The 144179-nt window shown below is 32.0% G+C and overlaps 17 protein-coding genes across 18 annotated transcripts; 11 read left to right on the top strand and 6 right to left on the bottom strand.

Moving 5' to 3' along the window:
- Positions 1 to 17746: 17746 nt before the first annotated feature.
- On the bottom strand, positions 17747 to 24219 carry LOC132718696 (peptidyl-prolyl cis-trans isomerase G-like). Its single transcript, XM_060702411.1, has 6 exons — positions 24148 to 24219; positions 22596 to 22705; positions 19840 to 21533; positions 19422 to 19691; positions 18610 to 18747; positions 17747 to 17982 (listed from the first exon to the last, which is right to left on the bottom strand). Exons 3-6 carry the CDS (start codon positions 21527 to 21529, stop codon positions 17798 to 17800), a joined length of 2283 nt encoding a protein of 760 aa, XP_060558394.1. The 5' UTR covers positions 21530 to 21533; positions 22596 to 22705; positions 24148 to 24219; the 3' UTR covers positions 17747 to 17797.
- Positions 24220 to 27055: 2836 nt separating this feature from the next.
- On the top strand, positions 27056 to 31226 carry LOC132718695 (tripartite motif-containing protein 2-like). The gene is made up of 4 exons (XM_060702410.1): positions 27056 to 27208; positions 27541 to 29311; positions 29482 to 29664; positions 30013 to 31226. The coding sequence occupies exons 2-4, from the start codon at positions 27548 to 27550 to the stop codon at positions 30265 to 30267; spliced, it is 2202 nt and encodes a 733-aa protein (XP_060558393.1). The 5' UTR covers positions 27056 to 27208; positions 27541 to 27547; the 3' UTR covers positions 30268 to 31226.
- A 2478-nt stretch (positions 31227 to 33704) lies between these two features.
- Positions 33705 to 36732, top strand: LOC132718694 (uncharacterized). 2 transcript variants are annotated; one of them, XR_009624134.1, is made up of 5 exons: positions 33705 to 33772; positions 34312 to 34413; positions 34937 to 35104; positions 35926 to 36045; positions 36427 to 36732. XR_009624134.1 is itself a non-coding variant. In XM_060702409.1 (4 exons), the coding sequence occupies exons 1-4, from the start codon at positions 34271 to 34273 to the stop codon at positions 36563 to 36565; spliced, it is 570 nt and encodes a 189-aa protein (XP_060558392.1). In that variant the 5' UTR covers positions 33804 to 34270; the 3' UTR covers positions 36566 to 36732. The 2 variants fall into 2 exon arrangements, 1 of the variants encoding a protein (XP_060558392.1); XM_060702409.1 differs by lacking the exon at positions 33705 to 33772 and having other exon boundaries at positions 33804 to 34413.
- Positions 36733 to 41557: 4825 nt separating this feature from the next.
- Positions 41558 to 45135, top strand: LOC132718677 (uncharacterized). The gene is made up of 4 exons (XM_060702392.1): positions 41558 to 42224; positions 42759 to 42920; positions 43906 to 44013; positions 44889 to 45135. Exons 1-4 carry the CDS (start codon positions 42073 to 42075, stop codon positions 45022 to 45024), a joined length of 558 nt encoding a protein of 185 aa, XP_060558375.1. The 5' UTR covers positions 41558 to 42072; the 3' UTR covers positions 45025 to 45135.
- A 3385-nt stretch (positions 45136 to 48520) lies between these two features.
- Positions 48521 to 51756, top strand: LOC132718675 (uncharacterized). Its single transcript, XM_060702391.1, has 3 exons — positions 48521 to 48680; positions 49886 to 50005; positions 50255 to 51756. The coding sequence occupies exons 1-3, from the start codon at positions 48532 to 48534 to the stop codon at positions 50406 to 50408; spliced, it is 423 nt and encodes a 140-aa protein (XP_060558374.1). The 5' UTR covers positions 48521 to 48531; the 3' UTR covers positions 50409 to 51756.
- A 658-nt stretch (positions 51757 to 52414) lies between these two features.
- LOC132718693 (uncharacterized) lies at positions 52415 to 73681 on the bottom strand. The gene is made up of 5 exons (XM_060702408.1): positions 73474 to 73681; positions 55253 to 55396; positions 54804 to 54965; positions 53721 to 53828; positions 52415 to 52813 (listed from the first exon to the last, which is right to left on the bottom strand). Exons 2-5 carry the CDS (start codon positions 55375 to 55377, stop codon positions 52678 to 52680), a joined length of 531 nt encoding a protein of 176 aa, XP_060558391.1. The 5' UTR covers positions 55378 to 55396; positions 73474 to 73681; the 3' UTR covers positions 52415 to 52677.
- A 2587-nt stretch (positions 73682 to 76268) lies between these two features.
- On the top strand, positions 76269 to 80089 carry LOC132718692 (uncharacterized). The gene is made up of 4 exons (XM_060702407.1): positions 76269 to 76539; positions 78471 to 78641; positions 79069 to 79188; positions 79810 to 80089. Exons 1-4 carry the CDS (start codon positions 76382 to 76384, stop codon positions 79949 to 79951), a joined length of 591 nt encoding a protein of 196 aa, XP_060558390.1. The 5' UTR covers positions 76269 to 76381; the 3' UTR covers positions 79952 to 80089.
- A 946-nt stretch (positions 80090 to 81035) lies between these two features.
- LOC132718691 (uncharacterized) lies at positions 81036 to 85455 on the top strand. Its single transcript, XM_060702405.1, has 4 exons — positions 81036 to 81315; positions 81767 to 81937; positions 83401 to 83526; positions 83751 to 85455. Exons 1-4 carry the CDS (start codon positions 81161 to 81163, stop codon positions 83887 to 83889), a joined length of 591 nt encoding a protein of 196 aa, XP_060558388.1. The 5' UTR covers positions 81036 to 81160; the 3' UTR covers positions 83890 to 85455.
- A 566-nt stretch (positions 85456 to 86021) lies between these two features.
- Positions 86022 to 90425, bottom strand: LOC132718671 (nucleolar protein 56-like). The gene is made up of 4 exons (XM_060702387.1): positions 89994 to 90425; positions 87896 to 88171; positions 87433 to 87594; positions 86022 to 86584 (listed from the first exon to the last, which is right to left on the bottom strand). The coding sequence occupies exons 2-4, from the start codon at positions 88032 to 88034 to the stop codon at positions 86022 to 86024; spliced, it is 864 nt and encodes a 287-aa protein (XP_060558370.1). The 5' UTR covers positions 88035 to 88171; positions 89994 to 90425.
- Positions 90426 to 93658: 3233 nt separating this feature from the next.
- LOC132718690 (uncharacterized) lies at positions 93659 to 99519 on the bottom strand. The gene is made up of 4 exons (XM_060702404.1): positions 98874 to 99519; positions 95589 to 95864; positions 95118 to 95279; positions 93659 to 94339 (listed from the first exon to the last, which is right to left on the bottom strand). Exons 1-4 carry the CDS (start codon positions 99454 to 99456, stop codon positions 93723 to 93725), a joined length of 1638 nt encoding a protein of 545 aa, XP_060558387.1. The 5' UTR covers positions 99457 to 99519; the 3' UTR covers positions 93659 to 93722.
- Positions 99520 to 101543: 2024 nt separating this feature from the next.
- Positions 101544 to 103920, top strand: LOC132718670 (uncharacterized). Its single transcript, XM_060702386.1, has 3 exons — positions 101544 to 101984; positions 102689 to 102817; positions 103169 to 103920. Exons 1-3 carry the CDS (start codon positions 101978 to 101980, stop codon positions 103918 to 103920), a joined length of 888 nt encoding a protein of 295 aa, XP_060558369.1. The 5' UTR covers positions 101544 to 101977.
- A 2788-nt stretch (positions 103921 to 106708) lies between these two features.
- LOC132718689 (von Willebrand factor C and EGF domain-containing protein-like) lies at positions 106709 to 111290 on the bottom strand. Its single transcript, XM_060702403.1, has 4 exons — positions 110604 to 111290; positions 109093 to 109374; positions 107281 to 107421; positions 106709 to 106994 (listed from the first exon to the last, which is right to left on the bottom strand). The coding sequence occupies exons 1-4, from the start codon at positions 110725 to 110727 to the stop codon at positions 106780 to 106782; spliced, it is 762 nt and encodes a 253-aa protein (XP_060558386.1). The 5' UTR covers positions 110728 to 111290; the 3' UTR covers positions 106709 to 106779.
- A 2749-nt stretch (positions 111291 to 114039) lies between these two features.
- On the top strand, positions 114040 to 116144 carry LOC132718686 (vitelline membrane outer layer protein 1 homolog). Its single transcript, XM_060702401.1, has 4 exons — positions 114040 to 114321; positions 114577 to 114692; positions 115148 to 115336; positions 115738 to 116144. The coding sequence occupies exons 1-4, from the start codon at positions 114132 to 114134 to the stop codon at positions 116008 to 116010; spliced, it is 768 nt and encodes a 255-aa protein (XP_060558384.1). The 5' UTR covers positions 114040 to 114131; the 3' UTR covers positions 116011 to 116144.
- Positions 116145 to 120874: 4730 nt separating this feature from the next.
- Positions 120875 to 123593, bottom strand: LOC132718674 (kielin/chordin-like protein). The gene is made up of 3 exons (XM_060702390.1): positions 123307 to 123593; positions 121431 to 121571; positions 120875 to 121161 (listed from the first exon to the last, which is right to left on the bottom strand). Exons 1-3 carry the CDS (start codon positions 123578 to 123580, stop codon positions 120947 to 120949), a joined length of 630 nt encoding a protein of 209 aa, XP_060558373.1. The 5' UTR covers positions 123581 to 123593; the 3' UTR covers positions 120875 to 120946.
- Positions 123594 to 127847: 4254 nt separating this feature from the next.
- Positions 127848 to 130288, top strand: LOC132718687 (vitelline membrane outer layer protein 1 homolog). The gene is made up of 4 exons (XM_060702402.1): positions 127848 to 128137; positions 128408 to 128523; positions 129243 to 129431; positions 129897 to 130288. Exons 2-4 carry the CDS (start codon positions 128518 to 128520, stop codon positions 130161 to 130163), a joined length of 462 nt encoding a protein of 153 aa, XP_060558385.1. The 5' UTR covers positions 127848 to 128137; positions 128408 to 128517; the 3' UTR covers positions 130164 to 130288.
- Positions 130289 to 132873: 2585 nt separating this feature from the next.
- Positions 132874 to 135287, top strand: LOC132718684 (vitelline membrane outer layer protein 1 homolog). The gene is made up of 4 exons (XM_060702399.1): positions 132874 to 133127; positions 133494 to 133606; positions 134491 to 134679; positions 134932 to 135287. Exons 1-4 carry the CDS (start codon positions 132932 to 132934, stop codon positions 135175 to 135177), a joined length of 744 nt encoding a protein of 247 aa, XP_060558382.1. The 5' UTR covers positions 132874 to 132931; the 3' UTR covers positions 135178 to 135287.
- Positions 135288 to 136889: 1602 nt separating this feature from the next.
- On the top strand, positions 136890 to 139972 carry LOC132718685 (uncharacterized). The gene is made up of 4 exons (XM_060702400.1): positions 136890 to 137351; positions 137994 to 138167; positions 139127 to 139251; positions 139772 to 139972. Exons 1-4 carry the CDS (start codon positions 137284 to 137286, stop codon positions 139870 to 139872), a joined length of 468 nt encoding a protein of 155 aa, XP_060558383.1. The 5' UTR covers positions 136890 to 137283; the 3' UTR covers positions 139873 to 139972.
- Positions 139973 to 144179: the final 4207 nt, after the last annotated feature.

Raw genomic sequence — 144179 nt, 5'->3', positions numbered from 1 at the left:
TTAAAACATTGAGGTTATTCAAGGTACACTTATAAACACAAAAATAACAATTTTGGCATTTTTCTTCAAGGACACAGAAATTATAGTAACTGATATAAAGACAGACTTATTTTCAAATATTATTCCTAAAATATAGTACCAATTTAGACAAATCTCAAATATATGGTTCATCAAGTGTTTTAGTATGAAAGAAGTCGTATCTCAATGCATCTTATCAACATATTAATGATTAAATACGATGAAAAATAATTCTCAAAAAATATCTTAATTAAATCTTCTCGTTTCTCCTTAAAAATTTGATACCGGTTTCTGTGGGGTTATATATTTACAAAGCATTTTCTTTATAATCACAATAATGTGTTTAAAATATTAGTAAAAAGTAGCGTAGATTAAGAACTTTTTCTTAGCATGCTATAACATGTAGTCATTTCTGGTTTGTTTTGAGTACCCATCCTTGTACTAACCCTGTTTAGGTTTAATAGTCTTACGGTAATAATGACTTTCGTCGCGGTATGGCCGGTAATGTGTCAATGTGCAGATAAATCCAAACAAACAAGCACATTGAACATCCTTGTTGTTTTCATTTTTCTCAGAAAAATATAAGCCGGTGCATTTTCTTCTTCTTTGAGTTACATCATAGGTCAATGTGGATATGCTTGTTTTCTAATTATAACTTGACGACTGTTAAAATAGGTTGTTTTTTTTCCGGCAAATTATTGCATTTTGGCATTATTGAACTTGTGGGGTACAAGATTATTTTTACAAGTTATTAAATACCATCTATTCTATTTTTTCTTCTTTTTCTTCTTTCCTGTTATATAAGTTATTTTTCGTATTTAATCAAATATCTATCCACTACTATACTGTCACATTGATTCGTCTTTCAATAATAAAACGCAAAAAGGCAAAGGCTTCCTTTGACTTTGTTTCTGGTCATACACCCTGGGAAAAGAGACTGAATATAAATGACTCAATTAGAAGGAAACACCATATAACATCAGGTATTGTTAAGGACTTTTCGAAAGAGTAATCTGGCAAGGGATGTTGGTGAAATGTGTGCAATATTTATTGCATTGTTATTATAGTCAATAGGTACAAAATGCAACAAGTCGTACAGCAATTATTAAGTATTTATATTCATATGGTCCAGTACAAAAACAATATCTATATAAGAACAATGATTTTATATTGAACATTTTCCCTGTCAAAGTATAAACGATATGAGCCCAGACGTTCAATATTTCTTTGTTTGCTTATTGATTGTGGTTTGTTCTACTTTATTGAAAGAGGCACAACACTTTGAACTTCATCATTATTGCAATTAATAACGTTCTTTTCCTATCTGTCCCAGCTATAGATTTAAGAAACCAAGGAGAAACCCTTATCACTTATTGTTTTTCATTGTTTATCTTAACATATGAAATTATAAGTAGGTTTTCTTTTTTATATACTCATATATTCATTACCAAAAATGATGTGCTAAAAATCATTTGCAGTTTTTACATTTTCAACCTCACTGATCAACCCTAGCTTTAAAAAAACAAATAACATTAACCTAAACATGGAAAAGTACTTATGACGCAAAAAGAGTGTTAGATTTCATTAATATAGCTAACAAGATCACTAAAAGATTTTCTCGTAAGTAATTGGAAAATGTGTAATAGCATTCACAGATACTGGAAAAAAGATCATGTTGTAAGTTTATTCTAATCAATTTTGCATTTTTATAATTTTACTCAATAATTATATGATCTTCTTTGATTGTTTGCCTGGAAATTTATTTTATTGGTAATATCATATTCCAGAACAAGCTCATTTGTAATTTATACTTTTTGTTTATTAAACGCCAAAAGTCAAGTTATGCGGGCTATAAATGATAAAAATACGAAATAACATACGTATGTTTTTTTCTCGGACTGTCTTAATATTGCGAAAGATTGGCGCTTCATTAGGGAAGAAATAACTCTGTGGGTGATTTTATTTAACCCTGCTTAAATAAGCAAATTTGCTGACAAATTAACAAAATCGGATGTAAACTCGGCAAATTTGGGTTTCCTTTATTTGGTAAACAAAACTGGCAAGACTAGATAAGATGGTAAATATATTAAATATTTACTTATCTTTATATTAGTTGAACCTTTTTTTCGGGGGTGGGCGGGGAGGAGGTATCAAATTTGCTTCGAAATGTCGCACATTTTAATATTCTAAAATCTTGAATGAGCAGAGATATTTTTTGGCTCACTTCACTTTTGAAAACTGCATGGTCTAAAGATGGTTTTCTGAAAGTTTCATGCTTGTATCATCATATGCATTATTTTGACTGCAGATAACTTATTTCCAACCCCACTAACTGGTATCTTCCTCCACCAATAAAGCTGGAAAGTCGCTATATGGCCTAAAATGCAAGTGCAACACCCAACGAACAAAATGAAAAGGCTAAAAAAAGAAAAAAAGCTACGTTGATGTAATGATTTAATTCAGACAATTTTCAACGCTTTTTGACAACTGAATGTAACTTTAGCATGTGGTAGTGCTTTAAAATATTACCACATTTCCATTGAGTTTGTATTTAAAATTTACTCTGATCCAAATGGTTTAACTGTACAAGAACGTTTTACACAAACTACTTAAATATCAAACGTCCTAAAACTTTTTATATATTGAAAAATAGATATGTTTTTCTTTTATTTCCTTTCAAAAAATTGATGGAACCTTTCACATCGGTCTTTTAACAATAAACACATCATAAAATTGTCATCAAATCAACGTTGCAGACGGTATTGCCATAAAAGTAAGCATGTAGATCCTTTTATATCTACCATGTAGGTCTACAAGCTATATAGAATAACAATAAAAAATAATATAAATTTTATCGGCTTTTCATAAAAAACTTCAGATGTCAAACAGAGAAGAACATAAAATATGTATCATATATTTAATTTAAATTTTAATTTCTTTAAAAGATTGATATCTAACCCGGAGAAAAAAATTCAACAGTTTATAAACAAAATTAAAAAAGGAATAAAGTAGTACTTGACAGATCTTAAACTTGTTTCCCCTTTTCTCATTTTAACGCTTAACATACATGCTCTTGTAGGTAGAACGCGACACTTTGAACTTTCGAGTAGCGTCTTGAAAATTGGCATGCAGAAAGTTGACTATATTTCTGATTTGATTCTGTTAATTTTATCTAATAGTTTTAACCAATTTTTGTACACATGACGTCAAAGTTGACCACCAAAGCCCGTCTTTTAACAAGACGTCGTTGCGTATCCTTGGCAACCATTACGAAAGCTATTATAGAAACTATTATAGAAAGCTCACTCTTTGATAGCAATATCGACATCTATTTCGTCTTTTTATTCACATTAAAGTAAATGTTTAAAGTTTTATTCTTTTTTTTACAAAAATCGAAATGTTAAATACCCAGACGGGAATTTTCTTTTTGGACAGGAACTTTGTAGAAAAAGAGTATCTGTTGCATTTTATACAATCACAAATTACTTCTCATTAGTCCCTAAATATTCATTCAACATTGTCTTAACTTAATTCTTTGATTAACACACTCGCGTACTTTTATACTCTCCCTTTTTAACATTTCAACATCACTAATTAAGATGTTTAAATCGTCCTGTACACAGGTTCAATCTAATTTCTGATGTAACACACCAAATATCAAAAGTATGCTAAATACTGTCTCAATAATTACAAAACCGTTACTTTGTACTGAAAAAAGGTTATCAAACTAACAAGTTTTTAGTTACGTTAAGTGCGAAATGTCATTAACACTGAAATAAAGCTAGTATACTGTCTAGAAAATAAATTTTGGACACAGTTTACTTTACTTTTCGTACAAGTAATCAATGAAGGATGGACTGAATCTAATACTTTAGTTGACCATTCTTTTCTGTACTTGAGACAGACGAAACTCCGTAGTGGTATTTACCATATCTGAGGGTGAAACATGTAAACATGCAATAAACATCAAAAATATCCTTTTATAAACATAGATTTGTATTATTTATGCAGCCAGACGACGTCAACGTTTGGGAAATCAGGAATATCCATTATTGCTCCATCCTTAACAGTTTTTCTGTTATTTATTCCAATCTATTTGTTTAATAAAAAGTCGTCTACTTTAAAAGATTTTATTCTTTGAAATGTTTTGTATAAAAAATGCCTGACATATGTAATAATGTCAAATTGTAAAGAAACAAAAGTAATGAAAGAAAATATTCATTCGCATGCATTTTTAAAATTGACAAAAGCCTAACGTATCATGATTGTTAAAAGTAGCAAGCAAGCAAACAAACAAACAAATATTAAGGTTAAACTAACTAATGTAATTAATTTTTGAATCATTTAAAGATAATATATCTGTCTCTTGGGCATGCACTGTTTATCAACTCAACTTTGATTATACAGAACGGGTTTTCTACCAACCAGCTTTGACTCAAAATGCATGTTTTATATATAAAGAAAGACCTATAAAGCCGAAAAGTCCGTGATCATATTGTGCATTCTAGCTTCTAGAATGTAATTTATCCAATTAATCTAAATATATAATGCATTCTGTATATATTGCATACATATAGTTTTTGGTTGCAATAATCTGTAGGTCACAGTTTGTGTATCGTGCATCTTCAAAACATGGGAAAGGTTTACGACTTTCCAGTTGTAAAGATATAAATTTAAACGAAACGGTACAAAATGACGTCATACCGGAGAGATTCGTAGTGGTACAATTCATGTAAAGACTTAATCAAAGCGTGTCTGCAATTTTCATGTAGTTTTGTTGTAATTAATGCATCCCGGGATCAGCCTTCTTCATGATTTTTATAATATCAACTTCTAGTAATTTTAAAGTTTTATAAAAGAACGAAATAGCATCAATTATGTTGAATAGTGCTTAATTATGAGAGGTCACTTTTTAAACATCCATGTAAGAGGTAAGCTATTGGTATCAAAGGTGTAAAGTATCTTCAAAGAATAAGTGAAATCCATTCTTTATAAAAATTAACGCCAGAATAAATCATCTGAAATAAATTGCTATCTGGCAGATTAATATTGAAATTAATTATTATTAATTATTCTTTAAAGGGATATTCAGGCAAAATAATGACAAAAATATTAAAATGATCTTATGTACTCAAATCACGCTAAAATGACTTTTCATGAAGTTTCAGCGTGAATTTCTGTTTAAATTCTATATATTTTGGGTTAAGAGCGTAAATATATCTATATATGTTGAACAAAATTTAGACGCCAATAGAATCACTAGATAGTTTTTAAACAAGTCAGGTGACTTGAACAAACCCTTTAAGTAACAATAACAGATATTGTGGATATTGTATGACTGAAACAAGCCTAAGTTCATTCATTTGACACGTAAACCCTTCGTTTCCAGAGTTCACTTTGACAACTATTGCGGACAATGCTACTTAAACCTGACGCGGGTCAAGTTAGGAAACTCCCCCATTTTTATTCTTTTATATGGAGAAAAGTTTTGGTTCACTTTTGACCTTCAATATATTTCTGAGCGGCATTTACATAATTGAATGAACAATTCAAAAACTAAGAAATGAAAATTGGGCCTGTTGTCTCCTTTAAATGCAGCCTATAATACACATAAATCGTCTGTTTGATTTATTCTTTTAATGCAACTAAATCTATTTAACCTTATACAAATACTCTTATCATGTCAAGTTTTGATGGATTCTACCGACCCTTATGTCACAAAACCCTTGAGGCCATGCATATTTTTTAATGAAATTAAGCACACTGTATGACATAGTAAGCACACTGTTTCTGCTTTAAGTTAAATATGTATAGGAAAAACAGACTAAAGACGTTGGCAACAGTTTTACATTGGCATTTACTAAGAACTGTAGGTGCTAAGAGATGCATAGACTCCAATACTTCAAACCCATTTAGTTTCCTGTAACGATCACCCATGTATATACGGTGGCGACAATTACATAACAAAAACATAATATGCAGAAAAAGTTTGCGTAACAGATAAGTATGAGAAGTAATTTTGAAATGAATTACAAAGAATGAAATACAATTGCCATTACCTTTAAAATATCTTGAATATCAGTTATACTTCAATTTCTCGTAATTGTAGTCTCTAAATTACGCAAATGTTACACTTTTGAAAATCACTTTATATCTAGAAATGGGACAGATAATGGGGAAAAAATCAAATAACATTTCTTAAAAAATTTAAAGATGTGATTTGGCGCCTGCACTAATTTGCCTGAAGTAAATTAACATTTCTTACCTAGCAGAATAAACACAAATTATACATCCATTTGTTCGGTAATTATGAGGAGGAATTCAGTTTCATTGGAAGGGAAAAGGGGGAATTTTAGCAAAATTAAGGCTGTAGAGATGTATTTGACGACAAGCGACTTGGAATAAATCAAAATTTGTTCACAAATTACTTACTAAACATTTTATCGCTTGCCCGATCTAAATAAACATTTTAACTGTGAACAGTGTGAAATTGGCGCACTGAGGCCCAATTGCCTAGCGACCCACTGGCTTGACTGCGTGAAATTGGCGGCCTAGTGGATGATTCTGTTGCTCGTAAGTTTTTGTATTAGCCTGGAGGGCCTTCTTTGCACAGTATAAAACCCAAAACCCTTACGCAAGCAATGTGTCTGGGGGGTTTTCGCATGGCATGGTGGGTTTTTTTGTACCAGCGATGTGTCATTTCTGTTTATTATCAATATTCTTTTCTGACTATAATACATCAAGTAATAAATGTAATTTTCTTATATAAAGCAAATGAAATTATTAAATTTAAAACATTCTTTTCCCTTCATTTCCTACTGAGTGGATAATTTAATATCATTATATTGTAAACGCTGATTTAGAGGTTTATTTTCTGAGTTCAAAGTGAGAAACTGTCTCTGATCAAAGAGTAATTAAATCATTGCTATATAATGAGCTTAAAATAATGAATTTTAACTAAATAAATACCTTCTTTGCAGGCAAAGATAAATGTGGCAAAAACATCAACCAATATTTTAAGACCTTTAATTTAATGATAAATTAATAATCAATTACATTTGTCACGTCAGCTTTTGCGCAATTTTAGTCAGACAATGGAATCAAAGGCATTGGAAATTGAAGCGTATTCCGGTATAATTCCGGTATTCCGACACTTCCTCTTTCGAAAATAAATTGGCTTTAGTATGAGAAAATTTCAAGGACGGTTACATGTTTAAGTCATGAAACCATTTAATGTGGCCGAGTGGTTACCGCGTCGGACTAGAATATAAGGTTTGATTTCTGGCCGCTAGAGTTCCACCCTTGTCAGGTCGTCATTTGAACTTATTTCCGTGAGCAAAAAATTTACACTCATTGCTTGGAGCTGCTTGGTTCCAGGAACGGATTCGACAGTGTTTTAATAAGCTTATAGCTGTTAACACAATTAAACTAAACTCGTATAAACTTTACAAAACAAAGTAAAATTTATTTATTTTTTTTATTTCTGTTCTCTGCCATTTAAAGGCTCTTTACCCCAACCACTCTTATAATGAAATGTCATGTAGTGGCTCTGCTACCCCGTAACCGTATGCTACCCCAGGATATGAGACAGTGGCCCTTTGAGTTCAAGATATTAAAATACTCTCTAATAAAGACCTGTCATACTATGGCATCTGACTCTCTACCCCAACCCAGCTTATAACGAAAATGTCATATAGTGGTTATGATTCTGCCCCAATACACCATACTGGCTCTACTTACATTCCTGTAATCACCCCTATCCCAAGTACCAAATGCTAATGTTCTGTGACATATATTTACTTATATTTACAAGCATGTTTAAAATGACAACAAAATATGATAAACAAGATCAACAAGGAAAGGCGGCGTTCAATGAACGCAACCCGCATATGACCCAGCAACAAGAACCAAAGGCAAGGAGCCCAGGCGGACCCCAAACAAAAACAGGACAGGGCAAAGACAGAGCACGGACAGGTTAATCATTAAATGATAAATAATTTGTAAACTGAATAGGAATTCAAAGAAAAGAATAATAGGCCCACAAAGGGGAAGGGGACAGGAGACCGGGGGAAGGGGGGGGGGGTTAATCAAAGAAATAAAAACTAGAGGCAATGGGGAATATACTTACCGTAGACGAGAAAACAACAAGGGACACAAGCAAAAGTGTCACCAAAACAGTATGAAACAACATAGACATACATCTGAGGAACACAGTGGGGCGCCGCCTTGACGGTCAGCAGCATAATAATGACTGCTGGGGAGTTTAAACCGGTTAATGGTGCACCAAACCTCGCTCTTAGCCCCACCATGTTCCTATAAACGAGACAGTGTAAATAAAATGAATCCCCCGCCAAGTGAAATTCTAACAGTTGTCATGGTTACAAAAGGTTAAATAAGTAAAACACTAAAATGATCATGTAGAAACATATAAAAGTAAACCCAATGACCATAACAAAAGTACTCAATGTCCTAAAGGAAGACAGAGCAACAAGAAAATCACCTACAAGGGCCCGACGAAGCAAGGCAGAAGACGAACATTAACACAATTCAGTCCCAAAGGGCTTTACGAACTATCCATCATAGAGTCTCCCACTTGGTCCGTCAGATGCAATCAAAAAGAGAAAGCGTAGTGTCCAACTGTAAAAAGGGTTGAACACTATAACATGCAGTATGTCTTAAAATAGTAGGGTCATAACCTCTTTTTAATAAAACGTTTAATGATTTTAGTAAAAACAGCAGAAAAATTACCAATGACCCAAAATCTTACGAAGTTTGTAAATCACATCGCCATAAAAACCAGGCTGGCTAATCCCTTGTCGCAGAAGAGTTTTTAAATCACTATTGAATTTAGAAATTAAATCAAAGTTACGATTATAAAATTTAGTAAATATTTTTCCGTAATTTATGATAGCGGTAGCCCTGTTTTAGAAGCTTGCTGGTAATAAAAATATTCCGCTCGTTGAAATCCTTTACGTTGCAACAAGTTCTAGCGAATCTAATTGTCTCAGAAACATATACCACGTAAGTTGTTGCATGGGGTACGTCTCCATCTCAATGTGGATAATTAAACTATACAAAGTCAAAGTCATCTCTTTTTTATCATAGATTTTTGTGTGAATAGAATTGTTGTTGATAGTAATATGAAGATCCCCAAAAATGATGTACTAAAATTTCAAGAGTTCGTTTTTTTAAGTTGTAGTTCATGCGGATAAATGTCAGACACATTTGATCAAAATAAGGATTATCTAAATTAAAAATATCATCAAGGTATCTGGAAGTATTATTAAATGCGACTTATAACATCTTGTTGTTTATCTTCAGAGAGACTCAACATAAAGTCTCTTTCATAGCAGTACAAAAACAAATCGGCGACCAGGGGTGCCCAATTAGTACCCATAGGAATTCCTATGATCTGTTTAAATAGGGTATTACCAAACCTGACATAAATGTTGTCTAAAAGAAAAGAGAGTGCTCTACAAACTTCGTCACAGGTCCACATAGTATAATGTTTAACAATACCGTTAGTAAAAAAAGCTTTGTTAGAATTACATGCTAGAAAGGTTACTTTTTCCCGTGCAAATGTTTTCTGAATTAGGGAAATTAGTAATTTAAAATATGTTTAATTAACTAAATAAAATACACTTACCTCTAAGTCGTTCAAAGTTTGCGAATAGCTGGTACTGGTATATGGTCGGCATAACGTCCATATGCTGCGTCTCAAGTACGATGTTAGCCGCTTTACCGGATTATCGCATACTTGATATGTACTTTGGCCATTTCAGCCTTTCCAAAACACACCTGTCTCCGGCAAAATCCCGGAGAAGAATGACTCTGTGTGCATATAAATCAAGATCTAAGTAGCCTAGAAAAATGAAACCTTACAATTTTTTAAAATGTGTCAAAATGAGAGTGTACAAAAAATCGAGATGATGGCACCAACGGTGATCTATTTATCCCCCTAAGGTGTTTATTCTTTTCTTTGAATTTCTAATCAGTTACAATTTATTTATCATTTAATGATTAACCTGGCCGTGCTCTGTCTTTGCCCTGCCCTGATTTTGTTAGGGGTCGGTCCGCCTGGGCTCCTTGCCACTGGTTCTTGTTGCTGGATCATATGGGGGTTGCGTTCATTGAACGCCGCCTTTCCTTGTTGATCTTGTTTATCATATTTTTTACTGTCTAGAGCCACTATATAGCGCCCTCCATAGAATGGGCAGTGTTTATGCTGTTCGGTAAAAGAACACGAAATCTGTAATGATTGTAACCCATATCATTAAAAAAATGTACCTAGTTCGACACTCAATGACTTATTGTTTTCCTATTTTATCAGTAGTTCCTGTTAAAAGTGTAAATTTTGGCAAATGTAAAAAAACTCCAGTTATTCGGACCCATTTAGTCCACAAGGATAAACGGTAGTTGAAATTCTTTTTGTCTCAACCAATAAAGCAACTCCTCAGCAACAAGGGGCATTGCTGAGCATATAAAAAAAACAAGAATAAAGATCAACAAGGTAAAAGCAACGTTCACATGACGCAGCCCCCCCCCCCCCCGACACACCTAAGTAAGGCACCAAACAAAAACCCTGGAGTGGACATAGAGTTTGGACATGTTATGTGTGAAATGATATAATCTAAAACATATTGGAATTAAAGGGATAAGGGCTGTAAGGGTGAAAAGGGGGAGATAAAAAATGGGAGAGGAGGGGTGTGAGAAGTTTTCAATTAATCTGGAAAATTACCACAATAGTGTCAAGCAAAACTAAAATTAAGATAACATTCAGCTTATCTTCAATAAGTACTACAGTGGATATAATTTGAAATAAATGACACTTATACAATTACATTTCAATACATTGCAATCGTGTTAAACAACCAAAACTTTTCACAATTAATTTTAAATACTTTTGTATAACAAATATTCTTTTTCATTATTGTTGAAATTATCGTGTGCACTGATGTTAATATAATATTAAACATTACTGATATGCGTTCTTTTTCTTTGCCAGTCCGTGTTTATTTGATAGAAATAATATATTATTGCATTTTTTAACAATAGATAAATCTTTCAAATTTTATTTAGACATATTTTTATAATAAACTGCATTTTCATCGATGTTGAAATAATGTTGTATTATGTTAATAATGTTTCTTCTTCTTTTTTCTTCTTCTCCAATTTGTGTTTTTATGTGATGAAAATTATAAATTGCACTTTTTTCATAATTAAACGGTTTTCTGGAAGCAAATGGAAAGGCATTTATGACCCCGTTTTATTTCATTTTTTTATTTTGACAATATTAATCTATTTTGGTCCCCCAGCTATTAATTTAATTTTCACTTATCTGACGATTTCTGTTTCTCTTAAGTGACTTTATAACTCTTCTAATTTGCTTCTTGATATCTGTAAGAAGCAGTTCTCGCTAAATTTAATTTAAGAAATCAAACAAGCAATTACTTTTGAGGACGTGGGGAGTGTTACGTTTAAGTCTCGTTTATTATGAAAGCAGAAGTTCTGTGTGCATAAAAGTGTATTAAATCTTAAGGGGTATGGTTTTGCATTTTTTTAATATAAAAGGAATCCAAACGTAATGATTTGCTAGTAAGAACATAACAATAACTCCATTATATAGCAAATGAAACAAGGTTGTCGGTAGTTTTAGTGTTCTCATCATGATGCTAGCTTTGTTAATTTCTCTTTTTTCGTGTAATTATAAAAAAATGAAAAAAAAAAGATAAACAAGGCAAGGCGACGTTCAAAGAACGCAACCCCCGACAAAACCCAACCACACCAACAGGGCACCAAAAAGGCACTGAACCTATAAAGCTTGTTAATAATTAATTCTTTTTTACCAAATGTCCAATATATTTTAAGTCTATAACTGTATCAAGATCAAGAGGTTTATTCTTTTAATTACATTTCAAAACTTTCGAATCTAACATGTATGGCTTTCCTTCGAGTTCGTTTAATAAAGTTAGAACGTTGCGTTAGATTCTTTCATTTGGAAATATCTCGGAAACATTAACAAAGCTGTTCGTGATATTTCATAAATATTCCTTAAAGTATACCATCTTTCTTATGTTAATGAAGAGCAGACCTGTTATTACAGGCCTTTGTGCAAACTTGTTACTGTCAATCATGTTGGTATAAATATTCAATTTCTTTTCATCTGACTCGCCTTAAGTTTTGTACTAAATGAACTCAGCGCCTGTTGTTTAAGGCATGTTGGGTATCTTGCATACAGTACATTTAGAAATAAATCGATCACTGAGACTAACTTTCTACACTTACTGACCGATGTCTTACATATTTTGTATATTTCTTGACATCTTGCATGTAATGAAGTTTGCTTACAATAGATTATTTTCACTATTTCCTCATATTTCTAATATCGGTGCTGAAGAAAAACCACACGCAAACTTCCTATAAAGTACTGGATTAAAAAATAACACAAACAACCATGCATGTTTTGTCACTTGCAAATGATGTGTCTAAAGAAATTTATATGTAAAAGCATTTTATTCATCAGTTATGTAAGTTTGTTGCTGGTTTTTGTTAGAGAATTCGTTCATTTTATGTCGCATTTCCTTGTTGATCTTTGTTTTTATATTTTTGCACAATAATCATGAGCATGCATATGATGTAAACACTCAGATTTATCTCCAAACAGTACCTGTGCCATATCATGTATATAAGACAATAATTTGATCACTTCTGTGGCGGATGTTTTAATCCAAATTTCACAATTTTAGGTTTTAAAATGATAAATTCTGCTTCAGATTGCATGCAGAAGCTGGCATATGCCTCTATTATCTATAAACACGCTTAATCAATTCGAACCTGCGACAGTTTTAATTTGACCATTTCTTGGTTTCATTTCCACATACAGCAAATCAAAGGGACAGGTTGTACATATAATTACAACGGATATAGACTAGCATGGATACGATGGAAATTCAATCTTGATAGTTTCCCACGGCTAAAAATCTTTCCCCATTGAATAAGTGAAATTTATTACTGTAAGAAAGGCATTTTCATAAAAAAAAATCATGACAAAACCAGTTTAAGTAAAATGGGCACTATATTGCAGATATAATTAACGCAATGAATGCATTTCGTTTGCAATTATTTGCATATTTCAATATTGAATGCATTTCGTTTGCAATTATTTGCATATTTCAATATTTGATGTTAAAACATCAAGTAAAATGTTTTGTAGTCAGATGAACTCTATGAAATGTTATTGGTCCTAACATAAACCTTTCACGAAACTTGATAATAATACTGTTCTGAAGATTTTTGGAGGAATAGATATCCCTTGTCCGTCAGTCAAGTTGTCCCGCTGTGCTTACTGACAAAGCAGAAGGGGCGTCATTATCCATTTCTAATTTTGTAATTATGTTTGCTTAACACATTTTTTAAAATGTTTGGCGGGTCTGTAAAATGAAAAGTTCGAGTGACACATTATTTAAAACGAGTGAAAGGAACAAGTTGAAAAATTCTTTTCAAATGAAAAATGGTGGTTTGTGTAGATACTCTGATTAAAATCATAAAGACAAACGGTTCCTTCTACGTAACACCTATGCAATGAATAACATAAAGAGAATCTGAATTATACTTTTTTGGTTATCATAATATACTGGCGAGCTGTCTACTTTACCGGCTTCCTGGATAACTAGTCAGTAGTTTCAAATTTAACCTCAATTGACCGACAACTGTGTTATTAACTGCATAATGTTTGATTGTCTGAAAACTGATATAATGAAATATTGTATGCATTATTACTTAATGTGTGCAAGATATTCATGAACGGTCTCCGCATTGTTACATTTAATAGCCATTTTCGTTGCCGATTTCCTTTTCAAAGAGATAATGAATGATAATATAAAAAAGTTAAAAAATGTTACCGCCATATCACATTTGTTTTTATACCGACATTTATGAAAAAAAAAAGAATTAAAAGGATACAAAAACAACAGCATAGATAAAATAACATAATAACGTCATACCTATAGCTTTTGCAGATATACAAGAATTTTGCTTTTATACAAAAGCTTTTACGATGGTCATTTATCGTACATATATTTGTTTAAGAGGGTTTAGATGACAAAATAAATGTATCTGCTGTCTACAAGCGTATCCAAAAGGATTTTATGTGGTATAGATATGTGTCTGTGATAGATTTGAACAGAAGCAAATCAAGTTATTGATATCACTTGTTTGTTTTGTTATAGCAATATTGTTTGATGTTTTATTTATTTGTCCAACGATAAAGATTTAAATATGAATAATATAAGATTAAGGTGGTGTCATATTTTAATTCTAAGTGATAAGTATCTTGAATCACCATAAATGCAGGTGGCCTTGCGATCCTCGTCTAGAGAATTATACAAAACTAAAACAACTTGGCTGATACAAGTAAACAATTATTACACGAAGACTTATATAAAGTGTGCATACAACGGTACATTATGAATATATGGAATATTTAATCATAATTGCTGAAAACTAGGTGTGAAGATTTAGTGTAGTGATGCACTTATATCGCAATAATGTTGAAATATGTATGTAAGTATTGATAGATTTAATTACCCAGGCTAGCGCACTTTGCCTACAGTTTACATTTGAGCCTCACATTGCAAACTTATAAATTAACTGTGAGCTACACATAGCAACGTTGTGGCCTCATTTAGCATACATACCTTTTACGATGCTTCATTTTGTATACCTTGCAATGAATATGTTTTAATGTTATACACCTTCTAAAATTTAAACTTCATGACAAAACGTTGCGTAGCTTCAAGCAATGTTTTACTGTACATCAAATAACAAACACCTACACCAGTATGACTTAAGCTAGAAATCAATGTTCTTGAATATTCTGTACAGTCGCGACTAATGTCAGCGAATAAACATCCGTCAAATGTAAATGATACAACAGTTTTATTCAATGATTTTTTATTGTAAGCTGACATTTCAAGTTTGTAACAGACATAATGCATAGTAAGACTGGTTTCACCTACAAAAGAATCATATTTTATATCAAATATATTTGCAACCGAATGTTATTCATATTAATGAATACCAAATGCATTGGGCGTCGTTTTCGAAACCACTTGCCCCGCATGCCTGTTCAAATCTTCCAGGTATTTTGTATTCTTACATGTGATAATTTACAAACTTTGCTAAAGGTTTCTATACACTCTTTGTATGAGGTATTGGCAATAAAATATGGTTAAAACTATTTAATAACTTTTTTTGTATTTGAGTTTTTAGTTGTTGTTGTTGTTGTTTTGTTTGTTTGTTTGTTTTGTTTTTTGTTTTTGTTTTGCGTTTGTGTTTCTCTACATTTTATAATGTTTTAGGCTTGATGCCATTGTTATAGTTTTTGAAAAAAAAATGTTTGAATAATAATGATATCTTGCGCTCATAAATGAGGAGCACGCATAACAAAGTTGAGAGCATTTTGGCGGTTCTTTCTTACAATATTCAGATCATATGAGATGTATTTGAAACAATCGTAGATATAAATATTAAATCCATTTAAACGTTTAAAACATGTATATTTGCTTTGTATGTAAGATCAAATTATATTTCAGTCGTGAACATCAGCTGCTGTATTTTCACTTGTGGCTATGCCACTCATGACAAGATTGTGTTTGGTGTTCACTCTGAGATATTTCGATCTCACATGCCACATATCCCCTATATATGACTTTTTGAATCGCCGTGCACCTTAAGTTGAACTGCAATAATATGTTATTTTCATTGTGCATGTATTTCCCTCTCTAGCATGTTCCTTGATGTTGTTAAAGACAAAATAATAATACTTATTTATATAGATCTACTTTTTCTTAAATTCCCTTTTCATATTCTTAATGTCACAAGAGCACGGTATATTCTGCATAAAAAAGGGAAACAAGTTGAACGTTTCTCAAGAGATACTTCATTCCTTCTTAAATCTGGTTTCTAAACTGTTGAAAGCGTTATGTTATAAGTGTTATGTGCATATCTGTGGATGTTTCTAAATTCAAAATTTCACCATTTTCGTGTTTAAATGTTGAATTCTGCTTAAGCCGGTGTTAGGATGCGTGGACGGTATCTTGCACTTTCCAGTACCGTCCATGAACAGGCTCAATCAAACCGAGACTGCAACATTCTCAATTTTGCCGATTTAGGGATTCTGTTTTTCTCTATTTTATTAGATATCATTCTATAACAGAAATTACGATAAACTAAATACATGGAACATGTTTTATTTTCTTCTCTATTTTGTACACAATTTTGACATTATGACACAATATGAAAGGCCGACAACCTTTATGTTAGACTGTATACCTTGTAGACCTACAGTGTAGACATAAAAGGATTTACATACTTACTTTTATGGCAATAGTCTGCAATGTTGATTTGATGACAATATTATGATGCGTTTATTGTAAAAAGACCAAATGTAAAAGGTTCTGTCAATGTTTTGAAAGGAAATAAAAGTAGAAGTATATTTATTTCAATATATGTAAAAAGTTTTAGGACGTTTCATTTTTGAGGAGTTTGTATAAAACGTTCTTATAAAGTTAAACCATTTCTTAATTAAGTGGAGGCAAAAGAATTGCAGTCAACAGATTATCCATGCGTGATCGTAATAGGTGACTAAATGGGTGCAGATTACAGGAGTCTTTGCAACTTTTAGCTCCAGCAAGTGAGCTTTGAAATTTGTAACACCAGAAGTTAGCCAAAATCATCTTTCCTGTTTCGGCGCCACATGACCTACATGGTGTTAATGAGACGTAAAACCTTAATGAGACGTAAAACCAAACAAGAAACAAACAAAATATGAATAATTTTTAAGTACAAACGCAATGAAATGTGGTAATATTCTACAGCACTACCACGTTTTGAAGCTGCAATGTGTTGTCTTTAATCGTTTGAACATTTATATATTAATTTGCACCAACACAGCATACATGTTATCAAAATAAGCTTCCTAAATTGAAGCAAAAAATAATTTAATGCCAAAAGGCGCGTAAAATCTGATCAAATAGAACTTTAATATTGATTTATAATAAAAGATAGTGTTTGTTTCAACAGTACCTAGATATGAAACAAGAGATAGAAAATCAACGCACTGTTATTGTTAAAATATTAAGAGTACATTCGCCCGATTGTTTCACATCCTTCAAAGGGAAATTAACTGTTCTGATATTTTTTACTTAAGTCGAAAGAGTGACGCGTCTTAGTCAAAACACTTTTGGGTTTGTGCATGATAATCAATATGAAGTGTATAATACATTGTAATTGTTTTCTTGTTGTTGCAGTTGTTCTAAATTTAGTTTAAATTCCAACACAATATGGATACATATCCGTGTATTAATAATGTTTTACCTTTTCTTTGATTTATGCTTAAAGAACAATAATTTATTTGCTATTAATATAGAGTATGCAAGCAAATACATATATCTTTTTAGAAAAATATATAATGATACCAATTTGATGAATGCATTCTAACAGAAAGCGTTCATTAAAGTTAATAAAAATTAGTGACCTAAGTGATACTTTATAAAATATTAAGATAATGCGTTCGATTTTTTGGGAAAATGTTTTTATATATCGCAAATATTTTCTGCAAAACTTATTTTATGTATACAAAATATAAGTCTAATGTAGCATTTATTGTATTGTATTGTAAACAAACACAAAATAGACACAAACTATTATAATTTTCATGAATCTTTATTCAAAGATTACTTGTAATTATTATGTAAGGAAAGTTAATTTAGGTGCCTTTTTATTTTGGCTCATCACCTTCGTCTACACACATGGACCAGGACAGTTCCTGTAAATACGTTGCAACAGCCCTCTTTGCACAGAACGCATTTTTGAACCAGTTCCCTAGACACGTGCACACATATTCACCGACCGCATGGAAACCTCTGTATGGGATAGGAGTATCAAATGCCATGCACGTCTTTCCTGTCATAACAATACCATTCATATATGCTTTATTTTGATAAAAAATGACGTAAAAGATCATCCAAGAGGGAAAACTGTAGTAAGCAGATTTTGCGGTCAGTCAGTTTATCAATTGTTATTTTTTATTTAAAAATGACCTTAGTGACAGAATTCTCTCGATGTACTGTATCACAAAAATGATCTTAATTGTGATCAAATGAGATGCTATATGTTCAGCTTAAAATAGTTTAAAAATAAGAATTGTAAGTCCAGCCAAATATCAGTAAGCTTAATAGCAAAAGTACAAATGTCATTGTCAAGAGTAGTACAGTGTAGCAGGTTTTAAATTATATGAATTTGAAATGTTTCTATTTATCTCATAGAGTTAGGGTCACATTTGCACACGTTTCTTTATTCATAAAGTTTACCATTTTATGTTAAATGTTTTAGCTTAAGCCGGTGCTAAAGATCGTAGATGGTAGCCAGTACAATCCATTTATAGTCTCAATTAAACCAAGCCTGAACATTTTCAATTTGGTCGTTCTTTAGGACTTTTTTCCTATTTTCCTGAATATGTTTCGAGAAATATAAACATACGCTACATTTTATTGGATATTTTATTTTATTGAAATCAAGACAAAACAATACCTTGAGGACAAGTGTACCCACACGTCTCATTCCTGACAGGGTTTACACACTGTAGCCTTTCCTTCGGGCATTTATTTTCGTCACATCTGACAACACCATTTGAACACTTGCAGCCGTCACATTTGTCTCCAAAAGGACCTGTATCATTTATGAATTTAATATATTTTTTGAAAAAGATAATTCTGATGTAATTATATTAGAAATAACGAGCTTACACCTTACAGGGTTAAGTGTCAATATCTTTCCGTGATATAAGTACACCTCCTTCCGTGAAATAGTTAATATACGCTATCATTTCAATTGGCGTTAAGTTTCACAGAGTTTTTAAACAAATTAATGATCATTAAACATAAGAATATATGCATCATATCTACAAAAATTATGGTTGTCTACCTAACAAAGGCTTTATGATCAATGAATAAAAAAATACTGTAAATTAAAATATGAAAACAAAGATCGACAAGTGGGGGTATGCATCCTAAATGAAACCCAGCACCACCACAGGGCCACCTGCATGGTGCCAAGCAGGACACGAAACAAAAGGAGGCAACGACACAAAGGCAAAATACGGACGGGACGTTATTATAAATGATTCAATATAGCGATAGAAAAGTTAAAAACTGTTGTACAACAACTCAATAGTGTTATGTATACGTGTTTAATAAAGTTATATTTTTGTTCATTTATTATTTATTTATAAATGTTTTATATATCTATGTTTCTTTTTTCATATATTTATGTTTAATATATGTATGTTTTATGTAATTGCGGAAAGATATTCATATACAAAATTATTAACTAGATCAACAAACCTTCCGGAACCATTTGTCCTTTGTATCTACAACCGCACGTTGGACAACAAGAATTATCTTCATACATTTGTAAACGTGTAGGACATTTAACAACACTGCATTCAACAGAATTGCATTCATGATTGCAAGAGGGGCAGCAGTCCCCGGAGGGGAACAATTGTTTACTTATTCCACACCTTGGTTTGGGACACCTTCGTTGCCTGCAAATGATTCCACCATTTCTAAAGCATCTACATTGTCTGCATTTGTCCATTGGATCATCGAAAAACCCTATATGCATAAGCAAAATATCAATAAAAATCATGAGTAGAATGTAATATTATAAAGTTATTATACATTGAACCGCTGAAAATTCATTAGTTTTATTATCCAATCTGTAACATAAAGAATAATATTGTACATATGCGTTTATCCTTACCAATTCTACGCTCTCCGTTGAAACCTTTACATAATTTGCCCATAGGATCGTGGAACGAACTGAGGCTGTATGAGAAGGAATAAGACCTGCTTGTACTAGAGGAAAAGTCGAAACTTCTAGATGACGACGATGTCTCACTATCGTGGGAATGGCTTGAATGACTTGTGTCAAATGAATTGCTGGTGTGAGATATACTGTTACTTGTACGCGACACACTCTTTGATGTTTTTGAAACAGATGTTTTAGATGTCTTCGATGGTTTAGATTTTGACGAAAATGACGTCTCTTTAGATGATACTGACTTTACAGGTGTCTCCACGGTACGGCTCTTCGTCTTACTTGATTTAGATTTGCTTGATTTTGTGTGTTTTGAAATTGACTTTGATGATTTGCTTTTACTGACTGATAACACTTTTGTGACAGCCGATTTGGTTTTAGATGATAAAGACTGCTTACTTGATTCCTTTGATTTGGACTTAATTGAGGACTTGTGCGATTTACTTTCACTCGCCGACTTTAAAGATGATTTACTCTTTTCCTTTGAACCAGACTTGTGCGATTTACTTTTAGTCGCCGACTTAACAGAAGATTTACTTTTTTCCTTTGATCCTGACTTGTGCGATTTACTTTTACTCGCCGACTTTACAGATGATTTACTCTTTTCCTTTGAACCAGACTTGTGTGATTTACTTTTACTCGCCGACTTTACAGATGATTTACTCTTTTCCTTTGATCCTGACTTGTGCGATTTACTTTTACTCGCCGATTTTACAGATGATTTACTCTTTTCCTTTGAACCAGACTTGTGCGATTTGCTTTTACTCGCCGACTTTACAGATGATTTACTCTTTTCCTTTGAACCAGACTTGTGCGATTTGCTTTTACTCGCCGACTTTACAGATGATTTACTCTTTTCCTTTGATCCTGACTTGTGCGATTTACTTTTACTCGCCGATTTTACAGATGATTTACTCTTTTCCTTTGAACCAGACTTGTGTGATTTACTTTTACTCGCCGACTTTACAGATGATTTACTCTTATCCTTTGAACCAGACTTGTGCGATTTACTTTTACTCGCCGATTTTACAGATGATTTACTCTTTTCCTTTGAACCAGACTTGTGCGATTTGCTTTTACTCACCGACTTTACAGATGATTTACTCTTTTCCTTTGAACCAGACTTGTGCGATTTGCTTTTACTCGCCGACTTTACAGATGATTTACTCTTATCCTTTGAACCAGACTTGTGCGATTTACTTTTACTCGCCGACTTTACAGAAGATTTACTTTTTTCCTTTGAACCAGACTTGTGCGATTTACTTTTACTTGCTGACTTTACAGAGTATTTCACCGATTTATTTGGTGACCAAGATTTCTTAGAAATGGATTTCTTACTTTTATCTTTCGAGACTGATTTTTTTGCTTGCCATGTATTCATTTTAAGTTCTTTGCTGTCCTTTGACTTCCCACCAGACTTAACGCTTTTTGTTTTCCATGTGTTTCCAACGTAATTCTTGTCCGCTGTATTTTTTGGTTGCACATTCTGTTTTGGAGACCATTTCTTTACACTCTTCTCGGAGGATTTTTTACTTTTAGATTTACTTTTATCTTTTGACTTAGATCCTTTTTTACATTCACAGAGTAGCACAAGTGCCAAAATGAGTAATACTATCCACAGCTTAGCTTTCATTGTGCTATATAATAAAATGAGAAATAAAATTGGATTTTTTTTATATAATAGCATGGTTAATTGTAAAAAATAAAGTTATTTAAACATTAAAGTCGACGTAACAGTGAAAATGTCTTCAATAAATAAAAGTGTCAGGCCTACAGGAAAAGGAATTAAAAAAGCGTTTTCGCTTAAGCTTAACCCCAGGCATAAAAACGGCAGATGGTTTAAGATTTACTTTCATCAGGCTTTAAGAAAACGGAAGTTTATGATAGTGCCTCCAATGAATCATAACATCGAGCTTACATGAAACGGATATAGTTTGAAATAGTGCCGTCCGCAGGTTTAAAGAAAAAGCAAATAGTTTAACTTAAAGATAGTGCCTTCACCAGGCTTTAAAGAAACGGAAATAGATTAAGATAGTGCCTTCACCACGGAAATAGAGTAAGATAGTGCTTGCACTAAGCTGAAAGAAAACGCAAGTTTATGACAGTACCTTCACTGAATCATAACATCGAGTAAACAGAAAACGTATATAGTTTCATCAAGCTTAAAAGAAAGATAGTACTGTCACTGAATCATAACAGGAAACGGAAAATGTTTCAAACAGTGCCTTCCCTGAATCATACCGTCAAGAATAAGGAAATGATTTAAAATAGAGATAAATTAATTTTAACATCAAAAACTGTATCAGATGTAAAGAAAACAATTGTAACAGGAATCATTATATTTAAGCTTACAAATAATGAGATTAGAGGCATGATATTCTTAAAAGTATTTAAGAATTTTCCTTGAATTACTATTGTAGTATTTAAAACAAATTAAAATTGTTGCATATTCGGGTAATTGACATAAATATGTATAATAAACTGTTACCTTTGATTATAATGTATAGGGACAAAACAAAGTGATATTCATCTTCCTACTTGTCACAAAAATACATTTCTTTTCTTTCTATAGATTTACTAACCAGTCTGGTTCACATATCATTTCCATTAAAAAATCCCATGAGCGAGACATGCATATCCGAAATCCTCTTACACTGGTTATATTAAAATATGGTCGAAAACTTTGGTTTGATATTTACCTGCGAAAAATTGCCCTGCTTGAGTATTTTCATCTACAACACAAAACTCTGATATTTAAGTCGTTGCGTTCATTCAACAAGAAGAATTTCGGATCATCAACGGTTCTTGCCTGGAAAAGCCAATATACTGCTTAAGCCGGTACCGGGGAGCTTAGACGGTAACTTTTTCTTTCCTGTACCGTCCATAAACAGGCTCGATCAAACCGAGCCTGCAACATTTGCCGTTTTGGGCGTTCTTTAGGGATAATGTTTTTTCTATTTCATTTAAAACAAGAGTGCGAAATAACGCTTTACACAATTAACACTATTATTTCGATGTATTATCAGAAATATCTTATTTTATTCATAAAAATATGTTTTAATGTATTTTTTTCATCTGACAGTCACAACTTGGTCCAGAACTTTATCATACTGTAAAATATCTGGAAAAGGGATGATCCCTCGGAAAAAATGAAAACATTAATACTGGAATCAGTTATCCCGGAGGAACAGAAAAATAACAATAATGCAGTGTACAAAAATAAATTTAATACATTGTTATCATATATTTTTCTGTGTAGCATTCTTCTTAACTCCCCATATATATAAAATAGAGAAAAACAGAATCCTTAAAGTACGCCTGAAAGAGAAAACTGGAAAATGGCACCGGCTTAAGCAGAATTCAATATTTAAACATCAATATCGTGAAATTTTGAATGTAGAGCCTTTTTAGTCGCAATATACTTTTACAGAAATACACATGAATACGTTCAGTGTATTTACTTGATTACCCCCCCCCCCCCCTTCCCATACTTTATTATTATAATTTATAAGGAAGGATATGTTTATCAAATACTTTAACGAACATCTTTATTTTTAGACCATTGAAGTCATTAAATAAAATTTAGGTAAAATATAGACCCCTTGATTTTTATACTACCGTATTTTGTTTGAAAAACTTTAGTATCTTTGCAATCTCACGTGTAAAATACCACTGCCTGACGAATGTTTACTAGCTGTCTTATTTTATTTTCTTTGTAAAAGTTGACATGTAAAACAAAATGTTCAAGGTTTTGTAATATAAATCGGAATATCATGTTTCTGTCAAAACGCAATGTTACGTTTCTAAGAATGTGTTTCAATTCTAATGTCTAATGCCAACAGTTTTGTAGCTCCCTTGTGGCTGAAGGATTGTCTTTAAGGATTTAGGCATCAGAATTGCTGCCATCGTTTATCCCTGAGTGATAGTAAATTGGTTCGAATAACTGAAGTCTATGCAATTCTTAGATTGTAAAACCCGAGGTTATCCTGTTTAGGCGCCACATGACTCAGACTAAGTTGATGCGCCGAAAAGCAAACAAAACAAAATATACGCTGCGGTGGTGAGGTTGTTTTGACCCTTGGTGTTGACACCAGGAGTTAGTTAAAACCATCTTTCTTGATTTGACGCGCCATATGATCTTTATTGTGTTGCTGCGCCTTAAAACCCAACCAAAGAAAACCAACCGTTTTGCAGTCCGTTAAGTTAAAATACTCTGATATTTTTATATGATGAAAAAGAGAACAAACTTACCTAGTAATTTGGAAATATGATTTAAATTAGATTTAAAATCGGAAATAATCACCCTTGACCGCTTCTACTCCTGGCAGGTTATTGTTAACATTGTGGTGCGCCATCCTTTTATAGTACTATCTGGACAGAACCTATTGATTCAAGCATAAAGTTTGCGTCATAGTAATGTAGCATATGGTACGGGAGTTATAGAACCAGAATTGATGTTTAATTAGTTGTGTTATCTTTATTTTTCTTATTAACGGCAATACAACAAGTGTTTACTGAACAACATTTGTACCGAAATCGTATAAACAAATATATTTTATCTGTGAGTCTTTAAACTTTATGATAGATTTTATTAACATTATCATTGCAGTGCGAAAAATTATTTACCAATTTTATTTATTTAGAAAAAAATATTTTAAGTTTTGCTTAAATTTTTAATTTGCCATTTCATTTAAAGAAGCTAGGTATGTTACACATTATTTGAAATGAATTAATCAATGTACTGCTTTAAAAAGACAAATACCGTCTTCTATAAACGTCTTCAATAGACTGTATTTATGAGAAAACATTATTTATGCATAGCAAAATAAGATACATGGGGTACAAAAATAATGTTCAAAGGAAAATATAGATGAATAAAGCAAGGAATTACATCATCATACCCGTGTAGTCGAAATCTCGAAGCCGTTGGAACCGCCGATAAAAGTCGAGATAACGAAGTGTCGAGATAAACGTATAAATGTATGGAAGATATCGGATACATATTCAATTATGAGATTTTGTAATTATAGTCATAATGTATGACTTTAAGGAAAGCAATTAGCAGTTCAGTTACTTTAAATTCATAACATGTGCAAAACTTGAACTGATATCATGCCCATCCAAATGTAAATGGTCTGTGAACTGTTAAAATGAAAATAACTTGACGTTTTGTCATAAATATATTCAGTTTTATATTGTACTATGAACAATTAATCAATAATCCATATTACCAACGGTATTTTCTATAAATATCTTACCGAATTATCGGCAACACTCAATTCTTAAAAAGAGTGGAAAGTTTCGTTAGGGCTTACGTAGTTTTTTTTATGTATCATGCACATTTTTCATCATTAATTATTGGTCAATCACCATTATAATAGCCAATCTTTAGAAATATATTATTAATAAAAAGATAGATAAAACTATACAGTATGATATTCTCGAAATGTGAAGACTGGGCTTTTATTACAAAAAGTTCAATCTCAGATGTCAAACGATGGCATTATCTCTAAGTCACCACGTGTTACCTTTGACGTTGATATGAGGTTAGTCAATCTATCATAGTATATAATATACACGTTGACTTGGGGTATAATTTGCTCCCTTTCAGTAAGTATAAATTAGGTTAATTGTACATTAAGACTTATTATTTACCGATATCCGAAAAGAGACTTTTGCGACCTTTGCCGCAAATGTTTCCATTGTTTATCAATTTCTCATATATCGTTCAATAAGATAATTAATTTGAATCGGTAACAGCTAGCTCGTTTATAAACATTGTATTTAGATAAGCAAATATTAATCATGACAACTTAATAAAAGATTAATTTTTCTGTTGTGCTTTTATAAATTTCATGGAAACATGTGGTCATGTAAGCAAACATGTAACTTAATTAAAAGTGTTTGTCAATTATCTTTTGTTATAAATAAAAATATAAACAAATAAATGTAATAACCTATTCGACAACAATAAAAGAAATGCTATAATACCAGTAAATAAGAAATAATATAGCGTGTTTCTCAATGTTTGTCTAAAATACTATCTAACATATCTTTCTTAGAAAACGAGAATACAGTATCATTTTGCACGTTGAGTGGTCTCCCCCGTATTTTACCGCGTATTTTAACTGTTCATATTACATGATATAGCAACAAATAAGGTACACGTATACTAATTATAAACTCGGTATTTATTGAAAAGGTGTCATTCAGTCATAACAAATAAAGCACTCCATTTAGTATTTTATCAAAACTACTTGGTTTCAGAAGTGTAACTTTTAAAATTCCCATTATCCAAGTTGTCGGCTCGACAAGCAATAAAATTTCTATCTGTTAACTACTTATTTATTGGACAAAATTCAAAATTTATTTCAGTTAAAGATAAACGAGTGTTCGCTTTGCATATAAAAACAAATTAAATATATTTTTGGCACCTCAGAAGAAGTGTACATTAAGTTAATCATGCATAAAACACGCTGAATATTTTGCTATTGTCAGTTATACACATCCGTTTAAATGGTATAAATTGTATAATTTTACGAAAATTTATATTCATGGAAATATTTGTTTAAATAGTTTTTTTATTTTAATATTTTAAATAACTAATTTTTTTATCTTTAAATATGTTAAATAACTTATATTTTATATTTCAATATTTTAAATAACTTATATTTTATATTTAAATATTTTAAATAACTTATGTTTTTATATTTTAATCACATCTACATGTATATTATATACGTATAGTTCTCTGTCATATTCAATTTCAGTTTTTGTCGGAGAAAAAGGGTATTTCTGTTGAAGAAAAGTTTAAGAGCAAATAAAAGTTGACAAGGTTTTATTTTCTTTAGATATATTAGATCTATCAATATCATTCTTTCATTCAAATTTATTTAATTTTTTATCATATCAGTGTTGATATTAAATTCTTCTATTCATCTTTCAAATACGCATAAATTTATTTCAAAAGGTAATGAAATACCCTTAGATTAACGATGTAAATGTTTTTCTTCTCTTTTTCTAAAGAAACGGACAAATCGATATATTCTTATTCAATGATGTTTTATATTTTCATTAAACTTCAGATACAAAATTAAAAGAAAACCCAAAACGATCAATAGATTTATAATTGAATCCACAGCATTAGAGTTTAAATTTTGACAACCATTCATAACGAACTTTATTACAAGGTGGTGAATGATGCTTTATGTATTATTTTGAATAGGAGTAGTTGGTGAAGTAAATTTAGTTTAAAAACTGGAATGAAATCGTAGTGAAATAATATAAATGGAAGAATAAACGTACATGAAAGGTATGATTTGTTTTATGTTATCAAAATATAATACATGCAATTTAAATGGTATAATTATATTGTGAGTACCGTGCAGTAATTGTGTAGTTTTTGAGTCCCTCAAAAGTCTGTACACGCCAATTTGCACATATTAAGCTAGATGTATTTCACGTTTTATTCTTTATTTTCATGATTTATTTTAAAAATCGCAGAAAAGCAGTTAATTCATTTAATTGAAGCTCCTTTTAGGAAAAATAGCCGTAACTTTAAGTGCCAATTTGTCATGCATTGACTACTAATGGAAAATTAAGCATTTTTATATAGTCATCGCCATATTATTATTAAAATTTCAGATTTAAAATGGCATCAACATCAAGAAGTCCGACGAAGAGTCCGGTTAAACCTAAGAGTACTCGGAGTGATATTAATTCAAGCACAGCATCTATTGCTGCTAAAGCTAAGGCACTAAAGAAAGCTAACAGCCCAACAAAGGTAACTTCGCAAGCTGAGGAGTTTGCAAGATGTGAATTATGTAAACATACTCTAGACAATCCAAAATCTTTGTCATGTATGCACTCCTATTGCAGAAACTGTCTGGTTACGTATTATACGGAAACAAAACAGTCTGACAACTCCGGTATCTTTTGTCCAATATGCCTACAATTAACTAAAACTACAAGCGACACTAAAAGCCCAGAGGAAGCAGTAGATAAACTTCAAACGAACGAATTCCTCCGAAGTTATCTAGAAGCTCTAAGACTCAAAGATCCTGATAAATCATGTGATACTTGCAGACGACAAAATCGTAAAACAGTTGCAGCGGAGTGGTGCAAAATGTGCCATGATGCACTATGTGACAACTGTGTAGGTTTTCATAATGCTCTGAAATCAACGAAGCAACACAGTCTAGTTCAACTGGCCAAACTGCGTAAAGAAGATATAGCTGATATCATATCTTCTCCGCTTTGCACAGTTCACGAAGGAGAAAATGTCACTAAATACTGCGACAACCATAAGGAAGTCCTATGTGAAAAATGCGTGGCTGGAAGTCATAAAACATGCAAAGGTGTATTAACGCTGAAGGAAGCTGTTTCAAGGAACAAACCACAGATAGATATAACAAACAGTACACTTCATGAAGAAACAAATCTAGCTACGTCTATATATGAAAACCGAACGAAGGCTGATAAATCTGTAGATGATGATCAGAATGATGTTTTAACAAAGATAAAAGATGTCAGGAAAAAGATAAACGAGAATTTAACTAAATGTGAGACGCAAATTATCCAAGAGCTTCACACCATGCACAACAAAGAAAAGGAAACAATCCGTGGTGAAACCAAAGAAGCACAGCGTATAAGAAAATCATCGGGAAATCTTCATGGTCTAGTAGAAAGTACAGAAAAGTACGGTACGGACAGTCATGTCTTACAAAACCTTCCAGATAATACTACACAAAGTCAATATTACAAGGAAAAACTAGGATCTCTTAATAGTCGCATCAAGAATACAAAAATAAATTTTGCTGTAGACAGCAACTTGGAAAATCTGATGAAGGGAATAAGTCGATTAGGAGAACTAAGGGTAATGTCCTCCTCAGCCCGGTTACCCACATCAAAGACTCTAATGACAGCAAGATCGGACTCGGATCCAGAAGATGAGTTGGACATAATGGGATCAAGGCGTACTTTAAAATCAGACACAAAGAGTATCAAAAGTATGAAGTCAGTACATTCATCAACAATGTACGCAAACTTAAAAGACGTTTTCTCTGCAAGTTCTCCGTCGGATAAAGAAACATGCTGGTTCACGGGAATCGTATGTACACCAAACGGTCAAACAATTTTGGTTGACAGAAACAACAATAAGCTGAAGATACTTAGCAAAGATCTGAAATTAGTATCAGAGACGGTTCTCGAAAGTCAGCCCTTTGGAATCACGATTATATCAGACTCTGAACTCGCTGTGACAATTCCACGGGAGAATAGAATAGATATTTTCAAAATTGGTGCTTCGCTTATCCTCAGCAAAAGCATTATGATATCTGACCGAGGATATGGAATATCTTTTGCTGGAGATAGATTTGCTGTTGCATGCTCATGTGCCTCACCACCATCTATAAAGGTTTGTCTGTTAACAGATTTTATCCTAAATTCTTAAGAAGGTAATTTAAATGAATGATTTATTGTGTACACGTCTCATTTGTTGTTGTTGTTATTAAGTATGAATATAAAGATAAGAAATACTGAAATTTAGTTTAAAGATATAAATTTAGTATGTGTATTTATTCGTAGATAATTGATATAAATGGGAAGGAAAAGCAAGAAATTCGCCCAGACGACACTTTCATTCCGATGTTGTTCAGACCTTGGTATGTGAAACTGAACTCTACTGGAGGGTTAATGTACGTTACTGACTGCCACAGAAGCCACGTGACATGTATATCCGGAATGACTATGAAACAATTTGTCTATAAGGTAAATTGTAAAAATTTACTTCATTGTATATCGCCGCTTGTTATTATCATTGACTTGTCAGCGTATTAAAATATTAAATGATGAACGAATTAAAGGAGAACGATCGGTTATTACAAGCACTCTGGTTCATGGTTCCCCCATTTAGAGTTCATGGTTCCCTTGTTTCGGGGTTACGTATTTCACCTGTTTACAGCTTACGAAAGTAACTTTTACAAAAACAAATTTTATGACATAGCTGATACTCGGATTGTCCTACTTAATTATCATGTATTTGTGAAAAAAGTCATCATTTTTATCATGGTTAATACTCGATAAGATTAACAAAATGCATTCCTTTTTCATTTCTAGGATAATAGTATGAATTCACCACGTGGCATTTATGTCACAAAAGATGGGCGTGTCATTGTTTGTGGTTTTGGATCTGACAATGTCCAAATCCTTGACAAGGATGGAAACTTGATATCTGAAGTGTTAAACAGGATTGACGACGTCATGGGACCTCAAGATATTGCTCTTACTGTCCCGGAAGACAAAATGATGATAACTTTTGATCCTTCTAGTGGAAAAAGTGACAAAATACATGTCTATGACATTAAGCTGTGAACATGTTTAGCTTTCTGTACATTTCTATTTCATTTTTGTAATTCAAAACATAAAAAAAGATTCGTACAGAAACATTTTATGTGTATATTCAACTTAATTGAGAGATGTGTGAATCAAAAATATCACAAAGCACAAAATGTACGACTGCGTGTAAATTTCCTTTCACTTTGCCATTTTATATTGAAATCGTTTCTTTACACGAATGTTTTATGCTGAAGTTTCTTACACCAAAAGATATGTTCATCATTTTTTTAGAACCGTCATGTTTTTTACTTTAGATAATTTACTTATGATAAAGCAAATGATTATCTTGTATATTAAACATGAAAGTTCTTATAAGGATAAGCACGGACTCTAATGTGCATGCATGAGAGTCACCATATATGTATTTTCACAAAATATCGACGTCACTGGCAGATATTTCCATATCAATTAGTTTATGAAGGTCATTACTTTATTCATGATTAAATGACATCTGTAAGTAGTGTAGATCTACTACAAATAGAGTACATGGAATGTGTTAGGTCTTGAGTGGTTTATGGTGTTCTGTGCTTCTTGTCATCTCATTTGGCGCCGATCTTTCACTGTTTTAATGCGCTTGTCACCGCACTCCTTTTTTACTTTGCGGATCGACGCTTGTCAGGCTCTGGCGTGGGATGGTCTTGTTCGGCGCTTGCTTTCATAATTTTTGATGCGTATGTACGCACCAGATTAATTTTGTTTTTGACCGAATATGAATAAATATGTTAATATTTAGCCGATCCTCATTTACAGATTTTATAAAAGTCTTCCATAATTTAAATGAATTAATGGTTTAATTGTATGTAAAATGTTTTAAGTGTTTGAAATTTAGATTAATGTAATTGTTATCAAAGATTAGTCTTTGATCAAATATGAGTTAAGTTGAGTTGAGTGGATTGGACAACACCATTTCACTTCACCTGACAAAATCACAAAACAGATATATGGAGAATAATAGGTTGGTGCCGTGGATGGAGAAAGTTTATCTGGCGAGACTTCGGCTCACCCAATTAATTCCGGAGCAGAGCCAGATAAACTTTCTCCATCCACGGCACCAATCTATTATTCTATTTATCCTGTCACCGTTTTTTAAGAATTTTATTAGGCAAACCACCTTTAATCACACTATCGGAAATGTTTCTATATAAACAAAGAAGGCCCGAAGCGTGCATTATTCTACAACAATGCACTCGCCGTTCTAATTATCTCCTTGTGTTTTTTCACATTGAGGGCGCCATTTTGTTTGAAAAATGTGATAAATAAATACAATTTTTTGTCGAATTTTGTTGTGAAAACTATCTAGAATGAAAGAAAATGGTCTAACTAAGAAAATGAATTCGAACACCAATATCTTTTATTTAGTCGTTAACGCTGTACAGACGTTTAAAGTCTTGTTTACGTGGCGTAACAATGTAGCGCCAAACAGCACGTGCAAAACAGTCAAATCAAGTACGCTATTTTAATGTCGCAAACGACATTAAGATTTACATTAATATCACTTTTAATAATTTTTATTTCGCTTGAAAAATTATAGAGTGAAATAAAATAAACAAACAAAGTTTAATCAACGTTTCCAAAATTCGTTATTCTACACACAGAAGTTTTAACGACAGTTTTTTTCATACCACTGGAACTGTAAAGAACGTTTCTATTGGAAACTCTGAGGCGAAAACAAATTTTACCACCAAACATAAAGTCGGACATTATAATAATAACTATATTTTTTCTTGAAAAGTAGTCCGGCAAATAGGTGCCCATTCATGCATACCACGTGATCAAGTGCCGTAGATCATTTAAAATATACGGCACCTTGTTTTCGGACCGAAATTGATACAAGTGACAGGATAAAAAAGATATTATGTAGATTTCAAAGAAGATGAAAACAGCAAAATTACCAGAAGAAAGCCGAAGTTACCCAAAGTCAACCAAAGTCCACTTCATAATTCTTAAATATTGTATAATCTAAGAAAGACAATTCAAACGACGAGTATTGTGACATGTTATTTTTAGTTGTCTCCTGTAAACTGTAGAATATAACCAAAAAAATATATATCTAAGATGTATAAAAATTGTATGCGTATTATTTAAAGTGTTAAATTGTATTTACAGCATCATGAAATGTCCTTTGAATTTTTGTAAGTTTTAAATTGACCTGCATCAATAAGACGACATTAACATGTAAAGAAGTGTGGCAAAAAAAATACATTGTATTTTGAATCGTGTTTAACCCCACGTATGTTTTCATAAATTTATAACTTTGTCAACGTGCAAGCCCCAAATCTAGGATACGTTTAAACAGGTGTTTATATTTGGAGGTAATTTAAATATTCTTCCTTATCTTGATGTGTCAAGGTTAACAAAAATATTTATTGTTTAATTACCGTATATATTTATTATATGATTCAATAGAATAGGCTTTCTGCTCAATTATGATAATTATGTGTTTGATTGTATTGAGAGTACATGTATATTATTGAAAAGACTCAATATGACTGGCAAAGTATTTCTTGCATACAAGACTGGCGTTTCCGTTAGTTATATCCATGCCGGAAATTTCATATGGCATAGGGTGTGCCAGATGAGTCGCAGGCTGTACGATGGCACGCTTAGGATGACGTAATTTTACCGTTATAAATGAAGATGTAATTTCATACGCTGTTGTACGAAAATAGTAAAGGTTGTAATGACATAAATTCCTATTGAAAATTAAGATAAATAATTTTAAATATAATGTAATAGCGTAAAATATGCAAGAAAAAATATCGGACATATGTTGGCGGTTCGGATCGGAATATCTGTCCCTCGGTAACCCACCCAATGGGTGGGTCACCTCGGGACGGATATTCCGATCCGAACCGCAACATATGACAGATATTATTAATCTAAAAGAATAATAGACCGTTACAGTGCCACACTTTTATACAGTTCGCAACTAGATTATCAGTTTTCTGAATGTATGACATTGAATAATTCTTAATCAAGCATTAAGGTCATATTTACATATTGAGTCTTTTTATCTATGTTATCAATTAATGCTGCTAAAATGCATATTGTTTTTCTGTTGTTGTTGTTGTTTTGTTTTTTTTTTTTTTTTTTTTGGGGTTTTTTTGGTGTTTTTTTATTTTTTTGCTTCTTTATTGTTTATTGACTGTCAGTTTGTTTCCGTTTATTTATTTATTTAGTTTCTTGTTTTATTACTTCATTTAATTATCTGTTTACAACTTAGATATAACTTTCAAACAAACTATTTAAGCATTTAAAGAAGTAAATATGGACACATGTGTCTTTGAATAAGAGGAAAAAAACAATAACAAGATATCGTTTGTACAGTATTATATACAATTCTTTCAAAGTAATCAAGAGTCAAATTTAAGACATAAACATTACTTACTTTGAAAGTAGATATATCAGTGTAAAAATATATATTCAAAAATGTTAAACTATTTTTAAAAGGTATAAAGTAAAACATAAAAAGGATAAAAAGGTAAAATATAATAAAGGGTAAAAGGTTAAACATAAAAGTAGGATAAAAGATAAATTATCTAAAAAGGGTAAAACGGAATGAAATAAAAGAAGGGTAAAGAGGCAAAATATCAAGGAAGAAAAAATATTAAAGAACTCTTTATACTGATATTAATTTTAAATAACAAAAAAAACAACTTTTTCCCAAGCATTATTATATGGTTAGAATGTGTTTGCTAATTTGTTATTAGGTTTCTTTCGTCACCTGAATAACAAAAATAATGATTTTCTCTTGGACATTGGTTTATGTTAACAGAATAAAATATGAAGCAAATTTACTTACAATATTTGATATATGTTTAAATAGCGATTTTTGCAGGTCAGTCAAGGCCTATAAATATAGGGAGGTGTATTTATTACCTTCAATCAGCTAGAAGTTGTGGTAAATGACACGTTGAAAATTTGATTCTACTGAACGAAATTGTGTTCTCAACAACTTGCGCAAGATTCTGTCTATGAAATGAATTTTAAAACATGTCTTTTAATTCTATATGCGCTTAGTTTTGTTAAGCTTATATCAAGCTACACTTTGCCAACAACTGATGATACTTATAAGCAAGATCCAGCCACTGTCTGTCATAATGGATATTGTGGAATAAACAGGTAAGAATTTTATTCATTGAAAGTAATTGTGTGTATTTTTTTCTGATTAGTATTGTCTTACAATTAGTGTGATAAAAAAGAGAGTAAGCGAAGGTTATGAAATAAAAGTTATATCATTAAAGAAAAGATTTTTTCAGTGTCATGTGTTTTAATTTTATCAAAAATATGCTTTAATGATACTGAAGGAAATAAACATATTTTCACAATTTCAAATGTTTGAAGCTTCAAATTCAAGATAGCTATGACGGTTAAATAAACAAAAAATAATTGAAATGAAATATTGCAATGCTTTTTTATTTATCATATATGAATTTTGCAAGTTTGTGTCGTCGGCAATATTATGTATCTATTTAAGTGAATAAATTGTTCAGCAATTTTATATAAAAAAAATTATCTTACATTTGATTTTCAGATTTACTCGTAACTGACTTTACAATCATAGTAAATCAACAAGTAGTTATTGCTTATAATATATAACTATCATTTCTCAAAAATAATAATGATAAGAATTTGTTATTTGTAGCTACACATACTTAAAGGAAGTGTATAGGGGATTATTTCATTCCGGGAAAGATCTATCAACGCTAGACAGAGTTAGCAATAAAGCTTTAAATAATCCTGAATATGCAGATGGACTTGAAAATCCTGAATTACAGCCTTATGCTGACGACGGCTCTATTTGTTGTTCAACGTGAGTAAATACATATGTTGCAAAATAATCAAAACTGTTAAAAATGTTTCAATAAAAATAAGTAATTAAAGTAATACATTGTAAATAATACAAGAAAGTTCAATTTTAATTCAATTAAGTACAAACATATATACGTGTAAATTGTGGTTGAAAATATCACAATATCTAATGTGATTACATCTTCAAAATAACAATTCATCTGAAAGAAAGACTGAAACAATAATGGATTAGTTCATGTACATTATTACTATTCAATATAATCACAGAGATGTACTTAAATGGAGATAAGCAATAGCGCCATAAACTTACAATTTGTATCAGGGATTCATTTTCAACATTATTGCAATATTTTCTGAGACCATGTTTGACACGGGAACATTTACGCCTCCATATTATCTAAAATTTGTTATGTCAATCAAAAGAAGTAACAAAAATGTTGCGAAAAATGTAAAATAAAAGCAATAAAGATTATGAAAATTTAAATATTCTCAGTAATGGATGAAAATGTAAACACATTTGCTTACAATAAACAAGATGGCGGAAATTGATCAACTCAAATGGTCAATGAATCTCGCGCAATAGATTTCGGGCCAGAAAAGAAAAAGTTTTCTATTTTTAGAGATTTCGTATCCCTATGTAATATAAGTTGATGATACCATTCATTACAATTCAGAACGTTACGTTAGCTTTAATTATCCTAAACAAAAAAAAAAATGAAAAACGTTTGAAATTGATAATGTGAATAGACTTTTGACTTTTGAGAGAGAAAAAATTCTCATTTTCAAACGTTTTTTGAAAATGTATGTCTTCATTTTCTACAGGCACATACAGCATAAAATCAACACAACCTTAACGAACGTAAACGGAGAAAGTATGAGTATTATTCATCTTACTAGTCAAGCCGACCCCAACTACCAATATATACCTCATGCTTCCTGCGTGTAAGAATAATACAAATTCTTTTTTATTCACTTTTTCCTATCTTCAAAAAATAAGTGCGATTCTGTATTCTGTATTTATCTATTTTATATTTTTTTTATTTTATAAATGGACTGCCTTATTCGACACCTGTGTTTCCATGACAGCTTTTATCTTAATCGTTTGCAAAATGTCATGTCATCCAAAAAAGTAAAATAATCGTATAAGTCAATGATGTCTATATCAACTTTACACTCGTTTGGTTTACTTTACTTAAATTCCTTGCAAAAGGTCATGCCATCAAATGAAGTAACATAATCGCATTAATTAATAATGTCTTTATCAAGTTTACTTTTATTTGGTTTACCATAATCCATTTTTAAACATTTGTTTTTCAATTTCAGACGTACTGGAAGTTGCCCGGGCGAATGCGTGATCGAAAATAAAATTCTTAGTTTATTAGCAATGAATTCAAGCAACTCCCTTCTGTTTGGATTTTTTGAGATACCAGGGTACTGCGCCTGCAAAAATTTCAGAAAATAAAAAATTGATACACCAAAAGACGTTGACACTTGATTTTTATAAGAGCTTTTTCTGTGATACAATTAATTCTATATACTTTACTGATATTTTCTGTATTTTATGCTAAAATAAACGTTTAAAAATGTAAACTGATTGTGGAATAAAACAAACAATATCACATATTTTAAGTCAACTTGTTTGTCTTTTTTTGTTGTTTTTAAATATCTGAAACGTTTATGCATTTCAATTTATAGTGACTTTGTTTAATTGCATGACTCAACGAACAGCTTCAAACATTGTATCGATTTTCAAACAGTATATAAACAGTAAATATTACATTTATATGTATTACAATAATATCATATTGACATTTTATGTGAACAATTATATACATGAACAAAATTCATGAACAAAATTACTATATTAATTTACAATTTGTTTACAAAAAGATAAAAAAAATGGAATGTGCGATCATTGCGTTCATGTATTATTGATAGAGGATACTGAATGGGTGTAGATAAATACTTAATTTATTGATCGAGATAAATAATATTGTTTTATTCAACGACTTCAATAAATTTAGTATTGAATCTACCGAATATATTTTTTTCTTTATTAAATAACTAAAGTAAGAGGGTATACAGTAAATAAAAGTCATTTTTATTTGTCTATCGATAACATTAGCGCGATTAGAATAATAAAAATGACGTTACGTAGTTTTATTACACTATATTGTAGTGCAATATCGTTTTATTAAATAGCTTTATAACACTCCTGCGCCGTGGTTTATGTGATAAAAACGCACATTAACGCATAGATACAAACATACAGAATTAACATGTTATCGGAACAAATGATTTTTTCAATCATAACAAACTGAAAGTATTTTTATGTAATTTTAAACGGAGGATATTATACAATCATTGCATAATGATAGTTCCCATCTCGGCATATAATTGACTTTAAATATACTTGTATTATGAAAATATTTGAATGATATTTGCATTCAATTTGCATATTATTGTCATGATTTTTTTCCTTGCTTTTTAGAATTTTTTAAACAAACACTTTGTTAAAGGAATGTTATTTTTACACCCTTAGCCAATTAATGAATAACAAATTTTGGCGTTGTCAAATATTTACATTTTAGTACTATATCATCTAACTAAAATTTGATGATGAAATATTTTTGTTTGCACGCAATAAGAGACTAAGTTTACTGACTGGGTGTGCATTAAAATTATGACGTCTTCAATTCACATTCCTGTAACCATTTTAAGTTTTAAGTGTTTAGTTAACAGATAAATGTAATGACATAGCTGAAATATGGTAAACTTTTTATGGGTTTGATTATTTTCGTTAGTTCAAATAAACAATCAATTTGTGTAGTGAATATTTTTGTCCTTTTAAATTATATGTATTAATAAAAAATGTATTATATTGAAAAGTGTGTTGTTAACACTAACAATAAAGTGACAAATAAGAATGTAAAATGCTTGAATAGAACAAGCAATAAAACAACTTAACGTCATCATGAACTACGTGTCAAAACACCGTCTTCTTTTGTGAAACATAATGACTCCGAAGATGTTAGATTTTAACTTGTAATTTATTGCGCCTTGTTTAGACGTACCAAGGATATGCTAAATCATTGTAGCTCTATGTACAGTCAGAGCAAGACCCAACTGTTTGTGCAACGTAAACATTTGCGTATTAGGCCATAAAATTGACAACTTGAAAATATATTGGTCTCTTTTACGGTACTTCTTTTTGAATTAAAGTGGCCACAAAAATGAATGGAATCCGGTAACTTTGTTTCCTTGTTTGAACACACTTACTCTGCTGTCATACTGAAGTCTTATTGAGAAGAATTTATTGTTTATTGACAAGATATTTCATCATATATTTAAACCTATTAAATTTACTGTTTTTAACTTATGGTAGTGTTAACCTTGATCTACTCGAAAGTTATAACACCTACTAAATATCTTACGGCTTTTTATTTGTCAGGTCAAACGAGATAATCGCAGTATTTTCCCATGGGATATTGTTTAAAAATGTTTTTAGAAACGATAGCATAAAGGAAATTATGGGTACTTTTCTATTTCATAAGCTCACGTAGACGATAACTCATTGTGAAAAAGAGATGCTGTTTTGTAGTACAATGTAATCTTAATCTAATATTATAATGAACATTTTTATTACTTCTGTATACTTGTATATATGACAAGCAACACAAAACAATTTTTTTTTTTAAATATCGAAAATTTTCAAATTGTGTAGTTTATATTAAAACTTTAAAAGTAGCCTCTGTCTTATTCTTGTTTCTTTCCCATTCTTTGTATTGGTTGAGAGACTAATGTACAATGGTACGATTGGCTTTTTAGGGTTTATGTTCTAACCCTATATATTGGTTTCGAAAAGAAGTAGATTCAACAAACATTTTATACAAATCGATAAACTCAAAAATTGGAAAAAAAGAAATACAGATATTAATCCTAATTAGATTTTTAAGCTGCACGGACGTTTACAAACAGATTAAGTGATAAAGTGTGCAGTAATATAACGTCACGACCCAATCATAAATACAAAATTTAGCAATTAACTTACCCTAATTAAATGAATTATAAATTTGCTTGTGAAAAGTTCTTGTTTTTACAAATAAATTCCTAAGAAAAAGAATTGGGTATAATAATTTTGAATTGTAGTGTCCTTTTTAAATTGATTAGCGCGAAGTACTATGTGTTACAGCGCAGATTTATCCTAAAAAATTTCCTAGCCGGTATATAAATTGATAATCCGACAATTTGCGGTATTTATTATTAACATTGTTTTGTGTATTTATTATTCACGTATTTATAACCTCTTATTGATGCAAAAGGTTGGCCTCGTTGATATATAGATCTACAAAAACAATGTATAAATAACTGTGATAATACAGCCAGACACCAAACTTACCTTGTTTTCTTTGTGATGAGAAGATAACCGAATAAAGAAATATAAAATAACCTGGGGTGATTTTTATCATAATTTCGTGGTATACCCACGTCATTCGATGATTTTTTTTTATTAAAACTAACGATGAAAACATAAAGTATTTATTACAGGGAAGGGTTTATGGCATAAAAAGTGTCTACGAAACACTTCCGTATCACGAACAATTACGAACTTGAATTTATTTTCGCCCATTAAACCAAATAATAATGATGCATCATCATCATCATCATCATCATCACAAACTAGGACAAGTGAATTAGTTAAACGAATTGTGCATAACATATTTGTAAGATTGTATCAATAGACAAACTTTCTATATTTAATATCCATCTAAAGCAAAACTATGATCTTCTTCCTATGTCGATTGATTTTTCTATTATAATTAAAAAGCTCTTAAAAGGTATGAAAAAACCAAACGGTACATGTATCTATCTAAAAGCGCTGTTTTGTTGTTTTTTTCTTTTTTTTTGTTTTTTTTTTCCATATTTAGTGACATATATAATCAGTTCAATATTTCAATATATATAATCAGTTCAATAAAAACAAACGCTTTTCTTTAGCTTTAGCTCTTGGCGTTATGTCTTCTTCAGAAAATAATGAAGTTCATAAAATAACATATGACGCAACGTTCGTTTAACTATACGCTAAACGGAACGTGACGTTAACGCGAAAATAAAAACTTTGTCAAATAAAAGCGGATACATCTCACTACAGTTATGGAGCAGTCCCTCTAGACGCTTGCAGAAATTATGATCACAAAGTAGAAATATATAGCATTTTTCGCCGATTCTGACAGTTTTGATTCATTTTCGTATATAAATCGGCGTGAAAAGATGAATTAGATGTTTCGAAATGAACTTTGGCGGTTGAAAAGGCGATGCTTTAACATTTAATCATTCAAACGCCTTGTCCGATATATAACGGAATACGGAATTCTTTTTTTAACAGTTAACTCATTTCTGCTTGAGCATGAGCATTTTGTGAGAAATGACTGCTTTTAATTAAAAAGGGTCCCGTTATAAGTTCAAATTGCTATTAAACTATAAAACTGCTTCAATACTAATTAAACTTGGCACAAATGTTGACTAGACCATTGTCTTTGCAACAAGAGGCTCAGTCTTAAACTTCCTGTTACCAGGGCAACGAGACGACTCTAAAAATTGCCAAAACATCACCATTTTGCGTTGATTTTTTCCACCAAAATTGACTCAAAGTGCTGCAACTTCTCAATGGATTGATATAGTGTCAAAAGCTTTTCAGCGTTGGTTACAAGTTACCTTATGATCGACCTGGGGTCATTTTTTGCCTCTCACAAGTCCAAATTTGCAATGTGCAGCGTTGTCGCCCTCCTTCAAACCCTCAAACAAAAGGGGGCACATCCCTTCTGGCTACCCCCTGATGTATCTTTTGGATAGGGGGCGGTCACTTCTTAAACAACATTTCTCCAACAAAAACAAGTGTTGGGGGCCTAAATAAGGCATTTTTTTCACCATTTGAGACAACAAAAAAGGGGTGTGTGAAAAAGGCGTTAAAAGGCGTGTATATCTGCAAATGGGTTATATGTAGACATATGGACAAAATGAAAACTGAATTTATGTTAACTTTGCATGATTTGAGAATATGAGAAAAGAAAAGTTTATTAAAGGAGAAAGGAAAAGTTTATTAAAGAAACACATGTGGGTCAACCAACTTTTTTCGGGTTATAAGATATATATAAAATAACTTTACACTATTACATTTAGTTAACATTTAGATAAAGAACTTTTTAATAATAGTTGTAATACTAGTTATATTCTTATGTTAAACACGATAATGAAATTTTGTTATCTTCATTATTTTAGATAATGTGTCTAATTTTTAGTTCATTGCACACTTAGATAATAAATATGTAATTTTTATACAAAATACAATGTTTTGGTTGACATATCAGATAAACGGCTTAGCCGATTATACCACAAGGCATGTTTAATATACATTGAATTATCTACGCATTTACTTTGGATGTATGTGGTTTGATGAAAACAACATTCCGTTAATGTTAAATGAATATAGCGAAATGACTTCTTACAGATAAACTAAAGATATGTATTTTTATTGATTTCATTTTTACATCAGATTTTTTTTATTTTGTGGATTGAGCAATCGTATTTTTTACGTACAGGTGGCAATAACAAAAAATTTAGCTGGAGATTGTTACGGTAGGTTGGTAATTGATGAAACCAAAAATATTAAAAGCAGAATGTGGGCTATCTTGATGTTAACTTTGTCATTGATTGTTGGTTGATTGCTGAGGTATAAGAATTAATTAAAGTAACCTTACATATTTTGCATATCTACATATTTTACACGTAATACATCAACCCGACTGGAAAAGAGGAGGGACCTTTGAGTCAATTATCATATACATTTGTACGTCAAGGTTGTTAAGAAAGTAAACACGTTTATATTCATTTAATATAATCATTTTATACGTTGATAGTAAAAGTTGTTAAAAACGGTCTTTTTATATAGTTAACATATTTTGGTCTGTTATGGCTACTTGGTTTAGAATTTTTATTATATTAGTGATTATTGCGTGTTGTGCATCTGATTACAGAAAACTTGGTCGTCTTTTAAAAAGGACAAGACAGCCGAGCACAAGTGAGGCAACACTATGCCAAGAGTACACGTGTGGAAAATACAGGTAAGTTAAGTAATACACTCTACTTCTCCGTTAATCTTATAAAGTTTTAGATTTTCATGTAGGTTTAGCACTAGATTTTTTGAACTAGTTGAAAAGAAATCTCATTATGCTTCTGGCGAACAAAATATTGTTTTATTTCACAAGATAAATAAATTTAATATTGAATATACACGAATATATTCTTTGTTTTATCACATATCCAAAATAAGAACGGTTAACAGTTAAAACGAATTATGTTTCATTGACGCGCATAAAGTGAAATGCGTATATAACGCTAATTGTTTTATTACGTAATTGACGTCACGTCAAAGTGTTATTTACTCTTGTATAATATTGTTTTGTGTAAAGGGCTTTAATACTTTCTTGTGTCGTAATTAATGTAAAATGAAAATCAGCCATTAACACATTTTGATCGGTAAAACTGTTAGATAAATATAAAAATTTGATAGAGAACAAATTGTAAAAGTTCTTTTAGTTTTTATTAAAATAAGTTATTTAAGGGTTAAAACGTTGTGTCATATATTTTAATTTTAGTTACAGTTATATATCATGGCGATTCCCAGGTCTATTTTATTCCCGTGAAGAGGCTAAGGAAAAATGGACACAGTTTAAAACAACAAGACAGAACTATTTACAGAAACAAGATGTTCACCTTCCAGTTGGGTTGTTAGGTGACGGTGATTCATGCTGTGAGACGTAAGTAGCCTCTTAACGTATCTTTATAACTTTTTATTCCAAGTTCAATAACATTTCCATGCTATTATCAAGAGTATGTTAATCTAAATAAAGAAATCATGGTACAACATGTCGTTTGATTGTTTTCCTGATTATAAGATATATTCGTTTAACCATGTACAAGGGTAGGCCAATATGTAATGCAATATGGACAATAAATTAAATCTAAGAGCAAGTATTTTACAATTTTCAGTTTCAACACTAAGATATGATTTACTGCTACTACAATACTAATTTTCAGACATTTATTCCAAAGTTTAAAATGCTCACCGAAGTCCTCCTTATGTAAACCTTTGAATACCTGAAAGAATACCCGACCCAAGTCAATTTCTACCAATGAACGATGCCCTGTAAGCAGTTTTAAGGAAAGAGGAATTAAGTCACATGGTGCCAAATGCAGGCATTTCATACCAGTCGATAAACGAACTTGATTGAAGTAATTTTTAATTCTTTTCTGAATACGATATCTTTATTATTCTTGTTGTGACAGAAAGGCCTCAGAACGGCCATAGAAACAGGAAATTGAAAAAAGTTTCACGGGTATTGAAAAAAGTAAAACGTGAAAACACTTGTCAATCGCTTGACGAACATTTTAAGTGGCCCTAATCTTATTGATACATATGCGTATTGCCTTAAATAGCGAAACCTGCTTTCAACACCAGTCACAATATTAGAAAAAAATCAGCGACTCACATATTTAGAAACATGTTCAGTAATTTCCAAGCGCATGGAATCTGGCAGTTATTCGCCTAACGTACAAGTGATTCTCCAGTATATTTTTACTTTATGCTCTTAGAATTAACTTCGAGAGAACATTTGTTCCACGATTCACCTTCTTGTAGCAGAAACAATAATTCGTTTTATCCAAAGTGGTTGTTTTCTTTTCATTGGGCGCAAATCGAGCAAATAATAAAACTGTGCGTGATGATTTTAAACTTTTTTTCAGGAAAGTACAGACATTTATAAATACGACGATGAAAAACATTTATGGACAAAAAAAGTTTATTGTACATATGCCTCCAAAATATCAGTTCGTACCTCATGGAAGTTGTTTGTAAGTAACTTACTTTGTAATGAATATCTATCGAGCTTAATACTAAACACTGTTGCATTTTACTTTTTTATGTACCAACTTGTTAACCTTAATGTTAAACACAAATACTAAAAAAAGATATAACAGTTTCTAGAGGCCATATTTTTCATCTCAGATAACAATGTAAAGACAAATACCGTATCAAATTGCATGAGTTAATTGATAACAACACACAAGTTTGTTACGGGCAAGTATCGGACGATTGTTGCTAATTTTATTTACTGGCACTGAGGTTTTGTGTCCTGTCGTATTTGGTGTCCTATTGGGTTTCTTGCTTGTAATCCTGTGATGGGAGAGACGTTCATTGAGTGCCGCCCTTTCTTGATGATCTTATTTTTCAAATTTTTACTAAACTGTCTACTCCTTCCCAATCAATCACATAGATAGTTCAGTGCGTATGACACAAGCGATGTTAGTAATAATGTATTGAACATGTTTACAGCATGTAAAATTTGAACATTTGATCTCTAGACCTAGTAAGCGTAAACTTTTGTAAGCTACCATAATATAGTCAGAGTGTGGTTGTGATAATATAAATAATGTCAAACGTACCTTGAGGAGTATAAACGCAGTATCACCTATCTCTAATATATGGTTTAGTTACAATGAAAATAATAGTTATATTTTACTTATAGTTTGACTGTATAAAACATACATTAAAATATCGTTAAGGGTTTTTCTAATTCATTTTGTTGTCTTTCAACATTTAAGGTTTGAAAATATCATCTCGAAATGACAATGGCTAAGCACAGAAATAAATGCAAAAATTAAGAATGATTGTGTTCACACAAATATAGGGAAGCTTCTAACTTGCCATGTATTGTCTTTGATTTCAGGAGAAGTGGTATTTGTGACGGACAATGTGTAGTTGAACCAGTGATCCAAACAATTTTGACTTTTAACTCAGCCAGTTTAGCTCTTGAATTTGATCAATTTGTTGTTCCTGGATATTGTTCATGCAAAGCATCATGAGTGCTGTTGTTGATATATACTTCACACTACCATTGAATGATCACACTTTTCATGTATTTGATAATGTTTAAAACATACGAAAATATTATAAAATATATAATTCATTATTAACGAACTGTATCATTCTGAATGCATTATAAACGCAACGTACCCTGTCGTGTTTGGTGTCGTATTGGGCTCCTTGCCATTAGTCATGTGTTGGGAGATACGTTCGTTGAAAACCGCCCTTCCTTGTTGATTTTGTTTTCATACATGATATAAACACTTTACATAATATTGCAAAATATGAACTTTTACACAATATGTTTGTTGTGTCAAATAACAGTTGTGTGAATGTTTGTTTTAGGATCTGAGCCACGTACCTGATTATCTGATTCAACTTAGTCTCGATTTCAATTCATTGAATACTGTAAAGTCCAAATTAGTGATATCCGGAGAAAATACAGCTCGTCTGATATTTTTGAAACCCTGCAAACTCCATGTTAATCAATGCTATAACGGTGCACTATCCTGTATATCCCGTAACGCAGGAACGTGCAAATAACGCAGGAATTGTGCAAAAGTAACGCAGATTTGTGCAATTTAGTGGCTTAAGCGAGCACCGCGGTAAGTAAATGGACCAATATTTTTATTGTACGCCAAAACGGACGAAATGAGTTAGCACATACGGTTGCTTAGACATTAACCTCATCAAAAATATTTCCAATAAAATGTTCATTTTTCAAGATCATTCGTGAAAATGACAAGCTGATTAGCGTTTTGATGGCAATTTTTAGTTTCGTTGATATTGTTAAATATATTAACATACATATTACTTTATGATTTTTTATATTCGGTGTACCTGAGACATTTTCCAATCTACTCGTGTCATATTACACTTAGTTTAGTAGACAACCATTTTTACGAGGTAACACCGAATTCGTGAATGAAGCACTGAAGCCACAAGAGTTATCTTATTAAAAATAGCTAAATCCTATTTTACCAGTTTTCTTCTATTGTTATATGACACATGTAGTTTAACAAATGTCTTAGGTATACAGGATGTGACAAAAAAAAGTTTTTAATTTTTAATGCGTTAAATGTACATATTTATTTGACGAAACACAAAAGTCACCATTAAAACAGTTATCGGGCTGTCTTTCTCTCGAATGATCTAAAAAGTAAACATATTCCTGACAAAATTGTAATGCTGGTTAAAGTATAATGTCGTACAACCGTATGCGCTAATTCATTTCTTTAAATTTTATTTATAAAATAAAATATTTTGGTTCCTTTACTTACTATGTTATTTGTTTTGGCAATAGCGTTGCAGAGAGTGGGCGTTACTTTTACCTTAATTGCACATTCCTTCGTTACTGCATATGCACGGTGGTACATGTATTACCATGTAGATATTCACTAAGGTATCGACTGTCGTGATGATGTGGTTTAATTTGCCCGTCTAGAATCTGCCGCCTAAAGGATTATTCTAATACTCCTTACAATCCGTTAGTTTTTCTATCACTTAATACCGGCTCGCATATTTCCAAGTGATTGTACAAAATTTTATATAGATCATACTACACGTATAAAGCAGTAAAATTTACTATGCTTTGAGTCCATGTTCACAATGGAATTTCGTTACATTTGTGTTCCCTTTATTATCTAATGTATAGTAAACAACACTCTTTTAAAAAAGTAACTATCTTTGAGTAAATTGACAACAACAAAACGATACGCTGTACACTTTTTCTTGAAGTTTTGCAAAATCATTTGAAAGGAAGTAAGCTACATAAAAAAGAAGAAAGAACTAAGACCTTACTAACCTTGTGAATTATCTACCATTAAATGTGTATAACTTTTCAAATTCGAATGCAGATAACTCTAAAACGAGTTCGGTGACCACTTAAAAGGATTCTGATATATTATTTTAAGGCAATGCAAAGTTTTAACATTTCTATTATACAGTATCTGTCTATGTATAACTGAAAACAACTTACAACAACATTAACCTCACAAAAGATTTTTTCTGTACATATTTTCAGTAGTTTATGCTCGTTACATAGTGTCAACATGGATTCAACAGTACTTCGACACATTAATAGTTTTTGATTTCGTTTGTGCTCGCGATAACAAAAGCGTAAAAAACGGTGCAGCGTGCAAATGACAAAGACGTAATACTAAACAAAATAGACAATAGCATGTGTCTTAATGGACCTTTATAGTGTTTACAGTTTAATGTACATTGGTTAACTTGTTATCCAGTTGCTAAACTAATATAATACATAGTCACTGGTTGACCTGGTTTGCACAAAAGAACACGTGGTTATGTTTGTGATACTGTTTGTGAGCAGTTGATCTTGCAATGAATGGAAAGGGTGTGGCTAAATGTTCCGCTGCAAAAAACTGGAAAGGTCCATCACCCGCTTTTCTGAAATTTTATCGGCATAAGTGCATATAATGCGTTATATATTTTATACTGGGGCTTTTATGTGAGCTTCAGGGACAGCCAATGTTTTACCTTTATATATCTTAGGGGCTTTTTGTAAGTGGTACATTTCCACTTGCCAAGTGGTTTATAGATCATTTTCCAAACTTGAAGTCAATTATTCTCTTTGATGTCCAGTTATTTGGAGTACTTTTAGAGGTTATAAATAATAAATGGACAAGTCTCAAATGTATTTAAACTGTTCGAATTCATTCTCTTATTCATATTCAAATCATCGAATAGTTCTTTGGAATCATCAAACTTTGCTGAGTTAAAAATCTTACGGAAATGAAATTGTTACCATGTGCTTTGAAGATAAATTTATTTATCAGTTACAGTATTTATTTCGCTTTATGTTTCCCCATCAATTTACCACCACGATTTAAAGCGAATTACTTACAGGATTGTCTAAAAGGCCCATGTGACATAAAAACAAGGTAAGGACGTTTCTTATTTACGGAAAGGGAAGCATTACATCGCTGATTCGAGGATACGGGAACTCGGAATAGTGAGGGTACTTTATATTTTTTAAAAATATACGATTAAAAAGCTTAGTATGAATAGCGCTTATATTGACATATATTGAAAGGCTCTCTTCTTTGAATGTTAATCGTCCTTGAAACAGTAACATTCATTTTCAAATTTATAAAATTATTTCATTTAATCTATTTGACCTTAGATTTTAAACGTTTACAACGCCTCTAAAGTAGAGATGAGCAATAACTTTAAAGAAAAAGAATTAGTGATCAAAAATAGTGATTTCCTTACGAATTGATAATGCCACTATTTATTTGTAATTAATAGAACCCAACATGGAATTTTATAAACCGATTTAAGCGTTAAGTGTTCAATAATAATCTCTCACTTATGAAAATGAATTTGTCAACATAGCATAACATTGCCACTTTGATTTGTGTGCACAAGTTGTCATAGCTTATGACCCAATAATTTACTACAATAACTAATATGTGTAGTAATTTATTGGTAAAACTATATGATATTATGTTACTGACAATTTCAGAACTGACAGAGATATAGAAATGTTGAAAGGCATGTTCTTTTCAGAAAAAGAAATTGATGCATTTGATAATACCGATAACGCAATTCAACACACACCATTAGATAGGGAAGAACTTCATAATACAAATTCTGAACGAACAATGCACGACGGGGACGTTTGCTGTCCAACGTATGTATTTTCTCCTATTTATATGTTTGATTTGTTCATGTTTTAAAAAGTTTGCTAGAGGGTATTTCAGGAATTATAAGCTGGGGTTCCCCCTTGTCATATATATACATGTATCTATGTATCTATCTATGTATCTATCTATGTATCTATGTATCTATCTATGTATCTATGTATCTATCTATGTATCTATCTATCTATCTATCTATCTATCTATCTATCTATCTATCTATCTATCTATCTATCTATCTATCTATCTATCTATCTATCTATCTATCTATCTATCTATGTATGTATCTATCTATCTATCTGTCTGTCTGTCTGTCTGTCTGTCTGTCTGTCTGTCTGTCTGTCTGTCTGTCTGTCTGTCTGTCTGTCTGTCTGTCTGTCTGTCTGTCTGTCTGTCTGTCTGTCTGTCTGTCTGTCTGTCTGTCTATCTATCTATCTATCTATCTATCTATCTATCTATCACCTACCTACCTACCTACCTACCTACCTACCTACCCACCCACCCACCTACCCACCTACCTACCTACCTTCCTACCTACCTACCTACCTACCTATCTATCTAAGTTGTATTTAAAACAGATTAATCGAAAACCATAAAGAACGCCCAACTAATAAGTATAGCTCGGTTTGAAAAAGTCTTTTCGTATTACTTTAGAATAATACAAAAGATTGAAAATATCAATGAAGTCGCAGCACTTAATATCTGAAATGGACTTGTACATCTTTCAAGCAAGACAAAATCATTTATCATTTTAAGGGAAAATCGAAAAACGCACTGACTGAATAGCCAACTATGCAGACGGCGATCAGACGGCATAGACTTTGATAGGCTGGCTAGCATAGGCTGGTCTTTGTCTTCACTGGTCGCAAAAGTAATATAATTTGCTGCCCAGCAGTCTAAGCACAAAATAAATAAATTTGCAAGAAGTAATGATAGCAGCAAATCAAAACTATTTCAATTATTTAATCGATAATGTTTTTTATGCCTTGAAATATTTGATTTATGCCTTGATTATTTGCATTGAAACTGGGAATAAATGGAACGTTTTACAAACAGATCTTGCTTTAAGTTTTGTGAATTATTAACAACAGTTAACGAATTGTTGCAATGTTTTTCCATAAAGATTTATTGCGTAAGTAAATGTTTCGGTTATATTGTAATAAAAGCCAATAATGTTTAAATGTTTTATATTCTCTAGGGAAATAAAGCATACATACGTTAAGAAGATGTTTAACATTCATGATAGAATGATGACGATAGTGAATCTCACCGTCGATTCCAAGACAATGTATCAGTATATGCCGCTTGCTAACTGTTCGTAAGTATCTTAATCAAAGTTTGTAAACATTAAGTAATACCTACATATATCATTCTATGTTTTAATTAATAAATGACGCACCTTACTTGGAAATGATATTTTATAAAATGATGTCAAGTGATTTATTCTACATGAATGAATAAGAAACATATATTAAATATAGCTAAACAGGTCTTTTAAAGGGGTGGAGTTATATAATTATATGATAAATAAACTGCCTTTGTTCAAAAACAAAATGCTATATTTCAGGGGAAAAGGGAGCTGTCAAGGAAAATGTACGTTAGAAAACAAAACCATTACACTCCTAGGGTACGATGAAAACAACAACTTCCGATTTGATCTATTCAACATACCAGGGTACTGTTCATGCAAGAATTCATATGACGATTTCAAGGTCGTATAAATTCTTACCACCTGATCGTCAGAGTTGGCCAGTGACAAATAAACTCAAAGTTATATTGGAATTGAAACAGAGGAGTTTAAAAGAAAAAAAAACATTTAAAGTTAATTGTTACTAGCCGTACAATGGCAAAGTGTGTAAAATGAGTTGTCGAAAAACGTAATGAAAATAAGACAAGAAGATAAAAGTTATTATTATTTAAACAGACATAAAATGACTGGAAGATGATTTAGCATTTCTGAAAAAAGTTTTGCGATACGGAATAGATTGATAAAATACCAGTATGCAAAAAATGTGTACATTTAAAAAGAATATTTGGTCTTTTGATAAAGAGATGATATCAGACAATTATAAATAAAAAAAAACATTTTATAAGTATTTCTGGACAAATTGCAGTGGCATTTTCTTGGCACTTTCTTGTTGACATGATTAAAGCTTGATTTGAGTATTATGTCTAATAAAAAAAACTTTTGAGTTTATTGAACTGCATGTTTGACAGATTCAAAAGTGATTTCAAAACATGTTTGTTTTCTTATTTCTCTTTAAATGTAATTGTAATATCAATGCTTGTTTCGTTTGGGGGTTTTGTGAGTATTGCAAAGTTTCTGATCTTCTTTTTCCTCTCTTTTATATTTATATTGTGGTTTATTACATTTTTTATTCTGTTTTGCTTGCTTTTTTGTAAATCGATGATTTAAACACTGATCATAAAGACAGATAATATGGGATACTTGAAATGGAGTTTTTATTCAAACCATCGGTAATGAACTATGTCACTATTTATTCAATAATTTCACAGTTGTGTCGAGTAAATTGACCCTTTTGTAGTTTTGTTAAAAAACAAAAATTAGAAATATTGTATTGCTATCATACTTATTTCATGTTTAAATTTATGTTTACTTTACTAGTAACTTTGTATTTTTAGGTTATTTATTGTCTTGATAAAATAAGATTTTAAATAAAATGAAAAATAACACACGTAGTTTTTATGATTTTGTAGTAGCTTTTTGCATTATCAGCAATGTCATGTGACTGAGATCCATGCCTCCTGTTTATATCTGAAAATAGTCTTGGTGTTAAATATTTATGGCTTGTTGTTTACCATGATCGATATATATAAATGTAATTGACCCATTAACAAATCAGGCTTTGTATATTCATGACAGTCTTTTTCTTTATGAAATATTCAAATTTATAAAGTGTTAAAGTAAAATTATGCCCATCCTTGTGTAAAATGCTTTAATCTCAGAAATTTATCGAAATGTAATAAAATATCTACCGAATATGTCTAATTTGAATAAAAGAATGAATACAATATGTATGAGAAGCTGTGTTCCCTATTACAGGTCAAATAAAGTTGGTATTTTCTTAGAAGAAACTGCCAGTGTTTTTTGGGGTTTTTTTTGTTTTTGTTGTTGTTTTTTTTTTCATTTACACGATATATCACCCAAAGTGTGTAGATTTGTTTGTTTGTTTTGGGTTTTTACGTTACATCGGCACAGTATAGGTCATATCGCGACGTTCCAGCTTTACTGGTGGAGGAAGACCTCAGGTGCCCTTCTGTGCATTATTTCAGGCACGAACGGGTACCCGAGTAGAACCACCGACGTTCCGTAAGCTAGCTGGATAGCTTCCTCATAAAGTGTGTAAAAGTGTGTAGAATTTCCAACAATTATTATAACAAATCTACTTTTAATGAAATCATGTTTATTTTAAATTTACAATAGGCTGTTAAAGAATTATCAACATTTTCTAATATCAAGTTTGAGCATAGTATATCTTTAAAACTTGTTACCCAAGGAAAAAATATAAAGTGACAGTGAGGAAAAACACGTTAATAACTGTTGATGGCTTTAAAAAATTATTCATACGAATCGTGGTCTCTTCTTTATGGTAAATCAGTATCCAGTTAAAAGTATGAATGACTTGTTGTAATCTACTAATTTCAAATATTTGGTGTGTAGTTATTAGAACCTAGTCGAGGATATATAAACAACTTCACAATGAACTGTATAGTAACACAGTATTGATTAATTTATTGGTCAAATAGATATTTTGGACACAAATCATATACTTTGATGTTTGAAGCAAACAAAAAAAAATATCACTTAAGAATAATAGTTAATAATAGTAACATGTAATAATAGTCCATTTTGAAAGATACATGTATATTACATCAAATATTTACTATACTGTCTTTAAAAATCAACTGTACATTGGACTAGATGTCGATTGTGCAAGCCAATGTGTATACATATCACAAGGTCAAGTGTTATACTGATTTACATGAACAATATCCTGGTACGATAAACAGGTCAAACTCCAGCTTTCCTTTTTCAACATTGTACGTCAATAGAGAGTGGGTAACTGGTTCATTGACGCATATCCCATCACAAGTGCCTCCTTTCCTGAAGATATAAATATAAAACAATAATTATATAGTGTTTAATTTACAGTGGGATGAATATCAAATATCTATATATTACTTCCGAGTGCGTTGTCCTTCATATCATATAACACACAGTGTGGCTGTAACGTTTTAACATTTATCATATGTATATAATAAAGCATGTTATTACTATGCAAATGAGGTGAGTGATTACTTTGTTAAAAGAAATCATCAAAACTTTGGTATCGCCTTTCGAACATTTAATTGATATGTACGTAAGATGCTCCCGAATTTCTTTTTTATTCCGACAATGGTATATACAATTTCATATCTGGCCAAAAAAGCACTTTGTAACATATATCGGATGTTTTTTAAATGAGAAATAGAAGTTGATGCAGTTATGCTTTATATCATTGCATGATTAACTTGCTCCGTCACTTTCTTATTATTAAAGAACAAATTTTGTACTGCGTCTTTTTCTGAGCAGTAAACCGGTTAACCAAAGTTTTAATGAGGATGATAATTTATGAATGATTTATTCTGACTACTTAATGACAGCTATTGGGGCTGTCGACTTATTATACCTTCGATGAACTTTGTACTTAAGGTTAAAAAATAATCATGAGGCAATCATTGGTTTTATCAAATCCTTCCACTCTCACGAAAAAAGAAGCCCATAGTAGACCCTAACACAAAACTGAAATATGATATGTGCAAGAGCAAAAGAACGAACTTAAGTTAATTCTTTTAATCAAGCAGCTAACTTCTTAGCACCATACTATTTTGTTTAAACAAAATATTTTCAGTGTAAGTAAAGGCATTTGAAAACTAAATAATATTTAACAATACGGTTAAATTCATCTAATTAACATAAGCTTACACCAAAACGTGTCAGATATTTTAAGATGGCGTTATTGAAAACTTACATGCACACTCCATGAGGAATGAATTGGTATTTAGGCGGTGTATGTACTAAATACTTGTTCTCTCCGTCAATATTGGTCATCGTGAAATTTGTGAACGTAAGGGTTTTTCTGAAAAGTTACATTTGAAAATGTTCGAAAATTATTATGTATTTGTATGAACTTTAAGTTGTAATAATTCATATGAAATACTTGAATCCCACATATAAAGGTAATATAAACAGTCATGTTATTTAGCTTTTCTTCAAAACTGTAAAAAAATTATTATATTCCGTCCCACTAAATTTGTACAAAAGCACACAGAAACAAATACAAATTGTATCATAGTTTGGAGACCTTTCTGTTGAAAATGTGTCAGGGTTAAATCGTATACATATACATGCACAGTGCGTTAACTGGAGTGCGGGTATTAGTTACCCGCACTCCAGAGCATGCCCATTGATTGGCTCATTTTTGCTGGGGTTTACATATTGTGACGGCAGTGAAAGTGAAATCGACAGAAATGTCATATTTAGATGCTCGTTCAATGGTTCATTTTTGCCGGGGTTTCATATTGTAACAACAGGGAACGTGTTTTTATGTTTGACTATGATACAAAAGAGAAAGAACACCAAAACACTCGGTAATCTGATTAATACTCGGGGGCTACGCCCCCTCGTACAAATCAGATAGCCTCGTGTTTCGGTGCTCTTTCTATTACATAACAAAATGATCCTTTTATGTTTAACATTATAAATATTTTCGCATCCGACAGAAGAAAAATAACTTTGAATTAACAACTTTAAAGTGACATTATGCCCATACAAGAGTAAAAAGTGAATGTTCGTTTATAACTAAAATAACCCCTGTGACCCACAAAAAAAATCTATACATATCGATAATGTTAAATTTATAAAGAAAAATCAGTGGGGTAGTCTTTGTATTTTGAAGGCAGTTTTTACACGTTACATTTGATATTATAAATTATTTTTCAATCGTCATTTAAAAAGTCAACCTTTTGAAATATACAACTACATGCGTTATCTCGGCTTGACAGTGCAAAAATGAGCATACTATCACTTTAAACAAAGAAAGTTTATTGCTTACGTAGGGCAACAAGAGTCACCATCCCCGATCATCCCTGACTTCATATGAATACCTTGCTCAACGAGGTATTTCATACGTGCCACCCTGAACTGTCTTTCATTGCCTTCTATTTGTTTTCTCGTATAAAACGTTCCTGGAAACATCTTCAAAATCTTCCTATAACTGTGTGACAAAATAATTTTTTAACGGGCAATACTCTCTTCAGTATATGAGTTTACAATACCTGTAATATTATACTTTCTTTAATCACTATTTGAATTACTTGTGACTGAAAATCAATTTATATCACTATCAAATATCATGTATAGTGAATAATAATTACAAAATTTTGCAAAAAGATGATAAAAAAAATAAGGAAAATTTAGTTTGAGCGAACAAATGTAACTACGCCAAAATCCTACGCCAAAATCCAAAGTAATATAAGATTATACAAATGAAACTTATCTGACCTGTACTTTCCACATTTAGAATTAGAACATGGCGATTTCCGGTCACGTGTTATATCGTCTGTTTTCTGTGAGTAACACGTCATGATCATCAGTATTACGCACAGTGTTATCATCTGGTAAAACATCTTTGTTGTTTAAAGCGATCTTTAGAAAATAAAATTTAAAATAAAACACCTTTTATCGATTTGACTTCCGAAATATTAAAACTGTAAATGTCTCACAACGGTTGAGAAATTATGGTGTTTTTTGCATTCTATAATTAGATCATTTTCAATGACTATAATTTTTTATGACGAATATTCATGCATTATGACGTAACTTATCAATGACGTTCTCTAATAAAAGTAAAATTTAAACTTCCTCAGTATCTGTCTCTTAACCTGAGAAGATTTTCCTACTGATTAATAAACTTTTTGATAAATTTAAGTGAAATTAACAATAAATATTCCAGTCTATACTGATGTAATGATCTTTTAAAATTGAAACCTTAGATATTCATAAATAAAAACATAGTTATCTATTTGATCGTTAAATTATTTAAGGCATGTGTGGTTTATTATCGACATATCTATAAAACTACAATTATAACTTAATTAAAATCTAATTTTATACAAACAATACAACAAAAGTTTATATTTGATGTAAACACACAATGGCAATTAGCTAATGGCACAGGAGCGTTAGGGTTAATTTTCAAATATAATAAATGTATCTTGAAGTTCGTAATTCTAAAAATATCACTTTTCGTGATTTCATGGCGCATTAACTTATTTTACTATGGTTACAGTTTGTAAATGTTATTTATATTTATCACCTTTAAACTACTTGCAAAATGATACAAAATAAACAATTTAAAGCGGCACACCTACAGATGATTCAGTCAAATCAAACTATTATTATATCTATACAATGTATTTTAGGAAAAGTATTAAATATTTAAAATCACATGTTACATTTTGCGTGTGTACTATGCGTGATGTAACAAAATGTACTAATTCTTTCACATAAATGTTACCCTTTAAGTACGGAGGGAGGGAATACTGCATATTTGGTTGAGTGAATTATGTTGATAATTAGTGTTTTAAGCTAGGTTATATTATCTAATTTGTATACTAAACCGAAATTTAACTCGTTAACAATATGTAAGGTTTCATGCAAATTAAGATACAACTGTAGGTATAGTGCATGCGTGCTTTAAAAGTATTTAAAACATATGTCATTGAATGGTTATTTACGGAAGCGTATCAGTGCCTACAGTTGGTGAGACGTTTTGCGCTAAGTCGACTTATTTTTATTCGCATTGATAAGATGTTTTTGCATTTCTCGATAAAATTTAATGACAAAGATCAGAAGCTTTTAGACATTGCAACTGAATTTTTCTCGATATGCTTGAAGCTTTTGTTTCTTCGACAACAATCCTGTCGAAACTTCGTGATTTCACGACTTTGCTGAAATATTTAGTAAGACGCAAATACGTTACTCGCATTGTTAAATAGCTTACGGAAGCTTCAAAGGGTCACCTCTTACGCGATCTTTTATGAGAAGATTTACGCAAGTCGAAAGAATTAAGGTGCAAAGGCATGATATCTTGAGTGTTTTCGCAAAAAATAATTCGAATAAACGAGAAGATTTGAGTTAATTGGCCAAATGTCTTCTTGCAAAAACAGAAACATTACACATAACGATTAATATTTTGACGAAAAATTAATAAAAGGTGTTTTTCGAAAAAAATATAGAGGCAATACATGATGCATTTCACTTTCTCGAAAAAGATTATGACGCAATATCTAATTCATTTCACCTTCTCGCATTAACTTTTGATGCATTACCATAATACATTTCATTTGATGAAAAAAAGTTTGCGCAATGCCTAAAGTGTATTCCGCTTTTCGTTATAAATTTTGTCGAGATCGTCTTTCGTTTTGCATACGATGGCTTATTATTTCGTTAAATAAGTTTTAATAAAATTGTGATATTCAAGACTACAGCAGGCAGCGTATTTGTCGAAGTCATGGAGAAAGTTCTAACAGTATTGGTATGATGTTATAATTTTTATCATCGTCATTATTAGTAGTATTACAATAAGTCGTAATAGGAGTTGTAGAAGTGGCGGTGCTGGCGGCGGTGGTTGTAGCAGCCCAGCAAGTATCAGTCTAAGTAGGTACATGTCGTAGTACACGCTTTGTTAGATTCTCACTCATTTGGCTTTTCATGATAGCTTATTATTTCATAGTCAGTGATTTACGGCTGCCATTACCTACCTTATTTTGCATTTTAATCCACGGAAACAAATTCTTAAACAGGAGCTGTCACTGAAGTGACTAATGCCCCCGATAGGAAGCTCTGAAATAAAATCCTCAATATATGCCAAAATACTGGTTATATATGCCCGACCTCCTTTGATAAATGTCATTCCGATAAAAGTCTAAACAATTTTCACTTAAAATCATCATTAAGGGCCCATAACTGTGCGAAAAATCAAAATCATGGCACAATGCACAACTATACTTGGCATGCCAACAATTTTATAAGTGCTCACTGAAATTTTCCAAGTGGCAAAGTTAATTTACTGAAATCAGGAAGAATCCACAACTAGGCTTGGTGGCAAACAATTCTGTGAATAATCCCCACCCTCTGCTTTGGTGATGAAGCGCGGACAAGCTTATTTTACTCAAAAAATGAACATTAAGGGGCTATAACTGTCCCAAAATAGATTCAAGCGGAAAATCAAGATACTATGCACAACTAAGCATAGTGACAAACATTCCTGTGAAGTGTCACTGGAATCACTCCTCAGTTTTCTTGATGAAGCACAGACAAGTTTATTTTACTCGAAAAATGACCAGAAAGGGGCCATATCTGTGCAAAAAAAAGATTCAAGAGGAAAACCAATAAAGTATGCACAACTAGATTTGGTGACAAACAATCCTGTGAAGTTTCACTTAAATCGCCCCTTAAAGCGAGGACATGATTATCCAACAAACGTTTGGAAGGGCGGGCAGAGGGACAGTGCGATTATTATATGCCGACCTTCGGGGGCATAAAAATGCTAAAGCGACAAAATAACTATATTACTCCAATTTATTTGTTCATCCAGACTTAACAGTATGCTTAAATTACCTTAAAATTTATGTGGGCCCCCTCCCAAAAAAATGGTTTAAAATGATTGTAAGCATGCAATAACAGGATAAATACTTACCAAACACAGCATTTTTAGGAATCTTAATTAACCTTAGTATTTAATTCAGAAAAAAGGATGCATAATTATCAATATATATGATATCATTAAAAGTAAAATCAAAGTACTTAATATACTAGTTGTATTGCGACTGGCAAAAGTAACCAATGAAGTACTTAACAAAGCATATCTCTGTTTCATTATAAAGAATTTAATTGCCAATACAATGTCATATTAAAGAAATTCAATATGGAGGTTTAGCCAAACGTGTTTATTGAGGTAAGTTTTGAAAATAATACAAAACTCAATAAAAAAAGTTATGTAATATCATCACTATATGTTTACCTTTCAAGGTCATACCGATATCAAGGTCAAATTTCATAATGTGTAAGCTCTCCTGCCACGTAACAGGATGAGCTTTTGTGGTAAATTTTTCCGTCGTCCGTCTTCCGTAAATAAAGTTGGCGTTACCGCTCTAGCGTTTTCATTTTTGCTTTGATTTTGACTAAACTTTGCCAGAAAGTGAATCTCAATGTAAGGTAGATCATTTTATACAATGGATTATGTCGGGTGAAGGTCAAGGTCACAGTGACTTAGAAAACAAAATCAACAAATTATGATAATTTGTTTTACATAATACTATGCTTGGAACAGTTTACCAAAATATGATAAAAAGTAATTTGCAAATGTAATAATATGAATGAAATTTGGGTGCATTTTTTGGAACCATACGAACAATTGGAAATACAATATTGGCTGCAAAGCTACCAACAGGCATGTTCTTGCTAAAACGCTTCTTGAGTGCAAATGTTTTGTGGTATGCAATTTTCTTCTCTTGTGAACATGTTGCAATTCACTAGAAAGTACAATTAAAATGCAGTATTGAAGAAATGAAAAGATACTTTTAAAACACGGCCGCCATGAACCGGTTTCAAAAATATACTTCTACAAAAATGCCCAAGCTCATTATCTGCCATTATACAGAAGAAATGGTAACATTTTTATTGCACACTACTTATTCACCATACCTTGCCCCTTTTTGTTCTTCCAAAATTAATAGAAATAAAAAAAACACTAATAAAAACCGCTTGAATCAGTTCTATATGATAAAAGACAGACACTAATCTTGGATCTGCCTACTAGTATACCCAAATCAGCGTACCGTAAGTTCATAGTGATGTGTGCTATATTTACATAGTTGTTTGAAAGAGTCGATTGTTGTTGTTGTTGTTTTAAACCCCCTAAAATACCCCGATAATTGGAAAAGCGCCATTCAACGTTGCAGTAGTATTTTTCCTAGTATTGCTAGCAGCAGAAGCAGCATCATCAGCAGCAGCAGCAGTACTAGTAGTAGTAGGAGCAGCAGTAGTAGAAGTAGTATAAGTAGCAGCAGTAGTAGAAGTAATTGCCAAAGAAGTAGAAGCAGTATAAGTAGCAGTAGCAGCAGTAGTTGTAGTAGTTGAAGTAGGTAATAATAAGTAGAAGTACATGTGATAGTAGTAGCCAAAGAAGTAAGAGTAGTTAAGTAGTAGAAGCAGTATTTATATTAATAGTCGTCTTAGTCTTATGCGTCGTCGTCGTAATCATCGTTGTTGTCGTTAGTCGTAATCTTTTATTTTACATATATTAATAGAAATCGATAATATTCTTTGCAAAAGTACTGAAAGACGCCTCCACATGAGCCAAAATATTTCAAGAAATTGAATCTTTGGAAAAATTTATTAAGATCTTTAAAAAGTAAGAAGATTTAATAGTTAAATAATTTTTTACATGTTATGAGCGTTTAATGACTGCTTTTGCAATATTAATCACTAGTACTGCGTTAGTTACGCAGTAAGAATTTTTTATGTATATTTTAACCTCTTTTTTATTATTAACGTGGATTGTACATGCCGTTTGAAATGTATAAATGACTTTCTTTATTCATTTTACAATACTTTACTTTTAGATACATTTTTAAAAATTTCATAAAAATAAGCAAGAACCTGGAGGCATGTTGCTATTTAATGATGTTAAGTGAAAAATTCTAATAATTTACTTTGCTATTTGATTACTTTCAGATACTTCTTGTGGCAATTCATATCAAGTTGTCTTATGGTATGCTACGAGATGAGCTGAGCCGACACGATACTGTCCAAAAATACTTCAATCTTTGTTATACGCATTTGGAAATGGCTGGAATGTTTTTGTTTGTTCACCATATTGTATTTTCCAAAACTAAAATAAAAAGAATTCTTCGACGTTTAAACTTAAGTAGACGTGAAGAAAGCAACCCAGAGGATATTGCTCGTGGAGTAGTACAGCTTCATCGAGAGGGTTATTCTGAACTAGGTTACAGAGCAGCATGGAGAATGCTTTTTTGAGATATGGAATCAGAGCACATCAAAATACAGTGAGGATTTGTCTTAAGGCGTTAGACTCTTGTGGAGTAGTCAACAGGAAAGCAAGACGATTAAGACGTAGACAATATTTCAATCGAGGCCCAAACTTCGTAATTCATGTTGACGGATATGACAAACTAAAACCATTTGGAATATTAATTCATGGAGCTATAAATGGATTTTCCCGAAAAATTCTATGGTTGAGAGCTGCACCATCAAATTAAAACCCTGCTTTATTTGCATTTTATTTCATGCAACGTGTAAAGAAACGTGGTCATGTACCTAGAATGGTAAGGGTTGATGCCAACACTATAAAGTGTTGAGAATTGAGTACCGCTCAAGCCGGTGCTAGGGGGCGTGAGGGATGTTGCACTTGTTCATTATCCCTCATGTACAGACTCAATCAAACCGAGTCTGCAATTCTTATGTTATTTTGTTGTGATTAATGCTTCCGAGGGATCACTTTGTTTCCAGAATTTTGTACTTCACAACAGCAGGTGTCAAGTGCTGTGTGGCAGCCGTAAAAAGTTGCCCCGTACTTCACTCTAGTGTTGTTATATTTTTTGGTCCTTCGAGATCATTGGTGCCAACACTATAAAGTGTTAAGAATTGAGTACCGCTCAAGCCGGTGCTAGGGGGCGTGAGGGATGTTGCACTTGTTCATTATCCCTCATGTACAGACTCAATCAAACCGAGTCTGCAATTCTTATGTTATTTTGTTGTGATTAATGCTTCCGAGGGATCACTTTGTTTCCAGAATTTTGATGCAGGGACTGAAAACTGTACATTAGAGAACCTTCAGATCGCACTTAGAATGTCACATACTGATAGCATGTCAGGGTACAATTCTGTTTCTGTTGGGAGATCAACTGCAAATCAAGGAATTGAAATGCTTTGGAGTTTCCTCTCGAGAAACTTTACTTGTTATTGGAGGAACCTTTTAAAAATTTGATTGATCAAAACCTATTTGATAATACCGATCAGTTGCATATCGAATGGCTCAGACTTTGTTTTATGCCTCTCATTCAAAATCATATTGACAGTTTTAAGAAATCCTGGAATATACATACGATTCGGGCACAAACTTATTGCGAGACTGTAACAGGTAAACCCAACATGATGTATTATCAGCCAAGGATGTTTGGTTATACAGATTGTTCGTTTGCAATAAATTGTTCTGAAGAAGAATTGGAGAATCTGGTGCGGGTGTATACCAAGGAATCACCTATCCATGGCTGTTGCAGCGAAATGGGGCAGTTGAGTGAAAATTGGATGGGGTTAAATGCACATTTATTTCAACAACTGAACACTGCAGAACAAGCAAGCGATGTTTATCAAAACATATTATCATCGCTTCATAGTCGATTACTACAGAATTAGGTTTTTAGTGAGTGGGACACATTTCATGGGGTATATGACAACGGTAGTAAATAGGCCACGTGGAGTTGTTCTTATAATGTCTGTATTATGCCCATGCAAAAACATGTATATTTGATAATTGTTAAAATGTTATGGAATCGAAATGTGTTAATTTCCCTAAAATTATTTCATTTGTGTACATATATCTGATAATTTGTAAGGTAACGATAGATTAAGAATATCGAAACATATCTAATGTCAATTTGTCACATTTGTACAGGTATTAAATAAAAACGGAAAAGTATTGTTTTCAAACTTTTTATGGTGATAATATGTTACAGACTAGAGTTATATTTTAATGTGATGATCTTATTTTCCTTGACATACGAAACTTACTTTTTATTAATACATAATTCAATCAAATAAAGATTATAGTTTATAAGCAGTTGAAAGCAACCTAACACTTGTAGATTTTACCTAGAGGTATACCAGAGCTTAAGTGAACACTTAATTTGTCAAACCTGTCAAGCCAATGTAATTCTCAGATGAAATTCTAATAATGACACCCTAAGGCATTTCTTTATGTTTGTAAAGCCCAATAATTTGATATTGAATTTGGAAAAAATTAGAAGACACGTAATAGGAAATGGTAGGAGCAACTTCTGCATGTCCAAAATAAAACATTTTAAATTAGTATTTAGTATTCAGCTTTGTTTATAAAGTCACCGTAATAAGACGAAATTATTTGCAAAACTGTTTTTACTAAACAAAGACAGTTCATTCTTTACGATGAATGCTTACACTGTTGCATATCGACCCTTTAGACACCTGAAACTATCAAACTTTTCCCGTGCTTTGAAAGTGCTTGGTTTGCAAACAGTTTTTTATTTATAATTTATAGCACTGACAGATTGAAAGGTCAAAATGCCCCTTCTGGAGGATAAAATAACAAAGGAACGCATCATGTCTTACATCTGTCCACGAAAAGACTGTCAATGTCAAATGGTGGTAAAAGTCACATGTAAGTTTTTAAATTGAATTTAATGTAGGTCGCTTTTGAAAATAAAAACGCTCTGCACAAATGTCATCGAAGTCACTAGAAACTTTACAGTGCAGACAGCCCCTCATGTTGCTCCAGACATAACAATATTGTGACGCCTTGCAGCCACCCGAAGCACCAGTCGGCACACAACACACCTCTAGTACTTAGACTGCCAAGCAGTTAACGTAAGGCTGCTATGAGTTGTTTCCTTTGAAACTGATGAACCACATCTCTTCTTATAGTCTGAGAAAGGCATTTTTGATACATAACATTATTCTTAAACTATTTTGTGGCTATATGATATCTATTCCCCCCATGCTAGGCCACTGGGCAGCTCGACTGCTAACTTTAAGGCTGCTTCTTACGCAAATATATATCGACAGGAAAACAAAACATGACCACAAGCTGAGTTAACAGGGTCAATCATAGGTCAAACTCAGATTTATTAATCAAATCGATCTATTAATAAAATTATGGACCATTTAGGACAAATTAAATCCAGAGCCGGGCGGGGCAACTCTCGACTTTTTACTTTTTCTGAAAGCAAACAAAGAAATGTTTTCACAAATCTTAACGTTTCCTTTTTATAATATTGTTTGTATGAATCCTGTCCACGTACGTACATACACACCAATAAATATATTTGGTCATGTAATGCACTAATCAAAGTCAAGGTCATTTATAAGTGAAGGTCAAGGTCTGTCTGATTATTTAAAAGGGCTATCCTTGAAGATTATTATTTTCAAGTTTGAAGACAATCGATCCAAAAATAACAAAGTAACAGCCAATAACAGCAAGAACAAGCAAAATTTGGACATTTGACCTTGAAGATCAAGGTCATTTATGGATAAAGGTCAAGGTTAGTGTAGTCTTCTGAAAGGTCTTGTCCCAAGAATTGGTGTGGCCAAGTATGAAGACAATATACCAAGAACTCAAAAAGTTATGATCTAGGTACCAGTTTGCAGACGGCAGCGCCGCCAGGACTATAACAATACCTCTACTGTTTTTTTTTGTTTTTTTTTAAAGTCGAGGTAAAAATGACCAAGACGATCAATGTCATTTAGGTGTCAAGGTCATATTTATTACTCTATTTAAAGGCGGTCTTAAAGAAATACTATAAAGGCAAATGAAGGTATACATAATTATAAATTAAGTTTATATTATTATTCATTTTACATGTATTTGAAGGTTGATACCAATTAAAATTTTCTGTTACCACACATCATCAAGAAAATATGTGCTAATGATTGATATAGAATATAGGGTTGGAAGGACCTGTCTCGCCATTTTGATTTCATCTCGATAAGAAAGTTGAATCTATTTTTAATCAATTTTGAAGAACCGTGTCATTTATGGATCATAATTAAAGATTTTGTGCAAAAGGATGTCCAAATATAAAAGCAATAGATTCCGTAATAAACAAGAGCTGTCGGTATGACAGAAACGCTCGACTATTCTTAATGCTTGATAGTAAAAGAGCCTTGAAAATGTAAAATTTTGTATGTTAATAACGAATGGAATTTTTTTTCTTTAATACACGTTACAGTTATAGGCCTTTGAGAGAGTCCTATTATGCTGTCAAAGAAGAGTATACAATTTCAACTTGTTTCAATAGAATATAAAAATATTTGAGGTGTTATGCAAACCTTAATGTATATTTTAAGTTCAAAAAGGAGCATAATTCTGTACAAATGCTTGATACACTTACCTCCTCCTGTCTACAGGTTGGGGTCATGATGTTTAACAAATGTGTAACGGTACAAAGCCATATGTCAATGGACATTGAAAATATTTGAGGTATTACAAAAACTTTAACATAAGTGGTTACACCGACGTCAACAATCGGGTGACTACAATAGCTCCTATTCTTATCGAATAGTCGAGCTAAAAATTTGACCAACAATAAAGTTTTGGAGTGCAATGGAAATCACAACCTGACTGTTATGATAAAAGGTTAGAAAAAAGTAGAACAGAAAATTGGTTTTGTATGATAAAATTGTCATAAAAAATAACTTAATAGAATTTACAGTCACAATTCAATGTCAAATCTTAAAACCTTCATTGTCCATGCCAGGGCTTTAATGTTATTACATAAGACACACCCGGATACTAGCTTTTTATGAATTCCAAATTGGTTTCAAAACAATGCTGACAATGCAACTTCTAAACAATACAACAAAGAGTGATTTCTAGTTTTATTTCAAATAAAATATAACAGATCGCATAAAAAGTTTATGACTCTTAATCTTTTTGCAGAACTAACCAACATACATCAAAGAAAATTGTAACATCAAAGGCACTAATTAAAGAAAACTTATTTTCTATTCCTAATATATATAAGGTTAAAAATCAACAAAATATTTATATATACGAAACCTTTGTTTCTGTTACATTACAATAAAAATATAAAAGGAAAATACAGATCACACTAAAAATTAAGACTTTGTAGTAACTTTAAAATTTTGGCAGAACTTGCCATCATACATCAAAGAAAAATGTAACTTCAAAATTACTAATTGGATAAGACTGACTTTCTATTCTTCACCTAGTAAAGACTTAGACTCAACAAAATGTTTATATACTTTGTTTCTGTCTTATCACAATAAAGGTATGAGAATAAAATACAGAGCATGCTAAAAATTAAGACTTTGTAGCTTTTTTAACATTTTGGCATTACTTGCCATCACACATCAAACAAAAATGTAACTTCAAAATTACTAATTGGATAAGACTGACTTTCTATTCTTCACCTAGTAAAATAGATAAATACAGAATCCCTAAAGAAAGCCCAACACGGCAAAATTGAAAATGTTGCAGGCTCGGTTTGATTGAGCCTGTTCATGGACAGTACTGGAAAGTGCAAGTTACCGTCCACGCCCCCTAGCACCGGCTTAAGCAGAATTCAACATTTAAACATGCAATAGTAAAATTTTGAATTTAGAAACATCCGCAGATGTGTTCATACGGCGGTTATCATGGAACCTTCAATGTGACACTTTCGTGCCATTCCATGAAAAGCGGCGTATGGTCCCCAAGTAATATAAAGCGTGTGCCCTAAACGAGAAAACAATGGGCGGAACTAAATAAAATGTTTATATACTTTGTTTCTGTCTTATCACAATAAAGGTATGAGAATAAAATACAGAGCATGCTAAAAATTAAGACTTTGTAGCTTTTTTAACATTTTGGCATTACTTGCCATCACACATCAAACAAAAATGTAACTTCAAAATTACTGATTGGAAATTAATATTTGAATTGATGTTTGAAATTAAGAACTTGTAAAAGTGAGATGCTTACTTTACCTTCAGAATTTTAACACATGGCGTCTGTTATATTAAAATTTAAATCAGTTCTAAACAAGATTGCAATTGTGAAAAACGCTATGCCACCACATTAATACATGTACAACACTAAATAGTAATGTAGGAACACATTTTTTTTGTTTCTATACAATTGAAGATTGCCATAATGTATAGATCACTGACCTATCTAATTCTTATTATCAGATAAGTGGTTAAATCGATTGTTATTCAAAATTCAAATGAAAGATCAGAGTAGAAATCTATCAATGCAGTTGAGTCTAGTGAATTTGGTGGTGACGGTCATATTTCACATGGCCAAAATTTCATGACTGTACATCAAAGGCCAGCACAGTAAGACACTTTGTCAAAATCTACGCCAGTTGATTACAAAGTTCACTTTATATCTTAATCTGTGCACATGGTTCAAATTTCATAACTGCACACGTAGGTCACATCTTCAAAATCTAGTTCACCTGATATCACAGTACAATTTTACAACTTAAACTTTGCATATAGTCCACATTTCATGGCTGTACATCAGAGGACAAAAAAATAGGTCACTGTCCCCTAAGGCAAGGCAAAATTTTGACCCCATGGATTAATTCAAACAATCTTGATACAGGTCCAACAAACAACATTTTTTCATGTCAAATATCTAAGCTGTAGCTTTCTCCAATTCAGAAAACATTTGTTTAACTATGTGTACATAATGAAAATCAACTCCCCCGGGCAGGGCCAATTTTCACACCAGGGGCAAAAAATTTGAACAACTTTGGTAGAGGACCTAATGGCTGATATTATAAAACAAACATCAAAGCTCTAAGCCTTTTACCTTCAGAAAATAAGATTAATAATTTTTTACAATATTTACATAGTGACTGAAAATCAATGACCCCCTGGGTGGGGCTACTTTTGACCCCTGGGCTATAATTTGAACAATCTGGCTAAAGGTTCACTACACAAAGTTTCATGCAATATATCTAACCTCTAGCATTTGTCAATTTCAAGAAGATGAATTTCTTAAGTTTTTACTATATACATAAATGGAAAACCCATGGCCCCCGGGGCGAAGCTAACTTTGACACCAGAGGCAAAATTTGAACAACTTTGGTAGATTACCTATAGATGATATCATATACCAAATATCAAAGCTCTAAGCCTTGTACCTTCAGACAATAAGATTTTTTAAATTTTTTACTATATGTACATAGTGAAAATCAATGACCCCCAGGGTGGGGCCAATTTTGACCCAAGGGCTATAATTTGAACAATTTTGCTAGAGGTCTACCAGACAATGCCATATGCAAAATATCTCTAGGCCTTGTGGGTCTTTACAAGAAGATTTTTAAATTTATTCTTTTTATTCCTTTTGGTTGCCATGACAACCAGATTTCTGCATGGAATGAAATTCTTTGAGCACATTTGGAAGCCCTTCACCCAAGAATCAATCCTGTCAAGTTTGGTTTCAATTGGACCAGTGGTTTTTCATAAGAAGATTTTTTAAATTCACTATATAATCTATAGAACACACACACAGGTGAATCGCTATATGCCACCGCATCACAGATGCTGCGGTGGCATAAAAAGAAGTAGCACCTAGTGGCACGTTAAGAATTTAACAAGAACGTGTTTATTAAACACAAATTCCCCTGGCAAAAATTCTTGTCTGAGTAACAATATTTCAAAAAATGTTCACCCATTCATTCAGTTATGGACAGAAAAATTGTCAAAAAATAGTAAATATAGTTATATAATTATTGTAAATGTAAAAAAATTGTTGTCAAGTCAATTGCAATGACTTGTGATGAAGTTTAAAAAATATTTATTTTTATCAAGAATATATAAATACAAGACTTTACAATGAACACAGAGACAACAAACTTAAAGATTCACCTATGGTATGTTCCTTGTGAATATGAGACATTGGTAAAACAAGATCCGGTTGAACCGGGTGATGCTCCCCGAACAGGTTTTGGACACAGGAAGGTATACCTCTTGTAGTTCAGAGTTATGTCACAGACAAAGTTAAAAGAGTAAAATAACCCAAATGTTGCGCGCAACACATTGTGTCAATATGGTGATCATTTCTGTGAAATAGTTGTAAAATCCTACCTCAAATAACGAAGTTATGGGCTGGATACGATTTTGCTGCAAGGTCATTCTGTGACCTTGACCTTCAAGGTAGCGACAGTTTTACTGCACCCTTTTTATTCACCATATTTTGCCCTTTGCGACATTTTTTTCTTCCGAAATTAAAAAAATACTCGCTGGACATAGTTCTATATCACACAAGACAGACACTAAGGCTCCTAAAATTGAACGCTCTTCGCCAGAATAAATGTCATTGAGATTAATTTTAAGCATTGATCTGTAAAATTTCGGCTATACACCGTCTATCTTCTGGGCGTTTTCAGCGATAGTGTTGGATTTTGCAGCTGGTCAGATTGTACTGTGGTTGCGGAAGAATGTGATATATTTTTAGTTGGTTCCGTGAAGTACCATTACCCATATAGGTAATGGTATTTAACGGAACGGAACGGAACAGGATAAATTTATATTTTGATAAAACTATTTAAATAGCTTAATTAAGTGAATTTATCATATTATGGAACTAAGAATAAAAGTTTCATTCATAGGTGGTGGTTTTATTTTTTTAACCCAAGTTTTTACAATTGCAGCTTTACACCATAGGTGATTTGAAGTACGAATATTCATGTATCTATAGGACGTTTTCATGGGGCAAAATTATTCATGTATCTATAGGGCGTTTTCATGCGGCAAATCTTTGTCGATTGTGTTGGAAATTACAGGCGGGGGGGGGGGTCATATCAAACTGATTGCGGATGAATGTGATATCTTTTTGTTCGTTCCGTTCCGTTCCGCAAAGTGCCAATACCCATATAGGTAATGGTATTCAACGGAACGGAACGGAACATGATAAATTTATATATTAATAAGACTATTAAAATAGCTTAATTAAGTGAATTTATAATATTATCGAACTTAGCATAATAGTTTTATTCATAGGTGGTGGTTTCATAATTTTTAACCCAAATTTTGTACAATTGCAGCTATACATGCATCAGAGGTGATTTGAAGTACGAATATTCATGTATCTATAGGGCGTTTTCATAGGGCAAAACTTTGTCGATAGTGTTGGAAATTACAGGCGGTCACATTAAACTGAGGTTGCAGATGAATGTGATATATTTTTGTTCGTTCCGTTCCGTTCCGCAAAGTACCAATACCAATGTAGGTTATGGTATTTAACGGAACGGAACGGAACAGGATAACTTTATATTTTAATAAGACTATTTAAATAGCTTAATTAAGTGAATTTATAGTATTATGGGAACTAAGCATAATAGTTTTATTCATAGGTGCTGGTTTCCCAAATTTTGTACAATTGCAGCTATACATGCACCTTAGGTGATTTGTAGTACGAATATTCATGTTTGTATAAGGTGTTTTCAGGGACAAATCTTTGTCGATAGTGTTGGAAATTACAGGGGTTCATATATATAAACATGTTTTGTAGATTAAGGCTAACACGCAGTTTAAAAAATAATTATATAAATTTTAATTGAATCTTTCACATATGGTTGCTAAATGAAAAACAAAAATACAAATTCGTTTAATCACCAGTTTAATATGTTTTTTTAACTTAATCATCTAGAAAAAAGCGAAGGAGAATGACAGAACAATTTACTTATTGGGTCTAACCTGACAGACTGGTTGATTAGATTGATTTACTTAGATGTTAATAATAATATTATATGATTCTTATGGTTCGTATTTTTAAATGGCAACAAAGCGATGTAATAGCGATGTAATAAGAACTGTTGCTCATTAATTCAACAAACAAATTTCAATCGCATTTTCAGTGGTTTTAGGATGGTTCCAGTAGGCAGTTTAATGTAAAAAGCCTTGTTTTCAAAAGTAATTAATAAGTTCTAACTTTAAGTACATGCAGATAGAAGATCTCCACTTGGTTATATTATGCATCCCCTTTTCTGCAAGACTTTGCCGGTTGTAGTCTGAAGGGGTGAATGAGTTTGAGAAAAAAAAGCTTAAGGTATGGCATGGTATCGCGGGTAATTAATTCCTCGCGTGGCAGGTTAAAATTGATATGCCAGAACGTAGGTTAAACTAATGTATATTAACTAGTGTATTTTGTGTAGCAAATCTAAATCAATATATATTTATATTTAAACTATTTGGAAAAAATTGAAAAAAAAAAGTTCATAAATCATAAACATCTATTATGACTGACATTGATATCATTATTTAGCCATTTGGTCATAAAGGTTTTTAGGTGGAGGTTCAAGCCATTGGCAAGTATGTAGATGGTCACGGATTTTAGGTTATACACATTATTCTATTGCGTTATTCAGTATGAATAGCGGCTAGCCGTGGCAAACTGATAAGGCCTGCAGAAAGGAAAATGGAAAGTGATCTCATGTTTTTTTTTGCCTGTGGCACAAAACACAGTTATACATAACGCACACACACGTAACACACGCGTTACATGTATCGTAGATGACCGAATATAATGTTTTATTTGTTATTAATGTCTTGATATCATCGAAAACATTTGAATGTGCGTAATAAGATTTTAATGGGATTCTTTAAAAAATCAAGTTAGATGTGGTATTTTCCAGTGTTTAAAACTCGTCGGGATTTAGAAATTTAAACGATTGTGGCCAGTGGGTTGTCCCAGTCGTGGCAATCGTTTTTTACTGTTACAATAATTTTAAAATTTCTTGTTTTTAAACGGGTTTGGGTTTTTTCAGTTGGGGTGTTTTTATCAGCATCGAGTTTAAAAAACGCCCGAATAAAAAAAATTTGTTTTATATAAACCTAAATAAAACCAAAGTTGATAATTTCTAATTGGAAAAGCTAGTATTTTAAACAATGTATACAAATTAAGCGTTGATACATAGATTTTTTGTCGGGTTTTACGTTCAGGGAAATTTATTGGTTTTTTCAGTTTAAACTGGTGGAAAAAAGAACCCCCTTCAGGTGCTTCTCGGATATTTTTTTCAACACGGGAACTTGAATAAAACAAGAGACGTTTCCGTAAATTAGTTAAAGTATCTTTCCTCATGTAAAAGAGATATTAAGTATCTTGTGGGATTCGAACCAAAAAGGTAAGGGGTCTAGTAGATGGACACAAAATATTAAAAGCAATATATTGATCACTAGCTCCGTGAAAACTGATTTTTTTTTAAAAAAAAATCTAGTATTTAAAGTCGTGACAGACTCACAGTAAATTTATGATTTCAAACTTCCTATATTTTTCGACGGCAGCTCGGATTATATTTACAAACAACCGTTTATATATGGCCATATAACTGTCAATCAATCTTTATAACTAATAATATACGGTGTGTAATCAAGTTATATCCGTTGTGTTAGATGCACATCGTGTCCATAGACATTACACACAACTCACACATGAACGTTGTTATCAGATTGCGCGTTGACGTTCTTCATGTTGGCTAGATATTGAATCAAACCAAACATTTACATTATTAAAAGACATCTTTAAAAATATTTCAACAATGAAGGTTTTATTTTTAACTCAGTATACTATTTTGAAATAATTATTTAATAAAAGGGTTATTTATCGGGTATGATAAAATATGCACTTGTTCTCACACTCCCTACGGTCGTGCAAAATTACCGCTGCTGTGTATCTTAATATAATTATGTCATTTCTCGACAAAAATATAACGAAAACCAGACTACACTTTAGGAATTGCGCAAACAATATTTTCATCAAATGAAATGTTTTAGAGTAATGCATCAAAAGTTTTTGCGACAAGGTATTATGTATTAGGTAATGAGTCATAATTTTTTTCGAGAAAGTGAAAGGTATCAAGTATTGCGTCTACATGTTTTTCGAAAAAGACCTTTTATTAATTTCTCGCCAAAATATTACTCGTCATGTGCAATGTTTCTGTTTCTTGCAACAAAAAATTTGGCCAATTAGCTAAAAATTTCTCGTTTATTCGAATTATTTTTTGCGAAAACACTGACAATATCATGCCTTTGCGCCTTACTTTTTTCCACTTCCGTAAATCTTCTCACAAAAGATCGCGTAAGAGGTGACCCTTTGAAGCTTCCGTAATAGCTCACGTAATTCAACAAAGTCTTTTTGCAATGATTAAAAACTTTCTACGTATTACGTATTAATCATAACGTCTTCATGGAATGTTTAACGTATTGCGTATTAAATATAACGTCTTCATGGTTTGTTTTTGGTCAAAACGAGAAAAAACAAGTTGACATGACATGAAACTTTAAGATAAGTGATGGCCCTGATAAGCTTCCGTAGTTATTCATTTAGAAGTGATTGTATTGTAATCATTCATTTACAATCAATTAAAATGTCGACTGTGTAAAAAGTAAACTATATTTCAATAGATCGTCTGATAGCGCATGTATTTAATGAAAGTAAAATATTAAATAAATTTGATTATCATCATAACTAGTGTATTAAGTCCCACAATAACTACCATGCGATAAGTTATATCTAGTAAAAAAAAGTGAACTTTTCTACAATTTATTACTATATTGAGTGCCTCATATAATTAAGTTAGGAAAATGATACAGGATATAATCATACCTAATGCAATAAGCTAGGAAACTTTAATTATGTTACAATACTTGATCTTATGTAACAATATTTTATCAAATCTAGAAAATTAAAAAATGTTACAAAATGTTATCTTTTCTAGTGCATTAAGTAAGCAAAATGAAATTATGTTACAATATCTTAATATCATACCTAGTGCATAAAGTTAGGAAATTTAAATTATGTTACAATATCTTAACATATCTAGTGTATTTAGTTAAGAAATTTAAATAATGTTATAATATCTTATCATATCTTATGCATTAAGTTAGGAAACTTTAACTATGTTACAAAATATAATCTAATAACGATTTACCTTAATGTCTGGTTACTCAGTGAAACTAATGCAATATCACCCTGCATCAAAAGTTTATATATCTCTTCTAAACAGGAGTAATACAGTCTTCTGAAGACATATTGTCTTTAAAAATGTCATAAAATCATTCAAATGTAAGACCAGTTGATAATTATATTGATACCGGGTTTAAAAGTTTGTTCCTTTAGTACGAATAGCTTTTTGTATGACCTCCATCGTTTAAATTGAAGTTAGATGAAATCATAGATAGTGAGTGAGTAGGCGAAGGACATCCTAATTATTGGACAAAATGCACGTTTCATGTCAGTTTACCACTCCGGAAATAACTTGTTCATCACGCCCCATATATTGTTACTGTAAATCCTTTAAAATATTGGTAAATGTTTGACAACCGGATGTAAACAATATGTAGATTCAGTTTAAATGATGGAAATAAATGACCGGGCATCCGCGATAATTAATGATTACATGACTGGATTTCTTTAAAACTTTCTATAACATCTTATAATTGTAGTTTTGTTGGTTATTTTTGCTTTCATTTTTCATCCTTAATATATCTACGAAATTCGTCAAACACACATCTAATATGCATTGACACATACGACAAATAACTTAATCTTTTTCTCTATTTTACTGTCACATCAATGTTATTTGTCAATGTTATTTGTGCCGTTACGCGGGTGTAAAACGTCTCCCCGTACATTCAATCAAAAATGTAATATTTTCGATCCTTGAAGGTCTTTCAGCACGACATTATTGTTGTGAGTGCATGTTTGTGGTACTTCTTGAATACTGTTTAATCACCCTTAGGGTGTTGCCATCTTTTTCATTATTCCTTTCACGTCTATGATAATAATATGCAGGCTTCATAATCAAACCGAGCCTGTAACATCCGAGTCTGTAACATTTTCAATTTTGCTGTGTTGGGCTTTCTTTGGGGATTCTGTTTTCTCTAGTTTAGTAGTAACGGATGGGGGGGGGGGGTGAACCAAGAGCTATCAGAGTAGGCCGAGCACTATCTTTAAAAGAAAACGGACGCGGTAATGGAAGACAAATATACGATATATATGTACAAAAGTAACAATTCTCAAGTTTAAAATCTGAAATTGCAAGTACAAGACATATAATTCTAATCACAAATGATAAAGGGTGTTAAATGATCATTAATTTGAAGTCTGAAGTAAATCCCTGAAGAAATAAAGAAGTAAGAGAAAAAACTAAGGAAAAACCATGTTAGAGGGTGATATTATTCATAAAATATTGACGCAAGAGGAATAAACCTTGTTATTTATTGTAATGTGAAAGTTGATATTTTAGCATTTGATTTGTAAGACCAACAGTTTGCAGGGCTAGTGTTATGATTCGTGTTCAATTTGAAGTAAATATTTTAAGAGAAGTTACAATCAATAATTTAAACAGACAAGCCACACAAACACGAATGTTCAGTAATTATTTATTGCATAAGTTTCGGCTATATGCCTTCATCAGTGCAAAACATAATAAAATTACCGGAAGCGACGTCATAACGGAGCATGCGTAAATCGCGCGAAAAACGTTACGGCGTTTAGCGGCAAAAATATGATCTAACATGTAGAAACAAATATTTATGTTATAAATAAAGCTGGTATATGAATTAAAATGGATCAATAGTGATACAGATGTCTATTAGACAGTGTTAATAAAAATAAGATAATAGGCAAACATATTAATATTCATGTCAAAAATACTTTATTGTTAAGTCCATTTGGAATCATAGTACAGTATTTTATTTATGAATCCAAAAGGACTCTTTACATAACCGGTCCATGTTGTTATCTGTAATTTCTATCGGCAAAAATGAAAAATCTGACAATGAACACTTATTTTCGGGTGATCCAAAATGGATCGCAAAAATGTGAAACTGGATTTACATTACAATTTCTTATATCAAATCTATGTTTATTCATTCTGCAAGATACATTTTGATTAGTTTGGCCTACGTATTGCTTATTACAGCCTTTACATGTGATGAGGTAAATTACATCACGCATAGCACAGTTAACTTCATTGTGTAAATCAAAAGAACGACCTGTAATGCTATGAAATTGTGAACCAACAATTATATTTTTACAATGTGAACATCTACTGCGTAAACATTGGCTAGATAAAATGTGCGATCAAGTAAAGCACTTCTCATAAGATAATCTCGAATATTTTATGACGTCTATAAGCTAAAATAGTTTTGAACTTGGTATGCACATTTTTAACGCTTTCTAATCAGATAAAAATAATAGATCCCAATATTTATTTAAGATTTTACCAATATTAGGCAGAGATGTATTAAAACATACAGAAAATGGTATTTTTGAACTCGTACTTTTAATCAATAATTTACATTTTTAAACTAAATTTCAAAAAGGACGTATTAATATAATGTCTTACGCCTGCTGGTTGATATTGTATAAAACCCACGGTCATTAACCTTTGCCACCGGACTTGACTATCTTTCAATCTGGACAAAAACCTTTCACCATTTGTAGCAAAAATTTAAAAAGCATTTATTGACTAAATAGCAAACAGGGACGACATTGATCAGACTGCATAGATGTACTTTCTGATCTTGGTCAGCACTGATTGCATGGGTTACCGTTACAGTTACCGCTTGCTGGCCAAAAGTTGCACGAGCTTGGTCACTTCATGATAAATGTTTGTTTACTTTGTTTGTTTTTTTTTCTCAACAAGTTAATCAAGTCTATATGTCACGTTCATAAACATTTGAAAATTGTTTCCGGATACTAACTACTTTATCTGATTTTATCACATATAATAATTAAGAAGATGATTTAATTCATTTACTATATAGTTGGTTTGTATCAAAAAATAAAGTTTTTGATATTAAAGACAATAGTGTCAAGCAAAAATAAGAAATATGCATATTATTTTATTTGCTTGTTATTTAATAGTTTTTAGAGTTTATTGCCTACCCACTGGTGATGGTAATCAGGGCATTGATGTTATAAATATGGATACAGATGGAGAGAAGGAGATAGAAAAAGACTGCACAGACATATGGTGTGAATCATACAGGTATTTTAATGTCGTTTGGCACTTCTATAGTACACCAGTTATTTGTTATCTTTGTAATTAACATTGACTGACCGGGAAGATATGAGTAACTAAGCTATTTACTTTCCTTTCAGCTATCCATGCACTTTTAGGTTAATGTCGTGGTTATCTCTGCTTCCGACTATTAGTGTGGTTATAATTTCAATGAAAAATTTCACCAAGAGCCAAAAAGTCAAAATCGCCGTTATTCTCCTAGGTTTTAATTATTAAATTGATTGATATCTAGTGTTTTGTAGTGTTTTTTTTTTATCTAAATCCTCGCTGAGGTTTTATGACATGACGGGATTTGAGACATTTTACTAGGTTTGTGTAACATTTGATAATGGTCGGAATGAAGAACTTGTTAGCAAATTTTCAGATCAATTAAGAATTACGTTCTTTGTCAATAATTGTAAACTTCGGTAAAAACGAAAAAATAAAATTGAAAAAAAGAAATACAAATCATTTTAATATACAGAAAATCAAATTGGTGATACAATTCCTCCTTGTCATAAACTTATTAAGCAGCCGATTAAAACGAGTACGACCTCCTTAGGTTATAATTCGACTTTTGATATTTTATAATTTGTTTATATATACCATGAAATTAATTTTTCATGAAAAAAATGAAAATATCAAAACAAAATCATACAAAATCAACTGTTTTGTCGTTATCTACATTCTATATAAATTCGTTTTTCAAGGTGTCTCACATTAATTATGGTATCCCTGTTGTTTAGTTTATATCACCAGAAAAGTCATTGTAATGGAACAGTTTTATATACAAATTTGTCATTTGAGATTTTTCGTGTCTTTTTTTTCTTTAATGTAACAGATACTAGTATACACTACATTATTATTTTTGTTTAGCCTAATGTCTTGTGACCTCTATTAATACACCGTTTGCACTAACAATCGATTAAGGTACAATTTTATTACAGTAATAAATGTTTTAATAAGTTATTTGATCGATTTATTATAGTACCAAACGATGAAATGAAGACATATTTTTCTACCCCTTTCATGGAAAATATCTAATAATTAAAATCCCACTAAAGCCGCCCTCAAATTCCTATTAATTAATCAAGGTTATTATCAAAATCGGTGGGCAAGGAAAGAGATTAATTTGAACGATTAATAATCCTTTCGTGGAAGTAACTTATCACTTTAAGTGCGAAATCAAAGCATGTTCGTCCTGATAACAGCTGGTTCAAAGCGACTGTTTACTTAAGTTATATCCGACTACTTCTTTTAAAAGATTTATTTAAACGATTGAAAGTTATACAACAATTACCGAACTCTCCCAATTTGCGTTTTCTTTCTTACTAAAGCCGCCGTTCTATGAAAAGCCAAATTAGTGCATATTTCTAAAGGTATAAAATAAAGCAATATGAAACTCAATAAAAATACACTACCCTACAAAACTTATTTCATGCGGGAGTTTGGATCCAATTCATTTCAATTTCAATGACGTCTTAAAAAAATGTTTGATAGAATAAAACTCTAAATGATAATTATGCAACTTTATAATATTGCAATGTCTTTTGTTTTGTTTCTTTTTTACAAAATATGTCTACAAAATATTAATTAGTATACAAATAGGATAACATGAGCTATACGTACATTGTTTTAGATTAACTGGTAGTATATATAGGATATTGAATGAGTGTAAGTTCAATACTGAATTTATTGAACAAGTTGAACAAAAATATATTATGCGAGCCTCTGGCGAGCATGATATTTCACGTCAAAATATATGCACGGCCGTGCAATACCATTTTTACGGAGTCGCAAAATCGGCACGGGTGTGTGATAAATTGATTTATGCCTAGTTTCAAACATGTATTTATTACAGGAAAACATTTATAGAAATGTAAATTAGAACACTTGGTCATTGCGTTTCATCATTTCAGTTTATCTGAGGTACACCAAATGTACAAAGGGTTGTTCATGACAGAATACGAGCTGTTTTTACAACAATTCATGTTTGACATAGATAGAGATTATATTCTGTATAAGGAAGGTATAAAAAATTTAGGACAGATTGATGGATCCCAGGGTGATGGTGACTCATGCTGTGTTACGTATGTAATCATGCTTAAATAAAACTTATATTACTTTGTAAGTATCTAGATTATAAAAAATGTTTGTAAGAATAAACATGTGTAGGGCTGGAACACATGATGCCCTGGTTAGGAGGAAAAATGTCTCACGTAGTTAGAAATAAGCAACTAGCCAGCCCATTGCTTTCTAGATGACTTTTAAACATATTCCCCACACTGATGAGTAAATCTTGCTATATGAGAATTAATTACTTTCCAAATCAGTAAAACATGAATCGAAATAAAGTATAACAATAAAAAAATTGTATTTTAATGTTTTGTTTGTCAGTATACAAATATGCTCAGTTAAATGTTTTAAGATGATTTAAACGAAGTCAATCGGGTTCTGAGTGTCGAATACAGTTCTACGACACAAGTGATTCATTGATAAAATAACTTTCTTTTCCAGAAAACAGAGTACACACATACAATATACAATGCAAAATATCTTCGGACAGACACGCCATATTGTTCATCTTACAAGTGCTCCGCAACCAAAGTATCAGTATATAACACAAGCTAAATGCATGTAAGTGTTGGTTTGAAGAAGATTTTGTCTATTTTGAAATATATCTATTTAGTTTTACGTTTTAAATTGATCTTGGACACTATGTTTTCGTAAAAAGGCGCCTAAATGAGTCGTATAATGCCATATCAAACTACTATAAACTAGTATGTAAAATGTATTTCCATTTATGTTTTTATACGGGTACATGTAAAACTGAAAATGATGAGAAAATAAAAAAAAATTGTTTAATTACAGCGCCACAATCAGAACCTTGATGTTATTTTAAATTATGTATTACAAAAGGTGATGGTCTGCTGTACAACTATGTTGCGTGCAACTTTTTATATAATAATTTAGGTGAAAGACCTCAGATGCTCTTCCGTGCAATATTTCTGAGTAAAACCAGCGACGTTCTGTAATCTAATATTCTAACAAGTGTACATTTTAACAAAATTTTAAATGATATTCTATCACTACAACAACAACCATAATGATAAGTCATTTGTTATATTATTAGTATATATTCAGTTGCCGTATGTTAATATTGCTTTTAATAGAACTTCATTTCATAAACACAACTAAATGTATGCTGTGTTGTGGTATAGTGTACACGTGGTGATATAATTCCTACATGTATTTCAGAGGAAAGAGGAAATGTGACGGATTATGTGTATTAGAGGACACTGTTAGAACTGTTCTTGTATATGATACAATACGACGGCAACTGACATTTGATCAGCTCTTAGTTCCAACATATTGCTCCTGCAAAAGAGTATCAGGATAAATGAACATTTAGACCAAACGACAAAGTCTGTATTTATGTAAAAGAAAACAATTGTTGATAAGCCTATCTACATCGTTATGTAATATGAAAGTAGAGGTTTTACTTAGTGGTTGAACTATTAAATCTGATTCAGAATCATGTGTGTGTGTTGTCTTTTATTGTTAGTTTTCACAATGACAATGATCAATGACTCGAAAATTGCATGGTTTTTATGGTGAAACTCAGAGAGGACAAAGTCAAAAATTGAGTATTGAACAGGATGAAGTTGATACTAAAAGTTTAAATACAGTGTACATGAAGGCATTTCAGATCCATCAGTGAAGCAAATAGTAGTAATGGTTGGAACATACAGAATTTAGAAAGAGGCATGGATATTTTAAGGGAATAGTGTCCGGTTACTTAATACGTTTCAGAATAACCTAAATAAAGGAAAACTAGCCACTAAGTGACTCCCATCTTAACGTATATATGGAATGGTATTATCCATAAACAGTCTTGTAAAATGTGTATTCTTAACATATTCTGTTAAGTTAACAGTAATTAAACATAGACAAACATTGTATTACACTATTAAGAACAGCGTCTTCAATGAGCAAACTTGCGTTATCATTTGATACTACTATATGTATTATACTTCACGCCGGCATCGTAAATGCAACTGGATTTGTCTTTTCTCGACCTTCTTGTTTGCTTAGCGGGTGCTCGTCACTTAGTGGCATATACTGTCTAAGCTTTTATTTCGCTATATTTCATGTTTGATTGTGACAATAGTATGCAGTCGAAAAAACTGTATTATTTACACATTAATGTTGAAAAAAATTCACTGTGGGAAAATTAAATTTTATGGAAATATCCTTAAATCAAAATTAATGTACAGATTTTCCTTTTGTGATGAAAAATACGCATTAGATATTCTAAGTGTATGACACGTTCTTAAGATTTTAATTGTTTCTACTAATTGCACTATCGTTTGCAGATCTAATTACTTTGAAACCAAACAGATCTTGAACATACAGGATTCTTACCGGAAATATTATTGTTGACGACGGAAGTTGTTATACAGATTATAATGATAATGGCGTTACTTATATTTATAAACAAGGCTGTTTGCTGTTTCAGCAAATGCATTTAAAAATTTTTGAAAAGGCAACTTGTTAAATTCTTTTGACTGTTGTCGAAAGATTGTTAAGACCCAGATTTGGCCATACTATGACCATGGAACATGTTATTATTTTTATACTGATACTGGAGTGTTTCTATACAAGCACCAGCTTATCTGCTACACAGAACACGAAGTCAACAGCAAAAGAAGAAACTGTGTTAGAGTTTAAAAAGTGTGCGGAACCATGGTGTGAAAAATACAGGTATTTACTAAATTTTGCTGATTTGTTAGCTTTTATAGAAGAAGGTTGAAATCAGCAATGTTTTGGTGAAATAAGAATTGATTTTAATAGTCATATTTTTTATTTTTCAGTTTCAACCTTCTAGTTTCTGAAATAACTTATTCATAATTTGACCTTAGTCTTATATTGAAATATATTAGGATTTACATGACAATGAATTTTAATTGGCTGTTCAGATATCAAATAATGTTATTGCTTAACATATATAAAAAATATTTTATATCTGAATCAGAATCTAATATTTCGCAAACTTTATATTTCACTTCATATTATCATCTGTCATAAAAATCATGTTCTTTATAATTTGCCACAAAAACAAATCTACAATTTTCATAACCATTATTTTGATTTCATTCCTACCGAGATATCATTCCATTTCAAGATTTTTACAGTATTTAGTACATTTTTTCAGTCCTTTTGAGCTTATGAAGACGTATACGGGACTTTTCTATACCAAGGAAGAAATCGAAAAGAAGGAATATATATTTCAGGAATCAAGATCGAAATATTTGCGTCAGCAAGGTGTAAATGACGTTGACGTTATTCTTCGTAAACAGGGTGATGGTGATTCATGCTGTATCACGTAAATATATATATTTGTTATATACTAATAAAAGAAATATTGAGAAATATTGATGAAATAAAATGCGTCTTTTCTTTTTCTGTATTTTCACTTTTAAAGTTATTTTTATTTTTCACTGGTTTCCTTTAGCAATGTCGGACTATGTTATTCTTAATTCAGCCTATTCACAAAATAAAAAAGGTATATAATAAACAGAAAAATAAAGATTTTTTTCTGTAAATACAGAATTGATTTTATCTTGTGGTATGAAAACTATCATATTCACTCGTGGCTGCCGCAACTCTTGAAATTCATATTATCATAATTGATGAAAATAAATTCTGTATTTTATAGAAAAATCTCATATGTAATAAACTTCACTATATCAAAATTATTGCAACTATATTTTTATTGATTTGTTCGAAATCAACATATTCAATTTTTTTACTAAGAAATGTCATTTTTGAGTCCAAGATCGTCTATTAGTATCTTTACTATTGTAAATGTCGTAAAGTAGGAAAAGATCTTGCTTTGTTATAGTCGTATAATATCAAGACCTACGGAAGCTTATCAGGGCTTCCACTTACCAAAACGTTTTATGTCATGTAAACTTGTCTCTTCTCGTTTTGACAAAAAAATATCCCATGAACATGTAATGATTAATAGGTAATACGTAGAAGTTATTTAATCATTGCGAAAACACTTGTTGAATTACGTGAACTATTTGTCAATGCGAGTAACGTCTTTGCGTCTTACTAAATATTTCAGCAAAGTCGTGAAATAACGAAGTGTAATTTTTTTCACCTGATTTTTATCGAAGAGACAAAAGCATCAAGTATATCGAGAAAAGTAAAGTTGCAATGCCTAAAAAAATCCCCATCTTTGTCCTCATCTTTGTCAGTTACGGAAGCTTTTATTGAGATGTGCAAAAACATCTCATTAATGCGAATAAAAATAAATCGACTTAGTGAAAAGCATCTCATCAACTGTAGGCCCTGATACCATATCTTTGTTTATTTAATAAAAACAACAGAAAAACAGAATTTTGGAGCATTGCAAAACAATTTCCAAAGTCTTTTATTTAATCACTTACATATAAAAGTTACATTTCAAGTTAATTGATTGGTAAACAAATATGTTACATGCTTATAATGTTTTTAAAGTAGCGCTGATTGTGAAAAAATACCATTAAAGAAGTCAAAATATTAATTTGACTTCTAAACTTAATCACAATATTTTATTATCGGCCCTAATGCAAAATATGTTAATTATAGTACATAGATATAGCTAATGAGTAGTATTTTTGTGAAAATGTTATTGGACACTGAAAATAATGAAAGTTTACCATGTTCAGGTCCTAAAAAGGCTTAAAATCACACTAATATGGTAAGCACTTGGTCGTCTCTTCTAAAATTTCTTTCCTTTCAAACACAGCGCATAGATTTGCATATAGCTTTTGTTTCTAAATGATTTTTGTTTCTTAGTATTCACAGGACAAAACGGGAACAACATTTGAATAACACTAATAATAAAGAGAGAGCAATCGTACATTTGACAAGTGGTAATCCGCCATCGTATCAATGGGTACCATATGGGGAGTGTTACAACTCGTGAGTATATCATAAGTTTTGAAATCATTGGTGTTTAACTTATAAGCTATTTTAAGATAATATTAACGCGATGATAATTTTGTAATGTCTAGTCAAAATTATTGATTACGAATATTTTAATCACTGTCTTCCTTACTGCTAGTTTTTTATTTTCCTATCCCATATATTTATTTTGCAGCTCTTATTTAACTTAAATTCTAAATAATGACAATGTATATTTTCAGAAATGGCGGGAATTCCTGTGGAAAGTGTGTTATGGAGTATGTCGTTCTATCATTACTTGTATATGATACAGATATTAAAAAGTTGATGTTTGATCAGTTCGAATTGCCAACATATTGTTCTTGTAAACGCACTTTCTAGCTGACCAAATAGACAATTTTTAACAAGATTTTACCATTTTTACCCTCACGCCGCTTGACGATAGCCAATCAGAACGGAAAGTTGAATACCACTTACTAATAAAATTGAGAACAAAAACTTCAATTGGGGCACCTGCAGGATACGCCATTCGCCATGCTTTCCTGTCGGGATACTAATAATTTTTATGTAGAATTGAAATACTATCTTCATGACCGAAGGTCAAGTGATAAACAATATTCGGGAAATTTCCCTTATAAGAAGAATCATTAGCTCTATTGTTCAGGTAGAAGTTTGATAAAAGAAGAAGATTCGTATGATATTTATCAATTTGTGATTTGCACATTTTACATGAGTAATCATTATTATGTAATTCCATTTCTTGAATCTTCTCGTTATTTCTTCTAAGAATATGTACAATTTTTACCAAACGAAACAAATAATAAGATACTGTAAGTGAAATAGATTTAAATTGCATAAATGACTTATGATTTAAACTGAAAATTACATTTATGATAGTATATCAGATGTTTATAAACAATCGTATGCGTGTTTTGTGAAATTATGATATGATGTAGACTGTATAAGATTTGTATAAAACTTAAATTTAAAACAAATGTGTTTATAGCTAATTTATATTCCGCTCATTAAATAAGAATCGGGATGGATTTTAATTATTCCTTAGACGGAATATTTCATACTTGCTTGTTTATACAAAATTGCGTCAGTTTTGCAGTTCAAAGATCATTGCAATCGGAGTAAAGATCAGTTTTACAGAATATATTTCTTGTATGAAGATCTGATCGCCATCGTATCTGTTTCGGCTTTACTTTGATTCGGATTCGCCGAGAAAGCTTTTAATAGCCATGCAATCAAACCGCAATTTACAGACCGGCATTAGACAAAGCATCAAAATATCGCTGTCTGTGAAAGAAATTGTTGATTTTTGTAAGAACAAAAGAAATTGTATGAAGTAATTTGAAACAAATAAACTGGAAAAATAGACTCCGTTTAATAGGCAAGACCGTTTATCCAGTATACATACCGGCTTTAAGGACAACGCTTTGTATTTGAAATCGTGAATCTTAAACACTCAGTGTCGCTTTTCCATAGGTTAAAATTAGAAACCGCATCGCTTTCAAAATTGTGAAAGCCCAACGATGATTGCCTGCTAGATATGTCACTAGAAGGTGACCTCATATTGGTGCCCGTCAGAGCATAGTGCTTAGCGTTAATTAGGTGTTGATTTTAATCAGATTGACCGACACCGTAAAGATCATATAAGGGAAAACTATATGCGTCGTATAACCGATTAATTCTTTCCCTTTAAAACATGCTATTGTCCGTGAACAATAGGGCAACAAGAAGATAAATCAAACTCTTATCGCCTGGGTCAAAATTATTGATTAATATTTTCGAGTTGATAACTATTCTATATAACTTGAATATGTTATAAATAAGCATTTTATTACATGTTTATGTTATAAACTATACATAAGCATTCTATAACGTGAATATGTTATAATGTTATAAATAAGCATTCTATAGCTTGGATATGTTATAAAAAACAGTCTAGCATCTGGTGAGCTTATATTTTCGAGTTTATAAATAAACATTTTATAACTTGAATATGTTATTCATGTACTCAAGCATCAGTTGCGTGTTTTTACCCTTTATTGAAAAAATATTATCTCTTCTTATTGTTTTTCGTTGTATAAATCACGAACGATAATTTTGAATCATGACGACTCTCGTATAATCCTCTTTCCTTTTTACACCAAAACTGTTACATGTATAAACATAAGCTATTACTAAAACCAAAATCTTTTATTTAACAATATTTTACAAATTTTAAATATTGTATTCAAGATACCTGGAGTGAACGGAAACTGATAAAAAGAAGCATATTTACAAAATATCATTACTATTCAGAATAACGTGAGTGAAGTTAAGACAATAGAAATGCTTCGATACATTTATTGCTAATATATAACATCATTTAAATAACAATTTTGACACAGTTTTTAAAGTTTTAAATTGAGTTAAATTACTCGTTTGTTACTTCTTGCCATGCCTTAATCTTTTCTAATAGTTCCGCTTTTTTATTTGAATTTGTAAGCCGAGCTTTTACTGCCCTAACTTTTGTTACTGCCTTTACTTCCCGAGATTTTGCCGGATGACTTATTGCTCGAACTTTTACTCTTTTTGCTTGATGACTTTCCGCTCTTTTTGCTCGAACTTTTACTCTTTTTGCTTGATGACTTTCCGCTCTTTTTGCTCGAACCTTTACTATTTTTGCTAGATGACTTTTTGCTCGAACTTTTACTCTTTTTGCTTGATGACTTTCCACCCTTTTTGCTCGAAGTTTTACTCTTTTTGCTAGAAGACTTTCCGCTCATTTTGCCCGAACTTTTACTTTTCTTGCTTGAAGAGCCTTTACCCTTTCCACTTCCCTTTCCTGCACTGCTTACGCCACTGTCCGGCTCTTTGGCTTTTCCTTTATGAAACTTTTTCTTTTGTTCTTCTATCGTGGCAACGCATTTATGATCTATTAACTTCTTTATTTTTCGTTCGAACGGATTCGCAGTCACACAGAACGCACGTGGGTAAAAGTTTCTTTCACAAACACAAATTTTATCGCCTAAAAGTTGCGGCTTACCTTTCTTGATTATCAGATCTCCTCTTCTACATGTTGGCCCTGAAAAAAACAAGAGCATAATGTTAAAAATTCACTTTCGTATAGATAACTATTCATTTTTTGGCCTAAAGTTATCATATACTTGCACACTTTGTGTACTAGTCTTCAAGTGAATAAACTTATATACGAAATGATTTGTTTATTTTAAAACAATAAATGTATTTAACTCGGTTTATGTTACCATCCTTTCAACTCTCTTTTGGAATTCTAAATGACTATTGTTGACTGATTCTTAAGGTGAATAATTAAATACATGATAACAACGTGTAATTTATTAAAAACACAATCCCTTCATTTCATAAACACTTTTAATAGCTCATTAAAGCGGCCTTCAGCTTTTGATTTCTGTTGAAAAAACAATTTTGTGTCGTTTCAAACCAAGTATTTCAGTACTTTTATTTTGGAAAATGAAGCATATTACTGTTTAGCCTTCTTCAAAACAGCGTCCGAGAGTATTTATAACGCGTCAATGTTCGATTCTAAAAAATCTGAAAATGAATCGTTCTCTTCACTTTATTAAATATAGAAAGCAGACCGGTATGTTAAAGGTATCGAGGGGTTCCCTTATTGTTTTTGTATTTCATCAATTTCATTTCCCACTTTAATTCTTTTGATTTGACTATATGAAACGATTTATCTAAAAATAACATGTTTTACCTTTACAAAAAATTTTAAGGTCGCTTTAAATTTGCATAGTAAAAATGATTTTTGTTTATGAACACATATCTAGGAATGAAATTGGTCAAACATGGCTTTTACTTTAGTTTTCGGACCATCACATTTGTTAATTGCTTTATAGTGTTAGAGTCATTTTGTATCGTGTGTGTGGTTACTGAAAGAACACTCACCTTGAGGGCATTTATATTCACACTTTTTGTTAAATTTAGGGTCAACACATTCCAGTTTATTGTCAGGGCATGGTGGACGGTTGCAGGTAATTACTCCATCCCCATTATATGGGGGACCTCCGGGATTACACTCGCACTTCGCACACTCATCTCCAAATTTGCCTACAAATATAAAAGTGGTTTCAACAGTTTTAAATATATGTAAATGAACCGTAATTAATTTGATATTTTCAATTCTATATTTATGTGTTAATTACGATTGTGCTAAATCGTTTATCATATTATATTGCGAAGATATCACGAAGAATAACTTTACTTAGCTTATTTTATTTAGTATACTCAATTTTGGTTTTTGACTTTTCCAAATGAGGACGTTTTTCAAGCTTAGACATTGAAAAATAACAATGATCATCTTGATTTTGAATTTTTTTCCAAATACTTACTGTAACAAATAATAAATTACCTGGGGGTGCATTACTGGGAAAGTTAACACATCCACAAGACGGACAACAGGCCGTTTCTCCATATGCATAACGCCTCTTTGGACAATTAAGTTTCGGACATTTCTTCCATTCTTTTTTACAAATTTTTGGACATTTCATACAACAGCCATTGGAATCCAGTGTTTGTATTTTTTCACAACACTTTGGTTTTAGACATTATCTTATGGTGCACGTATAGATTCCAGGTTTGCAACACATGCAAACTTTACATGGGTTGAATGGATCAGCAAATACTCCTGAAACAGAAAATCATACGTCATTCCATCAGATACGGTGCCAAATTGGTTAAATATGTCGAATAGCAATGAAATCAAATGCTCTGATGATATTGGTAAAATAAAAGGTTGTAAATGAAGATCATAAGTATGTTTCCGTTTCCAAACTTACACCAGACATTTATTCTGATTTGCTATAGGAATTTTGCACCGTTTTTCCCAAAGGAATCGCGTTTGGTTATTAAACAATTATCTCTTTCCCAAAGGAATCACGTTGAGTTATTGAAACACAGTTATTGCTGTTTTTAAATGACTTGAATGCGTTTAAAAAATATTATCCAAAGTTTGTGTTTAAAAAAAAAGAAACGAACCACTAGATTCAGAACAACTCTGCTATTTACTTCCATGTATATTTAGCACTGCACTTTCCACAACCATTCAATTCTTACGGCACGGTGTAATAACTCATTTGGAGCACCTCGCCGATTACAAAGAAATTTATATTAACCGTTAATGTGAATACATTTTTTAATAATCTTTGGTCTTACTGATGCAGATACACCCTATAACTATTCACCAGTTTTAGATGACCTCTGACCTACGACAAGAACCGAACATGGATTACCGCCAATATGAGAACATCTAATATATGTGACATGATATGACGTTTTAGCCTATTTTGGCCTAATTGGTAAACAAAACCAAATATGAAATAAAATACATTTCTTCGTTTTAGTAAGTGACTGAAGTATGTTGTAAAAATACCAAACGCGACACCAGCAAGAGCAAAAAAATATCGCCAGCTTCATTTTGCTTTTTGCTTAAAACATGTACACTAAACTATTCCTGTTTTTTTTTTTGTTTTAAAAAAAATTGATTTTGATTTTTATTGCTTTTTCTGGTATATGATTGATTATCATACTTTATTAAGTGAAGCACTTAATACAAAAACCTTGCATTGGAAGACAAAAATATACCTAGTGTTAAATTGAATATCGATTTTATGGTTATTATCATAAATTTTATATTTTAATTTCTATTTTATTTAATTATTATTTTTTGGCGATTCTTAGTCCGATTTGAGCGAACTGTGTCATTTTGCACACTTAAAATTCCTGGAAAATCGATGTGAAGGAATTATCTGACAACTGGCGCACAAGTTTTTGGCCAAAACCTTTGTCAAATCTCGGAAAAATATTTCCAGTGCCGTCATGTAACTTGCTGAAATTCTTTATTACTAATAATAAATATGTTTTGAAAGACCTAATTGAAAATGTACATTGAAAATATTAAGTTATTTTCTTTTGTATCGCGGTATAAACCTATTAAGTTTAGAAATATCTGGCACACTCGATTGCATGTTTAGCGAAAAAATATGAATTAACTTGAATATAAAAGCAAATGTTTGGCTTAAAAAGGTGTATTTATAATTTTATAAAAAAAAATCCAACAAGCCATGTTCCTATCAAACGATAAATGTTGAGTAATGTTTTTATAATTGATTTAAGACATATTTCAAATGATTATCACCTAAATAAGGAGCATTGATTGTGAATTAACTTGCTATAAAGGTAGCACAACGTAGACAACATTATATCTTGACTTTCATATAGAGTACTAAACCAGTTATAACTGCACTTATTGCCAAAAAAAGAGAGCAAAAGGTGGTTTGGCTATATGGCCAATGACAAGTGGCGGAAATTTCAGTTGAAATGTGATGAATTTGCAATATTATTCTTTGTTATATTTTTAATAAGACATCCCATCAAGTATAATTCTTAAAGTTTTACATATTAATACCGAGTTAAACATTATAGGTAGTAGAGAAGAAGTGTGTGCTTACCACTATATCGTATACCGTCTTTTATACAATGATACACAGGAGGGCTTGGACCGGACCCTTTGCCACTCTTTTTGCTATTCTTTTTGCTACTCTTTTTGCTACTCGTTTTGCTCTTTGATTCACTTGATTTACTTGCGCTTGATGGTTTAGAAGTTCCGCTACCAGTATCAGAGTGGGTGAAAGTAAATGTACCGGTTCCTGTGCCCGTTCCTGTACCGCTTTTCCCATCTACACCAGTGCCTGTTCCGGTCCCTTTACCTGTACCCGTACTAGTCCGTGTGGAGCTTCCGCTGTCAGATTCAGACATGCTTCCCTTCCCTGCATAAGTAACACTCGCCAGGACGGCAAAGAATACCAAGATGAAAATTACCCTCATTCTGTACCAATGAGGGTAAAACACATTAAAGTAATGATAATCAACCTAAGCCACGTTCTTAAATATATCAACATCAAACACATAAAGATGCGTACATGATTCATCAAAATTCACATCACCCTGGATTTTTTCAATATTTAACGTTTTTGATAGTTTCCATGTACCATGACGTTTTGTTTTGTTGTTTTTTAATCTGCCAAGCGGTTTGTGTAATAAACATGTTAATTAATAATTTTGTAAAATAAGAATATACCAGTACATAATCTCCAGTTTCAAAGGTCGATTTTTCAATAATTTAGCACTCATTTATATTAATATAAATTAATAAAATTTTCTTACAATACGTTCACATAAACATAAAATCTGATATTTTTCTCACCAATGTTTTTATGTTTTCATCCCATTTGCAGAAAGTTCTAAAATCTCACTATTATAGATTTGATAACTTTGATTAGGTTGTATTAGTAAAGTTCTTCGTGTCTAGCAAATCATCTATATATTTATACACATAATATATCATCTTAACATAAAATCTGATTAAATACAAAATTGGCGTTATATTTCTAAATGATCATGTAAGTTTGCTTGTTTTTATGCCGATTCCAAATATCATAGAGGTGGGTCCACTTTACAAACTTTCCTGTATAACTAACTTATCCTTTCCATGATCAGTCGTGAAAGACAAGGAACCATTAAAGTAAATATGGGAAAAAATATAATCGAGGATCAACCCGGCGACCCCCAGATTACGAATCCGACGTGCTTCCTATTGAGCAAGTGGACAATTAGAAAAATAATCAAACAAAGTTTTACTTGACCAATTAGAAGTATTCCGCCATATTGATACAAACTGATTGCTGGGCTGCATCATTTATATTTCGGTCTGCATTATTTATATTTCTTGTCTACATCAGTTATATTTCTTGTCTACATTAGTTATATTTCTGTCTACATTATTTATATCTCTGGTTGCATAATTTATATTTCTGTCTGCATTATTTATATTTCTTGTCTACATTAGTTATATTTCTGTCTACATTATTTATATCTCTGGCTGCATGATTTATATTTCTGTCTGCATTATTTATATTTCTTGTCTACATTAGTTATATTTCTTGTCTACATTAGTTATATTTCTGTCTACATTATTTATATCTCTGGTTGCATTATTTATATTTCTGTCTGCATTATTTATATTTCTTGTCTACATTAGTTATATTTCTGTCTACATTATTTATATCTCTGGCTGCATTATTTATATTTCTGTCTGCATTATGTATATTTCTTGTCTACATTAGTTATATTTCTGTCTACATTATTTATACCTCTCGCTGCATTATTTATATTTCTGTCTTCATCATTTATATTTCTTATTTATATTATTTTATCTATATCTGCATAATTTATATTTCTTTACTGTATTTCTAATACTTCTCGTCTGCATTATTATACTTCTTGTCTACATCATTTATATTTCTGTTTGCATTATACATTTTTTTGGCTGCATTATTTATATTTCTGTTTGCATTTTACATTTTTTGTCTGCATCATTTATATTTTTTCCTGAATGAAGAACCCCCCGGTCTGGTGTAAGTTTTTTTTATTCATAAACTTTAGTTTCATTCAATAGCAATGCATGAAAACATAATGGGTTCTAAATATAGAGAAAATCTCGTGGTTGTTAAACATTTGATATCACATCTGTTTTACCATTTTTAACTGCGGTATAAATTATTTTGTTATTTTTAACAAAAATGTAAATTGATGCTTTATTTAACTTACTGTAGAGAATAAACTGTTGGTAAGCAGTATATTGATTGTTTTACGACTGATTATTTAATCGAATAACTAAATGTAAAGATATATACGGTCCGACACCCCACAATACAACTCGGTGCGCACTTGTTTTTGTATATATTTTATTTCTTACATATGTTACATAAACGGGCTCCAAGAAAAGTTTGTCTAAAGACAGTATTTCGGTTGAGCGACCTCCATTTATATAAAAGCTTATGGGAAAGAATTGATATTTTAGTTTATGACGTTGAATCTTTTCATGAAACTATATAATGACTAAACTTCGAATTAATACGCTTTACAGTTACCACGAATCTATACTCTTTTGTTTATCTGAAATATCTATTAATACTTTCTTTCTAATATTGTGTATTGTTGACTTATGTTAAAACATGTATATGTACATCTCTCATACATTTAAAAAAATTACCCTTTCTTGTGAGCCTATATCATGTTTTTCTAGCAAATGTTACCTTCGGTCTCTGTACATACTTTTGTTAGGAGCCTATTTATGTTAACTTGATTTTTTCCTGCGATACATAAAGTATACTTGTAAAAAATAGGTTTTTTTTATCTATATATAAGGCAAAGCCATTTTTCAGTTTTGATCAATGTTAAAATCCATTGCATTTCTATAGGAATGGAATTTTCAACAGAGACATCAATTCTTGTTCAATGTAAAAAGACTTTGCAAAAATTATTATCATAATAAATTCTTGACGTTGCAGTTGTTTCACGCCTGAAAGGGGATGGCAAATCGTTACTGAGTATGTGGACATATATTGACAACCATTGACATAAATGCAACAGCATGGGAATATAAAAAGATCTTGTTTTATATATGCAAGTTCAAATTATGTATGTTTCATTGCTGAAAAAAATGTCAGCTGTTACATAATTATCGCACGCCCATACTGCTTTATGTTTAATTATGGCACGCCACTATTGTTTCATGTTCATTCATGGCACGCCACTCCTGAAAAGTTTGCAGACAGAAAGAGAAATTAACTCAAAAAAAGGACACACCACTAAGAACCTCTTATCATCAAAGAGACGGACGTAAGAGCTCACAAAATTTTGCTTCGGTTCCCATATTATTTGTGGATTACACGCAGGCCTTTATATTGCCGAGATGTCAGTAGAAATATGTTCGTTCGCACCTAAATACAAAATTACAGGGAGAACAAGTACATGCCAAGCATTCGGCCCACTAAAATTATTGCAAATTTTCAAGCTTTTTACACTCAGCAAACTGTGAGCCGCGTAAATTGTTATATCTAACGATTGTTTAGTTGTTTGTTTTGTTGTTGTTGTTGTTGTTGTTGTTGTGTGTTTTTTCCACGTTATTAATGTATAGGCTATTAACTTTTACCGTATTCAATTATAGTATTCTCTTTACAGAATGTTATTCAAGTTACCAGAAGTCATCGGATACTGATAAAAAGATTTATATGTGCATGTACAAACTATCATTAATATTCAAGATAACAGAAATGCTTCGATACATTTATTGCTAATAAATAACAACATTTAAAATTTAGTTCCGTCACAGTTTCTTAAGTACTTCCCGAGACTTTGCTGGATGCCGTTCCGCTCATTTTGCCTGAACTTGTACTCTTTTGGCTTGATGGCGTTCCGCTCATTTTGCCTGAACTTGTACTCTTTTGGCTTGATGGCGTTCCGCTCATATTGCCTGAACTTGTACTTTTTTGGCTTGATGGCGTTCCGCTCATTGTGCCTGAACTTGTACTCTTTTGGCTTGATGGCGTTTCGCTCATTTTGCTTGAACTTGTAGTCTTTTGGCTTGATGGCGTTCCGCTCATTTTGCTTGAACTTGTACTCTTTTGGCTTGATGGCGTTCCGCTCATTTTGCCTGAACTTGTACTTTTCGTGCTAGGAGAGCCTGAACCTGTACTACTTCCCTTTCCTGCACTGCTTACGCCACTTCCCGGCTCTTTGGCTTTTCCTGTAGATTTACGAAACTTTTTCTTTTGATCTTCTATTGGGGCAACACATTTGTGATCTACTAACTTCTTTAATTTTCGTTCGAACGGATTCGCAGTCACACAGAACGCACGTGGATAATAGTTTCTTTCACAGACACAAATTTTATCGCCTAAAAGTTGCGGCTCACCTTTTTTGATGATGAGATCTCCTCTTCTACATGTTGGCCCTGAAAATACAAGAGCATAATGTTAAAGATTCACTTTCGTATACATTTTGGCCTAAAGTATATACTTGCACATTTTGTGTACTAGTATTCAAGTGTTACTATTATCATTATTCTAGATGACTGTTGTTGTCTATTACTGCCAGATGGTTAAGGTGAATAATTATATCATGATTAACAATATGTTATTGTTTAATACACAATCCCTTTATTTCATATTTACTGCTAATCACGCTCATTTAAGCGGCCTTCAGCATTTATTTATTGTTCAGAATAAATTCTCTGTTGTTTCAAACCAAATATTTTAGTATTTTCATCATGGAATAATCATTTAATCACAGTTCTTCCAAACAGCGTCCCGAGAGCTATTTTCTATAACCGCCAGTGATATTCGTTTTGAAAAATAGAAGATCGGGAAACTAATCATTCGCTTTACTTATTTTGATAATGAGAGCGGAATGATAGATTAGAGGTATCAGCAGGTTTCATTATTGTTGATGTATTTTATCGCCGGTAAATTTCATTTTCCACCTTAATCCCTTTGATTGAACAACTGTATGAGTAGATTAATTTAAAAACAATATATTTAACATTAAGAAAAGCTGAAGTCCAATACAACTTTCGTAGTAGTAATCATCTTTATATGAACACATATCCAGGACATACTGGACTTTAACTTTTGAAAAAGACAGGTATGAGTTTTTGGAACATCACATTAGTTCATTGTTGTAGTGTTAGTTTCCTGTTGTATCTTGTATGTGTATACTAAAAGAACGCTCACCTTGAGGGCATTTATATTCACAGTTTTCGTTAAATATAGGGTCAACACATTCCAGTTTAGTGTCAGGGCATGGTGGACGGTTGCACGTAATTTCTCCATCCCCATCATATGGGGGACCTCCGGGATTACATACGCAATTCGCACACTCTTCTCCAAAGTCGCCTACAAATTAAATAGTGGTTTCAACATTTTTAAATATATGTAAATTATTAGTAAGTAATTTCCTACTCGCAATTTCCTATTTTATGTGTAATACGTACATGATTGTGCTAAATCGTTTGTCATATTAAATTACGAAGATGTCAAACAGAATAACTCTAGTTTGCATGTTTTATTTACTTGTATATTGAATTTTGGATCTTGACCTATCCAAATGAGGATGTTTTTCAAGCTTTAACATTGAAAAATAACAATGATCATCTTAAATTTATTTCTGATTTTGAATTAATTTTGCTGTAACAAATAAGTTACCTGGGGGTGCATTACTGGGAAAGTTAACACATCCACAAGACGGACAACAGGCCGTTTCTCCATATGCATAACGCCTCTTCGGGCAATTAAGTTTCGGACAATTCTTCCTTTCTTTTTTGCAACTTTTTGGACATTCCATACAACAGCCGTTTGAAGCTAGTGTTTGTAACTTTTCACCACACTTTGGTTTTGGACATTTTCTTACGGTGCACGTATAGATTCCAGTTTTGCAACATATACAAACCTTACATGGGTTGAATGGATCAGCAAACACTCCTGAAACAGAAAATTGTAGGTACTTCCACTTTTATTCCTATTATCAGAGACGGCGAAATTTGTTTAAATATGTTAAACAGAAATAAGGCAAATGCCAGGAACATTGAAAGGTTAAGTTCAAACAAAAAGTATCTTTAAAAAAGATACTCGGCCGAAGTAAAACTGGTTTAAATTGCTCAGGTTATTTCGGAGTTGCGCATGCACATGCATTTCAGGGATCGAAAGCGTTATTAATGGACAAACTTATAAAATGCCATTGATAACTCAGTAATGTTTTTATATTGAATAAACTGTTCACCAAAGAATTAAGAATTTTTTTAAGTTGTGTAAAATGTTGTAAAATTTTTAATAGGAGAAAGCACAATTCACATAATATTTTCTCAAATATCCGAGAAATTTAACTAAAAAGTTTGATTTCGAAACTCCTTTTGATTATTTAAGAATTGAGAATTGAAAGAAAATGAAGCCAATGAAATTCATGGATTTCAATTTGTAATTTTAAAATGACAAATGGAAATCCAACTTAATATTATTCCAAAATTCAGTTCATCCCTGTAAATTTTACAGGAATTCAAGCCGTTCAGAGACGGACTCTCTCCAAAAAATGGAAAGTTTTCTTCCGTTTCCAAATTTACACTGCATATTTGTTCTGATTTACTCAAGGCGATTTGTGCGGACTTTCCCAAAGGACTCGCGTTCTGTAATTCAAACACTTTTCTTGAAGAAAGTTTTGATTTTTATTGACCTGAATGCGTCTTTAAACAAAATTATGATAAATTTCTACCACTAATTTTCAAATATGTTTTTAGAATAATTTTGACATTTACTTCCAAGTATAAATATAATGGCACTATCCACAACTATTCAATTCTTCATCACGGTACAATATTTGATTCGGAACACCTCGCTTATTACATTGAGGTTTATCAAGGTTAACCGCCGATTTAAAGGGATATTTATGCAAAATAATGACAAAAATGAATTTCTATTTAAGTTCTATATATTTTGGGTTTGAAGCATAAATATATCTATATATGTTGAACAAAAGTTAGACGCCAATAGAATCCCCAAATAGTTTTAAAACAAGCCAGGTCACTTGAACAAACCCTTGAAGTTACAATAACATAAACTGTGGATATTTATGATTGAAACAAGTCTAAGTCATTCATTTGACATGTTTTTAACGTTTCCAGAGTTCACTTTGAGAACTATTGTGAATCAAGCGCTCTAACCTGACCCACTCGGGTCAAGTTAGGAAACCAACATTTTATTCTTAATAATGAGAAAAGTTTTGTTCCTTTGACTGTCTAATATATTCATTTTGAGGGCATTTACAGAATAATGAATGAAAAATTCAAAACTAAGAAATGAAAATTTTGCCTGTGTCTCCCTTTAAATAATACATGTACATATTTTTTTAAATCCGTGAAAAATAATGTAAATTTCGTAATGACTTATGCAGATACGACCTATACTTTTTCACCAGTTTTAAATGCCATCTGACCTACGGATAGAACAGGACAAAGACTACGTATGTAGAATTCTATGTAGAAGATCTTATATGTGTGACATAATATGACTTTTCCGCCTATTTTTGATTTTTTAAACAGAACCAGAAACTGAATGAAATTCATTATATGTTACATTTTTTGGTAGGTAACTTATTCAGTGTACCCTTAATACCATTACCATGTATGTCGTAAAAATACCAAGCGTGTGATATTCACGCGACACCGGCAAAAAGCAAAAAAAAAACCAAGTTCGCTTCCAAATATTTATGACTGTATCATTTGTTTAATTTGAATATTGATGTTGCCGTTAATCATTTTTTTCTGTATTATCATACGATCTTAAAGGAGGTCCACTGAGGTAAAACAAAACATACAAATTTGAAATTCTTACATACATTAAGAGAAGCATCTAAAATCGAAAACGATGCAAAAGATAATAAAGAAATATACCAAGAACAAAATTTAATATAGATTTTTTTCGTGCGAGCCTTTGCCAGATTTAAGAGAAAATCCTTGCAACGTTTTTCATTTTTGGGTTATTTTGTACTGGAAAAATTGGGTAAGGGAGTGATCTGAAAACTCGCACAGATGTTATTCGTCCAGACCTTTGTCGCAATAAAACACGAATTTCGGAATAATATTTCAGTGACGTCATGTCAAGAAACCTCACACTTTTCATACTTAAACTTTCTTTGACTCTTTGAAGGAAGATATTTGTGAAAAAAGAACCCATTTTAGTTATCAATATATCTATAAACATTATTCTGATTTCTTCGGTTTTACTTTATCAAATGTTCAAAGTAAAACGTCGATGGCGTAAATGTGCCAGAACTAAGAGCAAGGTTATTAAAATATAATAATGCACTTTTGTAACGTCGCTTTTCATTAGACAATGTGGCATTTACATGTATATAGTTATAATATGTTCCCAAATAGGAAACCAAATTGAAAATGTACTTAGTCCTTTCCTTTTGTATCATGGTATAAACCTTTTTAGAATTTGAAATATATGGCGTATTCGTAGCATGTCTAGCGAATAATATTAAGTAACTTGAATTTAAAATATTATCGTTAAAAGTGTATTTATTATTATATTAAAAAATAGTACAACAAGACATTTCCTTTCAAAAGTTAAATGTTGAATAATGTTTTAAGAATGGACTTTCAACATATTTAGAATGATTATCACATACAAATGTACATAAGTAGCACTGATTGTGAATTAACTTGCTATAAAGGTAGCAAAACGTAAACAAAAAGGTATTTTGACTTTTAAATAGAATACTAAATCACTTAAAACTGCATTTATTGCCACAAAAGAAGCAAAATACGGTTCGGCTATATGGCCAACGAGTAATGGGGGAAATTTCACTTGAATATGCAATATCATTCTCCGTTATATTTTAGTAAGGCAACCTATCTAGTGTACTCCTGCAAGCTTTACATATTAGTACCTAGTTAAAAAATTATAGGTAGGAGAGAAGAAGTGTGTGCTTACCACTATATCGTATCCCGTCTTTAATACAATGATACACAGGAGGGCTTGGACCGGACCCTTTGCCACTCTTTGTGCTACTCTTTTTGCTGCTCGTTTTGCTCTTTGATTCACTGGATTTACTTGTGCTTGAACTTGTGCTCGATGGTTTAGCAGATGCGCTACCACTACCAGAGTAGGTAAAAGTAAATGTACCGGAATTTGTACCAGTGAATGTACCGCTTTTTCCACCTGTACCAGTACCTGTTCCGGTCCCTGTACCAGTGCCTGTTCCAGTACCAGTGCCTGTTCCGGTACCTGTACCGCTCTTACTCCCAATACCAGTACCTGTTCCGGTCCCTGTACCAGTGCCTGTTCCAGTACCAGTCCCTGTTCCGGTACCTGTAGTACCTGTTCCGGTCCATGTTCCAGTATTAGTTCCCGTGCCGGTGGCCGTAAAAGTACCCGAAGCTGTCATTGAACCTGTTCCCGTCAATGTTCCTGTTCCAGTACCTGAACCAGTCCCTGTTGCGCTTCCGCTGCCCGTCCCGGCATAAGTAACACTTGCCAGGACAGCAAAGAATACCAAGATAAAAATTACCCTCATTCTGTACCAATGAGGGAAAACAATATTACTCTAATGATTATCAACCTTAGTCGCTTTCTTAAATATATCCACATCAGCCACATATAGTTTCGTACATGATTCATCAAAAATCACATCACCCTTTTTTTCATCATCTGCCAAGTGCTTTGTGTAATTAATGAGTTTAAGTTATAAGCTCATTAAAATATAGTAACAGTTCAGAATCACAAGTTCAGTTTCAAATGCCGCCTTTTCAATCGTTAAGAACTCATTATATATCTGTGTCTTCATTATTTATATTCCGGTCTGCATTAACTATATCTATGTCTTCAACATATATATTTCTTGTCTACATTATCTATGTCTGCATCATTTATATTTCTGTATGCATTACTTATATCTGTTGTTTTCATATCTCTCGCTGCATCAAATATATTTCTGACTTCATTATAAAAATTTCTTGTTTTCACTATTCTGCATCATTTATATTTTTGTCTACATTATTTATATCTCTTTTCTGCGTTATCATATATAATATCTGCATTATTTATATTTTTTATTGAATTTTTCCATAAATAATAGTTTTAAGCATTGCTGGAAAACATAATGGGTTCTAAATATAGGAAAAAAACTCGTGGTTGTTTAACATTTGATGTTATTTGTTATAAAGGCCATCTGTGTAACCATTTTTACAGTGTATATATTTCTACAAACAATGTGAATCGTTGCTCTATTTACTTTTTGGTCAGTAATGCATCATTTTTTTACGACTGATTACTTAATCTAATTACAAAATGTAAAGACATATACGGTCCAACACCCAACACTACATCTCATTGCGCTTTTATTTGTGTGTGTATATTCTATATTTTACATATGTTACAAATTAAGGCTCAAAGAAAAGTATGTATATAGACAAAAGTTCGGTTGAGTGACCTCAATTAATATAAAATATGGTAAACAAAATCAACAAGGAAAGGCGGCGTTCTAATGAACGCAACATAAAAGCTTGTTGGAATATACGTGTATTGATATTTTTGTCTGACATGAAACTATATAATGACTTTACTTCCAATTTAATACGCTTTACAAAAAACATGTATTCATTTGCTAGTTACAGTACTATTCTTTTGTTTGTATGAAATATTTGTCTTTACTTTCTTTATTATAGTGTGTTTTGCTTAGCAAATCATTAAACTAAATATATTAAAACATATCTATGTACGTATGTTATGTTTATATTATAGGTGAAGTCGTGTAAGTGTTTAGTTAACATGTACTTAAAACATAGATAAACGGAATTCTGTACCTATACAATTCATTGTGTGCCATATTTTGCGAAGTAAAGCACATGTTACTTCCGGTCACTAAACGTACTTTTGTTAGGAGCTTATATATGTTAACTTTATTCTTCACTTGCGGTACATGAAGTATACTTGTTAATACACTGTGGCAAAGCCAATTTTTTGTCAGTTTCAATCAATGTTAAAATCAATTGAATTCCTATTTCAGCAGAATCAACCGCTAGTATTTTAATCAATGTACAATATATCTACAAGCACATAACCTTACATCAATTTTTGATTAATGTTAAAAAACTGTGCAAAAATTATGATCATAATATTTTTCGACATTGCAGTTGATTCACGCCTGAAATGGGATTGTTATACGTAACGTACAATAAGTAAGTAGACATATATAATTGACAACCATTGACATAAATGCAACAGCATGGGAATATAAAGGGAGCTTGTTTTATATACGCAAGTTTTCATTCCTGAAAACAATCAGCTGTTACATAATTCAATTATGGCGCTCTCATACCGCTACATGTTCAATTATGGCACGCCACTACTGTTTCTTGTTCATTTACGACATGCCGCTCCTGAAGAGAGAAAAATATACTAAAATAGGGACAACCTCAACATAAGGACGGACGTGTCAGCCCACTATATTAGGTTTCGGTCCCCATATTGTTTGTGGATTACACGCAGGTCCTTATAAAGTCGAGATATCCGTACACGTATGTACGTTTTCACTTAAGAGATAAATTACATACTTAGCATTGACTGCAACATTTCCACTAAAACTAATGGAAATTGTTAAGACGCGACGTCAGATCATTGGGCAAACTGCACTTTTTGCTGTAGTACAATATCTTGAAGTGTTGTTTTTCCAGGAACTATTTTATAAAATAATAAAAATTATATATCAAAATAAAGGAAAATTTTCACCTGACAAAATTTTTATCATTATGATTCGCCGTTCATTGATGCAGAATTTTGTCATAGCAAAATACAACATCAAACGATACCAAAATCGCATGTAGAGATGTAACGAAAATGTCTGAGCAACAGAAGATTATACTTACATTTTGCCAGAAACTGGCGCCAAAACGTTTTAAAATTCATACTGACGTTGACGTCATCATTTACGCAGATGATGTCATTTGAATTAACGTTAACGTTTGAAAAGTGCGGAGAAAAATGAAGATTTCGTGAATGAGAAATTTGTGTAGAGATACAAGAATTGTGTTTAAAGAATGACGGGTAAGAAATTTTAAATGAATGTTTACCTTATATTTAACTTAATTTTGAGATCATTTTTAGATTTTCAAAAATGCGTTTTCAAATTGTTTCTTTTCCTGTTTTTGTTAGAAAATAATATATATAGTTTGTAAATTATGAGCAAATATTTATGTCTAGCGGAAATGGCCAAAATTGGAAATAATGCGTTTAATCGCGTCATTCACCTTAACATTTATCGAATAAAATAGTTTTAGCAATGAAACATTTTATTTCAAATTTATTCTAAATAATAGCGTTTTTCTGCTGTGTATGCTGACCAAATTTCATTTTGGTATCATTATTTACCTGCTATAAGTGATAATATTTCTAAGTCTAGCGAAAATGTCCCAAAAGCTATTTTTGACATAAAGTAACGTCATTGTGCGTTTGGTTTCAAAAATTATTTAAATATCAAATTAAGTTACATTTGTATTCATAAGATATCAAATAAAGTCATTTAAAATATTAAGAAAAAGTGGAGAATCTTCTTATTTTATAATTATTTATTCTGTCAGTCACTGCATGATCTTTACAGGTAGATGCATACAAACTTATTCACAAAATGTAATATGTTTCCATTAAGCATGAATCGCGGAAAGCACGTATCGCGAGAATACTCCTGCAGGAGGACTGCGATTACTCGAGATGATGATGATGAGCATTCATAGTTTATTCACATTTTTCAGGTGGTTCCAAAAGACAAAATATTCAGAAAAGAATAGACAACAAGAAAGGAAAGCGGAAGAAACAGAAGTTGGATTGGTATAAGAGAAACGCAGCGAATATCAACTACCATCGTAGAAATAAAATACAAGGTAGCTTTTACATTTCTTCCGTATTTTTATGAAGTACATGTAATTCATTAATAAATTTGTTCGTTCATTCGTTCGTTCGTTCGTCCATTCATTCATTCATTCATTCATTCATTCATTCATTCATTCATTCATGCATTCATTTTCTGTTAATGAACAAGATTATTTGTTGAATCAATCAATCAATCGATCGATCGATCAATCAATCAATCAATCAATCAATCAATCAATTTATCAATCTATCGGTAGATGAATAATTGACTTTTTAAGTATTTTCTAAAAAAAATGATACACTTCCGCCAGCAGTCTAACTTTTTGTCATGAATGTGTTCAACGTTTTAAATTTATTTCCAGATTATTCACAGACGGACAATGCATTGAGAAAACGGTATATTAGACAGACACAAGCAGAGGCAAAAAAGAGGAGAACAGAGTATCAGAGAAAATGGAGGTCGAAGAGAAAAAATAAAGTCAGTGACATAGAAATTGCAAGCTTTCCAAATAGAATGAAAAAGTTACGAGCTTTGAAAAAGATGAAATCTTCTTTGCCGAAAACACCAACCAAGAGAGCAGCAACAATCGCGGCATATTTTGAAAACCATAAAAGTCCGGTCGTTCAATCCGTAAGAAAGAAATTAATTTCAAATAATGATAGCAGAGAAGATATGGTTTTACTAGAGGCTGTTATGTGCGACATAAAAGAAAATTTGAAACTCAAGAAAAAGAAAAGATCACATGAGGCGAGAATTGAAATGAACTCTATCACAACAACTATTAGTGGAGAGTCAGTCAGTAAATCAAGATGCAAAGTTAAGCTTGCTAAAAAACTAGGTGTTCCAGTTAGAACTATAGCAAAAGGGTATATAATTAGATCTCAGATCTCCCACGCTGATGAGTCGTGTTTCAAATATACCACTCGCAAAACCCGCAAAGATGCGATATCAGAAGAACTTAAAAGAAAAATTTATGATTTTTGGTGTGCACCTGACAATTCCCATCCTTCAGGCAATAAGAATGACGTAAAACGAGTTAGAACTGGTTTTAAGTCTTACACAAGTCATACAGTACAGGTTTTACGGAAAAAAATTTACACAAAGCAACCCTGACATTAAGATATTACAGCGTTCATTTGAGCGATGTAAACCATTTTTCATACGACAAGCGACAACAAAAGACAGAATAACTTGCTGCTGCAGATATCATATAGAAATAAAATCTGTATTCAGAAAATGCATGGACTTCAGGAAAAAGAATTGTAATGAATCCCCAGCACCAGTCTATGATAACGTATACGATTTCAGCTTCATGAATTCTCGATTTAAACTTCAAAAATTCACGATTTCAACTTCATGAATTCACGATTTCAACTTCACGAATTCACGATTTCAACTTCATGAAATTGAAATCGTGAATTCATGAATTCGTGAAGTTGTAATCGTGAATTCGTGAAGTTAAAATCGTGAATTCGTGAAGTTGAACTCGTAAATTCACGTAGTTGAATTAATGAAGTTAAAATTGTGAGTTCGTAGAGTTGAAATCATGAATTCGTGAAGTTGAAATCGTGAATTCATGAAGTTGAAATCGTGAATTCGTGAAGTTGAAATCGTGAATTCACGAAGTTGAAATCGTGAAGTCGAAATCGTGAATTCATAAAGTTGAAATCGTGAATTCGTGAAGTTGAAATCGTGAATTCATGAAGTTGAAGTCATTTTCATGAAGATGAATCGTGAAATCGTGAATTCCGTATTTTGAAAACGGGATTCACGAAGTTCAAGTTGTGAATTCATGAAGATGAAATCGGAAATTCATGAAGTTGAAATGGCCCTACCGGTCTTTTGTATAATAGTAAGTGACAAAACCTGCTATAACATCCCACATAAAAGAAAACTTGTTTTATATCATTATTTATCATAAATTAACCCAGTCTTGTAGATGTGATACATTGTCCTAGTGTTTATAGTACCCCTTTAGAATATTGTTTTAATGATATATGTATTGTTTTAGTACATGCCTAAAGTTATAATGTTAATCTTAATGTGCTCTGATATGATCGTCACATACCATTACTTTACAACCTTGTTTTAGAATATGGAGCATTCATTTTGGCATATGATTATACTTCAATCATTTTACATCTCGTTTTAGTTCAACAATGATACTTTTATTTATTTTTTTCTATATTATATGTATATAAAAGTGAAATGCAAGTGTTTTGTTGTGTAGGGAATGTGTGAAGCTAAGGAAGATAAATCTTCAGTGCATAAAACAGTGTCCTGTGTTTTGGGCTAGTGAGTTGTCACCCTTAGAAGAAAATAGTCCCCTGTTATTCTATTTAGAATGGCTATACATGTACTTTATGTTTGTGTATTGTATATTTTTATGCATATTATATGTTTACATGTATAGATGAGACTCCAATAAACATATAAATAAATATATGGCTTACTATTTTGTTGTTGTTTTTGTTGGTGTATTGTGATTGTTGTTGTTGTTGTTTTTGTTTATTTTATTTTATTTTATTTTATTGTAGGCATTTTGTGTATGTGCGTGCGTGCGTGTGTTTGCTTGTTTTTGTTGTTGTTTTGTTTTTTTTTTAAGTTGATTTCTTTTGCATCTGTGAATACTCGAGTGAGTGCATGTGCGCTTTGGTTTTGGCGTTGAAATTTAGCAGGTTAAGCGTTCAAAATCAGCAGTGTAAGCGTTAAAATTTAGCAATGTTAGCTTTGAAATTTAGCATAGTAATAGTAAAACTTAAGCGCTGAAAATCTTAAAATCTAGCAGAGTAAGCATTAATATTTAGCAGCATGAACGTAAAAGTTTTGCAGTGTTAAATATAAATTTTGCCAGTGTGATAGTAAACATTTAGTAGTAAAGGCGTTAACATTTAGCTGTGAAAGCGTTAAAATTTAGCAGTGTAAGTGTTATAACTTAGCAGTGTAAGTGTTATAATTTAGCAGTGAAGGCGTTTAAATCTAGCAGGATAAGCATTATTATTCAGCAGGATAAGTGTTATAATTTAGCAGTGTAAGTGTTATAATTTAGAAGTGAAGGCGTTTAAATTTAGCAGTGAAAGTGTTAAAATTTAGCAGTGTAAGTGTTATAATTTAGCAGTGTAAGTGTTATAATTTAGCAGGATAAGCCTATAAATCTGGCAGGGTAAGTATAAAAATTTAGCAGGGAAAAGGGACTTAAATTTAGGAGGATAACAGTTATAATACATCTTCTTCACCATATTCTCATCGTCATCGTAGTAGCATATTTCTCTTTTGTCATTTCGAATTTTCCAAATTGGGTTTGTTTATTAACATTAACAATACAGGGTAGACTTTCACCATGCTTATTTGTTTGAGCAAGAAAATAAAATTCCTTAACGGTTTTTTTTTTTGTTTTGAATTAACACGCAATGTCAACTTTCATCATCATTACTAGTTTGAGACCGAAATAAATGGCGTCTAAATTCAGCTAATTTGATCATTCTTTTCATACATGTGTTTATCTGAATAGATAATAAAGGTAAGTAATACATCATAACTCGACAAATATATTGCTCTAGTTATCTTCCTTGATGTCTAAATTGAATGTGTAATGAACACTCTGAGAGTAACATGTGTTTATCTGAATAGATAATAAAGGTAAGTAATACATCATAACTCGACCAATATGTTGCTCTAGTTATCTTCCGTGATATCTAAATTGAATGTGTAATGAACACTCTGAGTTTTGAAATGTTCCTGGGCGATTTAGACAATTTCGCGCCAAATTTTATTTCTCTCTGGCTTATGTTAGGGTCATATATAAACCTATAGCAGAAAGAAAACGTCATGTAAACTTTACATGGTTATAGAATATGAAAACAAACGGGTTGCTTAAATTGAAAAACAAATACGTTTATATTTCTGATGATCTATTTAAGATAAAAAGATTACACATCAGATCATGTAAAATAATGCATTTGAATGACATTACTAAAGTGCTGCTATCTCTTTCCACGTAGGAAATGTTGAAGGATCATCAACACATCTTCTCCTCATTAACTTCTTGAAATCGTCTCCTAACTTCATTGGTTTAGCACAAAAAGCACGAGGGTACCAGTCGGATCCAACGCACATGCACACTTTATCCCCTATCTTCTTGAACTCTCCGTATTTGATGACATGAGGTCCTTGGCTGCATGTTTTACCTAAAATGAATTGAAACAAGAAAAAATACATGTAGTATTAACAATAAGCTGCTGCTGGTGGTAGTGGTGGTGGTAGTTTTCACTCCGGATCGCGACAGTAAACCACATTGAATGTACCAGAGCAGTTCAGCCACCGTTTTTATTATTAATAAATGATTTATTAAAACAAATTACATTAAAAAGCACTACCACAATGAAGGATATGAACTGCACGCAAAGTCGCGTGAAACATAACTTTAACTACAGAATTGTGTATACATACATATGTCAGCTTCTCTTTACTTACCGTTTGGACAAATATAATTACAATCTGTGTCAAACGTTGCATCTACACATTGAAGTTTTACGGCAGGACAAGCTGGTCGATCACATATCACCTCCATATTCGCTTTGCATCTACAGTTGTCACATGCGAGGCCGAAACGTCCTGAAATATGCACATTTTCAGATTATGTCGTACAACCCCTTTCTATAATAAAAAATCATCGTAATAAAACAAAAGTGTCCATATCCTTGAATTATGTCATATGTACACGTTTTTTTTGTTTGTTTGTTTGTTCGTTTTTTTTTTGTTTTGGTTTTGTTGTTGTTGTTGTTTTTTGTGTTTGTTAATTACTATGGTTAAATATAAAGATTAACCTCAAGATGAGTGCAGATTTGAACACAAAACTGGTGATCTGATAGCGAACGCCAACTTAACAAGCATGATCGGAACAGGTATAATTCCTCAGTTTATTAAATACATATTTAAAATAAAACATGTTTTTGGTACCAAAATTATTATACATAAATAGTCTTACATTATACAAACATTCCAGGAAAAAATATGTAGGAAAGGTGTTCAATTTATTACATAGACAGTTTGAAAACCTCCCTAATAATTTACACGCATGTGTTTTAGTGCAACAGATGCTTAATCTGGGATCAATGGCAATAGTAAATCATTCTACCCCTTTTTGGCCAGCTTTAAAGTCCGGTTTATGCATGTCTGTTCACGTTTGCTCCATTCTTCTTTGAGAGCCTTTTAAAAACGGACATAGTATTAATCTTGCGTTTCTGTAACCTGCGTTTCAGTATACCCTAGATATTAAAGTCCATGGGAGCTGCATCTGGGCTTTTTGGCATCCATTCTGCATGTGTTTTGTAATTCACTTTGCGTTTGTTGAGAAAGAGTCTTGACTCATTGTTCCAGGAAAAAATTGCGGAACATCTTTTTTGAGAAATAGCTCGTCTTTGTAATATTTTGCATTTATTTTTTACCCCTTTATTTTTGAAAATTAGAGATGTCTTCCCGAAGCAACTAACCCCGGCCAAAACCATAAACTCAGGTGCAAATGTATTTCGTTTTACAAACTTTGTTTTGTGAAGGTCTGTCTCTTTATTTCGAACGTAGCAAACACGACGTCGACCGTAACTACCGCCAACATAAAACATAGCCTCATCTGTGGTGACAATATCTTTCTATTTTTCACAGTTAGGGCCGAGATAAAGACGCCATGGCCGAGCTCGTATTTTCAAAATCTGGGCCTCACTAAACCTATGAACTGAGTGTTGCATTTAGAAGTTTGGCTATAACTCTATTGATATTGCCTAGAGGCACCACACACTTAGCTGCTATTTCTCTTTGTGTTAGAGGCTTCACCAGGTATTCATATTACAGATTTTACGTACGATGTCAGCAGTAGCTGCTGTGCGACGTTTGGTAAAAGAATCACTTTAACATGTTTTGTGTATGTCATTTCGAAAAGCACCTTTACCATGTTGAATGCGATACACAAAAGCAGCAGAAATATTATATCCCATCTGTTTTACTTATTTCACAATGTTTCTGTAGGATATATTTTGCTTCAAAAGTCTTAAAATAGTGCCCTGAACTAAATCATTTATTTTTGGTCTTAGTATATTAAATTTTGAAATCAAATGAGATGGGTATATGTATGATACACTACTTTATATAAATTGATCAATTTGCACTTATTTTTGTAAGCAATAAGATCTTATAAAGTGTTTTGATTGTGTTTCATAATAAATTGAACACCTTTTGTATAAAGCACGTTTCTGATATCCTTCTTCATAAAAAAAGGTTTAGAATATTTACCTCTTGGGACCATAACGCCTTCATACCAGCAACGACATTCAGGGCAACATTCGTTTGGTTCGTAGTAATGATTCAATGTTGGACATGTGAGCTCTCCACACGGTGGATTTATATTTTGACAGATGTTCGAACACACTTTACAACCACACGTGGGGTAGTTTGTATCATTCCTGTACAGGTCAGTTCCACATGGTGGTTTCGAGCACACTGACCGACAGTTATAGCTACCATCTTCCATGCAATCACATACACTACATGCATCGTCTGGGTTCATGAATTCTCCTAAAAAGGTTGGAAAAATAACAATTTATTGCTAGTTGCATATCAAATTATCAAATACAAAATTGAATGTATTCATCAAGACCTCCCTCAATATCGAATCGCGTGTTAATATATCTTGCTTTGTTTTGTGCAATTACATCTGCAGAACCACGAGGACACATTTAAAGCCAGACCCTACAGTCCAAGGGTTTCTGCAGATGTTTATGCACGGAAAAAAGGTGCATTAGCGCTGTTGTTCTTGCATTAAAGTATATCTCTTAATCAGTAATTTCGCGTTTAGTAATCTGTTTTTCGTACAAAGGAAACATTGCTTGCGTCATGCTTTCCGCGTGCTCGTGCGATGCCATTTGACAGTTATAGTTTTGATAATAGAACGTGGAAAGCATGGCGCAAGCAATGGTTTCTTTGTGCAAAATGCGGAATCACCGATTTAGAGGTATTATTTTATGCAATTATAGCGCTAACGCACTTTTTGTTCTATATGTGTAACGTAATGCGGTTGCATCAAATATTGATTTATTCCCCTTTTTTAAAGGAAAGGATAATTCCATTATTGCTTTTAAATGTTTCAGTACTATACTTTCGTTTTTCTTCATACTTAGCTTATGTAGAATATATTTGTTTGACTAATGATTGTTTAAGAGGAAAGACATGAGACAAAATAGTTACCACAAAACATGCATATTCCTGGAACTTTTCCAGGTCATTTGTTCTCAAATTTTGTATATGAAAATGAATATTTGTATGTGAAATATAAGTCAGCGATTACAATTTATGATATACTCAACTTGACATATGTAAAGCATGATCTATTATGAAAATATAAACACGTGTCTCTCAGGGTAATAGTGGATATTAGCAACTCAAGCACTGAAAAAAACACCCGAGGCGGAGCCAACATTTTATTAGATAAACAGATTATTCAGTGCCAAATAATATTATTCCTATTTATAATTATTTTAATCATTTATAAATGACATAACATTTACTATCTGTTAATAAAAATCTACCTTTCTTTTTTTCATATATAAAAACATTAACGAAATAACCGTATATTAACATTTAAAATACACAAGTTACATTTTAGTCCCAGCATCTAGGTATATAAGGATTAGTAAATATTTTATGTATGGAAAGGATAAATTGCTGATCTTTTGACAGATTTGACAGACAGAGAAATTATTGATTGGCCGGCAGAGTGGGAAATTGTTGATCGTTCAGTCACTTACCTGCAGGATATAGGTACGGGCCTACCTGACACTTCACATCACCTAACGTCAACGTGTACGTCACATCAACGTGAAGAAACAGAAATATTCCAGAGGTAAGTACAATATATTTATACATATCCATGATAGTATCCAAACTTTCACTTTTATTTAACGCTACTTTTTTCAAATCTGCTCGGATTATAACAAAACTAATATCGTCCCGTTATTTCGTAACTCACAAATCGATGATTTGATTATTATTTTCTTCTTTCGGATTCACAAACTATATGAACTGTAACATATTAACTTTCACTGATTAAGCTATTTTTAAATATTTTTATAAACTTGTATTCAGTATCTCCAAACAAGGAATAATTATATAAATATAGTAATTTATCCAGTCGCACACAATGACCATTTGCTAATCCTATGTTACGGGTTAAAATATAATTTGTCATTACATGTTTGTGGTTATCATAAATAAAACAAATTTCTGCAATCTGTTACCTAGGTTACTTCGAAAAGAATGGGATATTGATGACATTTCACTTTTTCATTTGCTATTCTATACCCGTACAATGAAATTAGGTTATGCGGAAAAGAGGGAGAGTTTCACTGTGATTAACAGATGGCAACATTTTTATACAGTATTTTAACATATGGAGTTTTGCTTTTGTTTGCGCCATAAATAATCATTTCTGTACTCTACATGTAGCCAGTATAATTATTGTGACGCAGTGCCCATTTCAGGCGTCATGTGGACAACACGAGGAAACAATAACTACCTACAACGGTAGCATTTTCATTTCGATTGGCTAGTAGGAACGACTGTTACATCAAGAAAAGGCACACTGGGTTGATATTTTGCATGTGTTTGTTTGTCATAAAGCAACCGAAAAATATAACTTTATGTAAAGTTGTTAAGATTTATAATGAAATATTTTGAAATCGTACAAATTTTGATAATAGTCCGGATAAAAGTAATTATCGACAAATGTGTTTCCGGTCGATAGTTTATCTGTTATTGTCCACATAAGTTTATAGTTTGATCATGTGAATTACATCAAAGTTCAAACTCCTTCACGGCTATTCTTAACATGTTTAAAGCAACAGTTATTGTTGCCGTATATAAAGCTACAACTATTGTTATCATATATAAAGCAAAGGCTATAATAATTATTTACTATAAATAAGACTACAGCTATAGGTACCATATATATAAAGCTACAGCTATTGTTACGATAAATAAAGCAGCAACTATTGTTTCCATATATTAAGCAACAGCTATTGTCACCATACATAAAGCAACAACTAACGTAACCGTATATAAAACAACAGATAGTGTTACCACATATTAAGCACCAGCTAATGTTACATGGCATAAAGCAACAGCTATTGTTACACAACATTTAGCAACAGATATTGTTACACAACATTAAACAACAGCTATTGTTACACAACATTAAGCAACAGCTATTGTTACACAACATTAAGCAACAGATATTGTTACACAACATTAAGCAACAGCTATTGTTACACAACATTAAGCAACAGCAATTGTTACACAACATTAAGCAACGGCTATTGTTCCACAACATTAAGAAACAGCTATTGTTACCATTGATTACGCAACAGATATTGTTACCATAGAATAAGCAACAGCTATTGTTGCCATATTTAAAGCAACAACTAATTTAACCGTATATAAAACTACAGATATTGTTACCATATATTAAGCAACAGCTATTGTTACACAACATTAGGCAACAGCTATTGTTACACAACATTAAGCAACAGCTATTGTTATTTTGATTTAAACATATTTTATTGCCAAAAACAAGACATATACATACAGTTACAATACAATGACATGACATATTTGGCAAAAGGGTTGACCCACAAGTTCTCTCAACATTAGCAACGGGTCTTCCCTGACTACAGCTATAGTTACCATACAGATAACTTGACTGTATATAAAACAACATATAGTGTTATCATATATTAAGCAACAGCTATTGTTTCACAACATTAAGGAACAGCTATTGTCACCATTGATTTAGCTACATATATTGTTACCATTAATCCACAACTATTGTAACTGTATATAAAGCAAAGGCTATTGTTACCTCAAATAAAGCAACGTCTATTGTTACCATTTATTAAGAAACAGCTATTGTTACCATAAATAAAGCAACAGCTATTGTTACCATAAATAAAGCAATAGCTGTTGTTACCATGTAAACAGCAAGAGCTATAGTTGTCATACATAAAAGTAAACCAAAAATCTTTCCTTTTCATCATCCATCCCGATATGTATTCGCCGTTGACAGATCAAGGTCAAGTAATGCTTAGTTATAGGGATGATTGGTTGACTTTTGTAGACTTACTGGAATTACTTTTAGTTAGGATTATTACATCTGGCCGGTTGGATTGAATATCTGCGCTCTTGCTTGTCTTATCAGCGGCGACTTGCCTAGGTGTCTTTCTATACCATCTCATTGTTCATTGGCGGTAGAAGGCGGCGAAGGCAACTGCACCCAAGGCATTTCTTTTTAACAATACGACCCAAACTAGTCACGACAGGTAATCTAAAATAAATTCAAATGAATCCATCACAATTTCATCTGACTAAAAAGTAAATATAAATGTATGGTGAATGTATTTGCTGGTGTGACAGCTTAACATAAGTGAGAGATAAGACTTGAGACTGACTCGACTTAAATGATCAATTTTGTATTCGTTTTGAACATTTTAAAGAAGAATAAAATTAAAAACGCCAATTTGATTTTGCCGTAGCTTTTGGCCTCTCGACCTTCTTCAGCGACATTAATTATAAATATAAATATATTCAGACAAAACGGAAGAAGTGACGTAACGTCATCCCCGGGTTGCGTTTCATGGAAAGTCCTTTGTCTAAAATTAGTCTTTAGACCGAAACTGAGACAGTTTAGTGCTTCAAAGAAAATGTCCTAATTTTGATTCCTATGTAAATGCCTGTTTAGTATCTGAATAGTCATGTTATTGAGCATGACCAGACTGTGGGTTTAAGCATGTGTTCAAAAGTACTCTTATCTTTTCTAAGGGGGGGGGGTGAAATTAACTAAATTCCAAGTCATTGACAAAAGATCAAAATATTTATTGAAACGGTCTTAAATTAGTGCAATAGTTGCGCATAAGGCCTAGGACTCAGGATACTACTTAGGACTTTCTATGAAACGCTGCCCAGAAGAATGAATTTAGTTTTTGAATGTAAATGTTACCGAAATATTACTCTAGTAGCAGTTTACTTCATGTATATCCTGAAGTTTTTGACCTGCCGATAACAAGTAGTAAGTGTGTCAAATCAAACAATGGTAGGAAATGAGTGTATATGATAAATAGCGGAAACAATATATGGTTTATCAATAAATATATCAATAAAATATCAAATTTGATGATCCTCGCACAATTTGTGAAACGGATATGGTTTAATATACGTTTCCCAAGCCTTTTTAAAAGGTCAACTCTTCTTGTAACTTTACAGTTTTGCACAGGATCTTCAAGAAAATGGGCGTCGTAATGCGAGAAATTTTCTTACTTACCGTTATTTTTCTTGTAGGCCGAGCGCTATGTGGTGTAGATAGAGGATTCGAACAGACTGAAGATGTGGAAGAATTTCAGATACCTGATGATGATAGTAACACTAGTGATGGTGAAGACGGCTTTATAGAAGAATCAGAGGCAGGCGACAGCTCAGGTAATTAAATTGTCGAATCGGGATTTTTATCATTATTTGAAGGAGAAAGACTCATGTTAGTTCTTCAGCTGCGTTTTTATTTTAATTGAAAGTATGATTTAAACGTAAAATAAATGTACAATGTATTTGAATATAAACCTGAAGTAGGTAATTCGTGTGTGATATAAATTTTATTTATTTATTTATTTATGTAAAAAATATGTTTTGTCTTACTTGAGAATACATTTCAAAATTCCAAAATTCTTGTCTAAACAGAGAGTTCTAGGCTGTGGAACAAGATATTGACAGTAAAGAATGGAGGACCTTGGGGTACATGGGGGAAGATTGAGTTCTGTCCTGGTGATTCGTATGCTGTTGGCTATGACATGAAAGTAAGATAAAGTTTTTGGTTTGATGAACTAATCAGCGAATTTTCTAAATTCAAAATTTCACTATTTTCATGTTTAAAATGTTGAATTCGTCTTAAGCCTGTACTAGGGTTCGTCGACGGCAGCTTGCACTTACCAGTTCTGTCCATGATCAGGCTCAATCAAACCGAGCCTGTATTATTTTTTCAATTTTGTCGATCTTTAGAATCGTCATGGTGGAACTTCATTGTAATCGTTTAGACTTTCATTTATGCATTTGTACAAGTTAAGATGTGTCATACAAGTTTAAGATCTATAGATTGTTTTCAGATTTTATGCCTGTGAGAACAGTTTTTTTTAGTAATCAATGAAATAAAATAATTGTAAAAAGTAAGCATAAGAATTTATTCATGATGATATGATTTCTTCTGATTTCTTCTGAAACACGAATAAATAATATATCTTCTTTACAAATCCAGATAGAACCCAAAGTACGCTTCGACAACACTGCATTAAATGCAATCAAACTAATCTGTGCGAATGAGAGAGGAAAATACATCGGTGAAGTAACTTCAACACAAGGCAAATGGGGTTCCTGGGTAGGACAAATAAATTGTACCGGGCACAGACACCTTGACGCGTTCGATCTTCAAGTAGAAAAACCTCAGGTACATTTTAATCCATTCATTCATTTTATTTATTTATTTATTTATTTATTTATTTATTTATTTTTTTATTTATTTATTCATTTATTATTAGTATCTATTTTATGTGTTTATTATTGATTGATTTATTTATTTATTTATTGTTAATTAAATATTTATTTACTTATTTATTTATGCATACATTCATTTTTTCATTAAAAGTACTTTCAAATAAATAAACTAATTAATTATTTAATTAATTAAAACACTCTAAATATTAGAAGAAAACGAATTTATAGCAAGTCACAGTTGTTTAGTGTTAACACATTGCTGATTTAAAGCCTGACAGTTTTATTCCCTTCAGCCATCATTCAAAATATTTATTTAAGACTACTTTAGTGTGATTTTAATTTGTTTTCATACAGGGAAAATGGAAGGACGACACAGCAGCCAACTACGTGAAATTTAAGTGTCGGTGTCATTGTGGACATGCCTACGAACTGGTCAAACCGCCAGGACACGGCTTTTGGGGGAAATGGGGCGCATGGAGCGACACATGTCCTAAAGGATCAGGAATTTGTGGAATCCAGACGAAAGTAGAGAAATACCGCGGGAAACTGCGAGATGATACTGCTCTTAATGACGTCAAATTCTATTGCTGTGAGCTGCCGAGCAATTCAGATAGCCTTAGTGACTAAAATAGTTATAAAGATGAATTTTGTCCGACTTTATGTATGTCACACTTTCTTTGAATACTTTGTATATAAATACTTTTGATAATTTTCAATAAAATGTCTTGGATTGGTAGGATATCAGACATGTTGAATTCTTACGATGTGTTGTTTTTACTGTGAGCTGCATCCCCATGGGATTTGCAATTATATATATATCAGTATATCATCTGTTTCCACAAAAATAACAATAACAAAGTATTATCACAATATTACAAAGGCCGGAGGGGACATTTCACCAATATACGATTTTAACTCCATGAATTCACGATTTCGACTCCCTGAATTCACAATTTCAACTTCATCGTCAATTCGTGAAGTTGAAAATTATGAAATCGTGAGTTGAATTTGTGAAGTTGAAATCGTGAATTTGTTCAGTTGAAATCTTGAATTCATAAAGTTGAAATCGTAAATTTGTGAAGTTGAAATCGTGAATTCACGAAACTGAAATCGTGCAGTTGAAATCGTGAATTGACCTTCCAAAGTTGTACAAAATCGAATTTGCAACGATATTGGTCGAATGGTTTTTCAACAGTTAACACGAGAACATGATGTGTTTTTCACGCAATTTCTTAAGCCTTTATATAAATAAAGAACAAATAAAGAACAAATCGCAGGTCCGAATATCGACTATTGAACGTGGAGTATTTGCTATTATTTTCCTTCAGTTAAATATCTGTGTCATCCTTTAAGCCTTATATAGCAGTAAAGAAGATCCTTTTAACTTATACTATCTACTTGATTTATTTTAATTACGTAGCGTTCATTTTGTAATGACTAACTGTACATGAGATCAATTTCAGCAAGATCGAGCTCTCTCAAGGGCGTTTTTGTCACACACACCAGAACTGATTTCAACTTATATGAAGTTAGAAGACCACTGTCAGAACGTTTTGCTCTAAAATAATGATTTTTTTCTCGAAATGTATACACTTTATAAAAAGAAAGAGCAAATCGCCGCAAAATGACCTAACCATGCGGAAATCTCCAGGACATTTTCCTTGGGTTAGGGCTTTAAATCTTTAAACATGTGAAGAAAACTCTCCATAGTTGTACAAAATTAAATTTGCAACGGAATTGGTCAAATGGTTTTAAATCGAAATTTATTTTTAATATTGGTGATATATCATTGAAATATGTTAAACAGTATAAGTATCTGGGACTTGTTTCAGCCCAACATTTAGACTATGCAATATCTGCTAAAACAGTATCAAAGTCTATGAATTTTAATTTAAAAGCATTTGGAGGGATCCTCTTATGAAGCTTTTACAAAAAATTATGAGTCTACTGTTTAACCAGTAATTACACACTGATTCGGCTTTTTTGGGGCTATGAAATTTTTTCTTGTATAAATGCAGTACAAAATAGGACTGCTCGTTCCTTTTTGTCGGGAGATATACTCCAAATACAGGCACTTATAGAGATATTGTCTGAAAACTTATTATGTCCTTATTATGGGAAACTGTTTTGTCAAATTCATGTATATACACTTCAATTGGTGCTAATTGACTTAATAGGAAAATTTTCACGTGGGCAAAAAGATTGTCAAATAACAGATGTAAGAAATGGAATTATATGGTCTGTCAGAAGTTTAGACAATATGATTTTGATAGCTTTTGTAATATTGATATATATTTTCGAAAAAATGTATACTTAAAATGTACTTAAAGGGAGCACTGGTGTAAATCGAGATACATCGGGATCAGGTTCAGGCAGTAATAAACTTCGTACATACAAAACTTTTATAACTAATTTTGAAAAAGAACATTATATTGGAGTTGTTAATAATATATTTTACAGACGTGCCTTTGCAAAATTTTGAAGTGAGACTGCTGCAATAGACATTGAACTAGGAAGATATAATGGAATACACGTAGAACAAAGACTCTGTTTCCATTGTAATAATGTAGTTGAGAATGAAGCACATGTATTGTTACATTGCCCTCTTTATTATTCAATTAGATTAGAATTACTTCAATCGGTAAACAGACTAAATAATGGTTTGATAATTTAACCGATTTTGATAAATTTGGATACATTTTATCTAATGCAGACATAGCAAAAGTAAGCGCCAAAACCTGCTTTAACATCCTAAATAAAGGAAAACTTGTTTTATATCAATACAAATCATAAAAACCCTGTCTTCTATATGTGACATATTATCCTATTGTTTATAGTAGGGCTGTAGTGATATATGCAATGTTTTATTAAAGTTTCCTTGTTAATCTAGATGTGCTCTGATTTGATTAATCACATACTATTAAGTTAAAACAAAAATTTGACTGTGGAGCATTTTAGCATATGATTATACTTAAATCCTATTTCATCTCGTTTGAGTTTAAACATTATCAACATTGATACTTTTATTGATTTTCCTTGTATTATATTATATAAAAGTGAAATTCAAGTATTTTGTTGTGTAGGGAATGTGTGAAGCTTAGGAAGATAAATCTTCAGTGCATAAAACAGTGTCCTGTGTTTTTGGCTGTTGAGTTGTCACCCTAAGAAATAAACAGTCCCCTGCAATTCTATTTAGAATGACTGTATATGTACTTTATGTTTATGTATTGTATATTTTATATATATCATATGTTTACATGCAAAGATGAGACTAAAGAAAACAAATAAAGAAATATATGACTTGCGTTTTTTTTGTATTGTTGTTGTTGTTGTTGTTGTTGTTATTGTTCTTTTTGTTGATTTTATTTTATTTCATTTTTTAATTATTGTTTGTAGGTATTTTGTGTATGTGGGTGCGTGTGTGCCTGTGTGCTTGCAAGTTTGTGTTTGTTAATGTTTGTTTTTTATGTTGTTTTGCATCTGTGAATACTCGAATGAGTTCATCTTATTAGTTGCTTTCCTTTTTTCAGTAATCTATAGAAAATCAAAAGATTTAAAAAGATTAACACTATCATCTGTAAAATGAAAAATGATACAATACACATTTCTTGTCCAACAAGATCAAAAGATTTTTCTAGATCTAAAAATACAGTACTGACATATTTACCATTCTAAAAGCAGAATTAGTGCTGTGTGTGACATAAATGGTACTGCCTTAACCCTGATTGAGTTTAATAATTGATGTTTGTTTACATAAATAATGATTACACTCGATTTGCTATGTGACTGTCAAATACTTTTTAGAAATTGTAAGCAGGATAGATATAGCCTTGTAGTTGATCGTCACCTTGAATATAGGGAGAACGTAAGCTTTTTTTGAAACGTAAGCTTTTTTGGGGGCTTCGATAGATTCCATATCTATGTGACCCCGCCATAAGTAATGAACTATCGTCTTTTTATACTTATTATCCAGTTGGGGGGCGATAATCTGGGGGTCTGTGGCTGCTTCTTTTGTGCCTTTCTTCCTTTTGATATAATTTCCTTTACTGTAAAGGTGTAATACATCCGTTGTAGAAAATAAATAGCATATTTATTGCAGTTGGTTCACTTTTTCGTAAAGCTAGAACAAATCTAGTAAACTCTAAATATTATTGTCGTACTATTTGAAAATGTGAAGCATTAAACATCTGTAGCTGGACAGTACCGAAACAGATTTATAACAGATTCCACTTTACATTTACAAAATCTATAGAGTCCAATATTCTTTTGTTTAATGTAATTTTAAGAAAAAAGACCAAATTTGTTACAGAAAAAGTAAAGCCAATCATCGTGGCATTATGTTATGTGTAACCTTTTATACCGGTTTATCTGATATTCCAATAACTGATAAAGAACAATTTAAAAAATGAAAATAGCCAAGTCCATTAGCACGGTCAGCGTTAAAAATTAGAAGTGTAAGCGTTAAGTAGGGTTATTAAAAAAAAATAAGCGGTGATAACGTTAACATTGTTAAATTTAAATTTTACTGGAGTGATAGTAAAGCGTTAATATTTAGCTGCGTAACTGTAAAAATTTAACAGTGTTTTATTTAAATTTTACCAGAGTGATAGTAAACATTTAGCAGTGTAAGCGTTAAAATTTAGCAATGTTAGCTTTGAAATTTAGCAGAGTAATAGTAAAGATTCAGCACTGAAAATGTTAAAATCAAGTAGAGTAAGCGTTAATATTCAGCAGCGTAAACGAGTTAAATTTAAATTTTACCAGTGTGATGGTACACATTTAGCAGTGAAAGCTTACAAATTTTGCAGTGAAGGCGTTAAAATTCAGCAGGATAAGCGTTATAATTGTGCAGGATAAGCCTAAAAGTCTGGCAAGATAAGTATAAAAATTTAACAGGAAAACTGGAGTTAAATTTAGGAGGGTAACAGTTATAATACATCTTCTTCACCATATTCTCATCGTCATCGTAGTAGCATATTTCTCTTTTGTCATTTAGAATTTTCGAAATTGGTTTTGTTTATTAACATTAACAACACAGGGTAGACTGTCACCATGATTATTTGTTTGAGCAAGAAAATAAAATTCCTTAACGGTTTTGTTTGTTTTGAATTAACACGCAATGTCCACTTTCATCAGGGACGGAAATAAAAGGCATCTTAATTAAACTTAATTGATTATTTCTTTCATACATGTGTTTATCTTAATAGATAATAAAGGTAAGTAATACATCATGACTAGACAAATTTGTTGCTCTAGTTATCTTCCTTGATGTCTAAATTGAATGTGTAATGAACACTCTGAGAGTAAGACACTCAGTATTGAAATGTTTCCCGATGATTTAGACAATTTCGTGCCAAATTTTATTTCTCTCTGGCGTATGTTAGGGTCATATATAAACATATAGCAGAAAGAAAACGTCATGTAAGCTTTACATGGTTATAGAATATGAAAACAAACGGGTTGCTTAAATTGAAAAACAAATACGTTTATATTTGTGATGATCTATTTAAGATAAAAAGTTTACACATCAGATCATGTAAAATAATGCATTTTAATGTCATTTCTAAAGTGCTGCTATCTCTTTCCACGTAGGAAATGTTGAAGGATTATCAACACATCTTCTTCTCATCAACTTCTTGAAATCGTCTCCTAACTGCATTGGTTTAGCACAAAAAGCATGAGGGTACCAATCGGATCCAACGCACATGCACACTTTATTCCCTATCTTCTTGAACTCTCCGTATTTTATGACATGAGGTCCTTGGCTGCATGTTTTACCTAGGATGAATTTAAACAAGAAAAAATACATGTAGTATTAACAATTAGCTGGTGGTGGTGGTGGTATTTTTTACTCCGGACCGCGACAGTAAACCACATTGAATGTACCAGAGCAGTTCAGCCACCGCTTTTATTATTAATAATGATTTATTAAAACAAATAACATTAACTTCTTCAAAAACACTTCCACAATGTATAATATATGAACTGCACGCAAAGTCACGTGAAACATCACTTTAACTATACATACATATGTCAGCTATACTTACCGTTTGGACAAATATAATTACAATCTTTGTCAAACGTTGCATCTACACATTTAAGTTTTACGGCAGGACAAGCTGGTCGATCACATATCACTTCCATATTCGCTTTGCATCTACAGTTATCACATGCGGGACCGAAACGTCCTGAAATATGCACAATTTCATCTTATGTCGTACAGTCCATTTCTCTAAATTAAAATCAACTAAATAAAACAAAAGTGTCCATAGCCTTGAATGTCATTTGTACACGTTTTTTTTATTGTTTCTTTGTTTGTTTGTTGTTTTTTTTGTTTTTTTGTTTTTTTTGTTTTTTGTTTTTGTTTTAGTTTTTGTGTGTGATTTCAAATCTAAGTGTTATAGATGTATTACTATGTATAAATGTGAAGATTAACCTCAAGATGAGTGCTGATTCGAACACAAAACTGATGATCTGCTAGCGAACGCCAACTTAACAAGCATGATCGGAACAGGTATACTTCCTCAGTTTATTAAATGCATATCTAAACTAAAAACATGCTTTTGGTAGCAAAATTATTATACATAAATAGTCTTACATTATACAAACATTCCAGAAAAAAAGGAAAGGTGTTTAAATTATTACATGGACAGTTTTAAAACCTGCCTAATAATTTACTCGCATGTGTTTTATTGCAACAGATGTTTAATCTAGGATTCATGGCAATAGTAAATCATTCTACACCTTTTTGTCTAGCTTTCTAAAGTCCGGTTTATGCATGACTGCTCAAGTTTGCTCCATTCTTCTTTAAGAGCCTTTTAAAAACGGACATACAATTAATCTTGCGTTTCTGTAACCTGCGTTTCAGTATACCCTAGATACCAAAGTCCATGGGAGCTGCATCTGGGCTTTTTGGCATCCATTCTGCATGTGTTTTGTAATTCAATTTGCATGTGTTGAGAAAGGTAATGGTCATTTTTGACGATATTACTAGAGGCCGAGTCTTGCTAGAATACCATAGCATTTATTCTTCCGGGAAAAAGGTTGCAGAACATCTTCTTTTAGAAATAGCTTAAAAACTTTGTTTATTAAATATTTTGCATTTACTTTTACCCCTTTATTTTTGAAAATTAGATATGTCTTGCCGAAGTAACTAACTCCGACCCAAACCATACATCCAGGTGCAAATGTACGAACAAAAGTACGAACGTAGCAAACACGACGTCGACCGTAACTACCGCCCATATAAAACATATCCTCATCTGTGGTGACAATATCTTACTATTTTTCACAGTTAGGGCCGAGATATAGACGCCATGACCAAGCTCGAAGTTTCAAAACCTGGGCCTCACTAAGCCAATGAACTGAGTTCTGCTTTTAGAAGTTTGGCTATAACTTTATTGATATTGCCTAGAGACACCACACACTAAGCTGCTATTTGTCTTTGTGTTAGAGGCTTCACCAGGCATTCAAATTACAGATTTTACGTACGACGTCAGCAGTAGCTGCTGTGCGACGTTTGGTAAAAGAACCATTTTAACCTGTTTTGTGTATGTCATTTCGAAAAGCACCTTTACCATGTTGAATGCGATACACAAAAGCAGCAGAAATATTATATCCCATCTGTTTTGCTTATTTCACAATGTTTCTGTAGGATATAATATTATTTTGCTTCAAAAGTCTTAAAATAGTGCCCTGAACTTAATCATTTATTTTTGGTCTAACTATATTGAATTTTGAAATCAAATGAGATGGGTATATGTATGATACACTACTTTACATAAATTAATCGATTTGCACTAGTTTTTATAAGCTATAAGATCTTATAAAGTATTTTGATTGTATTTCATAATAAATTGAACACCTCTCGTGTAAAGCACGCTTCTGATGTCCTTCTTCATAAGAAAGGTTAAGAATATTTACCTCTTGGTACCATTACGCCTTCATACCAGCAACGACATTCAGGGCAACATTCGTTTGGTTCGTAGTAATGATTCAATGTTGGACATGTGAGCTCTCCACACGGTGGATTTATATTTTGACAGATGTTCGAACACACTTTACAACCACACGTGGGGTAGTTTGTATCATTCCTGTACAGGTCAGTTCCACATGGTGGTTTCAAGCACACTGACCGACAGTCATAGCTACCATCATCCATGCAGTCACATACACTGCATGCATCTTCTGGGTTCATAAATTCTCCTAAAAAGGTTGGAAAAATAACAATTTATATTGTCAGTTGCATATCAAATTGTCAAATACAAAATTTAATGTATTCATCAAGACCTCCCTCAGTATCGAATAGCTTAATAGTCCACCTTGCTTTGTTTTGTGCATTCACATCTGCAGAAGCACAAGGACACATTGAAAGCAAGAGCCCACAGGGTGAGTACTTTAATAAGTCCAAGGGTTTCTGCAGACTTACTAGTCAACGCAGCATTTTATGTGATGAAATAAAAGATAAGAATTTAAACTTTTTAAAAATGTCTGAAATAAGCAAATTCATTTGGTTAATGAGCAACGAAGATGAAAAAATCATAAAACAATTTGTAGAATTTATTTTTACTTGTTTTAAACTCAGAAATGATAATAAGAAACCATACATTGATTTAACTTAGTATTTGTGTTTTTGGGGGACATGTGTATTGTACGGTGTAGTTATACTACAGGTATAGGCTAACTTTTTGTGTAAATTGAATGTTATTCGAAATGATTATAAAAACATAATGTCATTATTAATTCATATATTTATTTAATTTTACCCATGAAATATGGTGCTATATCAGTTAAATATATTTCATATTTTTTGAAAATAAATATGAAATATAAATATGAAAGTGGGCGGAGTCAAAACTCATACCGGTATTTATTTTAAGGGACTTCTTTCGCCATTTGTTTGAAATATCTGATAAATACAAAACAACTTTTTGTTGAATTTTGAAAACTATCTAAAAGGATAGAAAATGGTCTAACTAAGAAAATAAATACGAACACCAATGTTTAAAGAGTTGTTTACGTGACGTCACAATGTACCGCCAAATATCTCGTGCAAAACAAGACGCATCTAGGACCTTTCCGGTTTTTCGTAGCGGAACATTTAGACACACCTATTCCATTCATTGTTAGGTCAACTGCTCACAAACAGTATCACAAACATAAACACGTGTTCTTTTGTGCAAACCAGTTCAACCAGTGACTATTTATTATCTCAGTGTAGCGATTGGATAACAAGTCAGCCAATTTACATAAAACTGTAAACATCGGAAAGGTCCAATTGCAGTTGCGTAGCAAGCAATGGGATTCGTAACTATTTTTCTTTGATAATAAAATTAAATAAAAAGGTTATTTTTTCGTTTTTCGTGAAATATGGTATATATTTTCACGAAACATGATAAAATGCCACATATTTTCACTCGCCGTCCGTGAAAATATGTGGCATTTTATCATGTTTCGTGAAAATATATTCCATATTTCAATCAAACAAAAGATATCCTCTTGATATATATATTATTATATATATATATAATTATGATGTTTAATGCTAGTTTGCGAAACTCTGCCATTTACTGTGTTTGTTTTTCTAAAAGTTCATTGTTGTTACTATAATACAAAGTTTTAGTTTCTTTAACGTCTGTATTTGATCTTTGATCTCATTATTATTATTATTATTATTATTATTATTATTATTATTATTATTATTGTGATTAACATGTCATTTAACATGACCCTTGATTTGAAATATAAGTTATTCTATTCTATTCTTTCCTGCAGGATATAGGTACGGGCCTACCTGACACTTCATATCACCTAACGTCAACGTGTACGTCACATCAACGTGGAGAAACAGCAATATTCCAGAGGTAAATACAATATATTTATACATATCCATGATAGTATCCAAACTTTCACTTTTATTTAACGCTACTTTTTTAAAAAAAATCTGTTCTGATTATAACAAAATTAAGATCGTCCCGTTATTTCGTACCTCACGAATCGAGGAGTTGACTTTTCTTTTCTTCTTTCGGATTCACAAGCTATATGAACTGTTACATATTAACTTTCACTGATTAAGCTATTTTCAAATATTTTTATAAACTTTTATTCAGTATCTCCAAACAAGGAATAATAATTGGCTCTTGTAATTTATCCATTCACGCACGCAATGACCATTTGCTAATCCTATGTTACGGGTTACAGTATAATTTGTCATTACATGTTTGTGGTTTTTATGAATAAACCAAATTCCTGCAATATGTTACCTAGGTTACTTAAGAAAGAATGGGATATTGATGACATTTCACTTTTTTCAATTACTTTTCTATACCCGTACAATGAAATTAGGTTATGCGGAAAAATGGGAAAGTTTCACTGTGATTAACATATGGCAACATTTTTATACAGTATTTTAACATATGGAGTTTTGATTTTGCTCGCGCAAAAAAATCATTTCTGTACTCTACATGTAGCCAATATATTGTGACACAGTGCCAATTTCAGGTGTCATATGGCCAACACGAGGAAAATATAACTATCTACAACGGTAGCATTTTCATTTCGATTGGCTAGTAGGAACGCCTGTTACATTCTCAAGAAAAGTCACACTTCGTTGATATTTTGCATGCGTTTGTTTGCCATAAAGCAACCGAAAGACATAACTGTATGTAAAGTTGCGCCTGCATACAAATTGTGATAATAGTCCGGATAAAAGTAATTATCGACAAATGTGTTTCCGGTCGATATTTTATCTGTTATTGTCCACATAAGTTTATAGTTTGATCATGTGAATTACATCAAAGTTCAAACTCCTTCACGGCTATTCTTAACATGTTTAAAGCAACAGTTATTGTTGCAGTATATAAAGCTACAACTATTGTTACCATATATAAAGTAAAGGCTATTATTTACCATAAATAAGACTACAGCTATAGGTACCACATATATAAAGCTACAGCTATTGTTACGATAAATAAAGCAGCAACTATTGTTTCCATATATTAAGCAACAGCTATTGTCACCATACATAAAGCAACAACTAACGTAACCGTATATAAAACAACAGATAGTGTTACCACATATTAAGCACCAGCTAATGTTACATGGCATAAAGCAACAGCTACTGTTACACAACATTTAGCAACATATATTGTTACACAACATTAAACAACAGCTATTGTTACACAACATTAAGCAACAGCAATTGTTACACAACATTAAGCAACAGATATTGTTACACAACATTAAGCAACAGCAATTGTTACACAACATTTAGCAACAGATATTGTTACACAACATTGAACAACAGCTATTGTTACACAACATTAAGCAACAGCAATTGTTACACAACATTAAGCAACAGATATTGTTACACAACATTAAGCAACAGCAATTGTTACACAACATTAAGCAACAGATATTGTTACACAACATTAAGCAACAGCAATTGTTACACAACATTAAGCAACAGATATTGTTACACAACATTAAGCAACAGCAATTGTTACACAACATTTAGCAACAGATATTGTTACACAACATTAAACAACAGCTATTGTTACACAACATTAAGCAACAGCAATTGTTACACAACATTAAGCAACAGATATTGTTACACAACATTAAGCAACAGCAATTGTTACACAACATTAAGCAACAGATATTGTTACACAACATTAAGCAACAGCAATTGTTACACAACATTTAGCAACAGATATTGTTACACAACATTGAACAACAGCTATTGTTACACAACATTAAGCAACAGCAATTGTTACACAACATTTAGCAACAGATATTGTTACACAACATTAAACAACAGCTATTGTTACACAACATTAAGCAACAGCTATTGTTACACAACATTAAGCAACAGATATTGTTACACAATATCAAGCAACAGCTATTGTTGCACAACATTAAGCAACAGCAATTGTTAGTCCTCAGTCTAAAATTAGTCTTTAGACTAAAACTGAGACAGTTTGGTGCTACAAAGAAAATATACTAACTTATGACTCCTATGTTAATACTTTTTTCAATTTCTGAATTGTCATGTAGATAAGCATGAACAAATTATGGTTTGAAGCATGTGTTCAATGTATCTCTTATCTTTTCTAAGAGGGGGTGAAATTAACTAAATTCCAAGTCATCGACTAAAGATCAAAATATTTATTGAAACGGTCTTAAGTCAGTGCAATAGTTGCTCATAAGGCCTAGGACTCAGGATATTACTTAGAACTTTCTATGAAACGATGCCCAGAAGAATAGAATATAGTTTTTGAATGTAAATGTTACCGAAATATTACTCTAGTATATCTTGAAGTTTCTGACCTACCGATAACAAGTAAGTGTTTCAAATCAAACAATAGTAGGAAATGCGTGCATATGTTATATTGCGGAAACAATATATGGTTTATCAATAAATATATCAATAAAATTTCAAATTTGATGATCCTCGCACAATTTGTGAAACGGATATGGTTTAATATACGTTCCCGAAGCCTTATAAAAGCTCAACCCTTCTTGTAACTTCACAGTTTTGCACAGGATCTTCAAGAACATGGGCGTCGTAATGCGAGAAATTTTCTTATTTACCGTTATTTTTCTTGTAGGCCGAGCGCTATGTGGTGTAGATAGAGGATTCGAACCGACTGAGTGACTGAAGGTGTGAAAGAATTTCAGATACCTGATGATGATAGTAACACTAGTGATGGTGAAGACGGCTTCATAGAAGAATCAAAAGCAGACGACAGCTCAGGTAATGAAATTGTCAAATCATGATTTTTATCATTATTTAGAAGAGAAAGACTTATGTTAGTTCTTCAGCTGCGTTTTTATTTTAATTAAAATTATGATTTAAACGTAAAATAAAAAAATGTACAATATACTAGAATATAAACCTGATAGGTAAGTAATTCGTGTGTGATATATCTTTCATTTATTTATTTATTTATTTATTTATTTATGTAAAAAAAAATTTGTCTTACTTGAGAATACATTTCAAAATTTAAAAATTTTGTTTAAACAGAGACTTATAGGCTGTGGACCAAAATATTGAGAGTAAATAATGGAGGACCTTGGGGTACATGGGGGAATATCAAGTTCTGTCCTGGTGATTCGTATGCTGTTGGCTATGACATGAAAGTAAGATTAAATTCTTTGTTTTATAAACACATTTGCGGGTGTTTCTAAATTAAACATCTTACCATTTTCATGTTTAAATGTTGAATTCTGCTTGAGCCGGTGCAAGGGGGCCGTGGACGGTAACTTGCACTTACCATTACTGCCCATGAACACGCTCGATCAAACCGAGCCTGCAACATTTTTTCAATTTTGTCGGTATCTACGTTCTTAGGGAATTTGTTTTTCTCTATGTCATTATCATTATTTTAGTCTCCCCCAACTTGATTTATCATCTTGTGTCTAATTTAATGGTTTTTAGACATTGGGCCAGGGAGGAGCTCTTTTAGTAGTAAAGCTGCAGTATTCAAAACTATTACTTTAATTTTAGATTTATACATATTATCTTTATTTTTCATAATGTTTGCCTAATTCTAGAATTTGAGGCACGACATCAGGCTTGTCATTTTTATTACAAATATTTGATATTTGAAACTCTCATTTATGTTTCCCTTTAAATAATTGGCATGGTGGAACTTCATTGTAATCGTTTAGACTTCCATTTATGCATTTGTACAAGTTAAGATGTGTCATACAAGTTTAGATCTATAGATTGCTTTTAGATTTTATGCCTGTGGGATCAGTTTTGAGTCAACAATGAACTAAAATGATATTAAAAAGTTAGCATAAGAAGCTTTATCATAATGATATGAATAAATAATAAATTGTGTTTACAAATCCAGATCGAACCCTTAGAACACAACGACAATACTGCGTTAAATGCGATCAAACTAATCTGTGCAAATGAAAGAGGAAAATACACCGGTGAAGTAACTTCAACACAAGGCAGATGGGGTTCCTGGGTAGGACGAATAAATTGTAACGGGCACAGACACCTTGCCGCGTTCGATCTTCAAGTAGAAAAACCTCAGGTACATTTTAATCCATTTATTCATTCATTCATTCATTCATTTTATTTATTTATTTATTAATTAATTAATTTATTTATTTATTTATTTATTTATTTATTTATTTATTTATTTATTTATTTATTGCTTTATTTATTTATTTATTTATTATTTATTAGTATCTATTTTAATGTTTATCTATTATTGATTTATTTATTGTAAATTCAATAGTTATTTATTTATTTATTTATTTCTATTTATTTATTTACTTATTTATTTATTTATTCATTCATTTTTTCATTAAAAGTACTTTCAAATAAATAAATTAATTGATTAATTAGAACACTCTACATATTGAAGAAAACGAATTTATAGCAAGTCACAGTTGTTTTGCTGATTTTGAGCCTCACAGTTTTATTTACTTCAGCCATCATTCAAAACATTTATTTACAAGACTGCCTTAGTGTGATCTTAATTTGTTTCACACAGGGACGGGGGGACGACACAGCAGCCAATTACGTGAAATTTAAGTGTCGGTGTCATGGTGGACATGCCTACGAACTGGTCAAACCGCCAGGACACGGCCTTTGGGGAAAATGGGGCGCATGGAGCGACACATGTCCTAAAGGATCAGGAATTTGTGGAATCCAGACGAAAGTAGAGAAATGCCAATGGCATGGAGATGATACTGCTCTTAATGACGTCGCATTCTATTGCTGTAAGCTGCCGTGCAATTCAGATAGCCTTAGTGACTAAAGATGAATTTTGTCCGACTTTATATATGTCACATTTTCTTTTGATACTTTATATATAAATACTTTTGATAATTTTCAATAAAACGTCTCTCAGATTTGTAGGATGTCGGACATGTTGAATTCTTACGATGTGTTGTTTTTACTGTGACCTGCAACCAAACGGAAGAGTAAATATAAATACTTATATATCAAGTTAAGATATTCTCTTTTTCCACGAAAATAACAATAACAAATAATTATCACAATGTTACGAAAGATCGGAGGGGACATTTCAACTTCAAGTCAAGAATTCACGTTTACAGCTTCACGAATTCACGAGTTAAACTTCACAAGTACACGAGTTCAACTTCCTAAAGTTCACGATTTCAACTTCATAAAGTCACGATTTCAACTTCACGAATTTACGATTTCGATTTCACAAATTCCCGATTTAAACTTCACAAATTTACGATTTCAACTGAATACGAGAAATTGAAAATTGTGAATTTGTGTGTTGAATTCATGAAGTTGAAATCGTGAATTAGTGAAGTTGAAATCGTGAATTCACGAAACTGAAATCGTGCAGTTGAAATCGTGAAAAGAACAGTTGAAATAACTTCCGTTATATATTCATTATATGGCGTGCTGTCATGAAGCCTTAATAAAAGAATAATGTCTAAATTCCATCCCCTCCAATATTACACATCAATCCACAGTGAACAAGACACATGCGATGTTATTTAAGTTAACACATAGATAAAAACTCATATTGCGTCGAAAGTAAGAACATGTAGTATAACATAGATAAAAGAAATAATAATGATGTGCAAATTTTAACATATCCAGAGATAAAGAAATCAAAATTCTCAAAGATAAAGCAGTCACGTCCAAACATAAAAAGCCTGTGTGCATGTATGCAAAGAGTCCCAACGTTAGCTAGGTTATTAAAATTGTTACAATTAACTTATTTTGTTTGTTTGTTTTTTGGTTTTACGTCACATCGACACAGTATAGGTCATATCGCGACGTTCCAGCTTCACTGGTGGAGGAAGACCTCAGGTGCCCGTCCGTGCATTATTTCAGGCACGAACGGGCACCTGAGTAGAACCACCGACGTTCCGTAAGCTAGCTGGATAGCTTCCTCACATGAAAGAATCCAAAGTCCCTGTCAGGATTCGAACCCACAGCGGTGAGGGGCAAGTGATTTGAAGTCAACGACCTTAACCACACGGCCACGGACGCCCCTTAACGTAAGATGTATACGTATAGGCCTTTATAGATATAATTATAATAAATACGATGATGTTAAAATACAATGTCTAGCACAAAAATAATTATATTGTACTTCACAGCTATAATACCATTTTTTGGACGAGGCACCAGACGAGGCCAATATAAGTTTTTCAGCTTTGAACTAGTCCAGTAAAATCAATACATAGAATTAGAAATGTATATTAAAAAACTCTATATTTCACACCGCCATATTTTTTAGGAGAAAATACTTTAGTACGTTCAACTAAAGGAAACACTAACAGTGATTTTGTATTATATTAATGTTCTAATACAGCCAATGATATCACTCCACTTTAATTTAATATTGAGGTACATGATGTATATAGATTTTATCGTTCAAGTTCAATATGAATTAAACGTGACGTTTTACACGAAAAAATGAAATCGAGACTAGATGGAATACATTATGGATTGATATTTATTCTTAGACTCGGAAAATGAAATCGAGGCTAAATCGATATTAATAATTTTAATTGAAACATTGCGCAAAGGCAAGAAGTTCATTGATTTCCCATAATGATGAAAATAATTTATATTTGTAGCTTAAGAAATAGGAAGTATGGTTATTATTATCCATATCCTGGTTCCGCCCGATAAAATCATTGTACATCTAACATTCTCACAATGATAATTAAATTTTAAGTGTCGCTTAAAAGAGCAGTTTCATGAAAATGTTGAAAATATATATAAAAAATATTGTCAAGTGAACAAAGAAATGTAATTTACAGTTTGCAAACGGCATGTATTTAACCAAATAAAGGTCAAAATACGCAAAAATAGTCCATACTGTGTTGGTCACGCAGTAGAAATACGGTGATGAATACTGCAAACTCAGCACCTCATTGCAAATTTAATGTAAACCATCACCTAAATTGTGTATATTTTTACTTTTCTAAAAAATTTAAAAACTTTTCTTGAAAAAATGTTAGTTCATTTTTCTCAATATTGCATTGAAATATTTTGGCAGCAAATGTTCTCTAGTGTCGTAAATCTCCGGGTTATTCAAAACTCAACGTTAGGAAAATTTACGACACAAATTCAGGGTTTAGAATGCAATTGTTTACATAATTTGCATCAAACCCACTTATGTCATGTTTAATATTTATGATTTCTGTTAAGGAAAAATAACCGAACTTTTAATTTCTTATGACAGACTTGTGGTTTTATTCCAAAATAAAATGTGTTAAATTCATTTTTTTTGTGCTGTACTTTCTTGTTGTTGTTGTTGTTGTTGTTGTTGTTGCTGTTGTTGTTTTCGTTGCACTTATATTTTCAGCTTGCCATGTAAATAATATTTTAATAATACAAATTCGATTCAATCAGCCAAATTGAGAAAGATTAATTAATACCGGAAACACTTGATGATTGACGCAAACTGTTTACAACGCTTATCTAACGCGCCGGTGCACATTTCCGGGCAGGATAACGGTGAAGAACATTTTCAAATTTCATTTCCCATTTTTGATTGCAAACGTTGCGTTCTACGAAGCAGCGACAATGGTAATAAAATCAATCCGCACTCTCGTGGGCTTTATGCTTGTCGGTCAGATATTTTGTGCGGGATTCTTCCGCGTCAGAGATGGAATTGAGGGAGAATTCGAGATGCCTGCTGATGAGACAGTTAACCATCATTTAGAGACTGGAAATGATATTACAAGAGACTATGATGAAACGGAAGTCACTGAAACTGGTGGTATGTAAAGTCTAAAACTATTGAAATTTTCTTTTTACGCTTTTCTTATATTTTATTTGCTTTATTATATTATTTTTGCTTAGAAATACTTGTGTGCGTGCACGTGCGTGCGTGTGTGCATGTGTGCGTGTGTTAGTATCTTTTCCATTTTATGATATCTGAATTTATTTCTTTAAATATAAGGTAATGAATTAGTGATGAGATGTGAAAATGCACAGAATAGTACTAGTTATTTGGAGAATAAAACACATACATACCAAACATTAAGTACTACTCATGTTTTATTTTATTCACGGAATTTATTACGATAAAACATAATGTTATGATTGAATAAACTAATACCATTACATTTTCTGATTATTCTAGTCGATGCTAGATTTGTGGAAATGCTGCGAGTGAACAATGGGGGTCCATGGGGTAAATGGGGACCAGCAAAGTTTTGTCAGGAGGGATCTTTCGCCGTCGGTTACGACATGAAGGTAGAGCAAGCTAAATAATTTTGTGATTTAAGCATTTCTCAAGTGGACACTGATACCTGTTATCTTATGTTTATTTGGAGGTCATATTAATCAATATCGCCACGTATTATTGATGATCAAAACAGACTTCTGATGTATTTTCTAAACTTGTTAAAAATATTATTAAAAGAGGTAATAATTCTACTATTTAAGACATGCCATATGCTAAGTGTGCAGTCGGACACTTAGATTTCCTCTATTGATTATATTTGATGGACCAAATGATAGATTGTGAAAGACAGTTCTTAAAACCCATTGGTTTTGAAACGTTTTAATTTTTGTCTTCTGTCTTGCTTTGTCGGGTCGTTGTAGGTGCTGCTCTATCTTCCTTAAAGATATTGAGTAGTTTTGTTTATGTTTATTGTGTTTACTTTTTATATGTATTCATATGATCATTTACGCTGTCTCGTTTAAAAGGCACATGTTGCAGTTTAGTTTGGGCACCATCAATTGCTTTAAAACTTCTCAGTAGTGCTAATGTAGTGTAATGCTGCTGGCGGTTTATGGCAGCGCTGTTCCCCAGATGTATGTCATGTTTATTGCTATATTCTTCTTGTGTTTTTTCCTTTATTTCCACCCCTTCCTTCGCGTCATTATCCTTTTGTTGGTCTAAAGAATTAATTGCCTTCTCTCATATTCTTGTCGGTTTCTATGATTTCCTATTTTGAATTTATAATCACCACATGTGCGTGCTTTGCCATTGTACCCTTTTCTGTTTTTGTTTGGTGTCCTGCTGAGCTCCTTGCCAATGGTCATGTTGGAGGATGGGTTCAATGAGTGCCGCCCTTGCCTGTTGGTCCTTGTATTTATATTTGATAACTGACTATAAAAACCATTAATTACAGATTGAACCTAAACAGCTTACAGACAATACTGCATTGAATGCCATCAAATTGATCTGTGAGGACCAGGATGGAAAAGTTACTGGTTATGTCACGTCTACTGAGGGACCATGGGGATCCTGGGTCGGACAAACCAAATGCCGAAAGCATTTTTACTTCAGCTCTTTTGATCTTCAAGTAGAGAAATATCAAGTACGATTTTCCTTTTAAAGAAGCTGAGACTATTTCTATTTTCACATACATTATGCCGCTGATTTTAAAACGGGATTTTCTTATGTTAAACATACAAATGTATATAGTCTTTTAATTTTAAAGCTACAATTATATTTTCCTCGGGTCTATTTTTTTTTAAACTAGACAGTTAAACTTATGCAAATTTGTTAATTTATATATGAACATTTACGTATTGATATACATTTTGTATATTTACATTCATAATTTTAGGGTAGAATGAAGGACGACACTGCTGCAAACTATGTAAAGTTTAAGTGTCGGTGTCGTGGTGGTCGTACGTACGAACTTGTCAAACCCCCGGGACACGGTCTATGGGGAACATGGGGAGCTTGGAGCAACCAATGTCCGAATAGAACAGCTGTATGTGGAATTCAGACAAAAGTGGAAAAAGCTCGAGGCAAATTCCGTGATGATACTGCCTTGAATGATGTCAGATTTTTCTGTTGCAAAATGTAATTTATATATCCAAGAAAACTTTCTTTTTCAAATGCATCTCCAGAAAGACGACGAACTAATATTTAAATTCAAAATGTCATATTATTCATCAATCTATTATTTATCTCAGAGTATTTATTATACTATTTAGCCAGAGACAAGGGTTAAGCTATATGCATATTCAGAACCAGCGACCTTCCGTAAGCTAGCTGGATGAAAGAATTCAAATCCCGTCAGTTATCTAGAAAGTTTGTAAATGTCATATAGCTAGATTCAAATAGAAATTATGCCGCAGTACCTCCAGAGGCGAAGACATGACCAAATATAGATTGTCATATTACAGGTACACCACAGTTTTTATGCCCCCACAGAGTGGGAGCATATAGCGTTGCACTTGTCCGTCCGAGTGTCCGTCCGTCCGTCCGTCTGTCCGTCCGTACGTCTGTCCGTACGTCCCGAAATCTTGTGAACGCAACTTCTCTTAAACCGGATGGCAGATTTTGCTTAAACTTTCAGGGATGAACAACCTTAATGTGTAGATGGTAGTAAAGGAAGGAATTTTTGCTGCGACCAAATTTAACAGAATTATGGCCCTTTGTTGATTTTTTCACTATATACTGTGTAGAAATTTTGTGAACGCAACTCCTCGTAAACCGGATGGCAGATTTTGCTTAAACTTCCAGGGATGAACAACCTTAATGTGTAGATGGTAGTAAAGGAAGGAATTGTTGCTTCGACCAAATTTAACAGAATTATGGCCCTTTGTTGATTTTTTCACTTTATACTATTTGGAAATTTTGTGAACGCAACTCCTCTTAAACCGGATGGCAGATTTTGCTTAAACTTCCAGGGATGAACAACCTTAATGTGTAGATGGTAGTAAAGGAAGGAATTTTTGGTGCGACCAAATTAAACAGAATTATGGCCCTTTGTTGATTTTTTCACTATATACTATGTAGAAATTTTGTGAACGCAACTCCTCTTAAACCGGATGGCAGATTTTGCTTAAACTTCCAGGGATGAACAACATTAATGTGTAGATGCAGTAAAGGAAGGAATTTTTGCTGCAACCAAATTTAACAGAATTATGGCCCTTTGTTGATTTTTTCACTATATACTCTGTAGAAATTTTGTGAACGCAACTCCTCTTAAACCGGATGGCAGATTTTGCTTAAACTTCCAGGGATGAACAACCTTAATGTGTAGATGGTAGTAAAGGAATGAATTTTTGCTGCGAACAAATTTAACAGAATAATGGGTTTTTGTTGATTTTTAGTTTTCAACTTGTGGCACATGTAGTCCAAAAAATAGTTGACCTAGAGTCATAAGATTGACAGAACAGTGGCGTGTGGGGGCATCCGTGTCCTATGGACACATTTCTAGTTTTACTTGATTCAAACAGTCATCTTTTAGCTATTCCGATATATAAATAGGCATAGCTTCATCCAAATTGCCATATTACATCAGTACCACCAAAGTTATAGCCAGATGCAAATTGTCCAACTACAGATGTTCCAACAATGGCAGAGCGGAAGCTAGCTTCATTGTGCCATGTTACAGCCATTTCGAGATATATATTAAAATTATCATATTACAGCTTTTCCAAAATATCTGTTTTTAAACCATATTTGTACAGTCCAGTTGCCATTTTAAAGCTATCCCGACAGATATTTAAATTTTAGATTCAATTTGTCCTGTTGCAGCTTTTCAAACAAAGGCAGAGTTATAGCTAGTTTTAAATTGTCATGTTACATACTTTCCATCAATTTAAAAGGAACTAAGGCAGGGATGTAACTTGTCATTTTACAGCTATAGCAACAAAGGCTCAGTTTTATCAAAGTGTAACCTACATTGTACATTCAAAGTCTTTATTAAAGCGGGTGTACAGTTAGATCCAAACTACCATGCTATATTATCTTTGAAGAAGAAGCTAACTGTAATTAATGTAAGGTATCTTAGATTAAAATGTTCTAAAGAACCCTACAATCATGTTAGTTTTTACATAGAGTACGTAGACAGTATGTTTAATGTAGATAACGTGATTGTGTTCTAAATACTCATTTGACATTTGTGCTTCAACTCCGCTGCCTTATCTTTCTTGTCATTCATTTCGACGCATTAAGGAAAATGCTGGCATCAATAAATATAAACATTTTCATTATTGTGCTACCGTGTTGCGTGTCGGGATTTCTCAAGTAAGCCATTTGTTATGTTCTGCATTTTTTTTAAATTTTCTTATTTACCGATATTTTAAAATCCAAATCTTTTACTTTACACGAAATTAACAAAAGAAAAACAGGGCAACCCAAATTGTTCAGTTAACGTATTCGCTTATATTAAAATATACTCTACAATGTGATTTTGTTTGACAATATGATGATATTTGCGTGGGTACAATGCATGCATACGTTCAGGTTTGGCGATAAAGATAATCGTGATCAAGTCATAACAAATAAAAAATGAGAGCAAAGTTCAACAAGGCAAGGCCAGGTTCACAGAACGTAACTGCTGATACAACCTAGCCCCACCAACAGGGCACACAGACACAAAACACCGAACCAAAACGTGAAAGGACGAAACCAGTGGCAAAACGGGGAACGGGACATGCATAACAAGTCAGTCATGCATGGTCATAACTTGATCTTTAAAAACGATTAGAAAACCCGAGACTATACAATTAAGACACATAATGAAGCAACGCGAAGACAAACTCTATTTCAAATTTAACTTAAGATGAAAATGTTCAGGTCGCCAGAAATGTATACCGTACATAATTTATTAAACAAACTTCCAGCCTTTTACCACTATTAAATTTCCTTGGTTTTATCACATTTAAGTCCGGGATGTATAGCTGATGAAGTTCAAGGTCAGATGAACTACTCGGTGAAGAACATACTCGTGGAACCATTCTTTCATCACCGGATACAAATGAACATCACTGGCTGTAATACAACCAGACTAATCACGTATATGGAACATGCCTGTGACACACGCAAGGACCTTTTTAATAAGTAAGTGTCAAACAAGTATATGCAATCACAAATGTATGTTAGCTGAGCAGCGCATCACAATACAACACACTTTATTCAGCTTTATACGTATTAAACTTATAAAGTTTGTAGCAATATCAATCAACACAAATACAGAGTGAACCTAAACAGAAATGGTTTACACATGATATATACTGTTGGTAATCATAATCATAATATGTACAAGACTTCATTTTCAATTGTATATAAAGCAAAAAATACAATCGTAATAACGTATAAGGTTGAATTTTATTATTTATACAACAATGGCACAATAGCGAATGTGATCTAATCTTATTCAGTTAAAGCTTAAACCAGCATCACTTTCGTACAGCTTCAAAAGTCTCAAAACTGTTGACGTCTCAAGTGTAGTGCCTATGAAAACCTTTTAAATTCTGCTTACTAAGTTTCATAAAGTGTTTCACTTTGCCTTGTCTTTCACTGTGTCCTGGTCTCCCCTTATTGTCAATGGGTATATAGTACTATTTACACAATCATAAGCTGTATGGCATGACAGTTTGCCTGATCAGCGCAACACATCGGAGTGCTAGGTGATGCTGGCTTGGTTATGTCTCTGGTTGTAGGTTATTCAAGCATTTACCACGTCCGTACAACGTTACCAGAAACTAACCAAAATGTAATTTGCTCACTCCTAGTGTTCTGAATAAAATGATATGCTTAAAAGATCTTAGCAGATATTACAGGTAGAAAAAGGTGCATGGTTATGCCAAAATAAGTACTTCTGCAAACAATAGTGAGTGGTATTAAGCTTAACTAGTAAGTACTGTTGGCGTGGACGCAGATGCCCAAATTTTCTTATCTAAAGATATTCAAGTTAACGAAGTGCAAACTACAAACAAATTAATGGTCCTTATCACTTTGTATAAACGAAGGGGTTTTTTTACAAATAATCAAATTAATACCACTTGGTTTCTTTTAAGTTTTTCGCAGACATATTTCCCTGGAGTTGGATACTACGTCAGTGCACATAATGGAGTGTCGGAAATAGCCGGTGAGAGATACTGGGAGCTAATTGAACATTCTACTGGTAAACAGTATGAAGTGGGTAAGTAATCTTCTGGACACTGAACGATTAGCTAACTTATTGACAAATCTTGAATTTGAATTCTTTTCCCGATTTACTTATTCCATTGGTCATTATATTTCTACCATGTGAAAGTGTTAAAACAATTGCTAATACCTAAAATTTACACCGTATCAATTGTCATATAATTTGTAGAAAATATTACACAAGTGTATGCCAATTAAACAATTATATATAACTCTTTCGAAATAATTTAAACTATCAATAAGTCTGTGTTGGTTACAAGTATATAAGGGCAACCATTACCTCACAAATTGACCTTCACAAGAATCCGTGACACTTTCAATTTGAAAGTAAAACTGAAATCAGCTTTAGTTGATGCCATAATCTTTAAAAAGATAAACTTTACTCTTATTGTTATTCTGTAGATAATAGTTGTTGTTTGTTATTGTTTTTTTTGTTGTTTGTGTTTTGTTGTTGTTGTTTTATTTTGCGGGTTTATTTCAGAACTTTAATATTTAATTATAAATTCTTCTTTCAGGTTCAAATTTATATATTCCACAAGACGGTGATCATGTTGCTTGGAATTTGACCGAGCTAGATTTATCAAAATACATAACTACAGAAAAACCCGATGCATAATTATTTAATCTGTGCGGAGGGTGAAGGAAAGACAGAGTGTGGGGTTAATGATCTGATTTAATTAGTACTATAAGTTGAAGAAAAAAATGTATTGAATTAATTTTGTTTACAGTCTTTTTTCTTCTTTTTTCGTATTTTTATCATACATGTATTGTGTTTGACAACGGAACTGCTGTTTCGCATTAATATTATTCATATTTGCTGGTCGATAGCAAAACATGTGGGCGAATAACGGAATAATCCTCGCCCATAGATTATTTGTATCTACTGATAACAATTCTGGTGGTGCGTAAAAAATGAGAAAAAAAAACAGCACGGCATAGATTTTGAAAACATAATAACTGCCTTTGTATAAATAGTGTGGTGAGGTATCCCTAACTTGAAAGTAAATATAACTCATCTGTTTTTACAGTAATGAATGAAGTTTGTATGTTCATACGCTATTATAAGAAAATAAGTGCGTAATGAAAATATCAATTTTCGTTATTTCGTTTCCGAAAACAATTGACTTTGAAAGAAAAAGAATCAAACACCGGCTGTCGGTACAGATGTGAATATCTAGCTCTCGGGTAACTGTTTAGCGGAAACTCAGAAGAGCCTCGTTACCGCCATAAACAGTTACCCGAGAGCTAAATATTCCGGTCTGTACCAGCATCCAGTGTAAGATTCTTATAATCTTCATAACAAAATCTAAATATTGAATCACAACGCCAACCAGCGTGATCGGAGCTGATCGATTTTGTAAAACAGATTGCAGCATGTGCTATCACGGTTTTGCAACCAGTGCCTGGGCAAATAAAAAACGTTAAAGTAAAGTACAAAAATGTAATTCTGTAGTTTGAACTATTTGAAACACGTATGCATTCAATAGGTTGAATAATTAAATATGCTTTTACCAAGCCATGACCGATTTCATGCCAACTCGTTTTCTATTGAATACTATTCTATATAAACATAATATATACAAAACATTGTGACAAACGCTGGGTCTTAAAAGCACATTATGCCTCAGAAATCACTTTATTTATTAAATGTTAACATTCATAATATAAGAACAATATAATATATTCTGAAAGTTAAAAGAAATAAATGTTGTGTTTTACTATTCATGTTCTATTTATCGCTTACATCTTCTGTTGAAAGAATACAGGCAACATATATTTTACATATAATAGAGTCACTTATCTACTTCATATGCAGCTTATTTTGCGTTTCATCAGGAAATAATTGAGAAATTCATAGAGATAATGAGAGGATTATGGTGGTTCTTGATCGCTCACTTTAGATGCATTGCTAGGAAATATCTAAGCTCTTGGCATTGTAGTTTCACAAAAAAGACTTATAAGAATTATATTTCTTATAAACTAAATGACCCAAGGAATGATTTATATAACACAAGGTGATGCTACATGCAAAATATCTAAACTCTTAGCATTGTACTTTCAGATGAGATTTTTAAGTCGTTCTATGTACATAAGTGACCCCGGGTTATATCAATTTGAGGTTAATTCTGGCCGAGAGGCTTGACTAACTTTTGTACAACAATGCTTCCTGCCAACTATATAAGCACTTGGTTTGTATTCTATACAAGCCTTTGTAAATTAAATAACCTCCATCCAACCACATTATACGCCCCCCCCCCTTCAAATTTGTTCCCAGGGACGTGATTCGAGATCACGCAATGCTACATGGATCATTCATGTAATGTTTGGTCAGAACCTGTCGAGTGGTTTAGGAAAAGAAATTCTGGACATTGTGGATTGTAGTATAATACAAACAAAAATTGATCAAGCAGAGGCGAGGAGACAGATGTTCAATTAAGAAATTATACAGCTAAGTTTGATTTGTTTTGTAGGTTTTTATTTACACTTATACTGTAGAATTCATATTGCAACTTTCCAGTGTTTCAGTGTTGTTATATTTTTCTAGTCCTTCGGGAACATTGATTCCAGCACTTTGTGTTGAAAATGAAGTACCACTCAGGGCATGAGGGATGTTGCACCTTTTCATTTATCATTATGCATAGATTAAATCAAACCGAGTCTACAATTTTCATGAAATTTTGTTGTGATTAATGCTTCCGAGGGATCACACTTTATCCAGATTTTTCTCCATCTAATAAATGTTACACATGTATGATTTCAAATACATCATGACATAATTATTTCTTGATGGGATCTGCAATTGTATAAGAAAGAAAGAAATCTGCGAAAAAATACTTTTGAGGGTAGGTCCAGATAAACTATTGAACTATTGATCAGTTAATTGCGTATTAACAATTTTGATTATCATTATTATAAAATCAAAGATCAAAACATGTGCAAGGCAGTATGTACTCTTAATACTAATGATATCCCAAGGTTTTATGTGCATTTAATAAAACATTTTATTTGTTTAACATAGCTTATTGGTCAAGTTGTCAAGTTTACATAAAATTGCCACTGATTAACATGCCTCATATAAGTTTTGTTGTTGTTGATGTTCTTGTCCTCCTTCCTTCCCCAGTGCATTGCAGTATATTTAAATGTCATTGGTTTATTTTTGTCGCAGCCAATCCAGCCAAGCCTTCTATTAGTCTAAAACTAGTAAAAATGTCAGTATGTGTTGCTGTGAGTTATAAACAATTCTCTTGTCGGCTGACGACCTTTTTATTTATTCTTATTTTGAAAAGATATTCCCATGGCCAATGTTATCTATTTAAATCTTTGTAAGGTTAGATAAGTTTCTATCAAAACAACGGAATGATTTTGCTGTAAAGCAATAAATATTGTCGTCTGCTATATTCTCAACCTTAAACTAATGAAAACTGTAAGGTAAGCAAATCGTGTGTATCACAAAACTTATATCGTTATCGCAGTTGTCTCTTTTGTAAATACGATTTTATTTTACATTGTTGAGTACAATACTGAATTCTATTGACGCGTGCAACTCTCAGACATATATTTAATGAGGTACTAGCCGAGTCTGATATAGATATTGCAGCTATGTTGGCATCAGTAGAAGTATTGTTCTCAACAATGTGTAATGACCTCTTTATTTCACAAAACCATTTTATGAAAATTTAACATGATTTATTACTTCAAGTACAATAATGATTTGTTATGGATTTTTGGACTTTAAAGTCTGTGTATTTTGAACATATTGATCTTATATAGATGATATTGAATGAGTGTAGTTTAATACATAATTTATTGAACGACTTGAATAAAATCATTGTTTTATTCAACGAGTTCAATAAATTTAGTATTGAATCGACGCGAATATAATATTCTATTTATGATATATATTAAATAAGAACAGTAAATTGTTAAAATGAGTATGGTTTCAATGATGTGCCTATAGTGTTTCGCTAACATTAGCGCGCTTTAACGCTATGTTTATATATAGCGCAAATGACGTCACGTCAAAGTGTTATTAGACTAGTGTAATATCGTTTTTATTTGTTTGGGTCGTCAGACCAAACAAATAATGGTAGCGAAATTTCAGACTCTAATGCTGTTAATTGCAAATGCCGAATGTAGTCCGCTTTTTTTGAAGCGGTTACTTCCCTTTATATGTACACTGACACCGAAAAATTCAGGGGAGATCACTGCGTAAAGATGGGCAAATGACAGGCGCATTAATTTTCAAGCAAAATAATTCCCGAATGGTTCAGTATGTGTTGCTGTGAGTTATAAACAATTCTCTTGTCGGCTGACGACCTTTTTATTTATTCTTATTTCGGAAAGATATCCCCATGGCCAATGTTACCTATTTAAATCTTTGAAAGGTTAGATAAGTTTCTATCAAAACAACGGAATGATTTTGCTGTACAGCAATAGATATTGTCGTCTGCTATTTTCTCAACCTTAAACTTATAATAACTGTAAAGGTAAGCAAATCATGTGTATCACAATACATATATCGTTATCGCAGTTGTCTCTTTTGTAAATATGATTTTATTTTACATTGTTGAGTACAATGATTTTTTACGCTTGCAGCTGTCAGACATATATTAAATGAGGTACTAGCCGAGTCTGATATAGATATTGCAGCTATGTCGGAATCAGTAGAAGTATTGTTCTCAACAATGTGTAATGACCTCTTTATTTCACAAAACCATTTTATGAAAAGTTAATATAATTTAGTTCTTCAAGTATAATAATGATTTGTTATGGATTTTTGGACTTTAAAGTCTGTGCAATTTTTATAGTGAATTTAAACTTACGTTAAAAGCAACCATATTATTCTTTAGTTTATAACGCTTTTGTCTAAATACATAGATGATAAAATGACACGTTCTTTCTTGTTGTTTATCGTTGGAAGCA

The sequence above is a fragment of the Ruditapes philippinarum genome, unplaced genomic scaffold (assembly GCF_026571515.1).
Source record: "Ruditapes philippinarum isolate M1 unplaced genomic scaffold, ASM2657151v2 ctg941_1_1_1_1, whole genome shotgun sequence".
Lineage (NCBI taxonomy): Eukaryota > Metazoa > Mollusca > Bivalvia > Venerida > Veneridae > Ruditapes > Ruditapes philippinarum.
Note: the sequence above shows the minus strand (reverse complement) of the source record. Positions and strands in the feature narration are given on the sequence as shown.

Coding starts and splice junctions, on each gene's coding strand:
- LOC132718691 (XM_060702405.1), top strand. CDS start 81,161: ATGACCATGGAACATGTTATTATTTTTATACTGATACTGGAGTGTTTC. Junction 81,316..81,766: donor CCATGGTGTGAAAAATACAG/GTATTTACTAAA, acceptor ACATTTTTTCAG/TCCTTTTGAGCTTATGAAGA. Junction 83,527..83,750: donor TATGGGGAGTGTTACAACTC/GTGAGTATATCA, acceptor GTATATTTTCAG/AAATGGCGGGAATTCCTGTG.
- LOC132718675 (XM_060702391.1), top strand. CDS start 48,532: ATGTTGAAAGGCATGTTCTTTTCAGAAAAAGAAATTGATGCATTTGAT. Junction 48,681..49,885: donor GGGGACGTTTGCTGTCCAAC/GTATGTATTTTC, acceptor TATATTCTCTAG/GGAAATAAAGCATACATACG. Junction 50,006..50,254: donor ATGCCGCTTGCTAACTGTTC/GTAAGTATCTTA, acceptor GCTATATTTCAG/GGGAAAAGGGAGCTGTCAAG.
- LOC132718693 (XM_060702408.1), bottom strand. CDS start 55,377: ATGTTTTACCAGATGATAACACTGTGCGTAATACTGATGATCATGACG. Junction 53,829..54,803: donor GGTGACTCTTGTTGCCCTAC/GTAAGCAATAAA, acceptor GTAACTTTTCAG/AAAAACCCTTACGTTCACAA. Junction 52,814..53,720: donor ATTCCTCATGGAGTGTGCAT/GTAAGTTTTCAA, acceptor TTATATCTTCAG/GAAAGGAGGCACTTGTGATG.
- LOC132718671 (XM_060702387.1), bottom strand. CDS start 88,034: ATGAAATGTCCAAAAATTTGTAAAAAAGAATGGAAGAAATGTCCGAAA. Junction 87,595..87,895: donor TCCCAGTAATGCACCCCCAG/GTAATTTATTAT, acceptor TTATATTTGTAG/GCAAATTTGGAGATGAGTGT. Junction 86,585..87,432: donor TGAATATAAATGCCCTCAAG/GTGAGTGTTCTT, acceptor TGTTTTTTTCAG/GGCCAACATGTAGAAGAGGA.
- LOC132718684 (XM_060702399.1), top strand. CDS start 132,932: ATGGTAATAAAATCAATCCGCACTCTCGTGGGCTTTATGCTTGTCGGT. Junction 133,128..133,493: donor GGAAGTCACTGAAACTGGTG/GTATGTAAAGTC, acceptor TGATTATTCTAG/TCGATGCTAGATTTGTGGAA. Junction 134,680..134,931: donor TTCAAGTAGAGAAATATCAA/GTACGATTTTCC, acceptor TCATAATTTTAG/GGTAGAATGAAGGACGACAC.
- LOC132718695 (XM_060702410.1), top strand. CDS start 27,548: ATGGCATCAACATCAAGAAGTCCGACGAAGAGTCCGGTTAAACCTAAG. Junction 29,312..29,481: donor CCTCACCACCATCTATAAAG/GTTTGTCTGTTA, acceptor ATTTATTCGTAG/ATAATTGATATAAATGGGAA. Junction 29,665..30,012: donor TGAAACAATTTGTCTATAAG/GTAAATTGTAAA, acceptor TTTCATTTCTAG/GATAATAGTATGAATTCACC.
- LOC132718670 (XM_060702386.1), top strand. Junction 102,818..103,168: donor TCGTAGAAATAAAATACAAG/GTAGCTTTTACA, acceptor ATTTATTTCCAG/ATTATTCACAGACGGACAAT.
- LOC132718692 (XM_060702407.1), top strand. CDS start 76,382: ATGCATATTATTTTATTTGCTTGTTATTTAATAGTTTTTAGAGTTTAT. Junction 76,540..78,470: donor ATATGGTGTGAATCATACAG/GTATTTTAATGT, acceptor TCATCATTTCAG/TTTATCTGAGGTACACCAAA. Junction 78,642..79,068: donor GGTGACTCATGCTGTGTTAC/GTATGTAATCAT, acceptor TTTCTTTTCCAG/AAAACAGAGTACACACATAC.
- LOC132718687 (XM_060702402.1), top strand. Junction 129,432..129,896: donor TTCAAGTAGAAAAACCTCAG/GTACATTTTAAT, acceptor TGTTTCACACAG/GGACGGGGGGACGACACAGC.
- LOC132718694 (XM_060702409.1), top strand. CDS start 34,271: ATGAATTTTAAAACATGTCTTTTAATTCTATATGCGCTTAGTTTTGTT. Junction 34,414..34,936: donor GGATATTGTGGAATAAACAG/GTAAGAATTTTA, acceptor TGTTATTTGTAG/CTACACATACTTAAAGGAAG. Junction 35,105..35,925: donor GGCTCTATTTGTTGTTCAAC/GTGAGTAAATAC, acceptor CATTTTCTACAG/GCACATACAGCATAAAATCA.
- LOC132718689 (XM_060702403.1), bottom strand. CDS start 110,727: ATGGATATGTATAAATATATTGTACTTACCTCTGGAATATTTCTGTTT. Junction 109,375..110,603: donor CCCGTACCTATATCCTGCAG/GTAAGTGACTGA, acceptor CAACCTTTTTAG/GAGAATTCATGAACCCAGAC. Junction 106,995..107,280: donor TAATTATATTTGTCCAAACG/GTAAGTAAAGAG, acceptor AATTCATTTTAG/GTAAAACATGCAGCCAAGGA.
- LOC132718677 (XM_060702392.1), top strand. CDS start 42,073: ATGGCTACTTGGTTTAGAATTTTTATTATATTAGTGATTATTGCGTGT. Junction 42,225..42,758: donor TACACGTGTGGAAAATACAG/GTAAGTTAAGTA, acceptor TTTTAATTTTAG/TTACAGTTATATATCATGGC. Junction 42,921..43,905: donor GGTGATTCATGCTGTGAGAC/GTAAGTAGCCTC, acceptor ACTTTTTTTCAG/GAAAGTACAGACATTTATAA.
- LOC132718696 (XM_060702411.1), bottom strand. CDS start 21,529: ATGAAAGCTAAGCTGTGGATAGTATTACTCATTTTGGCACTTGTGCTA. Junction 19,692..19,839: donor CAACGGAGAGCGTAGAATTG/GTAAGGATAAAC, acceptor TTATGCATATAG/GGTTTTTCGATGATCCAATG. Junction 17,983..18,609: donor TGGGTACACTTGTCCTCAAG/GTATTGTTTTGT, acceptor TTGTTATGACAG/GAAAGACGTGCATGGCATTT.
- LOC132718674 (XM_060702390.1), bottom strand. CDS start 123,580: ATGAACCCAGAAGATGCATGCAGTGTATGTGACTGCATGGATGATGGT. Junction 121,572..123,306: donor AGGCGTAATGGTACCAAGAG/GTAAATATTCTT, acceptor TGCATATTTCAG/GACGTTTCGGTCCCGCATGT. Junction 121,162..121,430: donor TAATTATATTTGTCCAAACG/GTAAGTATAGCT, acceptor AATTCATCCTAG/GTAAAACATGCAGCCAAGGA.
- LOC132718685 (XM_060702400.1), top strand. CDS start 137,284: ATGCTGGCATCAATAAATATAAACATTTTCATTATTGTGCTACCGTGT. Junction 137,352..137,993: donor TGCGTGTCGGGATTTCTCAA/GTAAGCCATTTG, acceptor ATCACATTTAAG/TCCGGGATGTATAGCTGATG. Junction 138,168..139,126: donor CGCAAGGACCTTTTTAATAA/GTAAGTGTCAAA, acceptor GTTTCTTTTAAG/TTTTTCGCAGACATATTTCC.
- LOC132718690 (XM_060702404.1), bottom strand. CDS start 99,456: ATGAGGGTAATTTTTATCTTGGTATTCTTTGCTGTCCTGGCAAGTGTT. Junction 95,865..98,873: donor AGACGGGATACGATATAGTG/GTAAGCACACAC, acceptor TTTCTGTTTCAG/GAGTGTTTGCTGATCCATTC. Junction 95,280..95,588: donor TCCCAGTAATGCACCCCCAG/GTAACTTATTTG, acceptor TTTAATTTGTAG/GCGACTTTGGAGAAGAGTGT.
- LOC132718686 (XM_060702401.1), top strand. CDS start 114,132: ATGGGCGTCGTAATGCGAGAAATTTTCTTACTTACCGTTATTTTTCTT. Junction 114,322..114,576: donor AGAGGCAGGCGACAGCTCAG/GTAATTAAATTG, acceptor TTGTCTAAACAG/AGAGTTCTAGGCTGTGGAAC. Junction 114,693..115,147: donor CTGTTGGCTATGACATGAAA/GTAAGATAAAGT, acceptor TTACAAATCCAG/ATAGAACCCAAAGTACGCTT.